The 142,206-nt window shown below is 34.8% G+C and overlaps 15 protein-coding genes and 1 non-coding gene across 22 annotated transcripts in view; 11 read left to right on the top strand and 5 right to left on the bottom strand.

The window, feature by feature from the left end:
- The window catches only part of LOC132623172 (pentatricopeptide repeat-containing protein At1g30610, chloroplastic), an 8,811-nt gene extending 334 nt beyond the window's left edge, over positions 1 to 8,477 (bottom strand). The window contains exons 1-9 of the mRNA XM_060337884.1: positions 7,514 to 8,477; positions 6,383 to 6,574; positions 5,652 to 5,733; positions 5,357 to 5,548; positions 4,404 to 4,517; positions 3,321 to 3,411; positions 3,089 to 3,246; positions 1,329 to 1,760; positions 1 to 526 (exon numbers count right to left, since the gene is read on the bottom strand). The exon at positions 1 to 526 is cut by the window's left edge and continues 334 nt beyond it. Coding sequence (XP_060193867.1) covers positions 158 to 526; positions 1,329 to 1,760; positions 3,089 to 3,246; positions 3,321 to 3,411; positions 4,404 to 4,517; positions 5,357 to 5,548; positions 5,652 to 5,733; positions 6,383 to 6,574; positions 7,514 to 8,304 — 2,421 coding nt within the window. The 5' untranslated portion in view covers positions 8,305 to 8,477 and the 3' untranslated portion in view covers positions 1 to 157. The remainder of the gene's footprint in view (positions 527 to 1,328; positions 1,761 to 3,088; positions 3,247 to 3,320; positions 3,412 to 4,403; positions 4,518 to 5,356; positions 5,549 to 5,651; positions 5,734 to 6,382; positions 6,575 to 7,513) is intronic.
- A 10,184-nt stretch (positions 8,478 to 18,661) lies between these two features.
- Positions 18,662 to 23,987, top strand: LOC132623998 (protein CHUP1, chloroplastic-like). Its single transcript, XM_060338813.1, has 7 exons — positions 18,662 to 20,042; positions 20,624 to 21,508; positions 21,672 to 21,803; positions 22,173 to 22,354; positions 22,483 to 22,594; positions 23,047 to 23,190; positions 23,512 to 23,987. Exons 1-7 carry the CDS (start codon positions 19,290 to 19,292, stop codon positions 23,590 to 23,592), a joined length of 2,289 nt encoding a protein of 762 aa, XP_060194796.1. The 5' UTR covers positions 18,662 to 19,289; the 3' UTR covers positions 23,593 to 23,987.
- Positions 23,988 to 25,016: 1,029 nt separating this feature from the next.
- Positions 25,017 to 32,737, top strand: LOC132621606 (uncharacterized). Of its 4 annotated transcripts, none has more exons than XM_060335939.1 (13): positions 25,017 to 25,216; positions 26,253 to 26,821; positions 27,152 to 27,336; positions 27,600 to 27,680; positions 27,757 to 27,798; positions 27,902 to 27,946; positions 28,398 to 28,484; positions 29,780 to 29,885; positions 30,002 to 30,331; positions 30,487 to 30,615; positions 31,213 to 31,277; positions 31,842 to 31,947; positions 32,220 to 32,737. In XM_060335939.1, exons 2-13 carry the CDS (start codon positions 26,377 to 26,379, stop codon positions 32,315 to 32,317), a joined length of 1,719 nt encoding a protein of 572 aa, XP_060191922.1. In that variant the 5' UTR covers positions 25,017 to 25,216; positions 26,253 to 26,376; the 3' UTR covers positions 32,318 to 32,737. The 4 variants fall into 4 exon arrangements, with proteins under 4 accessions (XP_060191922.1, XP_060191920.1, XP_060191919.1 ...); XM_060335937.1 differs by having other exon boundaries at positions 25,021 to 25,216; positions 29,780 to 29,906; positions 30,490 to 30,615; XM_060335936.1 differs by having other exon boundaries at positions 25,022 to 25,216; positions 29,780 to 29,906.
- Positions 32,738 to 33,190: 453 nt separating this feature from the next.
- On the bottom strand, positions 33,191 to 36,949 carry LOC132621608 (protein POLAR LOCALIZATION DURING ASYMMETRIC DIVISION AND REDISTRIBUTION-like). The gene is made up of 4 exons (XM_060335941.1): positions 36,724 to 36,949; positions 36,078 to 36,612; positions 33,847 to 34,286; positions 33,191 to 33,678 (listed from the first exon to the last, which is right to left on the bottom strand). The coding sequence occupies exons 2-4, from the start codon at positions 36,364 to 36,366 to the stop codon at positions 33,385 to 33,387; spliced, it is 1,023 nt and encodes a 340-aa protein (XP_060191924.1). The 5' UTR covers positions 36,367 to 36,612; positions 36,724 to 36,949; the 3' UTR covers positions 33,191 to 33,384.
- Positions 36,950 to 37,538: 589 nt separating this feature from the next.
- LOC132621609 (mediator of RNA polymerase II transcription subunit 9) lies at positions 37,539 to 42,161 on the bottom strand. 2 transcript variants are annotated; one of them, XM_060335942.1, is made up of 7 exons: positions 41,979 to 42,161; positions 40,661 to 41,045; positions 40,493 to 40,555; positions 40,311 to 40,391; positions 39,715 to 39,773; positions 39,518 to 39,598; positions 37,539 to 37,969 (listed from the first exon to the last, which is right to left on the bottom strand). In XM_060335942.1, the coding sequence occupies exons 2-6, from the start codon at positions 40,994 to 40,996 to the stop codon at positions 39,541 to 39,543; spliced, it is 597 nt and encodes a 198-aa protein (XP_060191925.1). In that variant the 5' UTR covers positions 40,997 to 41,045; positions 41,979 to 42,161; the 3' UTR covers positions 37,539 to 37,969; positions 39,518 to 39,540. The 2 variants fall into 2 exon arrangements, with proteins under 2 accessions (XP_060191925.1, XP_060191927.1); XM_060335944.1 differs by having other exon boundaries at positions 41,890 to 41,983.
- Positions 42,162 to 48,842: 6,681 nt separating this feature from the next.
- Positions 48,843 to 49,687, top strand: LOC132622229 (protein G1-like6). Its single transcript, XM_060336795.1, has one exon. It carries the CDS (start codon positions 48,903 to 48,905, stop codon positions 49,446 to 49,448), a length of 546 nt encoding a protein of 181 aa, XP_060192778.1. The 5' UTR covers positions 48,843 to 48,902; the 3' UTR covers positions 49,449 to 49,687.
- A 7,710-nt stretch (positions 49,688 to 57,397) lies between these two features.
- LOC132623472 (pentatricopeptide repeat-containing protein At4g21300) lies at positions 57,398 to 60,615 on the bottom strand. The gene has a single exon (XM_060338225.1). It carries the CDS (start codon positions 60,206 to 60,208, stop codon positions 57,695 to 57,697), a length of 2,514 nt encoding a protein of 837 aa, XP_060194208.1. The 5' UTR covers positions 60,209 to 60,615; the 3' UTR covers positions 57,398 to 57,694.
- A 3,051-nt stretch (positions 60,616 to 63,666) lies between these two features.
- On the top strand, positions 63,667 to 63,820 carry LOC132625276 (U4 spliceosomal RNA). The gene has a single exon (XR_009576718.1). It is a non-coding gene; the product is annotated as a U4 spliceosomal RNA (small nuclear RNA).
- Positions 63,821 to 93,701: 29,881 nt separating this feature from the next.
- LOC132622879 (delta(24)-sterol reductase-like) lies at positions 93,702 to 97,516 on the top strand. Of its 2 annotated transcripts, none has more exons than XM_060337550.1 (3): positions 93,702 to 93,940; positions 95,490 to 96,769; positions 96,857 to 97,516. In XM_060337550.1, exons 2-3 carry the CDS (start codon positions 95,522 to 95,524, stop codon positions 97,310 to 97,312), a joined length of 1,704 nt encoding a protein of 567 aa, XP_060193533.1. In that variant the 5' UTR covers positions 93,702 to 93,940; positions 95,490 to 95,521; the 3' UTR covers positions 97,313 to 97,516. The 2 variants fall into 2 exon arrangements, with proteins under 2 accessions (XP_060193533.1, XP_060193532.1); XM_060337549.1 differs by having other exon boundaries at positions 93,703 to 93,940; positions 95,505 to 96,769.
- Positions 97,517 to 98,112: 596 nt separating this feature from the next.
- LOC132622520 (uncharacterized) lies at positions 98,113 to 98,679 on the top strand. Its single transcript, XM_060337126.1, has one exon. The coding sequence runs from the start codon at positions 98,218 to 98,220 to the stop codon at positions 98,428 to 98,430; it is 213 nt and encodes a 70-aa protein (XP_060193109.1). The 5' UTR covers positions 98,113 to 98,217; the 3' UTR covers positions 98,431 to 98,679.
- A 1,554-nt stretch (positions 98,680 to 100,233) lies between these two features.
- LOC132624465 (exopolygalacturonase-like) lies at positions 100,234 to 103,416 on the top strand. The gene is made up of 4 exons (XM_060339242.1): positions 100,234 to 100,383; positions 100,874 to 101,167; positions 102,171 to 102,608; positions 103,192 to 103,416. Exons 1-4 carry the CDS (start codon positions 100,234 to 100,236, stop codon positions 103,414 to 103,416), a joined length of 1,107 nt encoding a protein of 368 aa, XP_060195225.1.
- A 2,350-nt stretch (positions 103,417 to 105,766) lies between these two features.
- Positions 105,767 to 111,998, top strand: LOC132621654 (E3 ubiquitin-protein ligase WAV3-like). 2 transcript variants are annotated; one of them, XM_060335995.1, is made up of 2 exons: positions 105,767 to 106,112; positions 109,788 to 111,998. In XM_060335995.1, exons 1-2 carry the CDS (start codon positions 105,948 to 105,950, stop codon positions 111,732 to 111,734), a joined length of 2,112 nt encoding a protein of 703 aa, XP_060191978.1. In that variant the 5' UTR covers positions 105,767 to 105,947; the 3' UTR covers positions 111,735 to 111,998. The 2 variants fall into 2 exon arrangements, with proteins under 2 accessions (XP_060191978.1, XP_060191979.1); XM_060335996.1 differs by lacking the exon at positions 105,767 to 106,112 and adding an exon at positions 108,523 to 109,189.
- A 728-nt stretch (positions 111,999 to 112,726) lies between these two features.
- Positions 112,727 to 114,334, top strand: LOC132621655 (photosystem I reaction center subunit III, chloroplastic-like). Its single transcript, XM_060335997.1, has 2 exons — positions 112,727 to 113,206; positions 113,931 to 114,334. Exons 1-2 carry the CDS (start codon positions 112,833 to 112,835, stop codon positions 114,238 to 114,240), a joined length of 684 nt encoding a protein of 227 aa, XP_060191980.1. The 5' UTR covers positions 112,727 to 112,832; the 3' UTR covers positions 114,241 to 114,334.
- A 5,466-nt stretch (positions 114,335 to 119,800) lies between these two features.
- LOC132622524 (photosystem I reaction center subunit III, chloroplastic-like) lies at positions 119,801 to 121,237 on the top strand. The gene is made up of 2 exons (XM_060337130.1): positions 119,801 to 120,276; positions 120,846 to 121,237. The coding sequence occupies exons 1-2, from the start codon at positions 119,900 to 119,902 to the stop codon at positions 121,153 to 121,155; spliced, it is 687 nt and encodes a 228-aa protein (XP_060193113.1). The 5' UTR covers positions 119,801 to 119,899; the 3' UTR covers positions 121,156 to 121,237.
- A 737-nt stretch (positions 121,238 to 121,974) lies between these two features.
- LOC132624464 (uncharacterized) lies at positions 121,975 to 122,331 on the top strand. The gene has a single exon (XM_060339241.1). It carries the CDS (start codon positions 121,975 to 121,977, stop codon positions 122,329 to 122,331), a length of 357 nt encoding a protein of 118 aa, XP_060195224.1.
- Positions 122,332 to 124,198: 1,867 nt separating this feature from the next.
- On the bottom strand, positions 124,199 to 128,750 carry LOC132624827 (LOB domain-containing protein 4-like). The gene is made up of 2 exons (XM_060339551.1): positions 128,366 to 128,750; positions 124,199 to 124,563 (listed from the first exon to the last, which is right to left on the bottom strand). Exons 1-2 carry the CDS (start codon positions 128,534 to 128,536, stop codon positions 124,249 to 124,251), a joined length of 486 nt encoding a protein of 161 aa, XP_060195534.1. The 5' UTR covers positions 128,537 to 128,750; the 3' UTR covers positions 124,199 to 124,248.
- Positions 128,751 to 142,206: the final 13,456 nt, after the last annotated feature.

Raw genomic sequence — 142,206 nt, 5'->3', positions numbered from 1 at the left:
TGCATAAGTTCTTATTAAGCTAGACAATCAAATATAATTATGCTGACTAAAGAATAGTGGGTTATGAACTTGACCAAACTCTTAACAAATAGAGCACTTGTTCAAGATCAGAACATATAGTTTAAGATGGTCTTTTTTCTTTTGGGGTGGAGCAAAATTAACAAACTAGAGCTTTTTCACTATGAACTCTATCAACTTTTGCTGATCTAGTTCTCAAAAATTCTTTACAAGAAGCCATCAGATTGTTAAGTATTCTGCCGTCATTTCTGGCAACCTGGCTCACCTCCTGTAGCAATCTGAAAAAAGTAGCATCTGATAATCTGTCAGAATTTTCCACAAAAAAATTCATCCAAAACTTGGTAGAAAATGCCTGCGACTCAGCAGAAGGATAATCAGCAACACAAGCCAAGGCTGCAGCAACGTTGCCTCTTTCAAGCTGCATGCGGAACATTTCTTTGACTAGTGGCACTGGCGGAACCCGATCAGCCCGAGCCAAGTCCTTCCATGTTGCTTCTAATAATTCCACCTGAAGAGGTCAGTGTAGAATAGTCATAATTATTATTACCTATCATCAGCCAAAAGAATGAAGTGGGAAATAACAAGAGTCGAACCAAAACAACCTTGGAGTTACTTTAGTATACTGGTCAATAGATTGATATGAACAAACCAAGGATACTATTACATGGTATAAGGAAAGTAATCTTTTTAATGATGGTGGTGTTCAAGCAAGCTTTCGCACACCTCGACTGTTCCACCGGGTACCTACCACCTCCCAGCCCAGCATTGGTATTGGGTAATGCTGACCACCAAAGCTTAGATAGATGGGAAGAAATCAACCTATGCTGGAGGATGGAAACCTCCTAATTTAACAGGAAGTATCTTCTCAAGCCTCCATTAACTTTTAAACTCAAAAACTTCCATGAATTGACATGGAAAGAGAGTGCCAACCACCACTTTCCCTCTCTATTCCTATCTTGTTCCTAGCGGTAGATAAACAATCAGAAATGGTGACCATTGGCTCGTCATTGTACCTGGCATAAAGTATGTATAATACGCGCCTACTGAAAATGATAATTAACAATTTGAACTCCACGTATATGACCCTAGTAATCAAAAGAATCCCCCTTGTGTCTGCTGGTTTCTCATTCGAGAAACAGCATAATCCCAGTTTTCATTGAGCAAATCTTTTCTATAACAAAATGCTGGTTATACTTCAAAGAACAGAAAGTTGTAGAAATTTTTGACAGTCCATACCATGATCGGCTAAATTAAATTTCACATCGAATTTCACACATAGGAGAACTGAATACTGAGTCATCAAAGAGTACCTTTCCAGCCCTGCAGGAGTCTAGTACTATCTGCATGTGACGTTTTGCATTGAAGTGGTGTCCATATTTCAGCATATGTGAGTAGGCAAACTCGAGATCATCCCATTTCTTCCCAGCAGCCCATGCATCCAGCATCAAGTTGAATGTGTAGACATCCGGAAAAACTTTATCCTTGCCGTCCAATTTATTGCTAATAGAGTTACCATTATCCAATAACTTGAAAAACATTTGCTTTGCTTCTTCAAACATCCCACCATCTAGATAAGCTTTTAGCATTATATTGTAAGTAATCAAATTTGGGGAGCAAAACTGGTGCATGTGGTTGAAGATGTATGCTCCACTCTGAATGTCTCCAGAGTCCAGACAGGCTTGAATTAGACCAGTGTAAGTCACCACTAGAGGCTTGGTAGCAACTTTGCATATTTTTTCCATCTGTTCCAGAGTAGAAGACGGAACCAAAAATAGAAAGGAACATTAGTATTCAACTGAAGGTCTTTCTGGAGATAATTAAGATAAGTCATGTAAGTATAAATATGTTTTTAGAGTACATTTAAGCAAGACAAGTCACGTATGTACCAATACATTATCTGAGGATACATCTCCCTCGTTCTGAAATAAAAGCCATAAACTGACTACTGTATCATGGAAGAAAGTAATGGAACTACAAGAACTTTCATTTGGTATTTTGGCCTAAATTCTTTGCTCCGTGATACTCAAATCAAAACCTCTTTTTGATGACTGAATGCATCTCTAAAGTCCCATATTTAATAATGTCGGAAAGGTAATAGATATCGTAATGGATCTACCAGGGAAACAATCCGAGACAAATACTGCTTTAATATTGGATGCTCAAAATTTCATGGTAATGGCCTGGCTAATCACTTCGATGGATGACAAAATCAACGAGAGTTTCATGTGCTACAAAACCGTCAAAGTAGATACAGGAACCAACCAAGACAGAATACTGGAATCTACAGAACTAACAGCAGTTATTTGAATTGCGCAACAAGGTCCTGAATATCAATCAGTTGAAAATCGATGTAACAATTTATTTTAGTTCATTTTAACAATTTATTTTACTTCACTATAGAAATTATGGCACGAAGTTTTATTCCATCAGAATTAATGGTTGTGATCAGGATGAATTTAGAACTTAGAGTTACTAGAAAATGGTAAGCAAGGAGTCCACTTTTCTGGACACTAACTCGATACATTGGATTTGACTTTAATGCTTTAAAAGTCGCAGGATCTCCCAGCACACTGATAAAGTTCTTGATGAACAAATGAGCACTAACCTCTTCAGCAAACTAAGAGTGAAGTAGTAAAACAGAGAATACAAAATTACTTGAGATAATCTTAGAGAAGCAGTGCTTAGCATTTAGAATAATATGAGGATTGAGTACATATTAGGTTTTCTGTGGGTATCTTTGCAGTCCAACAAGATAGCTTATGATTATTTGTTAGCAATTGATATAAACAATAAATTGAAGTGAATTTGCATTAACGTACGTATGAATGCTCTCCTTTATAATCAATTGCATTTAACTTCTAATAGTATATAGTCAGAAACAGAATCAATTACCACACGAACCCCCATTGTGATATTTTAAGTAGAGGAATATCAACTTTACTGAAACGTGATTACGTCCTTTTATTTGATGTCTAATAGCATATATGAATATTCAAGATAGATCATAGGGTCCTGAAACAGAGTGGCATAATAGAACAAGATCAATGAGAGCTAAATACAAGAAACGTACTTGCATCAGCGCTTCTTCACACCTCCCTGCACTACAAAGGCAACGAGCAAGGTCATAATACAAACTGGCAGTACCCACGATTCCCCGTCCTTCCATGTCTTTTACAGCCAGTAAGGCCTCGTCTGTTTTTCCTTCCTTCCAAAGAGTATCCACAAGAACTAAGTGCATCAAAGACAACTTAATTCAGCAAAAATCTTTTGCAGCATGTCAACAAAGCACATTTCTGCGTTACCTTTATAGGTTAAAGCATTGGGAACGCATGACTTTTGCATTTTCTTGAAAAAATCATGAACCAAATTGTATTTGCCACATTCGAACATGACCTGGATGAACACTTCAGTTTAGCTATTGGTATAATCAAACAAATCTCCATAACTAATATGTTCTAGGCAAGCATTAAAACCCGCATAAAAGGCACTTTACCCCACCCCAACCCAAAGTATTTAGAAGGGGGGGGGGGGGGGGGGGGAGAGAATGGTCCTTTCACAACAATATGAGGAATGAGTAAAGGGCCATTCAGCTAGACGGCTATGCTATAAGATTCTCTCCTTTTTTTTCCTCCTCCATTCGGATACTCAATATGCTATAGCTTCTTCCTTCTTTTCTCATTTACAGCTTTAATATTGAAATAAAATTTAAAGCACAAAAGCTGCATATCATGAAAAAATCATCAGAAGTAAGAAGTAGGATACATTATTGACAGTTCTCCTAAATATAATCAATATTAAATTGATCGGCTGTAATCTTTTTCCAGATAGAAGTCAAGTTGTAGTTGGACATGTACATGTGTAGATGTCTTTCAACATATTTATGAAAACTTGCTCTTCTAATTTCCTTGGTGAGTGGATATCCAAGAAGTTTCAAGCTCTTCGGCTCGCTTTTTGCAGTGCAAAGGGACAAAATAGATAAGGAGCTTCTGATGTTATTGATATGTATCTCTTAGAAGCTATCTGCTATACCAAATACATCTTGTCATCTTGCAGATAATCTTTTCATTTTTCCTTGATGAAGATAGGAATCACATCATAAGAAGAAAAATGCAGCAGTGTAATTTCCCATATCAAGGCCAGCATACACCAATTAATGCTAGATCTCAATGGTTATACAAAACATGAGATGCAAATTCATGCGAGTATTTGCCAACAAATGTCAGGAAACCTCAAACGGGAGCTCTGATTGAAGCTAATTTAGGTGGAAGTGACTCTTAGTGAAGAGAGAAAATACAAAAAGAGAAACAATTTATTATCCTTCTAAACTATGTCACCCCACACTAAACATCTGCAGAAAAGGGGAAAGAAAAGAAAAAGATGATTACCTCCATGACTAATCCATATGTTGTTATTGAGGGCTGCTGGTCCCGGAGCTTTAGCTGTTGCAGTACCCAAAAGGCACCCTCCCAGCTTTTACGGCGGACACAGGCATTTAGCACCTACAAGAAAAGAACAAAATCATTCTCATAAAGTTGCCATTTGAACAAAGCTGAAATATACTGGCACCTATAAACAAAGAGCAAAATCATTCTAATGAAGTTAGCATTGGAACCAAATTGAATTATACAGACTTCTAGCAGAAATTAATTGCAGCACATTTATGCATCAAGAATAAAAATTACACAAGAACTTCAATCAAGAATATATCACAGATTATTAGGAAGGACTCCACATCGCTTTGGGTGTAACTTTATGATTTTCTCCTCTCCTTTCAGTTAATAATAGAATTCAGCAACCAAGTCCTTATCATATGTATTTACTTACTTGAAGGGTTTATAGCTCAGAAAGGAACTCTGTCAAAGAGACATATTTTAGCAAAACAAGTTCAGCATCCAGGGAGCAATAGCACTGAGTTAAAATGATTGCTTCAAATTTTGATACTTGGCTTCTATAGGAAAGTAGAGATGCATAATTTACTGAATATAGTGCTAATTGAATGAGGAAAATCGTTGATGCATTAACCATTTAGTTATAGATCGTCAGTACTATTTTCTAGATATAGCAACGTTAAATTACCAATGCCATACTGAATTCTTTTCTCATTTGGCTTCTAATTCTGCTTTGTTTTTCTTGTGTCTATCTCAATTATCTTTTTCTTAAATTCGGAAGACACTAAGCTCTCATTCTTTACTGAGCAGCAGAAGTTCCCAGCTTGATGGTGAAACAAAATGACCCTGCTATCTTATGTCAAATGATAAGGCAGTCAGAGCCACAAGTGCATTTAACCAAGAACAATCCCCAACTTTGGTCCCTTCTGGTGCACCCTTTCAATACTTACAGCGTTATAGACAACAACATCCGGCTCAAGCCGTGGATCAAACTTCTCAATAATATTAGTCTTGAACTTCTTTTTGGGTGGTGATCGCATGGTATCGATGACGTCAAATAGTTCCTTCATATGTCCTGCTTGCCCAAGAGTGACAGCAATACAACGGTAAGCCACAAGGTCTGGATACGATGATATGTGCTCCTAGGAAATGAGTCGAGGTTGGATGTATTAGTTACATATCACACAATTCATCTCAATAGGAAACAAGATACCAAGTGATGGAAAGAAAGTTTATAGATGTTACCTGCATTGCATGAAACAAGTTTAGTGCTTCCACTGGCCTCCTTGCCTTCCCCAATGCATCCAGTGCAGCTGTGTAAATATATCTTGCAAAAGAATTTAATCATAGGATCCATCAGCATCGATTTTCCATTAGGACTTTGACCCTAGACCTACCAGAAAAAGGATAGGAAGGATGTGCCACCAAAAATATAATTCAAAAACTTTGAACAATTTCAGAAGATTCATAAAGGAAAAATCAGTTAGTATTTGACAAAAAAACTAACGGAATTTAACAAGCTGTAACAGGAATCAAAGTTTTCCAAAATGGTGTCAACCGGTGATAAATTTAGAAGGTCAGGTAGGTTCTTTTGAGAGTTTCATGTAAAATGCTTTCCTAAGACACATTTAAAAGAAGTTGCAGATCCATGGAAGGATTCATTGATGCAGATATAAATAAAAAATCAAGCATACCACAACAAAAACAAATGCACTGACAAATTTTTAGATAGGAAGCACCGTTATTTCACTTTTTCACATATTGAAAGTAATTATGATAACATCATGATACACAGCTAACTGTAACGCAGGCATCAACACCACATCTAAACCAATCAACTATACCTGAATCCCAAATAAAAAATATACAAATATATTTCAGGAATCGCTAAGACATTGCACTATCTCAATACACTAAAAGGGCTGTCAAGTTCCCTACGGGAAGAGGAGTAGGAGAAATGATCATAGAAAAGATACCTTAACTTGTGCGACTTGAAGCGTTCACGTGAACGAAGCCACTCAATGACTTGCAGCACCCGTCTCCAATTTCCCAATCTGCCCAATATTTGGATAATCCTCAAGATAGAATGATCTGAGAATTTAATCTGAGCACTTCGCATCATTTGAGAGAACATCCACTCAGGCATGTCAATGTCTGCACCATTTAGACTGTAAGAGTAAAATATTTTATTACGAGTCAGAAAAGAAAATTTTACTAACGAACTACCAACTGTTTAGCAATTTTAGAGGATCCTTAATGGCTGCAACATAAGTCCTTTTTTCGGTGATAAACATTAGTCCTTTCATTTTTCGATTTTGTAGTGTTTGTTATGGCTGGGAAGGAGATCCCGGAATTGACTTATTTTCATAACTTCATAGAAAAGGCGCTGTTTTTTTTGGTAAGGTTTGCAGACGATGGGGCCATAAGTGTCACTCAAGCATAGAGCTGCCCTTTAAGCACCATTCAATGTCAAAAGTAACTAGCTTTCGGAGATTCTTATCCAAGAAGAAAAAAAATACTGGGCATGACAAAGCAAACGGATGCAATAAAGCACTAACAAGCACCGTGCTTCCACAATCTACCAACTAACATTTGACTCTAGAAAACAAACTTTAAATCAAACCTAAACTGGAGAAAATGCTTAACGCTTGTTCTGTAACAATGTACCAATGTCCCCGTGGTTCAAAGACATACATGTTTACTTTTGTCTAAGTTAAGCATAGAGCTACCCTTTAAGCACCACTGAATGTCAAAGGTAACTAGTTTCTGGAGATTCTTATCAAAAAAGAAAAGCAGAAGGACAATTTTTTTATTTTTTTTTTGATCAAGTAAAAGTATTTTCATTCATAAACATGGCCAAAGAACGACCGTATACAAGGGATATACCAAAAGATAAAGAATCTACAAAATATGATTCTCTACAAACTCCACCCAATCCTCTATACAACTAGGAACTTTCTGATTACACCAAAAGAAAATAAGGGAGCGAAGACTACTCCTCAATTGAGAAAAGCAGAAGGACATGTTAAAGAAACAATACTACCAAATGAGGAAATTATCAAATAGGAAAACATACTAATCAAAATGCAGCACTGGAAATAACTCACCACTTTGCAAGCTTTTGGATTCTCTCTTCCATCTCAGCCTTAGTAACTCTTGGCTTATCATAAGCATCTCCATCCATTGACTTAAAAGCTTCTCTTTCCATGCTCACCATCTCATCAACATGCCTTTCCTTACTTATTATGCTCTCTCTTTTCTGATTCTTCACCATTCTAAATTCCAATTTCCCACCACTACCCTTCTCTTTCACAACTCCAACTCCTTCATATTTCTCCTTCTCAGACTTTCCAAATTTTCCCTTTTCTTCACTTTCCTTTCTTCTAACACTATCAAATTTACCCTTTGCTTCACTTTCCTTTCTTCTAACACTATCAAATTTACCCTTTGCTTCACTTTCCTTTCTTCTAACACTATCAAATTTACCCTTTGCTTCACTTTCCTTTCTTCTAACACTATCAAATTTACCCTTTTCTTCACTGTCCTTTCTTCTAACACTCTCAAGTTTATCCTTTTCTTCACTTTTGTTTCTTCTAATAACACTATCCCTTTGTTTCTTTTCTTTCACAGACTCCATAGCTTTCAGATATTCATTAAATGAAGGCTTGAATTCAAGCTCTTCTCTATCAACTATCCCATTATCTAAGCTACAAGCAACTATCCTCTTCTGTTTCTTCACCTTTTTTTTTCCCAAAGAAATTTCCAAAAAGGGTGTCTCAGAAAGTGAAAATCTTGATGAAAAACAAGGGCAACGAAGGTAATTTGAACCAAAAACTCCATTGAAATCAGTACAAGAAGAAGCTCCAAATAGAGCTTCTGTTAAGATAATTGCCACCATGTCAAATCAAACTACGCATCAAAGGCTGCAACTTTTTCTCTTCTTGGTTTGGTCTTTTGGTTGCTGGTGAAAAAAGATTGGATTTTTTCGGCTAATAGTTGTAAATGTTCAGTGCTTTTGGTTATAGCGAAAATGGCCCATTTTGCTGTGTCACTTCCGGTGAGAGAATGACAAAAATGGCCTCTTATCTTTGGTATAGGTTTAAAGTAGTTACTTAAGTATCAATCAAGCGGTTTTGGTCTTTTAAATTTACCAAACGTGAGCATTTTTAGTATTTGTTAGATTTTTACTAAACTCTAATTATTAAATCTAATTGGGAACGTGAAAATAAAAAATATTTATCGGGAATTCATATTTAAAAATACATATTTTATAGTTTATGTTGCTTTTGGTTTATTTCAAAAGTCTAGAGCAATTTTATGAGATGCAATTTTTGTTATACTTTTTTTTTTTTTTTGCCTATTTTTTGTGAACTTTTTATGCTACGGTTTTTAGAAATTGGACAGAAGTTTCTGGTATGTCTGTTAAATATTTTTTTCAAGGTTCTGGTTAAATTTAACTATCGGAGTTCAGTAAATATCATCTGACAAAGACCAAAAATGTTCACATTTGCAAACTTAAAGGACCAAAACTGCTTAATTGATACCTAAAGGTCTATTTTGAACCTACAGACCATTTTTGTCATTCCACTTCTGGTATCGGGTCCAAGTACAGGTAGATTAGAGTGTTAGCTCTTTTAGTTGGAAGAAAATAAATATACTTGATTATTTTAAAACAATTATAATTGTGTTTAATTAGTATAATAACTTTTAATACATTTATAACTATGACTCTTTTCTTGAATGAATGATAGCTAATACTCTTTAAACCAAAAGAATGAGCGGATATTCTTGAATATTGGCAAATGCGATTTATAAATCGTACTTTCAATACAAATCACATCTTTAAACATGGTTTACAATAGATTCAAATGCGATTTACAAGTCTGCTTCCTAAAGTGCATTTCACAAGTTGCATTTATGAAGTTATACGCGTGATTAATAATATATAAATTGATAATACAGAGATTATGAATGTAAGGAACGTAATACATAAAATATTTCTTATTAATGTTTAGTATGGTATATTACAAATTACTATAAATGTATAATTTTAAAAATATTTTTATTTTTTACAAAATTAAAATTTGTTTACTATTATGAGAGTTAGTTGTTTGTCATTTCAGCATTTTTAATCCATGTCTTACGAATACTCATGTTCTTATTCCACATTCTATAAGTTATACATGTATTATGAGAAAAATAAAGGTAGCAATAAAAAATAACATAAATTAGTGTTTGATTCTATTTGGAGTAGAGGTGGCAATTTGAGCCCATATTTAGAAAATTAGCCCATTTTACCCACATATAAGTGAGTTGGGTCACGCATATTTCAGGTAGATAAATATAGGCTTCAAGTCTCTCTTTAACCCATAAAAATATGGAAAATTTACTTGTCATAGCTACTTCTAAAACCTATTTATGAATAATAACTACCTTTGATTTTATTTATTGTTCATAACTAAAATATTTTCTTAAATTACACATCATAACTAGTGTCTAGTATTTCACAAGTTTCTCTTTTAAATTGGTTTTCTCTCACCTCTCAAATTTATTTCGCCCTCACCCTTCTCTTTCTCTCTCTCTCTGTTCCCTCTCCTGCCCCCAGATCTGTCAGATCTATTTCCCTTGCCTGATTCCTTCAAATATGTCAAGTTACTTCATTAGGAAAATTGTTCAAGATTGTGACAGTGGAAGTGTCAGAATGACAAGAACTAGTAACAGAATTCTTCTTGACGGCATAGAGCACATAATCTCTGCAATCCTCGTCGAATTTCTGAAGAATAACACTAGAGAGCTCGTACCCCTTCTCGATTTAGTTATGGAGGCAACTCTTCACTGTTGATGTTGCTATAAATCAGATTCCTTTGAAACTTCTAAGTTTCTCTGATTTACAAATCTCTGAAGAAAAGGAGTGACGTTTTGGTTTGTTCTTTACTTTTTCGACACTGCCACTTCTTCTCCGCGGTGGCAGCAGTGGTTCACCGGTGGTTAAACGCATACTCCACCTCCGATGAGAGTTGTGGAGCTTCATGCTCACCAAGTGTTTGATAAAATGCTTCAGTATATTTCGTTGTATTTCAATGTATTTCTAATTTATGAAACAATTTTCTGATATATTTCATTGTATTCCATTGTATATATGCATACTACAATTTTATATTTCTTAAACAATCAACTATATTTCATTGTATTCCAGTGTATATTTTTTTGTATTTGGAAGTATTTCTAAAAGTTTGGAATGGAGTAATTTGGAGAGAGAAACGTGGGTTATTATGGAACTTCAACAGTTATGCGTGATACATAGTTGATTTAATTTGACTTACCATTTAAAATGAAAGAAGAGAATTTGTTCCATAGATACAACCTATTTTGACTCTGCCAGATTTTGTATTTCAGTGTATTTCAAAAATGCGAACTCAGCCGAACTTTGTATTTCCGTGTATTTCCCTGTATTTCAAAAACGCGAAATACAACAGAAATATAAGAAAAACTAGCTACGATTTGTAAATATAGAAAAAGTAGCTATAAATGTTTAGAAGCTGTTTACGTAAGTTTCCCTAAAAATATGGGCTAATATGGGTAAAATATGGGTATCCATATAATAACACACTAGACCCAATAATAACTCATTTTGAAAATGAGAAATTTCTTTCTTACCTCCCACCCCAACCCTTACCCCACCACCCACCCCGCCATGCCGCCCCACCCCCACACACTTTTTTTTTTATTTCATATACTTTTTTTATTTTTATAAAAAGCTTATAAAAAAGGAAATTTTTTTTTCTTACCTCCCACTCCGATCCCTACCCCCACCCCCATCATTACCCCCCCCCCCAAAAAAAAATTCAATTTCATATATTTTACCTTTATAAAAAATGAAAAAAAAAAAATCTTACCCCCACCCCACCCCTCCACGACCCCCCACGCACTCCTCCCCCTCCCCCCCCACAAAAAAAATCAATTTCAAATATTTTACTTTTATAAAAGTTTTATAAAAAATGAAAAAAAAATTCTTACCCCTACCCCACCCCCTCCACGACTCCCTCCCCCCCCCCCCCCCCCCCCCAATTTCAATTTTCATACATATTACTTCTATAAAAAAAATTATAAATAATGGAAAAAAAATTCTAGTCCCCCACCTACCCCCTCCCCTACCTCCACCCCCGCCCCTCCCGGCCCCAAAAAAATCAATTTCATATATTTTACTTTTATAAAAAAAATTATAAAAAATGAAAAAAAAAATTCTTACCCCCACCCCACCCCCACCCCTCACCCCTGAAATTTATATGAAAAAATTAATTTAACTTGACAAAAGAAAAAAATTATAAACACACACTTGAAATATTATTACACTTGTATAATATGGGTTAACCCATAACCAACCCAGTCATTTATCAGCCAACCCATATTTACCCACATAAAATATGGGCGGTTTGAAACCCAACCCATTTTTGTTCAAATCATTTTCAATCAAACCAAATCCAACAAAACCCGTTCATTTGTCACCCCTAATTTGGAGCTTAAATTTCCTCCATGCCCAACCAAACGAACCTCAATGCATATAATATGTGATGTGTATTCAAACATCAGTTTTTAATTTCGTGTAATAAACTGTAAGGTGAATACCACTAAGTACGATTATAATATCACTCAACGTTAGATATAAATACCTTGGAAAGGGGAAGGATGATGATGAGATTGAAAGGCATAAAATGGCGGGTGGAGAGGAAAATAAGTGATACAATAGATGAAAGAGAGTGAAGAATTGTTTCAGAGAGAGGTCGTCCAAGTAATGGCTGTTACTGTATTGAGGAAATGGTTTCACTTTTTATGATAATTTTTAGGCCAAAGTCATAGATGGATATTGAATTTGTCCTGATTTTTCATTTAGACCCCTTAACTGAAACGTTGACCATCTGGACTCTCGAATATAAGATAAAATGTATCATTTGAACCCCTCGTGTCAGCTGGGCACACGCGTGTAGTCTACTTGCAGTGACATGGAAAAATAGACCAGTGACATGGAATATCTGACCGATAAAAATAAGCCATGTCAACAAAAAAAATTAATTTAAGAAAAATTAATTTTAAAATCTATTTAAATAATTTAAAAAAAACTGAAAAACCCAACCCATCCTCTCCGATAGCCCACTTCACCGCTGCCACTTCCGCCGCTGCCTCCGCCGCCCCACCACCGCCGCCGCCTCCACCCCCCACCACCGTCGCCGCCGCTGCTTCAAAATCTATTTAAGTAATTAAAAAAATGGTGCCGTTTTTTGTTGGAGATTTATTTAAATAGATTTTGAAGCGGCGGCGGAGGTGGTGGGGGCGGGGAGGCAGCAGTGGCGGCGGTGAAGTGGCTATCGGAGAGGATGGATTGGGTTTTTCAATTTTTTTAATTATTTAAATAGATTTTAAAATAGAGTTTTTGTTAAAATTAATTTTTAATGATTAAAAATTTTTAAAAAAGAAAAAATTTGGTAACTCACGCTCTGTTTTAAGCAGTGCAGTTCACGCGTGTGCCCAACTGGCACGAGGGGTTCAAATGACACATTTTATCTTATGTTCGAGGGTCCAGATGGTCAACGTTTCAGTTAAGGGGTCTAAATGAAAAATCAGGACAAGTTCAGGGGTCCATCTATGACTTTGGCCTAATTTTTATAGGGAAAAGGACACAGATGGTCATCCGGGTGAAACTATTGACCCCCGATGACCCCAAAATTTTAAAAGTCATTTTTTAGCCTTTTGAAAATAATTTCACTTTCAAGCCATTTTCAACTAATCCCATCATATGTATATAAATTGTATCATTGGTGTATATATGTATCACTACTGTATATGTATAGAAAATATATCATATGTATAGATTATATTATTATTGTATAGAATATGTATCACAACTGTATATGTATAGAGAAAATGTATCACACGCATAGAAAATATATAGAATATGTATCCGTGAAGTATATATAGAAAATATATCATTGTTGTATAATTTGTGTATAATAAATGTATAATCAATGTATAATTTCTATTTAATAAATGTTTAATTAATGTATACTTAGTAGGCGTTTGGCCATGAAAACCAAATATTTTTCACTTCATTTGGTATTTTGGAGTTGGAGTTGAAGTTGGAGTTGAAGATGAAGTTATGTTTGGTTATAGTTTTTGTAAAGAATATTTGGTTGTTTGAATGTATTGAAAGTGAAAATAAGGTTTTTGGTGTTTTTCAAATTCCAAGTACAACGTTGTATTTGAAATTTTCATGGCAAAACGTTGATTTCCAAATAAAGTGAAAACGTTTTTCGGAAAAAAGTGAAAAAATTTCATGGCCAAACGGGCCCTTACAAAACATATCATTGGCGTATAATTTCTGTTTAATAAATGTATACTTACTAATTATACACATATTATACATGTTTTGGGATATTTTTTGAAGTCACAATATGAATTTTTTCGTCTATCTTTAGTGGCCACTTTTTCATCTTTTGTGGCGACCAAAGTCGCCACAAATAGTCCTGTTCTTTTTGTACCAAATCTTTTAGTGACGACTTTTCGCTCTTTTGTGGCGACTTCACAAAAAGTCCTTTTTTAAAGTAAAACTTGCACAGATAGCTACCTTTTAATAGCTTCTAACTAGTTATAGCTACAAGTTGAAGATTTACAATTCATAGCTGCATTTGGCTGTATCTCGCATTTTTGAAATACAGTGAAATATAGCGAAATACAGAGAAATACAAAACACATTAGAGTAAATTTAGGCTCTATTTTTGGAACATATTTTTTTTAAAAAAAAATCTGAGAGAAAAAATAGGCTATATTTTTTTAACATAATATTCTTTTCCTTTTTAAATAGTAAGTCAAATTAAACCAACCATATTTCACACTAATCACTGAAGAGTAAAATCATGCCCTATTTATGGAACAACTTTTTTAAAAAAAAATTATGGGATTCAATTTAAAACTTCGCATAAATCATGCATAATGGTTGTTCTTCCATAAAAGCTTACGAATCTCTCTTAACTTTTATCACTGAAAAAAATACACTGAAATATAATGAAATATGGTTAATTGTTTAAGAAATATAAAGTTATAGTATGCGTATATACAATGGAATAAAATGAAATATATCAGAAATTGTTTCATAAATTGAAAATATAAAATGCAGAAATACATTGAAATACAGCGAAATACAAAAGTCGTGAAAACAAAGTGTAGCGAAAATAGTTTCTATATTTGGAACATTCACTATATTTACACCAAAAAAAGATAAATACATTGAAATAAGGCGAAATAATATACTGAAAATTAAATATACTATTTGTTAATACACTGAAACATTTTATCAAACGCTTGGTGGGCATGAAGCTCCACAACTCTCATCAATGGTGTTCTCACGGTAAAGAAGCGAGTCGTCTCATATTGCTACAAAAAGGATGTTATCCGGAGATAAAGACTTTCAATTGGACTAGTTAATAAAGCTTCACTCTGTCGTCCTTCACCGTTGTTAGAGCTTTTTTTTTCACTCCGTCATCGATCATGGCTCTTTTTAATAAAGCTTCACTCCGTCGTCGACCATGGCTGCTGCTACTACTGTAGGATTATTTTGATTTGTAAGAGAAAATGAGATCTAGGGTAGGTGATGGAACAGAGAGAAAAAGAGGGGTGAGGGAGAAAATAAATTTGGTAAGTGAGAGAAAATCAATTTAAAAGACTAGGAGATGGAACAGAGAGAGAGAAAGAGGGGTGAGGGAGAAAATAAATTTGGTAGGTGAGAGAAAATTAATTTAAAAGACTAGGAGATGGAACAGAGAGAGAGAGAAAGAGGGGTGAGGGAGAAAATAGATTTGATAGGTGAGAGAAAAATATTTGAAAAAAACAAAATTGTGGGTAAGTGGGAGAGAGGTACCTTATTTTTAGGGAAATACACTGGAGTTACAAAAACAAGTTATAAATGGTAATTTAATAAATAATTAAGCTACCAAATATAATTAAAAAAAAAGTAGCTATTACTAATAAATAAGTCTTAGAGATAGTTACGGGCTGTAAAAATTCCTTTTTTTAATTGAATAGGCTAGGTGGCTAGTGCTTGGTATTAATTTGGGCCGAACGACCAACTCGGGTCATTTGCTTAAAATGGGAGGCAATTTGGACATTGCCCTTATTCGGGGGTGGTCTTTAATTTTTGCCCCTCAAATTGTTGGTCTTTAATTTTTTTTCCTTCACCTAAAATACCCCGAGGTTGTGGATTCGAACTCCGGCTCAGGTAAAAAAAAATTATTTGCAAAGACAGAGTTTCGTTGCAACAGTTTAGGCCTTAAGGCCTAACTGTTGTAGAATTGCAGCAGAGTAAAAAAAAATTACCTCTGCTCCATAAGGCAAATTCTGCCTTCTGCCTTATAAGACAGACTTTTCGCGAAGCCTTGCCTTGCGAATTTTTTTTGATTGAGCGGGGGTTCGAACCCAGGACCTCGAAATATTTTCAGACACCTTTTTAAGCGAAGGGCAAAAGTTAAAGATCAGCAATTTGAGGGACAAAAATTAAAGACCAGCACCTTTGAAGAGCAATCCGTGCAAAAAAAAAAAAAGAGTAAAATGAGGCCATTTTAGGCCCTTATTTTTTCCCGACGGTCACATCATGTACTTTTCTCATTTTTAAATGGGAGATTTTCAAATTTGTTGAGGTAAATATTTGCTAAGTGCTGTACTTGTCTTCTTGATAATTGATTTTCAAAAAAATTCTAAGTTTGTCGTTAATTTTTTTTGGCTTAATACCTAGATAGCCTGTTAAACTTGGCAGGTTTTATAAGATAGACACTCAAACTTAGCTAGTGACCAGATAGATACTTAAACTTAGCAAAAGTGTATCTTTTAAACATCTCATGTTGACATGGCAAGTTGATTGTTTTGCACGCACATAGTAGCGCTTGAGAACCCAAATTGTGATTTTTCCCCCCTCAAAACATGTATGTAATTGATTTTTTACATTTCAAAATAAAAATATTATTCCGTGTGGCTCCCATAGTTTCAATTTACTCCTTTAACTGTTAGTATTATCGGATTCTTCTCCTTGGATCATTAGCGTGAGTTCTCCATTTTTACAAAGATCAACTACTTTTTCAAAATTAGGTTATTACTATATCGCCAAAAAAACATAAAATTCAAGTAGGCTATTAAATTTTATGAAAGAAAACCCAATATACAAATAAATCTCCTAATATTTTCAAGTTTCATACTGTAAAAATCAAAAACCCAATTGAGTCATAATGAAGTAAAAGATTTGGGGACTGAGGTTGGGATTCAATTTTAAGTTAAGATTTTAACTCATCATAACCAAGTTGAGTTATTTCTGGAGTTCAAGTTGGTAGATGGAACACGAGTTAATGAGAGGGCTGAAGTTTTCTTGAGAAAGAAGATGGAAAAAGGGGTTGGTGGAGAAGGTGGTGGTGGCAAAAGGGAGGGGAAGGGGGGAATTACCTGGGTAGTGGGTAGTGGGAGGAGGGTTTATTTCTTTTTTCCTTATTGCATTTTTTCTATATATGCTTTAGGTTTTTCTAATACTTTTTATTTATATTTGTCAATTTTTTCTTTCTTTGAAATGACACGTGTCATTTAATAATTGGTCCACATAACACATTAGAAATACACGGGTGTCTGAAAGACACACTTCTACCAAGTTTAAGGGTCTATCTGGTCACTAGCTAAGTTTGAATGTCTATCTTACAAAATCTGCTAAGTTTAAGGGCCTATCTAGGTATTAAGCCAATTTTTTTAGTACTTATAAATTATAAGTAACAAGTAAAACCATCACAATTTGTAGCTATTTTTTGCTTTGAACACTTACGAATTCAAGTTGATTTTACTAAAATCAATTGAGTTTATGGGGTTCAAATTTATTATTTGTACTTTTATAGTGCCTTTTCAAACATATATACAGAGTATGAGTTAAAGTTATTTGATTCAAATAGCAGGTCCGAAAAAAGGCCGCATCCCAATTTTTTTTTTTTGAAAATGTGTCGTCTCAATTATTACGCAAATCAAAAGCGAGCACATCGAAATAAAAGATGGTGGGAAAGACCCCCATTCCATCAAATCAGACATAGAAACAACCATCCTAGCTAAAGTGTGAGTAGCTTGATTCGCTAATATTCTAACTAAAGAAAAATACACTAATTGAAAAACCTTTCATTAGTGTCTTACGATCATAACCAAGAGAATCAAAATAAGAATTATTTGAAATATTTCATTGGGGAGTTTGATGAACTAACTGATTATTTGTCTTAATCACCACACGACAATTAGCAAAGTCGCTTTTCAATCAACTTCCCGAACGCTCATAATCTCTGCAACTAACATGCTAGGTACTTTATTTAAAAGTCTTGCTTGCCCGCCAATGATATTCCTTCTAGCAACGTGTATCAACATTTCCACTCCCACCAGACCACTGTGAATATCAAAACTAGCATCTGTTTTACATTTAATTTCATTCTCATTTAGTTTTTATCATTTAGTAACCTGATTTATAGTGGATGAAACACCTTGTGATGAACGCCTTTGCATCCAAAATTCTTTGCAAAAGTTTTGTGCCTTCAAAAGAATTGCATTTGACGCTAGCTGTTTATTATTCCAAAGTAAGGTGTTTCGTGCATTACTATAATTCCCAAACCTCAAAAATAACCTCATCAACTTTACCTTTGTCAAAGTTCTGATGTAGGTCCTCAATCCATTCAGCAAGGGTGAATTTTCCCTGTAGCCAGCTGAACTCAGTTTGCCGTCAACATTGTTTAGGAGTAATAGTTTCCTCAGGCGAAGACATTACGGGCAGAGCGATGTAGGAGTTACTTTCTTTTTCACACATCGATCACAAACCATACTTGCTAAAAAAAAATAAGATGAGGGATATAGATGACTAATTTAGCAAAGGTAGAAGGGTTTTTTAAGCAAATTTTAATGGAGAGTTGACTAATTTTGCAAAGTTTTAGAAGCAAATTAATACACTCTCTCTCTCTCTCTCAATAATAATTTGAACTAGATTATGGATATCGTCAAGCTCAGAGTCGACCGTTGCAGACCCTTTTTCTTAATGGAATCTCAACCGTTCATCTAACTCAAGCTGGTGGGACCATCAAAAGTCAACGGCCAAGATCAATATTACCATCAATAGAAATACAAATCTGTGGGGTAAATAAAGAAAAAAACAAATTCAAATTTTGAAAATTCAAACGGCCATTAAAGCTGCGACAATCTTCCCTTTTTTTCTCTCCCAAGCATAGTGTATAGTGAGTGAAATCCTCAAAGTGTGAGCCTTTTCTATCACCATTTTAACTAATGATCTGTCTCTTTAAAAGTCATCAAAGTGGAGCGTCTTCTTTTCACTATCAAAGATAAAGACAAGCTATTTTTACTTTTAGAGGGTTTTTAAAGACTCGTCAAAAATTGAAACTTAGTAAAACCCATTTGATTGTCTGGAGAAACTCTTCTTATATCTGTGTTTCCTAGAGCTGAATGAATATATAGTGGAAAGTTCTAATTTTGAGCTCCACATTTTGTTCTAGTTTTCTTTTCTGAGAGAGACCACCATATAAACAATACTTGGTTTTCCAAAATGCAGTGGAAAAGTTTCAGTTTTGAGCTTCAAAATGAAGAACCCCATTTGATATCTGTGATGATCAATGCTGAAAATATGGTGTAAAAGATTTAATTTTGAGCTTTGCTAAACCCTTTTAGAGTTAGTTCTCTGTTTATGGAAAAAAAAACTTTCATTTTTGAGCTTTAAACTTGGGTTTAGTCATTATATGAGAAAACCCCATTTATATACTCAGTGTTAGATTCTGAGCTCACAACTATTGAGTATAAGGGGTGGAGTCTTTGTAGTTGTTCACAATGGGGGAGGAAAAAACATCAGAGAATAGAGTGAAAGGTTCAAAATTTACTGATCAAAATAAGGCACCAAAGGGTAGTAATAACAGCAATGTAAAAGTAAATAGCAATATGTCAAAGGTGAGATCTTCATGGGGTTCTCAAATTGTGAAAGGTTTCTCAGGGGAGAAAAAAACTAAGTTGCAAACCACAATACATGCCAAGAAAGAACCGGTTCTTGGCAACGAAAACTCGAACCAGAACAACTCTTCTGTGATTTCCCAGTCAAGAGTAAAGAGGTCTTTAATGGGAGACTTGTCATGTTCAGCTACTTCAATTCAAGTTCATCCTCAAACTGTTAACATTCACAGGACTAAATCTTCCGGTTCGCGTGATTTATTCAATGAAATTGATCATTTGAGGAGCTTGTTGCAAGAATCAAAGGGAAGGGAACTGAAATTGCAGGGTGAATTATCCGAATTTAAGAGGAGTTCAAAGGCGGTTGAGCTCGAAAGGGAGCTGGAATTAAAGAAGAGTGAGATTGATAGCTTTGTGAAGAAAGTTGAGTTGCTGGAATGCGAAAAGGCAGTCCTTTCTCATCAACTAGATCAGATATCCAATAGGGAAGATTTCAAAAGCGTGACTAGTTTGGATTTGGAAATGGAAGTTGTCGAGTTGAGGCGCTTGAATAAGGAGCTACAACTTCAGAAAAGAGATATTGCTTGCAGGCTTTCTTCCATGGAGTCCCAGCTAGCCAATGTTGGAAAAGTTCCAGAGGTATTTACTTTTACTACTTTGTCTTGTTGATCTAATATGGATAAGACTATCCAGTTTGCATTTTCTTGGAAACTCGGTTTTGAAATCTTGAATTTGAATAACCTTGATAAATTGGATATCAAAGTTTTCTCTAGTATTCCCTCCATCCCATTTTAAGTGTAGTTTTAGCTTTTTTCACATTCATTTAATAAAACAATAAATACAAGGTATAATTTACTAAGTTAGTCCTATTTAATAAAGGTAGACTGGTTTCCTCTTAAATATTGTGCATACTTCTTTATTGTAGACTAAGTAAGTCCCATTTAATAAAGGTAGACTGATTTTCCTCTTAAATATTGTGCATACTTCTTTACTGTTAGGGGTATAGTTGGAAATAATTGTCAACTTTAATCTTGAATTCCTATAGTGACATTTATTTTAGGATAAATTTTTTGAGCTAAAACGGCAGTTAAAATGGGATGGAGGGAGTAGTTTTTAGGGAAATACTGAAAAATGTGTTTCAACCTATATCTTGTAGTTTTCATGCTTGTATAGGAAAGTCTTAACAATCTCGTATCTCCGTTTTGCCTTTTTCTTATCAGGAAAACACAATTGAGAATATTAAAGCAGAGGCTTCTCTGTTGAGACACAAAAATGAAAACCTTTGCAAACAAGTTGAGGGTCTTCAAATGAGTCGGTTGAATGAGGTTGAGGAACTTGCCTACTTGAAGTGGGTGAACTCGTGTTTGAGAGAAGAGTTGCGCAGTTGCTCGTCCATGACATGTGATAAGATTTCTAGCCCTCATGGCAGTGAGAAAAGTAGGGAATCACTTTGCCTGTCTTATGATCAGAGTGATGAAGACTCAAAATGTAGTAGCGCAAGGAGGTTAAGCCTCGTTAAGAAGCTAAAGAAATGGCCTATTACTGATGAAGATATGCAACTAGTCGAGAGCCCGGATAATAATGTCATTAGTCATAGTTGGGAGGATACACAAAGTTCTACTCGCAGGCACTCGATAAGTGGATCAAAATTTTGTGTTGAGGACTTGATATTCAATAAGAGAAGGCAATCAGATGGCTTTATGTGTTCCAAGGAAGTGGAGAAGGAGGTTGAGCCTCTTGTTTCCCAACATAAATTAACCAATCCTTTGGAGGTCGAGAAACGCGTCTTGCGGATTCCTAATCCCCCTCCAAGGCCTTCATCTGTAGCTTTAATTGAACAAGAAGGAGAAAATTCTGTTCAAGTTTCTGGTCCTCCACCGCCACCTCCCCCTCCTCCACCACCACCTCCTCCAAAACATATGAGAAAAACTACATCAGGCATGGTACAGAGAGCTCCTCAACTAGTAGAGTTTTATCATTCACTGATGAAGAGAGACTCTAGGAAGGATTCATTAAATGGAGTAGTATGTGATTCCTCAAATGTTGCAGACGTACGAAGTAGCATGATTGGTGAAATTGAGAACAGATCATCATATTTGCTGGCTGTAAGTTCTTTCTTTATAGTCTTCTCATTCTATTATTATCAATAAGACACACTAACCATATCTAGGCAATGAGGAAGTATTTAGATTTTCCAAGCAGATGTTTTTCATTTCAGTCTCTTGACTTAATTTTACTCCTAATTGCATATTATTGTCCCACTTCCAGATAAGGGCAGATGTGGAAACTCAAGCAGAATTTGTGAATTCCCTGATAGCAGAGGTCAATAATGCAGTTTATTCAGACATCGAGGACGTAGTTGCTTTTGTGAAATGGCTAGATGATGAACTTTGCTTTCTGGTAAATTCAATATGTTTATTATCTAATGAAGTATCAAATCAACATAGAGAATAATGAAATATTTATCAACTGTAACAGTAAAGATATGGTTGTTGTTATCTCATTTTAAATTTTTTTGGGATTATTCACATATGAATACGAAGAAGAACTTTTCGAAAAGTCATGCTTCTGTTGGAGTTCATTGTAGTTTTGTGACATTAAGTTCCATAATTATTATCAATTGAATCCAGTGTACATAAATGGCAGTTCTCAGAAAAATTTGACCAAATATTGAGGAACAATATCTGCTATATATCATATTAAGTGGAAGGTGCGTGAAGCTTGGAATTTACTGCTAATTTTGATCATTGCGCTTGCACTGTTCTGAAGGTGGATGAAAGGGCAGTCCTAAAGCACTTTGACTGGCCAGAGAGAAAAGCAGACACACTAAGAGAGGCAGCCTTTGGATATAGAGATCTCAAGAAGTTGGAGAATGAGGTTTCAAGTTACAAGGACGATCCTCGATCTCCATGTGATATTGCACTAAAGAAGATTATTTCTTTGTCAGAGAAGTATGACCTCAAACTTTGTTATGTAAAGTAGTTATAATTTGGTACCTCCTTGCACTTCTGCCAGGAAAGTTGATTTTTTTTTTTTTTTTTTTTTACTTGGTTGTTCAATTTTTGTGTTCACATTGCAGGATGGAACGTAGTGTCTATAACCTTCTTCGGACAAGAGACTCATTGATGCGGCACTGCAAAGAGTTCAAAATCCCCACGGACTGGATGCTCGATAATGGGATATTAAGCAAGGTCAGTTCTGACAATTCCAAATAGAAAGTCTTGGGTTGATTTAGATCATCAAACGGTAATAGAGCTTCAGATGCTTTGAGTAGCCAATGAGATATAACTAGCCGGAACTGGAAGTACAAAACTATACAATATGCTATCTTGCTTAGTGTAGAAACAACCATTATTTATTAGGCTATTGAACTGTGTTGTGCATGTTCATGGAATATGATGAGAGATTGATATGAGACAGATGGCGAGTTTTAAGGTTGCACATCATCTTAAACTACATAACTCCATGCCATTTTCAGTATCTCAAATTTTCAATACTGAAATTACTCATCTACTTGCAGTTTCATTCTTGCACACGTGCATGTCCTCCTCTACAGAATACTCAGCAAAAAATTACATTACCTTTTTTCTCTTATTATCTAGTTGTCATTTTGCTGTGGATTAAGTTCAAAGAAATTACGCAGATAAAGTTTGGCTCTGTGAAGTTGGCCAAGGTGTACATGAAGAGGGTAGCTGCCGAGCTTCAGTCCAAGGGACCATTAGATAAAGACACTTCCATGGACTACATGCTACTTCAAGGAGTGAGATTTGCCTTCCGAATTCATCAGGTTTGTCTAATCATACCAAATACTGGCTTCTACATTTTCTCCTTTCTCATCTTTTTTAAATCCTTAAACAAGTTTTCTAATTGTGCAACAAAAAGAAATACTAAAAGAGGATGAAAAGAACAGGTAATGTACATCTTATTTTATGGATAAAGGCAAGTTTGTTATAACTGTACACGACACAAACTCCATGTTGTAGCAATTGTAACCAAAGATATTGATGAATTCACCTGCTAAGAAGAACAAGATTATTACTGATGACGAATAGATTGTTAAGAATACTGTGGAGGGCACCAGTCTTACAAATTGTCTGTATTGGTACAGTTTGCAGGAGGATTTGATGCAGAAACTATGCAAGCGTTCGAAGAGCTACGGGGCCTAGCACTTTCTTTAAACAAGACATAGAAAAGATTTTTGTGATGAAGTACAATTTTGATAGACGGCTTACCATCTCAGTAACCATCAATGCAAGTATTAACATATGTATAAGAGAAAAAACAGAAAGGGTCTTGGTGGAATATAGGAAACACCAATGATATTCCTTATCATTGGTTATTGGTTCTTGTTTTTGTTTTCAATTTTTTGCTTTGGGTGGGGATTGACTCTTGACAAATGAGTTAAAGTTTGGCTTGGATGGAAGCAGGAAGATCTCAAGCTATCAGTATATAGTATGTGTGTAAGGCTCGGTGCAAAAGCAGTTTGAACTTTTATGCAAGTTTTCTATCAATACTATTAGGCTTGGGGAAAAGCAGTTTGAACTTTTATGCAAATTTTTATTAATAAGTTAGATCTTTTCTATCCTTTCAAGTTAATACCAATTTATCTAAAGTTCAACTGTCGACATGTTTATACAATTCACGTCTTAGCTGAAATTTGAACTAGTAATAAAACATAAGTTCTTATTCAGTAAACAATTGATAACCAAACACCTAAATATTGCAATCAGTTTTTTCTCACTTATGTTGGTCTTGCTTTGCTGTTAAAGAGTTAAAAGAAATAATGAGTACTGATAGATTTTAAAACATTGCTGGTTTTGCAATTACACGTTCTTCATCCTTAGTAATATAAACATAACAAGTTTAGGCAGAAAAATTGGACCTTTGCGGCCTTTGAAGAAAACATGGCAAAGGAAATTAGAATAGGCCATCGCCTTTGTTGTTCTCTCTTCAAAAATGTGTTGAGAGATTAAAAAGCGGGCTATTCCTATTGGGGGAAACTTACCTAAATGTACCCTTCAGCCATCTAATTTATCAAATATGGTCGAAGTAACACTGCCTATACACTTCGGTTGTATAGGTATGTATATTATATGCATAGGTATTTAAAGTATATGGATATTTAGTATACTTTATACACTATTTATACATTGTGTACATATTTTGTAAACTACATACTGAATGGTATTTGGCGGTAATTTTCTCATTCCTATTTATATGAAATAGGTTTTAGGGGTTAATGGGTTAATTTTTTTTTTTTTAAAAAGTGGGGTATTTTAAATAGAGAAAATTACACTGTATGTTAATTGGGGCAACAATACTACCAACATTGACCCATTTTTTTAATTCTTATAAAAAATGACCCAAACTTCTCTCTCCCTTCTTATATGTTTATATATGTTGGTATAAGTGTCTGTATATGTTTGTATATTTTGGGCTATTTTTTGTAATGTAAGTCTTGAACTATTTTTTTGTAATGTAAGTGACCAACTTGTATATTTATGAAATTTTCCCGTTTAAATAATCCAGTAAAGGAGGGGTAAATTTGGTCTTTTCCCTAAAATATTTTATGGAGGGAGTTATTATTTGTTTTGTCTTGGCTCAACTATCTTGTATGCTCATAAAAGAGCTACTGCAATGGCGGATTCCACAAGAAGCTACTTTGGAATTATTTTCTGTTTTTTGTACTCTTTACCGTCTCATTCTTTTGTCCAAATCTTTATATTTCCTTTCACTCTATCTATTTTCTCTTTCAAAAGACTTCTTTTCTTTCTCAGTACATCCTCTGTTCTCCAATGGCCGAACTTCACAAGGTGAGAATTTTTATTTTCTGTCAACTTCTTTCTAACTCAAAGTTTCAAGTTTTATTAGACCCTTTTTCATGTGCTTGTAGAATATCATTTTACATGTTCCATTTGATTTTTTTTTGCATGGAGAATTCAGCTTTGACTCTTCATTTTATTGCTTGATCATAGCTGAAGTAACTTGACACATTATTCTATCTGACTTGGATTAACTTCTGTTTTATGGTTCACTCATTGGATGGTCTAGAAATTAATAATTATGACCTGTGATACCAAGTTTGTCACGCCCCAAACAGGCGGATCGGCATCCAGCGCCTTAACCTGACCGAGCGAACCATCCACATATGTAACTTGTGCAAATGCTAATGAACCTGAATCAAATGATACAACATTGGGTAGGAACAAATGAAAGATGCCACTGGCACCACTGGCGTATCTAGCATATGAGGTGGGGTTCGAACCCCTAACTTTTGACGGAAGCATAAATTTATGTGCAAGAAATTATTAAAATTGTAATAAATGGTAGATATGAACCCATAATTTTAAAAATATAATTGGTTCAATACTAAAAATCTTAAGATTGAACCCCTAGAATTTAAATGCTGGATCCGCCTCTGAGTCTGGCATATATACACATGTAAGTTGGCCCTCGGGCCTGTAACATGTGACAGTTAAGACAGTTCTAGTCATCATAGAGGCTTCATAGACATGCATTGATAGTCATTTGATCCATAAGGATCCCAGGATGCTGGCTCTTGTGCTTTAAATGTTGTTCCCATAAACTGTATCATTTGTCCCAATATGTTATAATCAATTCAGGCATAATTAGAATTCCTGACATTATTTCTAATATAAATGAAAATAAAGTTTAGTGCCCTGTTGCTTTCTTTTATTATCATATTCATTTATCCAAACAGTGATTCTGCCGTGTAATTCCAATCGAAATACCTGATCAAGCGTGTATCTGTGGTCTTGCTTGACATAAGGGAAAACACGCTTATAGCTGCATTAGTACTTAAGTTACCTCTTTCTGCTATACTTTCAGGAAAAATATGTACGTGCCAGAGATGACCCTTTTTTCGATGGAATGCGAAGAGGTGAGACTGCAGTCATCAACAAAGGAAGTGGTTTAGATATCCTTAGAAAAGTCACAACGAGGTCGGCCTCTGATGTTGGTAACCGAGGACAGAAAAAGATTAGTGCAAAATTATCTGAAAATGATGTTTATAATGAATGATAAACATTCTCCTTATTCAGCTTCAAAAAGTATTCGTGAACCTCTTGGTCGGTCATTATCCTTGTTGAATTCCTCCCCTGCGGGAAGTCCTTGGTCTGGTTTGAAGGTTGATTTGCATGATGTATATGAGTCAGTGGCTTTGCCTGCCTATGAAAGATCTTATAGTGTGATCAAGAAAAGTAGAACTATCTCCGACATTCCACTACCTCCATCGGCAGCATTGTTCTACTGTGGAAATTCACTGCAGATGGAAGTCCTAATTGGATCATGTCAAGGAATTCACAGGCTGAATATGTTTCTAAAGGCAAGAAGAGATGATATCAGTGCAGGAGTACCATCAAGATTCTTGCATGCAGTGATTGGGCCGGACTGCTGCGGTAACCTCCATGAACCATTCATTGTCCAATCAAAAGTGCCACCTTAGTAAACCAGCTTCTATTGTTTCATTTAATTTTAGTATGTTGCAATTCGGTAAATAGGTTTGAAGCAAATTCAAGGACGCAAAATAGAAATTGCTGAGCTTATATAGTCCGGTGGCATTATTTGAGAAATATTTGCTTGGTAGAATTTATAAACTGCAGGAGAGAAGAAAAAGTTCCTAATCTTGGAGAGCAGACAATAGCTCGAAAGTGTGTCTGTGGCCATTTAACGACTTGCGTCTTACACTGGTTGAGCTTAATTGTAAGTTTGTTTGTATCTGGATGCAGATGTTGGATCTGTTGCTTCAACCATAATGTATGCTTTTTACTTGCATGAAGCATTAAATGATGACCAGTTATGCACCGTGCCTGTCATCAACATGAAGAGGTCGGATGTTCATTCTCATGCTGAGTTCAGATGGCTGCTAGATTCTTGCTTTGTTGATCAATCTTCCTTAATTTTCGGTGATGAGGTATGTTCCATTCTATATGCAAAGTTAGGAACGGAAATGAAATTTTAGTCTAGATTCTCTAGAATTACGTCCACATAGAAAATGAAAACCAGGAATGGAATCTAAACGGTGGTCCTGGGCATGAAGATCCTGTCTTCAATATAAATAGAAAACGTCTCTGTTCTCTAAATATGCTCAACTACTTCGTTCTTATTCAGTTGATAACTTGATATTGTTTGTCACAAGTTTTAATTATGTTCTCTCATTCATTAAACTTTGAACAGATTGACCTGTCCTACTATGATTTATATGGGAGTCTTAAACTAGTTTTAGTCAATTGTGGCAAGCTTCCAGCTAATCAGGAGGTAAGTATTCTGTTTCAAGGTTGCTGATTTGGTATTAATCAGTTAAATGATGATTACTTACTGCTTATTGGAGCAGGCATTAAAGGATGCAGTGGTTGAAATCTTCAATTGCAGAGAGGTTCTTCTTTTATTTTGATTTGTCTTGTTTCTGCATCTCCATTACGCTTTGGTCATGTCAACTAATAAAATCTGTCTGTGCTCTGACCTTTCTGTTTAAGCAGGAAGATACACCTTATTCTTCAGTTGCTGCAGTCACTGTTGGGAAGGTATCTTCCTCATTCCATAAGAAATTTAAGGGAAAGCCAACATACCGATATTGTTTTCCTTGTCTTTTCTTCTAGTATGTTTCAAAAACACTCTTTTATACATCTAAAAGCTCGTGCTCTTAAACTAGTTAGCGAGGATTAGTATTGCTAAGCTGCACTAAATTCGATTTATATGTGTTTATTTACACAAATGCTTATTTAGTGGAAGTTTAACTTATTCCAGTGTAGCTTGCTCTCCAATAAATTTAAGAACAACTAGAGAAATGTTATAGCAGGAATTAGTGGAAATTGGAGAAAGATAGGCCTTGGGTAACCCTCACCTCATGAGCTAGCTTTGGTGGTTTAGTTAGTCCTAAGGTTCATGCGTTTATGCTATCAAATTTGCTGCAGGGAGCCAAATGATGTTCTTATCTGCTCATTTGACGCCTTGTATGAAATTTATTTATTGTAGGAGGCATCATGCTGCACACTTATTGCTGACAAATTTGCACGTACCTCACCAGAGATACTGGCCGGTCAAGGGTTTGGTCGACTTCTGGTACTAGCTCCGATATCTAGATTTTCCATTGTGTATGCAAGTTTATTTGTCTGGATGAAGTTCTCTATTATGTTAAAAAGATCACTTTCTTCATCTCCCCTCAGTACCAGAACCCTGTTGTTTGGACTTGTCGAAAAAGAAAAAGGAAATTGTTAATTTGGTACCAATGCCTGAAGTCTCAGAATCTGTTCTTTACCTATTTATTAGGATATAAATTTGAGAAGAAGGTCACAACCTTAGGACAAAATAATTTGATAGATAATGAAAGGGAATTTTGCAGGGTGAAAATTATGATAAGAATTTTAAACTGCAAACAAAATCCCAGTGGGAAATGTGAAACTTCTACTCCCTTTCAAAATGAATGTTGTGCCCTGGTTCTTGTGACTAGTATCGATAAATTAGGTTATTGTTGTTAGCTGTAATGAAGCTGGACCATTCATTTAAATTCATGTTGGTTTGAGAAAAAGGGTCCTATTCTATATTTAATGGTGAAAAGATTTGGAAGAGTAATAGCAATTCCAATTTGGAAGTGGTCACACTATTCCGAGATGGATCGTAGTAGAATCAATGACTCTAGTATGAGATGAACTTTGTATGCATTTAGTCGAGGAAACAAATTTCAAAAGGAAACCTCTAATATCACTTTTTGGTGAATATCAAGGGAGGTCTCTGGCAACTTTTAAGAGAATTAGTTTATACATTTTGTTCTCTGGTTCTAGTGTACCTGACAAAGATTTGCTGAGGGATTTATCATATTTCATATTTTCATCTTTTCATCCGTTTCTCCTCCCCCCCCCCCCCCCCCAAACACGTCCCACCTGGGACGACCTTATGGCTAGCATTAACATGAAGTGTGAGATTCTACTAAAATTATTTATTTTCGAGGCTGTAAAAGTTTTCAATTTGGTTACTGCATTCAAAACTTTGTTGATGTGCAATCCTTCCCACTTCCGTCGATTCTTTTGATAACAATGAACAATATTGCACCTCTGACTAAAGCTTGTCCTTGTATTCTACTAATTATTCAGCAAAAAGTATTTGTTGGCTCCTTTTCCCACAGTGAAAAATGAATATGTCGACTACATTTGGAAGTCAAATTTGTGAAGCTTGAATGCTTATCCTCTTCTTATTATCCCAACCTACAGTATAGGTCCCATCTGTTTGCTCTGCCCGTGCTTTGGGTTTCTCTGGATGGCATAAGGACATCTATTATCTCAACCAATGCCCTTTTGGTGTCCACTGTTCAAATGTCTTTATGTTGTATAATATCTTCAGCTATCTGATTATGTGTGCAGCTGGCAGGTATACTCGTGGATACTGGAAATTTGACAAATCCACAAACTACAACAAAGGATAAGTACATGACCACCTTGTTGATAAACGGGGCAGGTCGATTTGGATGTAATGGTCTTTATGAAATTTGTAGGTTATGCAGCTTTGATAGTCGTTATTCTTCATTAGGTTTTAATTCCAGAGTGATCAGACTCAACTCCCAATTAAAACTTTGTCATTTTCAGTGAGGTACAAAATGCATGATGCAGCTGACCCGAGAGCAGGAGAAGTTTTTCGGAAAGATATTAAGAAATTGTCAAAATCGGATGCAGCTGACCCCAGGATAGGAGAAGTTTTACAAAAAGATATTAAGAAAATGTCAAAATCAGAAGTTGACCACCGAGCAGGAGAAGTTTTAGAAAAAGATACCAAAAAATTGCCAAAGTCGGATGCAGCTGAGCCTGGGGCAGGAGAAGTTTTACGAAAAGATAATACAAATTTGTCAAAATTGGATGCAGCTGACCCCAGAGCAGGAGAAGTTTTACGGAAAGATATTAAAAGATGGTCAAAATCGGGTATTGTCATCTGCTTCTCTTCGTCCAAATAATAACCATTTCAAATCTCATGATTTATTTAAAGCTTTTATGGGAGCCTTGTCCAAGTATACCACTTTAAACTAGATGATTCATTATAGTGTATTATTTATGTGACTGACCTTCAGAGCTTGCAGCAGGGAAACCTGATGGTACAGGATCAAGAATGGGGACTTCAAATATTGGAATGAGTTCAGTCGGAATACCTATAAGAGAGCTCTTATCACTTCAGTCTACTTCAGCTGAAAACATAAGAAGTTTCCAGCGTAAGTAATTGATACTGCTCCTTTTCCTATTTGGAAGTATAAATATTTCAATCACTGACTAATCCCAAGATAACTGTCATCATATCGTCCAACTGTAGTTCTTTTTCATATGATACACTCAGTCTGACTCATCTTATTGACCACGGAGAGAAAACCCCTAGCAGTTGGCTGGTGGTCTTATTTTTTTTAGAGATATTGCTTAAATTATTTCCTTTTTTTGTTTACTTTCTTTCTTTCAATGCCATTCATTTATCAAGTGCGTGTAGTCTCAAACATGACAATCCTTTTGGTCCTTTTCTACAGTTACTATTGCAGTGGTAGAATAATCTTTTGCTCTCTTTGTTTTTCAACTCACCCCCATCAAGGAAGATCAAAAGAAAATCTATCATGCTGCAAGAGTTCTTTTACTCTTGTGTGCCAGGATGAGGGGGCAGGGTGCCAGGGTGATGGGCTGGTAGAGAATTTTAACTTTTCTTACTTTAGCTCTTCCTGCCAAATATACTTGCACTCATTGAGAATATGCTTTATCAGATATAACTTTGACTGTAAGGCGATAACACATCTTGGCTTGACAATCATTTTCTTTTGGATATGCAGAACTAGAGAAACTTAGCATCTTGTTGATCGTTTCAGGGTATTATGATGCAGTGAAGAGCTTCAAGGTTTACTCTATTTTGAATGCTTACTCTATTTTTGATGGATCAAGTTGCTCCATTTTCTGTCCCGCAGATCATTCTAGTTTTGCTGTATACTGTTAGTGCCTGGTGGCTTATTATTAAATTTGTCTTCTAAAACAATGTTCTTTTATTTCTAATTCTCATTGCGACTTTACTTATATTTAGCGACTTCTTGGGTGAAATTTTCCTTTTATGTCACTCATTAAAAGATTTTTCCAATTTGTTTATGCGAACAGAAATAGCAAATGTAATATGATCAAAATGGAGCTTTTAACTTATTGATGATGCTATAACAGTTTCAGCTTTTGGGAAACAAGATCATGGCTATAATTGTTTCCTTTTTCATGCTTCTGTAAACTAAAATGAAAAGGCCTTGTGTGGAATTCACAGTGAGTCTGCATATTCGAGGGTTAGATGCTAGGATGAAGGATCATGGCGCATTATTGGCTCTTTTTTGTGTGTACTTCTATGAACTGGATATATGTGATATTGCATACAATTTTGCTGATGTTCAAGCAATCTAACCATGTTCCTGGCTTTTAATTTTAGAGGGAGATTCTAGTCTCAGCTGAAACTTCTGAGCTTATGAAAAGCCTGCTCCATTTTATCTACTCCTATGCAAATGTGCTTCCACTCAAAGCTTTGCGTCAATCAGGTCAGTGAGCTACATTTCTTCATATAGAACTTGATCTGTCTCAAGATTATATTTCTGTCTTGAAGCCATATTTCACCATCTTTTTTTTCTGTATCAAGAATGCATACAGAGTTGTTTCTACATGGACGTAGGGATATTTTAAGAGGGAAGGAAAAAAAAAAGTAGCTGGCTCTTTTTTCATATACCATAGATGCAATTTCATGAACTACCATTTTAGTGTAAACATACCCTTTCCCAAATGTTAGGTGTGAACTCTTGACGTAATTTTACAGGTCTAGCTGCTGAGATGAGGGTGTTCGAGATTGAAAAAATTGTATCAAGGAAGACGATTGAGAAACTTCTGGAAGAATTCAACGAGATAACAAGATAAAACAAAGTTTACAGGCCATTCCGCATTTGTTTATGAGGCGGATTCAGGATTTAAAGCTTGTGGGTTCTCGGCTAGCGGTGTCTGTTGTTAGTGGGTTTTCAGCTCAAATTTCTTATATATTTAAAGGGTTTCACATTATAAATACAAGGTTTGGATAAAAGTGGTGGGTTCCGGGGAACCCACACCCAATGGTGTGGATCCGCCCCTGTATACCATCTCATGTTCCAGTAAGAGTCAACAGTATACATGTGTTACTTTTGTAGTTGCAAAGAACCTCTATATCTGCTAGTTACTATAGGATGTGCAGTGCTCTTCCAAACATAGTATGTTTGCAGTAGTCTCGTGCCACATTTATGGCGACAATTTTTTTATTTTTTTAATGCTCGCATCAAACATGTTGAAAAGGGTTCTAATTTCTTCTTTTCAAAGCTACTACTCTAGTGATGTTATTGTTCATGATTCCTCCACATACTATCAGTTAATTAGCAGATGTCAGGGTTGTATCTTGCTCAACTTCACTCTCTCGTTGCCAATAATCCTACAGTTTCACCATATTTGATACCAAGAGACAGTGTAGGGGTTTTCAATGTATTGTCACTATAAGTCGTGACTATATTTTCTTTTGTTGTACATGTATATGATTTTGGATGATTTTGGTTATCAACCAGTGCTTTTTTCTTCTCTTGAGAAAGAATCTCATGCATGCTAGTTTTGACTATTCTTTTGGTTTTTCAAGTTACCGACTATTCTTCATTCTCTCATAGAAAATTATCTTATTCTTCATCAGCAGATAACATGCGAAACAGACCTTTAGTATGTTCCTGAGAATAACTCCCTGGCAACCACCTCAAACAAAATGAATGCATCCATTCCTCTTGCTATTTCAAAACTAAACTTTAGTATATATATGAATATTATGGTCTATTTCCTTCACCCTCTTTTACATGAAACTGTATCCATTGAAAAGCTCTTTTTCTTTCTCTAAATAAACAACTTCCCTTTCTTTTTCCTAATTCCTTTCTATCCAAAAAGACTTTGGACAATTCCCTTCAAGTTTGGTGTAGCTTTTAATCTAACTTACCAAGCGATCGACGACTCGGAGCATGTTGAGAAATGACCTTGGCAGTATCTCTCCACCAACAGATCTCTTTTTCTTTTTCTGCAAGTTTTTGCATGGTGGATTCTAAAGCTGACTCCAGTTCTTTGATCCTTTCTTCTTGCCTTGTCTGTAGAAGCTCATGCAGCCTCCTGTTTAATTCTTCAGCAGGAACTCCACAGTTTTCTATTTTTGTTATAGGGTTGTAGATTTCTGCAAACCCTGTGCTAAGGCTTCCAACCCCTGAGCTATATTCATCCATAATCTGCCACAATTCAAGTTCACTACTTGAGGTCTTGCACAAAGCCAATTAGAAAATTATACGTTTTTTTCGCTTTGCTCATGCTAAACTAAAAGCAATTTATCATTAGTTATGTTAAACTCCAACTTGTAATCTAAACAAATGCAACTGCTAACACATTACAAAACATACCTCTGCATTTCTTTGTGTTGGATATTTCAATAAAACTTCTGAATCTACATCGAAGTGCAAACGTTCTAATTCGACTTCAAGCTCTGCTTCAAGTTGGTTCATTTCCAAATTCCTTTCACTTCTTTCCATTAATTTGCAGTTCAAAAGGTGATCATGGCTGCAAGTGATTTCTGATTCTTCTTCAATGTCAGTTGAGTATGTACATTGTTCAACACAATCTGAATCGTAGTGTGAGATTTTGGCTCTGGATTTTGATGCAGAAGAAAGACTATTTCTGATTCTTGCTTGGTTTTGGAATTCCATCTTGGAATTATGAAGCAGGATTTCCATTTCTCTACGAATCTCAATAATCTTGTTCAGCTCATTTTTGGTAGCATTAAACAGATAAATTAGACCAAATCCAATGCCTAGGTTCATAGAGTCCGCTTTCTTGTCCCCTCCTGCATGATTTGTTGATTAATTTTGTTTCAGTAAATACTGCAAAGCTGAAACCATAAAAGTATGGCATGATATACCTGAATTTGCTTAGGCTTATATCACGAATCAATTTCATCTCACTTAATATAGGCATTCTCAAGTAACTCTGTCCACCAAGGAGAACGGATGGAAAGAAACCACCTAGTGTTTTTGTCTCGAGAATTGAACCTGAGACCTCATGGTGCTCAATAGCTCAACCCATTTCATTAACCACTAGACCACACCCCTGGGTGCACACATGAGTCACTTTCTACTAACAAAATAATGAATTTAAGTAACAAATTTCATGTCCATCTTTTTATTGTTATTGCAAAATGAACAAATTGCTATCCTGTGATTACATTGTCATAGTTGTACTGGATATAATACGAAAAATGTCAAGGAAAAATAGTAAAGTAGCATCAAAAGTTGATTCCATGACCTACAAGGAGGTTGCAATATTTCAAATCAGAGGTAATAAAGTTTCCATCTTAGATGAAAATATGCTCAAATTGAGAGCTTATATTTGAAAATCATCTTTTAGGTTGAATGGTTTCAGATGTCGAATCTTGTTTATTGAGAGGTAAAACTAATTAAAGAAAAGAAAATAAGGGATACAAAACCTGCAGTACTTAAGTTATACACCCTGTTATTATAAATTTTTTTTTCACTATCAGCTCATCAAAAATTATCTATAAGTAAGCTTGTGACATATAAAGAAGATAGGATGACGAAAAATTTCCGGTTATATAACATAAACTCTTATTTTCTAGTTAGTCAACATCTTAGCTAACTAAAATTAATAAATTTGGGCCGGAAGGTAGGAATAAAATTAAAAGGCAGAGGATTTGGCAAAAGAATGTCTTTCTTAGTTTTTTTATTTCAAAGCAAACATGGTCCTACTCATTTATTATTAAACCGGCACTTGGTTCTATCAAAAACAAATCTAAATGCAAGCCTTAAAATCGACGTTAATATGAATCTTTCCATATACCTAATTTTTTGAAATGTATACGTACTTATTTATTTTGGTTAACCGTTTGGTAGTTCTCCTCGTCCTGCCTTCCCTCGATCTTGAGACTTATTTCAAATACATTAAGCATGTTTTATCATAGGAATAACATCTGGAATACGTTCATATTATTTGCACTATGACATAAGTTAATAGTGATCAATTTTTGTTTATCATCTTTTGAACTATACAATAGTTTAATTTTCGGTTTGTGTGGAAATAATGAACTCTGTAAGTCTCTAACTCACTCGCCAATGCCAGATTAACCTCATAAAATAAAAATTCTTACATCAATCCTTTTACATAAATTAAATCCTTTAAATGTGTATAGAATCTCAAAAGAAAAGTAATTCTTATACATTATCCAAGTAGTATACACAACAAAATCATATACACAAACAGAAAGAAAATCTTTACCACCAAAGTCAGTGGCGGAGTGAAGTGTTCAATCACTGGATTCATCGAACCCCATACTTTCGGCACGAAGCATAAATTTAAATGCAAAATTGACTAAAATTGCAATAAATAATATGATTGAACCCATAACTTTAGAAATATAATGAAGGTAAACGCATATAATTTAAATCCTCGACCGCAATCTAGATTCCAATTGTTATGGGAATAGGTAGAATCTTCCATTCTCCAAAGTGGATACCGAACACGCAGTTGGATATCAGAAAACAAAAATCTTTTACCATGTTGCTAAAAAAAAAACAAAAAAAAGAGGTCCTTTAATAGATTCAACATGAAAATGATTGATTACCTGGGTCTTCCAGTGCCATAGATGGTGATGATGACTTGGTATCAAATTCTTTAAGAGAATGCTCCTTCTTTTTCTTCTTGTTCTTGTTGTCATTGTTTCTGCTACCATATTGAAGCTGTTTCTCATCATGATTCACTTTCTCTGCAGCCTTACCACTTCTCTCAAACCAACGCGAGAAAATCCACCTTGGCGATATACAAGTAGTACACGTTTCTGATCTTCTTTTCCTAATTTCTGTACAAGTTCTTGCTGTGATAATGGATATGCTGCAATAATCATCACTTCCCATTACTATTTTCACTCAATATATAATCACTGATTTATAGCCAAATAGACTGACTGAATTCACTCTCTTATAAACTGTTTTATTTATGGGGATCGGAGACACTTATTCCTTCTTCTTTCGGTTTTCGAAATATGATTATAAGTGGGGAGGGAAATTTTTTGAAAATGAAAGGTTCACGAGTTTCTTCATGTCCTCATTTATGAGCATATACTGACTAGAACCGAAGACACTTTAATGACATTAAATTACCTGCATTTCAATTTTTTAAATATTATTATTCTATTAGCTGGGAAAACATACACTATGTATTATATTTAATCAAAAAGAAAAAGAAAATAAACGAAAGTTCGATCGCCTTACTTGCGTTTTAAGCATTAACCGTGTGAAATTGAACGAGACCAGTTTTCCTCTGGAATTGGTTGGGAAGGTAAATGTAAAAATTATTACTCTGTCCAGCCCATGTTAAATGTCAATGCTTATCAATGGCCAATTTGAATTTTAAAAAACTGAACTCACTTTTGAAATAAAAATTACTACTACTAAATTTTTTGAGCTACCTAAATTTTTTAAACTGAACTCCACGCAATTACTGACCTTTAATGTAGTGGAAGGCTGATATAGGAATTAGCATACAATTGCGGCCAGCGTTCAAATTATTGCTCTACGTCGGGACCACAAAGCTTATACTAGTAACTTGTAATTGATTCAGTATTTCAAATACAATTGATTTTATCCCAAAATTCATAATGTTCAAAATTCTCTTATCTTTCTTTTTCAAAATCAAACACGAATTCTCAATCGAAAAATCTAAAAGTGTAATTACCAAAGCTCTTCTCAATTGTTATGTTTTGGGTTAAAGTCAGTTAACAAAGGAACACTCTTATTTTAACCACCGTTACGTATATGTTGAATAGTTTTTTTTTTTTTTTATCTATCGTAGCTGCCTTTGATTATCCTACATCCTACCAATAGCTCCATCCATTTGTACCAGGGAACTCCAATTAAATAAGCACGAAAAGTTCTTAGTTTGAATAGAGGCAGTCAACTGAGTCAAAAAATGAAAAGTTAAATGTTAAAAGGGGTTTTGGAGAACGTGGAGGTTCAATATAATTGAACTAATAAAGGACAGCCGTCTGGAAATAAATGGTAGAACCGTGGAAGATTAAGTAGAAGAGTTTGCATACGAACAAGGTAAAACTTTGATAGGGTTTTTTTTAGTTAAAAACCAACTTTAGAAAATCTTATGAACATTGTTCTGTTGACGTAGGAAATTTACAAGAAACCGAATGGAGTATTGTTTTCCTGTAATTATCCTTTGCCATAATTATTTCTCCACTATCGTTTTCCTTGAAATTGTTGCAAAGTTAATTCTTTACTGCCAAGTAGAATCATTGAACTAATAAAGCCTTGACAAAGACATAAGTCTCCAATGGAGTCTAAGGATTCATCAGTGCAAAAAGATAGCACATAGTTAATCTTCTTCTGCAAATTCCTGATGAGGTTGAAAAATATGAATTCCCACCTAAAGCCCTTCGCTTGACGTGTTGCAACCACAAAGATGCAGATGCTACTATATATAGCAACTTGTAAGTTGCGGGGTGTCTTCCTGTGTCAAGAAAAAGTTTCATCAGGCCAGCCATTGGGGAATTCAGATGTTTAATATAGGACAGAACCATTGATATTAAAATCAGATAGAAAATTTTATAGAAAAATGCAGCAGCCAGGTATAGTCTAACTTATTAAAGATGAGAGGACACGACTTAGCTCCTTGATGCATGAACTAAGGTGTCAACTAAGCGAAGACCAACCTGCGCTTCACCTAGCATCAGATTTTAAGCGCCCTTCAAATGAATCTTTAACATACTTGAGAATAGATTAAGGGTGCAACTTGTATAATCCGATAGCTAGTGATGTCCAATATATATGTAAAGTTCCTAAAGCTGATTTTTTTATTTAACCCGGGACTTTCCTATATTTTAGGCTTGCCTCGAATTGAACTCTTGTAACTAAATCGTCCTATACTCAATTAAGGAATAGAGTTCGAAAAGTTTTTGTTTTCATTGTTTAATCAGCTATTTCCTATTAATTTTTTCATTTGAATTCTATGTAGCATTGAATTCAAGAAAGAAAAAGAACTAAGGTAATAAAATATTATTCTTTTAGCAAATCACAGTTCCCAACAATTTTTGCAAACACGGAATTTTGAAATCTAATATTAAAGGACTAAAACCAATAAAAAGCTCGCCAAACTAAAGGTACCAAGAAATTGATATAGGGTGCAAAATTAGGTCCATCAGTATGTACAAAACACTTCCATTCTTCCCAGTGGTTGAAACTACTCTCCATGCTTCCACAGACGATTTGCTATAGCCATGTTTTTTGATAGTTCTCTATGTATGTGATAGGCAACATCGATCACTTCTGTGTCCCCTCAAAGTCCTCTCTGTAGAAAGACCAACTTCCGATGCTACTTTTAACTACCTCATTTAAATGCTTAAACTATCTTTCCAGTAAAGTATTAGACTGAACAATCAGCCTTCCAGGTGCCTGACCAGAGTCCAGGTAGCACCATTACTTCAATTATTTGCTTCTCTTATATGCACTCTGATTTAGATACAAGCGATCACTTAAGAAGCTAATGCTAATCTGTCTCATAACCTTGGACCAAAAGGTTTTATGTTCTCAATACAGTCAGAGCAGTCATTTATCGAGCTATAGATATCACTACAGCAGTAACGTTTTGAATGATCTCACATAATTAATTGCATCTGCTATGCTCTACTTACAAGAAATTTGCAGTTTTACCATATCCCAGTGACAGTTACACTTGGTTTCTTCCTATGGCAGAGGGAAAATAAACATACACCATTGACTACCAGGCTTCTCCTAGCACTAGAATGTGCCCTGTCCTTTCCTCAAGGCTCAAGTTAGGAAGAAAATGAGAACAGACAACCAAGCAAAACATGTCCAACTCCAGATACTAAGGTAATCGCGCCAGCATGAGAAGTTAATTCTTAGTATGTATTAGAGCAGACTGCAAATTGACTTGATTCAGCACACTGTTTAGTAGTTTCACTCGCATTGAATTAAAACAAAATGACAGGTGATTCATTTCAACTTCTTTTGGGAAACAACTTGCAGCACAAAACCTTACCCTGGTTAGAATGCAAGTAGCAGCTACAGTTCAGAGTTAATAATCTCCTCAACAGAGCCTTTGTACCTCGAAACAAGATCCCTGGAATTAAGCATCAATCATGACTATCAGATAAAGAAGCTAATACAAATTATACAACTTTCACTGAAAACATTCAGAAACAAATACATATAAGTATCTCAACCCAGAATAAACACCTTCGCTGATTTAGCAGTTGTTCGCACTCTGCCTTTTTGCGCTTTTGTCCCTCAACTGTCTGTCCAAAAAACACAGGAATCCAATTATCTTATCCACATTTCAGCATCAAAATATGCAACTAAATTAGAATTTCTGGACTAACTTTGTTCAAGTAAACATCGTTTCAAACATAATGGACCCCACTTTTCAGTAAAATTCTTTACAACTATAAGTTGCACAGACAGGCCCTAATGGAAAAGCACCGTCAAAAGCAATAACACAGCTAAAAAACAATCCAACACTTCCAGAAGAGAATACTTTTTGAAGTTTTGCTCTTCGTTATTGTGCTTTGTTCTTTTTTCCATATGTATGTGTTGGGTCCATTTTTTCTTTTCTATAATGGGGGTGGGGCGAGCCGATGGTCTATCGGAAACAGCCTCTCTACCCCGCAAGGGTAGGGGTAAGGTCTGCGTACATCTCCCCCTCCCTAGACTCCACTTGTGGGACTACAATGGGTATGTTGTTGTTTGTTGCAAGGGGGGTGGGTGGGAGGTGGAAGGGTGGGAATGAGTTCAGAACAAGTTTCAACAGATATCAAAGGATACACGTGAGATACCATAGACCTTGAGCTAATCGACCCTGATATTGATGTCAACAGCTGTTGGCACTTCTCGAACTGGTTTTTCAATTCCGTTACCTGGTGAGCAAAACATACACTCTATTAAACTAGAAGAAATGGCAAACTAACATGTAATGATCAAACTATTATATAATGCATCAATTAAGAAATGAACAAACCAATGCATCTGAATTCTGATCTCGATTTCCATTTTCAATAGTATCAGCTAAATTCTCCACCAACTGTAAGATGGCAATCAAAGTTAGAAAAAAGGTCTCACTAGGAAAAAGAAATGTCTCGTTACTCTACAGAATAGCAAGCTATAGATCATGGCTTTCGCCCAATACTTGTAGAAGGTGGAAGTGAGAGGCAAGTGACTGGTGGTGCTGTTGTTGTTGCTGCTGCTGCTGCTGCTGCTGTTGCTGCTGTTGTTGAATCTGGTGCTGGTGCTGCTGCTGCTGCTGTTGCTGCATTTGTTGTTGTTGCATCTGTTGTTGATAGCGCTGCTGCTGCTGCTGTTGTTGTTGTTGTTGGTGATAGAGCTGTTGTGGTTGATTGAACTGTTGTTGTTGAAATTGCTGTTGCTGAAGAAATAATTGGTCTTGATTAGAGGGTGTGGAAGGATTACTGTGAGTTTGGATGTTGGGGATCATTGACCAACTTCCTCCTCCAAAATGGTCCATAACTAACGGCTGCTGAGCAGGAAAACAATAACCTGGTGCTACTTTGGTTCTGAAAATGGATAAACAGAAATTAAAGTGTCAATCATATGTAATCCTGTACAACATACTAGTAAACCTTGAAATGTTCTAATGGAATGAGTAGCAAAGAGAAAGAATTCCAAAGATTCTGAAATGCATAACCACTTCAACAATATCTTTCTTATCATTCCTAAATGACATTTCATCCACATCTTATTACCAGAATTATTCTTTTCTACTGATAAGAATAAAACCCTCCAGCGAGACCATCAAAATTGAAGCCCATCTATTGTAACTAAAAGTAACTTTTATCTCCAACTAACAGCTACCATAACATCTGTAGGCCTTTGGTGCACAAATTTTTAAATCAAAAGGTATATTCAATAAATTACTGCTGCCACTATGCCTTAATCCCAAGCAAACCAAAAAGGTATATTATGCATAAAAAGTTCATCACAAAACAAACACTGCAAAATTAGATAGTCAAAAGGAGAAATGAGTTAATCCCAAATGCACCTTCTTATTCTTTTTTTTTTTTTAAGGTTCAACAATCAAGAACTATGCTATGAATTGTCTCTATTCTGCTCCATTTGGACCCGTTTCATTCCAATATTCAATAATTGAGGTTTTATAACACTAGAAGTTCTCTATTACTATCATACAAATTTCTAAACAATATAAAAAAGACTCGTAGCAAACAGTGGACATGTTAATCACCAGGCCAAGAATGCATCAAACCCTCATTAAGAAATTGCAAAAAAATCTCCTTATCAATGAAATTAACAGCTTTAGGTCAAAATCTCCAACAAAAAACTCAATCCTTGTATTTTCAAGCTGCCCCAAGAAAATAAAATTTACAAAGTACAAGAAGTTACCATTTACTAAACGCCACAACTAGTAAAGCTAATAACGAAGCCAAGTTACGATGAGGCAAAAGAGAAAGTTATAAAAGGAGAAAGATTACCGGAGATGAAAGGCTGGATCCGATTGAGCAAACAAAATCCTAATAACTGTTTTTTGCCCTTTTCGTGAAGAGTCTTTACTGTTTTTTCTTTTGGAAAACAGTTAAAAATCTCTCTGGACTAATAAAATTAGAATTAAAATAAAAAATATTATAATTGTGCTACCTATATTCTGTTAATGTGTTTTTTTTAACGGGGAATGGGTAAGGGGATTATAACGTCAGGTGGCTAATCAATTAAGCTGCTAGATCTCTACCTCATGTTCTGTTAATGAATCTTCGGTTATTATGTATTCCTTTCAAACTTATTTATTTGAAGATGGCGTCTACTTTAGAAATTCCGTTTCAAATCTCAACAACACATAAAGAATAATTTGTTTTTTTTTTTTCAGTTGTCTTTGTAATGTCTGAAGGATAGAGTTATTAGATATTTATACCAGTGAAATGTAACCGAGTTATTCATAAATAGTTAAGTTGCACACAAATCAACTACTAGTGTTAAAACTTAAAGTCATGAATTAAGTTATGTATCAACGAATGACAATTTTGCACAAGAGATTTGAGGAGGAAAACTGGAAATTTAACTGGTTTGGAGGCGAAAGTAAGTGTCCTAATAATACGTTTTTCCTTTATTTTTAAAGAATTATTTAAATCTAAAAACGGAATTCTTATTTATCTTTTACCTCAATGTTTTTGCTTTAAATTCCCTTTATTTGAATTATGCAATACTTCAAAAAAATCCAACAATCACCTCATAATTCCTAATAAGCAGCATTAACTTCCCCATAATTAGCATTGTTAAAGATGGTACACACCTTCAAAAAAAAACACCCAACGCATTGCAACTCTTCAATTAAAAAGATAATGTACCGATTCAAAAATCGCTTTAAATCCATCAATTTTTGTTATTCTACGTTACTTCATCATTAATTACTTCTATTTTGTCTCACCTTCTTAAATTTTTGTGAATAAATAATAGTATATAATTGTGGGCATTAGACAAATAATATGGCACCCTTAAAACATTTGAAGCAAGCTTATGTTTAACAACCTTGGATTATAGTTGCAAAAGAAACGTTGGAATCTCCACACATATATGTATTTTTTAGTAGTTTTTTTTTTCATTCAATTGATTCGAAAATTACTGCTTAAATTTCCTTTTTTGAATTTTATTTTCGTATGCTTATGGGCAAGGAGTTTTAGAAGATGAAGGAAATGAGAAAAATGGTTAAATACACATTTTGTTGAAGGACGGTGCAGATAAGGAGATCAATGAAATATTTAAGGAGAATATTGAAGGAAAGATATATATTATATCAAAGGTTGTTGTGGTATTACAGCTTATTTAAAGATAGATTTTATTTACACTGTTAAATGTTCATCTCAATTGGATTATTAAGTGTTTATCAAACAAAAGTGTAGCTCATTTTTTTTTTTGTGCTTATTTCTCTTTGTGCTCCTTTTTTTGTGTATTTCTTTCCTTTCGGTTAATCTAAGGCTTAGAGCATATTAGTTCAATTTTTAATGCGTATTATTATTGTAATATGTCATTTTCTTTATTGAAACAAATCAATTACGCCAAACATAGGGATTAATTTCATAAATTTATAAGATTTTAATAACCGCGCGAAGCGCGGGCCAATTTACTAGTATCTTAATAATTTTAAGATTTCAATGAACCAATCTTGTTTAAAGTAAATAAATCATGGAAAAATATATATAAATAATGGACAATAGGGTGAAGCCTGAATGATTCTAATTCAGTCTGTATATTAAGTAGAAACAAACGGATCCATCGATGTTCTCACTGATTCTTTTTTTTACAGTTCTCACTAAATTTGATAATTAAATTTTGTTAAATATTTAAGGAAGATTAACAGTGTTCTGTTTTGACAAATTTAAAGGTTGAACAATTCTGAACCTTTAACTTTGTCAAAAATAAGTACTTTTTTCATCAAATATTTAGCAAATTCTAGTTATTAGATTTAGCGAAAACTTAAAAAAAAAATACTAGGAAATCTAAGTCCCATGAAATTTCAGAAGTTATAACTTCAAATACCGTATCAACCACTAAGAACAAACAAAAAATAGCAGAAAGTGCAAAAACGCCCCTCCAAATATGAGTTCCTGTTTTGTTCCATAGTTGTCACTAGATATAACAATTAGAATTTATTAGATAATTGATGAAAATTAAAAAATGCTACTTCTAACAAATTTAAAAGATCAAAATTGCTTAAAGAACATATTTAAGGAACTTTTAGACCCGCACCCAAATATAAATTACATAATGGATAATTTTGATTGTTTATTCTAGTTGTACCTTTTATATATATATATATATACACACACTCCTAATTTAGTACTACTTTATCCGGTGCACCTGAGCTGAGGATTTTCTGAAAAATAGTCTTTCTACCTCCACAATGTAAGATAAGGTCTGGATGCACTATACTTGTGGGATATATTGTGTATGTTGTTGTTGTGTTTTAATTGTAAAATAAAATAAAAAAATCATCAAAAGATGTGACGCAATGGATGAGATCTCCTCCTTTAACCAGAGATTTCGAGTTCGAGCTATTTATATGGAAAAAAAACATCGGTAGGAAGCTCTTCTCCCAGAAATGGACCCTACATTACTAGAATTCGGTTATAATCGGGTTCCAATGTGAATATCAAATGGGGGAAAAAAAAAACTTAAGATAAAAAAACGAAAAAAACAAACAAACAAAATATCACCACACGAAACATTCCATGCGATGTTTGCACCGAGACACGCACTTGCTGGTCAAAACAAGTTAACCCACTGTCACACGGATAAAAGGAAGGGAAGAAAAGCATGAAATAGAAAGATGAATGCGCCAAAGCTTTGATTTTGAAAAGACAACGATTGAAGTTACATTTGACAAGACTAGTTGAAGTGATATTTGTTTTGTCAACACTCCTTGACCCCTCCTCCATTATCTTCTTTGTCCGTCTTCTTTCTTTCTCCTCCATTACTCTTTCTTCCCTATATGAAAGTCTACTGACTTTTTACCTTTTTCCACTTTTATGTGGGATCCAAAACTTTTTTAATCAAAAAAATAACTTTTGAAATCAAATTAATTCTTTAAAAAAAAAAATCAAACTAGACTTATCTGTGCGTGAAAGAGGGAGGGTACTTTTTTTTTTCTTCTATTTTTAAGCTATCAAAATCATTTTTTTCATATTCTGGGCAAAGATTAGTCATGTTTCAAAATTCCGAAATATCAATATTTTATATGGAACTTAATAATTTTTTTTGCGTAAAATAATGTCGGCTCTTTACATCAAATATACTTAAACGTTTGGATCGTCGTTTTAGGGGTTGTAGAGTGCCCCGAAGTAAGTTTTGTTTGGTTGGAAACTTGTCATCTTTAGATCTAAGTGTCATATTTTATAGGGATTTGATTTAAGTGTTTTGAAATAAAAATATTATATTAAAAAATAATTTATCCAATACGAGAGGTTCAATCAAGGTATAATATATCTCATTCAATGCTCCCACCAAGGTTTGATCCCATGTTGTTAGCATAAAAAAGAAGTAAGTAAAAAAGAGAGGCTAAACCACCAAGCCAAATTGGTGAAAGAAACAAAGTAGACACTTTTTATTTTTTATAATGTTCACTAATGCTATCTAACTCGTTTTCATAAATTGAATTTCGAACCTCGAAATTGACATTCAAAACATCAGTACCACGGGATTAGCATCTCGAAATAGATTTTTTATCATTAGATTTTTACTAAAGAAGAATGAAATTTTTGCACAAATTTGGGGCAAAATTCAAATTGAATGGGATAACGGGCGTTTTTTAAAAACTCAGCTCGGCCAGGCGGTTTGTCCGCATAGATCTCGAAAAAATATCTCAAATAAAAAAAATCGCCTAAATCGGACATCCAAGCGCAAAGTTATGACCATTTAAAGTTTCGACAATTTACAACTAGTTTTCTACCTATGCTCCCATCCTTATTTTTTATTTACGTGAGTGAGAGGCATATGTATACTTGATGTAATGAGCCGATATTATTATATGCTAAAAAAATATTAAGTTCAATATAAAATATTTATATTTTGACGTTTTGAAACGTGACTAATCTTCAGTCAAAGTACAAAAAAAACTTAAAGATAACAAGTTTTCAAACTTACTTAGAGGTACTTTACAACCTCTAAAACGACGATCCAAACATATATGTATACTTCATGTAATGAGCCGACATTATTTTACGCTAAAAAAAATATGAAGTTCTATATAAAATATTTATATTCCGGTGTTTTGAAACGTGACTAATCTTCGGTCAAAGTACTGAAAAAAGCTTAATTTTGAGTTTGATTTCCAAAGAACAAAGATGACAAGTTTCCAAGCAAACAAAACTTACTTCGGGGGCACTCTACAACCCCTAAAATGATGATCCAAACGTTTAGGTATACTTGATGTAATGAGCCGACGTTATTGTATGCAAAAAAATATATTAAGTTCTATATAAAATATTGATATTTCGGGGTTTTGAAATATGACTAATTTTTGCCCAAAGTATGAAAAAAACGTGATTTTGATAGCTTAAAAAAAGGAAAAAAAATAGTACCCTTCCTCTTTCACGCACAGAATCTGTGCGTGAAAGGACCAAACTCAAAAAGTTACAGTTTGGTCCTTTCACGCAGAAGCCTAGTTTGATTTTTTTTTTTAAAGGGTTAGTTTGGTTCCAAAAACTATTTTTTGGGTTAAAAAAGTTCCGAGCTCCTTTTATGTGTCGTTTACATTGAAGTATAAGAAAATTCAGAACTTCTAAGTTTAAAAAACCTTCACATAATGATTTATGTAATATTTTTGCATAACAATCAATATACATCGTATGAAACAACTAATATCACACTATAGTACCCTCATAGGGGCGGATCTCGGTAAAAAATTACACTGTTTGTATAAGGTATTTGTATATATATATATATATATATATATATATATATATATAAATTTTGAACACCTTGAACACAGGAAAAGAGGCTGATTTAGTGATTTAGGCGAGTTAAAATTCAGCTTCTTTTGAACCTCCTCAATAAAAATTCTGAATCCGTTGTCATAATTAGCTAAACCATAGAACAAAGTCTTGTGTATGGCTTTTTGACTCCGAACTGATTTTTATTCTACACTACTTTTGGCCTCCCTACATTAAACATGACCTCTTTTATATTCTTTGAGAACATTTTAAAATTCAAATTAAGTGCCCTCCAACTTATTGAATAAGTTGATCTCAAATTTTTCTTCATTACTTCCTTTTTTATGATACATATACTTCATTCATCTCAATTTATTTGATGGTGTTTAATTGTATATATAATTTAAGAAAATAAAAGTTTTTTAAATCATGATCTAAATAAATCATAGATATATGCATAGTTATGAATCATCTAATTAACGATAAAATAAGAATTTTAAATCTAAATCATTTATAAATAAAAATATAACATCATTTTTTTTCGTAAAAAAGGAAAGAAAGACGTTCACATTGATTCAAACATGGTAAATACTTATCCGCACCGAGTGTTTACATCAAATCAATTTAGTTACTATGTTAAGTGATTTAATGAAGTGCATATATATATATATATGCGATAGTTATGTATGCACAAACAAATGTCATGCATTATTGGATTGGTGTAATTAAACACCCAATGTGGATAAGTTTTTATCTTGAAACATATACAAGTAGTAAGATATAAAGTGCTATTATTTTTATTCACACGAACGTGCAACCGAACAATAAGGTAAAAGGACAAGAGAAGTTGCTCAAATGGTAAGCATTCTTTGCCTTCAACTTGAAGATTATGAGTTAGAGTCACCCAGGGATAGTGAGCAAAAACGGGAGTTCCTAAGGGAGGGGTAAAAAAAAAAAAAGGTTATTGAAAAGAAAGAAACAATGTAACTAAAAATTTACGCACTTTACAAGTGTATATTTCTTCGTGTCATTACACAATAGATTTTCACCCCCAACTTTGCTTTAAAAATCAAACTCCCCCTCTCAACTATGAATAATAGACATTCTCTCCCTTTTATCCTTGACATTTACAATCCTCCATCTATGTAATACCTTTTTATATTATATAAAATTTATTTTTTTAACCTAGGTATTTATAGATTTTTATTTAAATTCATATTATAAAAGTAGAATAATCCTTTTGATGAATTTATCACAAAATCTAATGTTACCTTTTTTGATTGATATTTTAAGTTTCACTTCTCTCTTATTCTCTATTGTCAATATATAAGCAAGTTTTGGCTGTCATTAATGGAATATTTTAAATGATTATTCTAAATTCATTTATAATATAAATAGATAATCTTTTAGGAATTTGTTATACAATATACCTCTATTTTATTATTTATTTTGTATTACCTGCATTGAAATATATTTATAAAGTTATTATTACCTATAATTTTTACTTCTATAAATAACTATTAGAGTTTTGATTATTATTAATAAAAAATAAATTCTTATTCTTCTCATTATAGAACGGCATTAAGTTATATGCTCAAGTAATATTTCTCATTTTTCTTTTTCCATCTCGAAAATAATATTTATTTTTCATAGGAAATTGTTACATAGATTAAAGAGATAAAGAATGAGGATTTAAATGAAGTAAAAGAAAAAAAGATAAGTTGATCATGTAAGGTTAAAATAGGAATCTAAAAAAGTCAATTAGAATAAATTGAGGAGAATGATTATTTAAAATTAAAGAAGAATTTGACTTTTAAAGCAAAGTGGGAACATGATATACGGTAAATCAAATCATCTCCCTAAACAAGTAAAATTATTGATCTCTCTCACATCCTATATATATAGTGAGGCCTCCACCCTCCAATAAGAAGAACAAAAAAGTCCTCCACAAACAAACACAAATTTCCACAGCTAGCCATGTTATTAGACATGTATAGTACAATCACTTCACTCTCAGAAAACCTCTCCCCACCCACGCCACCACCACCACCACCATCTTCATCACCAACAGTAAGCCGATACGAGCTACAAAAACGTCGAGACTGGAACTCATTCGGACATTACTTAAAAAACCACAAACCACCATTAATACTATCAAGGTGCAGTGGAGCCAACATTCTTGAATTCTTAAAGTATTTAGACCAGTTCGGGAAAACTAAGGTTCATAACTGTTCTTGTCCGTTTTTTGGACACCCTCAGCCGCCAGCACCGTGCACGTGTCCGTTGAGACAAGCGTGGGGGAGTCTTGACTCGCTTATTGGTAGGCTACGCGCTGCATTTGACGAGAATGGTGGAAAAACGGAGATGAATCCGTTTGGTGCTAGAGCAGTGAGGTTGTATTTGAGGGAAGTGAGAGACACGCAAGCTAAGGCGAGGGGAATTGGTTATGAGAAGAAGAAAAGAAGGAATGTTAAGAGGCATTTTGAGGAGCATGAAAAAGAAGGAGAAGTGATTATAGCATGATGCATGGGAAGATAAAAGCTTGAGCTTTGATGCTAGTACTATAATTATTTGAATTTTACACTAATTAGTTTGTTGGATTATGTGAATGATAGATAAGTATAAATCAGTTCTGCTTTTGATAACCAATATAATATGGATTTCGTGCTTTTCCCTTTTTGCATAGGAGCAATATCTTTTTATTAGTTATATCATCTTCTGCTCCAATTGAAAGTTTCATTAGTAATTCATATTGTTTTACATCCGCTCTGTTAGTATAAGTATCATTACTTATGGAGAAATTATAAGGCCGAAGGGTAGCTAAAATCGTAGGCGAAGGTGACCAGTGGCGGAGCCACTCATGACCAAGGGTGGTCACCTGCACACCTTTGGCTGGAAAATGGTATTAGTATATGGATTAGATATTATAGTTAACTGAATATAAATTAAATTTTGAACACTTTTAAAATAATTGAGATAGATAGCTTAGAGGGCAAAGATGTTCAATTTTACCTAAAAGTCACGATCTAAAGCTTGCATCAAACGCTGGTCTATCTTCTTTCTTTAAAAGAAAACATACAAACAATGTCTGAAGCTACTTGATTGATTTATATTTGCACTTATTTTCTTCCATATTTCGACTAAACTTATTTGTATTTGAGTTATAATTTGCATTTGGTTTATTCCTATATTGATTTAGAATTACGTTGGACTCATTTGTTGAAGCTCCTTTAGTCTTTTTTCTTTCCTTCCTATTTACTAGAAAAGAAGAAGATTAAAAAAGAAGATAATGAGATCTCATAGCAAGTTAGCAACCACTTACTTTGTTCTCTTTTCTTTTTTAATTACTTCTGTGAACATTTAAATTATCCAACTTTGTTCTCGTTCTTTCTTTTTTTTCAAAGAAAATCAATTAGTCGTTACCTCTCGCTTTGTAACATTCTGGGAATGACCCTTGTTATTCTCCACTTGTGGGATTACGTACACTGGGTATGTTGTTTGTTGTTGCTGTCATTTGATACTGTAATCACCGTAAGAGTTTTCTAGCAATAAAATTTATCAAGAATAACTTGCGAAATCAAATGGACCATAAATTTTTAGACGGATGTGCAATGATGATGTTAAAAAAAATTCGTTGCACTCATTCATTGAGAAAAAAAATTATATACTTGTAAACATTTAAATAATCTTATCAAAATTTCTGACTCCGTCATTGAAGGTAACCCATGGCCATACTGCCATGAGCTTGGTGAAGTATATAAGGAATTTGTTCAGAGTACTTAAAGGTATTTGTGACTTACTAATATATATATATATATATTTAATAAAAATAATATTTGATCAATATTATACCTCGGCGAAAGATGTTCAACTGATCGAACACCCATTTAACATATGTAGCTACTCCCCTTGGAGCTAAGTGGAGGGGAGGGTATTAAATAGAGTCTCTTTTAATAGTTTTATTGAAGAATTATAGTAACGTGCAAATAGGGCAAAGTTGAATTGCCTGATTATGTATAAGCCGTTGAATTTTCTCGATATAAAGAAAAAACATAGTGAAGTGGCAAGGAAATTCATTTTTTTTTTAATTTGCTATATATTTAAATTCCATATATGACATTTAATTTATTGTTTTATTGAATAGCCTTATAAATTTTTGACTCCATGACTGCACTAATGGTTATTTCATATAGTTTCTTTGGCTGAATAGTAATTTTCTCTAATATCAAGTCATTACATATAGTATACCTGTCAATATAAAATTCTTAAATGGGAGTACCAATTAAAGGAAGAGTAGTGCTTGTAAATCAAATGTGGATTTTCTTTAAAATTTACACTAGCTAATATATCTTTACGACCATATATTTTTTCATTTGAAAAATTAACAGATGATATGACCTTGTGAAAGAGAAACTGAAAATTAAGAAACTATATTCCCCATTATATTTCCCTTATTGGGAAAGTGAGGAACAGGCATCCCTTTGATTTTTTGTGAACAAATCAACCAGTCTCGTCGCTCCTAATTGATTTTTTCAATTATTTTGTTCCCTCTTTGCTTTACTTGTTACTTCAATCACAAGATTTCATTGAATAGCTAGTGATGGGACATGTAAACTCTAGAATGGAAACGAAGAACCCTACCACTTTAAGTATACAGTTACATCTCTCCATAAAAACATCCGCATATAACAACACTTTTTTATAATTATCAATTTTTTTGGAATCGATTTTTTATATTATATTTTACTTCTCTATAACAACATTTTATTTATAACAACAACATCCAACTTTATAGCAGTACACTCTTTATAAAATTTACCCCTATATAACAACTATTTTTTTTTTATAATATAATAGTTAACCATCTTTATAAAAATAGAATATTTATGATTACCAATAATAAGTGAAGAGATTTTGACCAAATATTTTGTCCTATAATAGACTATTTGTGACAAAGAATATTTTATATATATATATATATATATATATAGTAAAAGATTTTCTTTCGTTATACAAAATGTGATTAAGCTTAGAATTTAGCAATTAAAAATGAGAAATTAGATTTGATGCATCTTTTTTGCCTATAATAGGGAAATATATTTAAATGTCAATACTGTTATAGGTGTATAACAATAAAAAAAATTCGGACCCAACGATGTTGTTACAGAGGTTTGACTATATCTTCAATATGTATATACCATTTTCCTCTTGTTAATAATTGCTTCTAGAAAAAGTTTTACTAGCTTTTGGATTGCATTAAATCATCTCCTAAAAGCACATTCTTCATTGAAGAAATGTGGTAGAGAAGAAAGGAGGACAATAATGGACTAATATTCTTATTGTGGGTCTTCAATTTGTGGTAAAGATCCCTTTCCTTTTTGTAATGGATTCAGTTTTTCTTGTTTTGGTCTTTCAATTCCATCATTTCATATGTTTTAGTTTGCCACTAGTTTTTTTTTTTCCTTTGTGGTGTCAAATTGTTCAATCAATTAGAATAAGTGCTCTAAATACTCGAGATATTTTTCTTTTTTGTGGAGGTTCAAGACAGAGTATAGGAAAGGAAAAGTACCTACCTAATATACAATTCGGCATCCAGTCTTGCAAGAAGTACATCTATTTCCAATAGACGCATTAAATTAATTGCTTGTTAGTCTATTTTGCTCCCTGCTTTTAAGTATCATACTCATAGTGGGATATAGAGTGAAAATTAAAGGACGAGGATATCATCTCATACACTTATAATGTGTTATGAGTGTTATCCATAATCTTTGCATTTTATCATTACATAATGCTGTTAATCGACCATGAAGTTCTGAATATTCAATTAAAAATTTTCCTGCTCTGTTTTATTTGTCTTTTATAAGGGTGACACAGAAACAACTATAACTAAACTTAGGGGTGTCAAGTGGGCCGGGCCGGGCCATTTAAATGTGGGCCACAAGGGGGCCGGGTTGGGGCCGGGACGGGCCGTAAGTTAAGTGGGCCGGGCTGGGGGCGGGCTTGGAGAGGGAAAGGGTGTCCGGCCCAGCCCACCTCGGATAGGGGCTACACGTTGGGCTAACCGGGCCCGTTAGTGGGCCGGGCTGAGTTTTTGTTAGTGGGCCGGGCCGGGTTTTTGTTAGTGGGCCGAGCCGGATTTTAATTATTTTAAAAAAAAATTCTAATGCTAAAATTTATTAAGTTTAATACTTTAAAATCTAGTTGTTGTCAACTTTATTTTAACCTTCAAGTTCCTTAAATTATACTTTGGTCCTATTTTCAAACTATAAATACCATTCATTCTTCTCCATATTATCTCACAATTCCCTACTCTCCTCTTTCTCTAAATTTCCTACTCATCTAAATGGGAACTAAATGGGAACAATGCACATGAGTTTTGATACTAAACCAAAGTTCTTAATTTAATTATCTCATCTGATCCTAAGTCCTAATGTCATGTGCAGATTGTCACGTCTCCATCATCGGTGGAGACATTTCAATATGCTAAAAAATATTTAATTATTATTATATATAAAATATTTGAAACTAATAAGATTATATTAATATATTATTATATATATAACTAATAGTTTATATTATTATATAGTATACTGTATAACCTATTGAAATATTTTTGAACTTGTGTAAGCCAACAGCAAGATAGTAACTTAAAAGGGGTATTTGATTTATTTCAAGCATCAACAATTTCAGAGGTAAATTATTTTTCATTTAGTAGCAATTAAATATTAACGAATTCGATTCCTCTTCATTTTTATTGTCTCCAATTTTCTCAAGTTCTTACTTGAATAAGTGACACATTACATGAGTTAAAATTAATGGTTAAGTTTTAATTAACTAAAGTAAGATTCTAACTATGGTTTGAATAATTAATAAATATTTCATATATTTGCTTCCAAAATTTTAAGAATCCCACAATTATAGCTACAACTATTTTATTGGGATACAATGTTTTTAAAATACTTATTATTAGTAATAAATGTAATACTTATCTTTTTTAAAAAAAAATTTGAAGTGGGCCGGGCCGGTGCCCCGGTGGGCCATCACCCGGGCTTATGGTGGGCCGGGCTGGTGGGTTGTCCACCTTGTCCGGCCCAGCCCCCTAATAAAACCCACCTAGCCCAGCCCCTTACACCTATTAGTGGGCTTGGGCCGGACCGGTGGTGGGCCGGGTTTACCGGGCCGGGTTCGGGCTGGCCCGACCCACTTGACACCCTTAACTAAACTTGAGGGCGATTACAAACTATGAATGTGTTTGGTATGACCGTAATCATTTTTCATGGAAAATATTTTTCTGAAATGTTTTGTGCTATTTGGTTGATGAACGGAAATCATTTTTTTAGATTAAAAAAATATTAAAATTAATATTAATATCAACAAATTAATGGGTGAGTATTTTCATGAAAATTTGCATTAGAGATTTGTAATAATGTTAAGTGGTTGCTTAAGCAAGTAATACAAAGTTAAAGTTAAGATAGCTGTTAGAGTAAATGACTTCTGCTCATCAGCGAGGAAAGTCATTTCCCTCCTTTTGATGGAATATATTTTCCATAAACAACAAAATCAGTCATACCAAACACCAAAAATGACTTTTTTTTTTTTTTTTTGTAGAAAACATCTTCCACTCAAGTATGCTCTAATTACTACTATTAAGAAGAGTGAGTTGTTACTCACTTTCTCGTCGTCCGTCGTTCCCGTCCTAATATATATATATATATATATATATATATATATATATATATATCCGTTCCAATTTAAAAAATAATTGTGGGCCCCATATATATTAAACAACAACTAATATTAAAAAAATAGTGCAAATTAATAATGTCCAATAAAAAAGTGTCCTCCATATTAAAAAATCAAACAATATTCATGTAATTTCCAAAGTATCTCATTAAGTCAATAATGATGGATTCATTGCCACGTGCGTATTCGTAGCAAACATTAATATAATAAAGTTTTAAATACGGAGCACAAATTACAATGTTATATTAATCGTGTTTTGAACATAGTATCCCATACTCACAAAATCAAGTAATATATATAAAAAAAAAAAGTGAATCCCATATTAAAAAAACAAACAATGTCAAAAAAAAAAAGTGCAAAAAAAAATTATGGGCCCCATAATTCTAATATATATATATATATATATATAAATAGTGCAAATTAATAATGTAAAAAAAAAAGTGCACCCCATATTAAATATATATATATATATATATATATATGCATAAAAATAGTGCAAATTAATAATGTAAAAAAAAAAAAGTGCATCCCGTATTAAAGAATCAAACAATATTTATGTAATTTTCAAAGTATCTCATTAAGTCAATAATTATGGATTCATTGCCACGTGCGTATTCGTAGCAAACACTAATATAATAAAGTTTTAAATACGGAGCACAAACTACAATATTATATTAATCGTGTTTTGAACATAGTATCCCATATTGACAAAATCAAGCAATATAAAAAAAAAGTGAATCCCATATTAAAAAAATAAACAATGTCAAAAAAAAAAAAAAGTGCAGACTTTGTATTCGTAGTAAACACTAATATAATAAAGTTTTAGATACGGAGCACAAATTATAATGTTATATCAATCGTATTTTGAACATAGTATATATATATATATGCATAAAAATAGTGCAAACTAATAATGTCCAAAAGGGTGGGCCCCATACTAAACAACATTAAGCAATATGAAAAATAAAAACAAAAAAAAAGAAGAAACTATATAAAGGGTGGGCCCCATACTAAATAACATCGAGCAATAAAAAAAAAGGAAGAAAAAAAAGTGGAACTCACCATCTCCAAACTCATGGGAAAAAAAAAAGTGGACCCTATATTATCAAAATCAAACAATATATATATAAAAAAAAAAAAGTGAACCCCATATTAAAAAAAATATAACGTTAAAAAAAAAAAGTCTTGGCTTTGTATTCGTAGCAAACACTAATATAATAAAATTTTAGATACGGAGCACAAACTACAATGTTATATTAATCGTGTTTTGAACATATTATATGCATAAAAATAGTACAAACTAATAATGTCCAAAAAAAAAAGTGCACCCCATAAAGGGTGGACCTCATACTAAACAACATCAAGCAATATAAAAAAAAAAAAGTGGAACGCACCATCTCCAAACTCACTGTAAAAAAAAGTGGACCCCATATTAACAAAATCAAGCAATATAAAAAAAAAAAGTGAACCCCATATTAAAAAAAAAATAATGTCAAAAAAAAAAGTGTAGACTTTGTATTCGTAGTAAACACTAATATACTAAAGTTTTAGATACGGAATACAAACTACAATGTTATATTAATTGTGTTTTGAACATAGTATATATATATATATAGTGCAAATTAATAATGTCAAAAAAAAAAGTGCACTCCATATTAAAAAATCAAACAATATTCATGTAATTTCCAAAATATTTCATTAAGTCAATAATGATGAATTCATTGCCACGTGCGTATCAATCCATTAGTGGGAGCAAATGAAATTGTTTTTCTTCAAAAAGTTAAGTAATCAAACCATACAGTTTTTTTTTTTTTTTTTTTTTATATTAGTCTGAGATCTAATCTAGATATTAAAGTGTTGTATTTGCTATTCCGCCATGTCATTTATTTGTTATGTTCACTAAAATAAATATACTTAAAATATTTATATTTTAAAATAAGATAGAATTTAATTACTTTTTTATTTTTATTCTTACTCTAATAAATGTGAAAAGAGATTAATGTCGTAAAAAAAATATATCAAATGGAGATCAAAAATAGTATTTCTTCGTTTAAATAGAAAATCAATTTCTACTTTGTTTCGTTTTAAACATGTAAAATTAATTTAATAATTTGAATTAGAATTATCCAAATCAAAATTTGATAAAAAATAATAAGTACTTTACACCTTTAAATTAATCGAATTAAAATTAAAAGTATCAACTGATGCTTAAATATTGCTATTGTTTTATCTCAAAGAGAGGAAAATAGTTTCCTTTTAAACAAGTCTTCTCTTTTAAAAAATATTAATAAATTTGCCGATTTTGTATTCGTAGCAAACATTAATATAATAAAATTTTAGATACGGAACACAAACTACAATGTTATATTAATCGTGTTTTAAACATAATATATACTCTCTCTCTCTCTATATATATATATATATATATATATTCAAAGACAATTATATACACATAGATGCACTATAATCTAAAGTATTGGGCCCGTGCGCAGCACGGGCATAAGCTGTCTAGTCCATTTTATATCTGTGAGTTAGTGCTCAAATTTCTCCCTACTAGGAGTATTACTGTATTCTTTATGATGATGGTGTCAGGCCAACTTGTGCGCACCTCGAATGTTCTCCTGAATACTTGTTATATCCACCAACATTTCTCCCTACTGTTACTGGAATTCTGGGATAGAATGAGTAAAGGTATAATCCTCAGGTCATACAATTGAGAACATAAGACAGAAAATCAAGAAAACTGATGAACTTCATGGATATCAGTTTTGTTACAAATGCACATTTCTCTGTATACCGTATGAATGAAGCAAATGAAAGAACCAGAAAACAAACGACTAAAATGGTACATGTCAGAAGAAGTAAGAATTCCCCCAGTTTATATCATTATTCCCTTTTCAAATGTAGTCGAATATAAATTAATTAATGGCGCAACACAAATATGAAATGTCTATGCTACCTGAAGTGTGGATACAGTGCCCAAGCTAAGCTCTATTCATTGTGGTTAGTAGTGAATTTAGTCAGAATCAACAGCCTTCTGTGGATATTGACTGTTGTATTTGCAGATTCATTTGAGGAACGTAACCCTCATTTTGCAGCTCCATTAGAAGATTATCTAATAAATGATATATCTGAGCTGACTGCGGGTGACTCGTCTCTGCAGCAACAAAAGTATGAGTGCTATTGTTAACTTCAATCCAGCTGTAACCAGGTACTTTCTGCACTCCTCTTTCCTTCATCATATGACGAATTTTAGAAACCATATCCCATTTACCGGCATTAGCATGTAGATTTGATTGTAACATATAGTAGCCTGAATTTTGCGGGTCCAAGCTCAAAAGATGCTCAGACGCCATTTCAGCAAGCTCAGAATTGCCATGTAAACGACAAGCCCCTAGTAATGTTCCCCATATGCCTGCATCTGGAGCAAATGGCATGCTCTTAATCACACCAAATGCTTCTTCCACAAGACCAGCTCTCCCAAACAAGTCAACCATGCATGCATAATGCTCCGCTCGGGGTGTAATCCCATATTCCTTAGTCATGCAATTGAAATAGTGCTTTCCTTCTTCAACTCGACCAGAATGGCCACAGGCAGATATGATCGCGAGAAAAGTGACATGGTCAGGCTGGAATCCATCTTTTCTCATTCCATGAAACAAATACAGACATTCCTTAAGTCGGCCATGATTTCCATAAGCTGCAATAATACTATTCCATGTTACTTCATTCTTGTGTGCCATCATGTCAAAAACACGCCAAGCTACCTCCAAGTTCCCACATTTAGCGTACATATCTATTAACGCACTCTCCACAAAAAGATCAGAGCTTAATGCACTTTTCATAATGAAGCCATGGATCTCTTTCCCATAATGGAGAGCTGGCAAATTTGCACATGCAGAAAGAGCACTGGATATGGTGACACAATCATATTTGGCCCCATTTGCACCCATCTGTTGGAAAAAGTCAATGGCGGATTCCGGTTCAGCGTTCTGGCAACAGTTTGTGATCATCGAATTCCAACAAACAACATCTCTTTCAGACATCCTTCTGAACACCTGTTGAGCAAGATCCAGTCTTCCACACTTTGCATACATGTCCATCACCGCACTTCCCACATAAAGTATTCCTTGAAAACTGCGCTTAACAATAATACCATGCAGTTCCTTACCTAATTTCAAAGCAGCCAAATTAGCACAAGCTGGTAATGTACTTGCTAGAGTAACAGGATTGGGCCTCATCTTCTTATTAAGTAACCATCGGAAAACATCTAGGGCATCAGAACTCATGCCATTAAGAATAAATCCTGAAATCATAGCAGTGCAGATAACAACATCCACCGCAGCGCTGCAGTTAAACATGTTGCATGCTGCATCAACATTCCCACATTTGAAGTACATATCAATAATGGCATTCTTTAAGAAAACATCCATAGATACATCATGTCTCATAATATAGCCATGCATTGCCTTCCCTTGGTATATATCTTCTGATATAGAAACTAAGGGGAGCAAACTGGCAAAGGTGACAGTGTCTGGTTTGACACCGGTAGCTACCATTTCCTGAAATAATTCCAGTGCCTCATCCATATACCCGTTCTGTACATATCCTCCAATCATTCCATTCCAAGTCACACGATCTGCTTGTGGCACCAAATTAAATATCTTGCGTGCATCAAACAAAGAACAGAATTTCGCGTACATCGCAATCAATGTATTGGCTACTGGAGAATCCATTTCCAACCCACATCTCACAACAAGCCCATGAACCTGACAACCAAATTTAACCATCGATTCAGAGGCACAAACAGAAAGAACACAAGCATATGTTACTGAATTAGGCTTAGTTTCACTTTTCCTCATTTCCCTAAATAACCTAACCACATCATTCACTGACTCTTCATCTTTAGCATAGCCATTAAGCATCACATTCCATAAAACACTATCTCTCTGAGTCATTTTATCGAACAAAAGACGAGCATCATCCAAACAACCATTCTCAGCATAAAACTTAATAAAACCACTGCCCATAAACACATCATCCTCAAAACCTAAACTATGTACCATCCCATGTAACCATTTACCTAAATTAACAGAATTTAAACCAGCACAAGCTTTAACCACATAAGGAAAAGTGTATTTATCAGGGCAAGTACCAAAAACCAACATTTTAAAGAACAACAAAATTGCAAGATCAAAACGACCCATTATTGTATACCCTCTAATCAACCAATTCCAAGGGGAAGCATAACACAATTTAAGCTGAAAAAATAATTTCTTGGCATCAATAAACTTGTTACACAAAACATACATTCCCAAGATTCTTGTACCAAGAATACCCAAGTTGTCAATTCCATTTATAGTTACTTGGGCATGAACCTGTTTCCCTATTCGAAGAACAGAACTAAGATTATCTGTATGATTGCAAGATTGCAAAATTGGAGCTAATTTAGATGCTAAAACCTCTTCTGTATAGTGAAATGAGTGAAAAAATGAGATGGTCCTGTATATTGAACAGATATTCTTGCTTTTAAACAACATTTACGACTCCTTATGAGGTTTAATGCTTTTCTTTGTCCATTTTTCTGTTAATACCCTCTCTAATCTAACTCTTCCCTCTCTTTGATTTGAAAGAGTTCAAAGGAAGAGATGTTAACTCTTTGAAGACTTCCAAATTCATCACTTCTAACCCAACACTTCTATTTTTTATTTTTCAGGTGACAAAAATGGTCCATTATGTTTGAGAGTAGGTTTAAAATGGTCTCTTAAATATGCACTTAACAATTTTGGTCCTTTAAAGTTTGCCATTGGGTGCTGATTAGAGTTATTCGGGTATTAGTTATGAAGGGTTTAGTTGTTCATGGATTAATTATTTCATCTTCTACTTTGCATATAATTAAACATAGATTTTTTTTAAATTTTTTTTGTGTGGTTTCCCATCCGGTGCCCGGTATCCACATTGGGCCCGACTAAATCCGGATTCGTGCCGGGTAGTCCCAGATTGGGGGGCAAAGCACTCCCTAACAATGGTGACTCCGTACCCAAGAGGGCTCGAACTCGAGACCTCTTGGTTAAGGATGGAGTTGTACCAGTCACTACACCACAACCCTTGTTGGTAATTATACATAGATTCGCTAATGACTTATACATGTATTAGTTATGTGGGATTGTAAACTAGTGACCAAACACGACACTTGGTGTGCTGAATTTATTTATAGCAACTAAAATGCTACCAAACATTGTACAAGTAATGCTGATTTTAATACATCAATAATTTATTTCTCAACCAACAGCCAAACGACCCCTTAGTCCTTGTAATATATTTACCAAAATTTATTTATAAGTTGTAAATTAAGCATCGACTTGAAATTGTTAATTTTTTTTTCCAACCAAAATTATTTAACTCGTGGAGTGGTTCACGAGTTACTGTTAAATTTATTTTAAAATTATTTAGACGGGAATTTATTCGCAAAAGATGATTTTTTTTTTTTCAAAAGAAAAGGTCCAGTGGGTGGAGTTATACTCCAAGCGATGCAACTACAAGGTGTTATATATGTCACTGGCATGATCTTTGAGTGGTCCAAGCAATATCAGGCACCTACCAACATTGATTTTCCAAGCAAGATTGGATAGAAATAATCAAGGTGCAACTTTTAATTTTCCAACACTTCCCAACATTCTTCCTTGGTCCCTTAAAATTAAGGCCTTCGAGAGCATGATGGAGGACTATAATTTTCTCCAACTCCAACATCTCCTTGTATAAAGCCACAATAATCTCGTCCTTGGACCACCAGAATACCATGGCAACGACATAACACCTCGTAATCGCACCGTATGGAGTATAACTCCACCCACTGGAGTTCTTTAAAAAAATTCTTCTTCAAACAAAGCCCCATCTAAATATTTTTGTAAAAAAAACTAATTGTTACTCGTTTACCACTTCATGAGTTGTTAAATATACAAATTTAACAGTTGCAACTTGCAAGCCGTAACCTAGTTACGACTTCTAAATATTGTTTTATTAAATTACCAGGCCCCACAAACCAAACGTCATTTGGAATGGGCCATTAGATATTTCATAACTCGTAAATGGGACTGAGATAAACCCCATTTGGTTTGTCTCAAATATCATTATCCGTTTTTTTTTCCTGCTTAAAAAATGTGCCCTTTAGGCTCCGGACTTGTGTGTATATGTGTGTGCACGTTCGGTTTTCCCCTTTGTTTAGGATTTGAGTCTTAGGATTTTCAATTTTGGACACACATTATTATTACTTGTCTGGTTGGGGTACTTAGATGATTTGACACACTTTAATTACAGAAATTATCATGCCTCTTTGCAGAGGCGGATCCATGATTTGAAAGTTCCGAGTGCCACACCGATTGTGTCTTACAACGGATAATTGACAAATTATATTTATCATCGGTTTTGTAAACAAGAAAGAGCCTCATTGGCCGAGTCTCAAGTTAGAAGAGGTCTATGTCCAATTCTACTTAACCACAATTTTTTAGCAATAATGGCTCGCTTAAATATTTGCCGAAAATTATGTCCAAGTTGTGGAGGGGTGTCACACCACTTGTGTCAATAATTATAGAGGATAAGCAACAAATTACGTTCATCATCGGTTTTGTAAATAAGGATGAGCCTTAGCTCGTTGGTTGAGTCTTAAGTTAGAAAAGGTCTGTGTTTAATTCTACTTCACCACAATTTTTTAACAGTAAAGACTCGCTTATATATTTGCCAAAAGTATGTTCAAGTTGTGGTTCAAACCTCCAACCAGTATAATAAGCAAAATTAAGCTAACCAGCACACCAGAAAGCATTATTTATTAAGTTGTTGTGTGACCCAATTAAGTATGCTAAAGTCCTACGTGCAGCATGCTAAAAATAATTTTAAAAAGTGTACCAAAACGAACTCGCGACCTTGGAGTGTAAATCTAACTTTTCACCATTGGCACCTTGCTCTCGCTTGTTACTCTCGGTGACACAATTAATATTTATATTATTTCTTGTACATATATACAGAGTTTAAACTGAGATGTCTGGGTGGCGTAACACTCCCACCTTTCTACATAGATCCGCCTATGACTGTCATAGTTATCAATATCAGGAGAAATGTCCATCATGTGAATAATCATTGACAGGGGTGCGTGGTCACAACGGCAGAACTAGAATTTTCAATAACGGGAGTCATAATTAATGTAAAGAATAGAAAACAGTAAATCCAAAGCGACCACCACATAGTATATTACTCTAAAAAATATATTTTACCTATCAACACAATGTAATTTTCTAGCGTGGACAAGGATGACTCTGCCACTGTACACATGGATGGCAAATAGAATAAGCTTTAGAAGGAAAGGCTTCAAAAGCATGGTGTCCTCACGCCTCGACCCCGTCTCCGTCTCCATCACCAAATCCTCTTCCTCCTAGGTACAAACTCCATGCCTACTGCAAAAACCTTAAAACAAATGACAGAAACTGAGGCATGAAGATCAATATTGAAGAATGTCAAAATTGGCAGTAATAGCCAAAAGTGTAGAGGGGGTTGGTAAAGAGGGACATTAGTATGCTTATAATTAGTTATATCTACGATGGATTTGTTCCTAGTCATGAAAAGTTATTTTAGAATGATCTGGCTTTTACTATGTAACGTGAATATTCATAGTCCCTCATGTAACGTCAACATAAGCATATCCCTGGACAATGGAGCGGCTACAGGATATCCAGCAAAAGATATTTTCTTAATGTTAAACCAAAAGTTGAAGGCAAAGAACAGAAGTGCTGGGAATTAAAAGCCTAGAAAATTATACATATCTGCCATACTTCCCTTTCCAACTAGATCTCCATTTAGCAAGTGATTTCTGATTTAAAAACTACTATTGAATATCAGTGTGTCACAGTTATTGTTGAGAGGTTACCAGCGTCCCATATCGGCATTGTATAAGAAATTGGATGAAGCAGAGAGCTATATAAGCCAAGGCTACTGCCCAAGGCAAAATATCTTTGCGCTTGGGGCAATGACGCAGCTAGTGAGGTTCTAACCGAGGCGCGTCTATTGCTGGTTGAAAACTATTTCCAAACCCCCTCTTCGGCCAAGGTTTTGCCTTGGCTGTCGAGAATTTCTGGAAGGGCTCCCTTACTAAGGGTAAAGCCCTACAATTTTAAGTTCAATAGTTGTAAATTGTATGTTCAAGTTGTGGAATTCTGGGTGTCACACCGCTTGGCGTTAATAATTACAGAAGATAAGCAACAAATTACGTAGAAGAGGTCTATGTTCAATTCTACTTGACCACAAATATTTTAATAACAAAGACAAGCTTAAATATTTGCTGAAATGTGTGTTCAAGTTGTGGTTCGGTTTGAACGTCTGACCAGTACAAGCAAAATTAAGCTTCTAACCAGTTATATAGGCATCTCATGAAAAATCTCTCCTTCCTATTTTATTCAACGCATTTGTTTGCTTAAATATCATGAGAATTTTCAAAAAAATTGATAAGTTTCAAAATCGTGGCTCTACGCACAACTGAGAATAGGACTATTTTTATATTGCGCTTTTAGTTTTTCCTTTCGTTTTCTTAATTGGAAAGTAGGTGCTTATGGGGTTGTATTTTTTTTTTAAAAAAATATGAATTTCTACCTGACTTAGTGACTTGATGATTCACCCATTTGGTTATGATCTTCTTATAGGATCTCTTCCTCCAAAGCTTTACTTACTTTTTTTTAATTGGTCTTTATTATCGAAATGGTTTAGAGTGGATTTACATTATGTTTGAAGGAGCACTTTAGTGACAGTAATGGACAAGTGGTTACTCAAAATTAATTGGCAAATAAATGCTTAGATCGGAGCCAAAAGACATCTCTCGCTATGGTGTTTGAAATGTTTAAACGCCTTCTTTTTCTTACATTATAGACTTTTTGGTTCGAAGCAGGTACTTAAAGAGTATTAATTTGAGATCTTAAAATATGTTGAATGAACAAAATGAAAGAAAAAAAAATTAAATTGGACAAAAAAGATAAATAGAATCCTTGGCCATTGAGATATTCAAAATCTTATATAAATATAACTTAGAAGCAGTTTTTATTGGTAATCACGTATATAATTAAGAAGATGAATTATCAAGTAAGAACCAAGTATTTAAAAAAATTGGCATTTTATTAGTAATTGAATCTTGATTACATTTCTTGATCTCTCTATCAAGTTCATCATGTAGTTGCTCAATGATTGAAGTAGTCGTATTTGATCCAGCTAAATATAATTATTACAGAATAAAATAATATAGCCAAGTAGCTCCATCGTTATTATGTTTTATTTTGATAGGTTACAAAAGCGTGGCTTTACGCACTACTGAGAGTAGGACTATTATATTGCGCTTTTAGTTTCGTTTTATTAGTTGGAAAGTAAGTGCTTGTGGGATTGTATTTTAAAAAAAAATTATAATTTTTTTCGTTTTTGTATAAAGTCGACACTCTTAGATAGAAAATCGACACTAACAAACACGTGCTATGTTCTTATTCTCTTTTTGTTTTCCTTTTTCTTCATATTTCATTCGTTTTCAGTAGATCTATCATTTTTATTCTTATTATCATGTTAATTCTACTATTTTGTATATTTTTAATGTCAAATTCATCTTCTTGGTGAAACAAATGTCTAAATTAAGTGCAGGCGATAGTATTTACACCTTTATTTTACTAATCTATTGATAATTTTATTTCATATTTGTAAGATATTTTTACATTTTATAACTGCGCGAAGCGCGGACCTATTCACTAGAAACCAGTTCAAATTTATTAAAAACCAACATACAAGTCCAGGTCACAATTGTCCAGTTGTAAAAGAATTAGAACAGCTCCTAATCTCATTCGTTAACATGAAACTTGTTATACCGGGTTCGGCAAAAATACTATTACTACTAATCAAGTCCTATTAAACTAGCAAAATATACATTTCAATATAAAAAACCAAACTGCATTTCGTCGAAACCTAATATCATACTCCCGCCGTCCAAATTTATGTGACTCTTTTTTTTAGTCATGTCCCAAGAAAAATGATCACATTTTTATATTTATTAACAATTTAACTTTAACTTTTCATTTTATCCTTGAAATATAGCCCAAAAAAGTATCTATAGCTTATTTATCAATTTCAGTCTTAAATTTTTTATCAATCAAACACCTTCACATAAATTGAATCGAGTGAGTATATAAGAAGCAAACGCGTAGTGTGTAGGGAAATAATCTTTTTATAGGTAGCAAAGTCAATTATTGTTACGTCTAAGCTATTGCCAATTATAATACTAGATTTCAGAACAGGTCCAATTTCATCCAACCCCTTGACAAGGAATCCGCGACTTAAATAGCACAAAAAAAAAAAGTTGAACCAAACTAATACAAAAAAAAAAAAAACATAAGTAGTATTCACTTATGTTTTTTTGGCAATAGCTTAGACGAAATTCGTGCGTGAATACTATTTTTTTTTTTTGTACTAGTTTGGTTCAATTTTTTTTTTTTGGTGCTATTTAAGTCGCGGATTCCTTGACAAGACATGGAAACACACATAGCTGGCGTAAGAAGTTGCCAAAAAGATCTTATTAACCAACAATAAAAGATCCCCAATTTGTCAAAAGCTGAAATCATCATAATTCCCAGCTACACATAAATAATCCACCTCTAATGTAAAATTTAAAAAAAGAAGAGAGAAATATAGTCACAAAATAAAATTAGTATTCTCTCGGTCCCATTTTATACATGGGTGTTTGACTGACACAGAATTTAAGAAGGAAACTTCTGAAACTTGTGGTCTAAAATAAGTCATAGATATTTGTGTAACTATAAATCATTTTAAAGGTAAAATGATACTCCTTCGGTTTAAAAAGAGTGTCCACTTAGTCATTTACACATCTCTTAAGAAATTATTAATTTCTAAGCAAAAATAGTTAATTTGACTAAATTATCCCTAATTAAATAATATTGAAATTTGGTGAATTAAGATGGATACCTTTTTTGAACAGGATGGAGTAAATTTGAAGTTAAATTAAAACTAATTATAGAAATGTGTTTGAGACTGACCGGAAAAGAGTGTCCCAATTACATAATTGGGACGGGGAGTAAGTGTTAAAACAATTCATTTATTTAAAGTAAAAGGACAACCATTAGGTAAAAAGATGAAGAGTTGTACCTTAAATAATAGTGGTTGTACACTAGCATTATTTTAACAGTAAAAAAAGAAGAGTTTTCACAAGGTCAAAACTTAGAGAAATCCTGCACGGAAAGCCAAGAAGGTCAACTTTTTCTGCTTTCAACTCTTTAAATAGTGGTTGTACAATAGCCAGTATGTTATTATGTCTATCATCGGTGTTGTAAACAAGGAAGAGCCCTAGCTCGTTGGCTGTCTTAAATTAGAAGAGGTCTATGTTCAATTCTACTTGACCACAAATATTTTAATAACAAAGACTTGCTTAAATATTTGTTAAATGTATGTTCAAGTTGTGGTTCGAACCTCTGACCAGTACAAGCAAAATTAAGCTTCTAATCAGTATGCCACGAGGCACAGTTTACCAAGTTGTTGTGTGTACCAGTTCAGTATGCTAAAGTCCTAAATGCAGCATGGTAAAATAGTTTAAAAAGTGTACCAGAACGGATCGTTACTCCGAGTGTAAACCTGACCCTTTACCACTGACATCTTGCACTCGCTCGTTACTCCGGGTGGCACTATTAGTATTTATATTATCTCTTATATATAGAGTTTCAACCGAGACGTCCGGTTGACGTGGCATTCCAACCCTTAAACATAGTTGCATAGATGTGCCCCTGCTTCCTTGTTACTTTTTAGCATATCCAGAGGATTTATTTCTGCGTTGTTAAAATATGAGAGTTACTCTAAGATGTAAACCTCTATTCCCATCTATTACCCTATGGAAAAAGGTTAGAAGGGATAGTTCAAGGCACAAGCACAAAAATAGTCGTAGCTAGAGTCCCATTATTATCAATAAAATTTGGCAAGAATATTTTTCCATAAATGAGTCCAACAACACACTTGTTCCGTTGTTCTCAGACGAAGAAAATGGTCAGATCAAAATATTAAATTGTTGCTTTGAGACATATCAACGCAAAAAATTAGCTAATGACAGAAAATTGTCAAAAACCAAGTAATCCATTCTGTCGAATCCGAAGCATTTTGTGGCCTAACCCCTCACATTTAATTGCTAATTTTTCAAATGAGTGTTCAATTGATTCTCTGGACATAATCTTAACTGTCCTGGAAATCAAATAACAACTCCTTCGCTATCACTTGGCAAGATCCGAATAACGTTCAAACAAAAATGTGGTTAATGTTTTATAGAACTTCCAAAGTTTGGGCTTGGCCCATGTTAAAATTCAACCATTTCGCCAAGATAGTACTGTTTCCGGGTCTCCTATCATAAACTAGCCTCCCGTTACTTTGGAGTATGGTCCCTAATGCTGATGGTGGATGCAGAAATTTATCAAAAGGATTCACAAACAATCTTTATTATTATGTCTAGGTAGGAATGAATTCGTGATATTAATTGACTTGATTTTTATTCGAGATATTAATTGAGTTGATTTTTTAGATGGTCATACAATTACTACTTATTATCTCAAAACGTATCTCTTGTTGAAACAAAGTAGATACAAGAAGAAATGTGAATTTTTGAGATAATATAATACTATTAATTGAGTGAAATTCTTAAAATTTAACCAAATGTTATATTAAACTGACAAAAAGTAAATGTATTCTATCGGGGGAGGGGTTGAGATATTAACTCATATGTAGTAGGTGATTGGCCATATGATTTGGAATCATGATATCATATTTTGAGTTAAATCAGCATTTGTTTATAAAATTTGCATAAAATTTCAACTTCAATTTCATATCATAATCCCAAATTCTCCAAAAAAAAAAAAAGTAGGATTTCAGTTTTTTTTTTTTTTTTAATTTAAAACTTGACACATAAATTTATATTTTATATATAAAAACATAAATTTATATTTTATATATAAAAAAAAATCATAAGTTGGTAGATATGTTTTTTAAATATAAAACTTGACTCAAAGTAACAATGTTGGTTCGGCTTCTAAGTTATCTTATCGGAAATGCATGCTCGACGCGAAGAGATTGTCTATACCATGTGGAAGGATTATATTAAGGCGTAGTAACATTAGTACTCATGTTCAATTTTTTCTTTTTATTGAACTAAAATTCGATTAATAGATGTTGTATTTTTTAGAAAGGCCTTTTGGTAGCATGTAATTTTGTTATGAACTATGGTATGCTCATTTCGTAAGATTGTATAAAAATTGAGAAAATTTTGGGTTTTCACAATTTGTGGGGTTTTCAAGTTTATGAGAAAAATAAGCCAAACCCATCGGCGGCCCCTTATGGTCATCCAGATTTTTCATTTAAACACCTCAACTAAACCTTGTTTTATTTAGACACCTGAGGTAGGGTCCGATTGTGCCATTTAGACACTTTTTGCTGAATCAGCCAAATTTACAAAGTGTGTGCAATACATGCGCTGCTGACGTGAAAAATGACGAATGAAATGAGGACATGTGTCTTTTCTTTTTTTAAAAAAAAAAAAGAAGAAAAAACTATTTTAAATAATACCCTCAAAAAGAAAGAAAAAACACTTGGTTTACCCCCTATCGGAAATGACACATTATTAACAAAAGACAGAGAAAAAAAGGACACATTGAAAATTCTGAAATGAATAGTTGTTCCTGGTGTTCTTCACCATCTTCATGTTGTTCTTGTTCCAACCACGATTTAATCCAAATTTTCAAGAGAAATTCCTTCAAATTTGTTATAACTTCAGCTAAAGATTCTCCACAAAGACCCAAAGACAACCCCAACATGAATTTCTTAAAATATTCATCAAATCAATTAACCCATTTTAAACCTTCAAGCTTTCTAAAGACTCCATTAATGGCAACCAAAAAAAAAAATTAAATCTTTTTGAAAATATTATTTTTCTTTTGTTGATTAAATAGGTTCATCCCTAAAAAAATCATCTTTCTTGTCCTTTAAACGCTTAGGGAGAGAAGATGGTGGTGGTCTTCATTTTTTTCGATGAACAAAATATCAATGGTGGAAGGCTTGTTAAATGGAGAAGAAAGAGAAAAAGAATAAAGAGGAAGCTGGAAATAAAAAAGAATTAAAAAAAATATGTTTTTTGTGCTCTTCATGCGCCAATTTGGTGAGGAAATCACGCAAGTTGCCAAGTCAGGGAAAAATGTCTAAATGACATAGTCGAGCCCTACCTCAAGTATCTAAATGAAATAAGGTTTAGTTGAAGTGTTCAAGTGAAAAATCTTGACGATCACAAGGGGTTGTCGATGGGTTTAACTAAGAAAAATACAACTTAAGAAATTCAAATTGTATGTTCAAACAAAATTTTATTTTTCAATCAATCTGATTTCAAATCAATGATTTCATATCATAACTTCAAATTATGTCAAACGGGGCCGCTACCTATGATGTGTCTGAAAAGATTGATTAGTTGCATATGTACTCTGTTGAATTTTATGGTGGTAGAGGCCCAACCAACAAAAGTTGTATGAGGCTTCATTCATTGCCTGACAAGTTAAATTCGAGTCCCACAAATAATTTTGTTTGCCCACCCTTTCTCTCTCTTATATACTCTTCACACTTTATCATTTTCCTTCTTTTTTTACCTCAAGTAAAATAGAAAGAAAAAAAGGTACCATGTGGTACGATTTTTTTTTTCCGTTGAGAAATAAAATTTCATTGTTCAACCAAACATTTAGTAGGCTTTTGTCATGAAAATCAAATATTTTTCACTTTATTTGAAATGAGTTGAAGATAGAAATGTGTTTGGTTATATTTTTTGCAAAGAATATTTGGTTGGCCAAAAACTTTTTCACTTTTTCCGGAATCAGTGTTTAGCCAAAAACATAAAAAAAAATCACTTTTTTCATTTTTTTTACAACTATATTTCACCAAAAACTAACAACAACAACCCAGTGAAATCCCACATCGTGGGGTCTGGGGAGGGTAAAGTGTACGCAGACCTTACTCCTACTAAGGTAGGACGGCTGTTTCCGAAAGACCCTCGGCTCAATAAAAGCATAAAAAGAAGTCAGATAAGGTTAAGAGAATCAAAGCGATATGAAATGAAATAATGCAAGCGACACAGATAACACAAGATAATCAAAGCACAAGAAATAACAGATAATAACAGAAATCTGAGCAGAAGAAATTATATTGCGATAATGCGACTACTAATAAGAACGGAAAACGAGACTATCTACTAGCCTTCTACCCTAATTTGGATCCTCCAAACCCTCCTATCTAAGGTCATGTCCTCGGTAAGCTGTAGTTGCGCCATGTCGTGTCTAATTACCTCTCCCCAATACTTCTTCGGTCTACCCCTACCTCGTCTGAAACCATCCATGGCCAACCTCTCACACCTCCGCACTGGGGCATCTGTGTCTCTCCTCTTCACATGCCCAAACCATCTCAATCTCGCTTCTCACATCTTATCTTCCACCGAGGCCACCCCCACCTTATCCCGAATATGCTCATTTCTAAACCTGTCACTCCTGGTGTGGCCACACATCCATCTTAACATTCTCATCTCGGCAACTTTCATCTTTTGAACGTGAGAGATCTTAACCGGCCAACACTCCGCCCCATACAACATAGTCGGTCTAACCACCACTTTGTAGAACTTGCCCTTAAGTTTTGGTGGCACCTTCTTGTCACATAGAACTCCGGAAGCAAGCCTACATTTCATCCACCCTGCCCCAATACGATGTGTGACATCATCGTCAATCTCCCCGCAGCTTTGCAGAATAGACCCAAGATACTTGAAACTACTTTTCTTCTGGATGGCCTGGGTACCAAGTCTCACTTCCAAGCCAGCCTCCTGAGGTGCTTCACTGAACTTACACTCCAAGTACTCTGTCTTGGTCCTAATCAGCTTAAACCCTTTAGACTCCAGTGTATGTCTCCAACTCTCCAGCTTAGCGTTAACTCCGCTACGAGTCTCGTCGATCAGGACTATTTCGTCGCGAACAACATACACCATGGCACCTCACCTTGAATTTGCCGTGTCAATTCATCCATCACCAAGGCAAATAAAAACGGACTAAGAGCTGATCCTTGATGCAACCCCATCACAACTGGAAAGTGCACTGAGTCTCCTCCTACTGTCCTTACCCTGGTTTTGGCTCCCTCATACATGTCCTTGATCACCCTAATGTACGCCACAGGTACACTTTTAGCCTCCAAGCATTTCCATAGGATCTGTCTTGGAACTTTGTCATAAGCCTTTTCTAGGTCGATGAATATCATGTGTAAGTCCTTCTTCCTCTCCCTATACTGCTCCACCAACCTTCTTATAAGATGGATGGCTTCTGTAGTTGAGCGTCCCGGCATGAATCCGAACTGGTTCTCTGAAATAGACACACCTCTCCTCACCCTCATATCCACCACCCTTTCCCACACTTTCATAGTATGGCTTAGCAGCTTGATACCTCTATAGTTGTTGCAACTCTGGATATCTCCCTTATTCTTGTATAGAGGGATCATTACACTCGCCCTCCATTCTTCGGGCATCAATGCCTTCTTAAAGATGACATCAAACAACCTAGTCAGCCACTCCAAACCTGTCGGGCCCACGCTCTTCCAGAATTCCCCAGGAATCTCGTCAGGTCCGGTCGCTCTTCCCCTGCGCATCCTATGAACAACACCTTTAACCTCGTCAACCTTAATACTCCTGCAATTCCCAAAATCGTGACGCCTTCCTGTATGTTCTAATTCTCCCAACACAATGTCTCTGCCCCCTTCTTCATTCAAGCGTTTGCAGAAGTATGACTGCCATCTCCGTCTAATGAGAGTCTCCTCTACCAATACTTTGTCATGCTCGTCCTTGATGCACTTTACTTGATCCACATCACGTGCCTTTCTCTCCCTCGCCTTGGCTAGCCTGAACAATTTCTGGTCCCCTCCTTTCTCTTCTAGTTCAGCATACATGCGTTCAAAAGCTGCCGTTTTTGCCGTCGAAACCGCCAACTTCGCCTCCTTCCTCGCCATCTTATAAAGTTCTATATTCGTCCACTTCTCCACCTCATTCTTGCTTTCTATCAACTTCGCATACGCCACCTTCTTTGCTTCCACCTTCCCTTGAACTTCTCCATTCCACCACCAGTCCCCTCGATGCTGACCCTGACTACCTGTCGAGACCCCCAACACTTCCCTTGCTACCACCCTAATGCAACTAGCCGTCTTATCCCACATACTGGTCGCATCCCCACTACTATCCCAGAGCCCCATATCCTTCAATTTCTCTCCCATCTCCAGGGCACTAATCGTGGTCAAACTCCTCCATCTGATCCTAGGTCGGTCCTCCACGATCCTCTTCTTTCTCGTCATCTTGATCGCTAAATCCATCACCAAGAGCTTATGTCGGGTTGTAAGGTATTCGCTCGGAATGACCTTACAATCTTTGCACAGAGCTTTATCATCCTTCCTAAGGAGTAAAAAGTCTATCTGAGTCTTAGCCACCGAACTACGGAAGGTTACCAAGTGTTCCTCCTTCTTTAGGAAACTCGAATTGGCTATCACCAACCCAGAAGCTCTTGCAAAATCCAAAAGTGAGACTCCTCCTGCATTCCTGTCCCCGAAGCCAAAGCCTCCATGCACATCATCATAACCTCCCGAAATAGGCCCGATGTGTCCATTGAAATCACCCCCCACAAAAAGCTTCTCAATAGGCGGTATGCCTCCCACTAATTCGTCCAAATCCTCCCAAAAGCGCCTCTTCTCCTCGTCACCTAAACCCGCTTGCGGCGCATATGCACTAATAATGTTCACAGTGAGTCCTTCAACGACCACCTTAATCGACATCATCCTATCAGTGGCTCTCCTAACCTCTACCACCTGATCCCTTAATTCACCATCTACTAAAATGCCCACCCCATTTCTATACTTCGACCTACCAGAGAACCACAGCTTATACCCGTCTACCTCCTTAGCTTTAGGACCTACCCATTTGGTCTCTTAGATACAAGCTATATTAATCTTCCTTTTCTTAAGAATCTTAACTAGCTCTATGGACTTCCCCGTCAACGTCCCAATGTTCCAATATCCTACTCTCAACCTAGACGCTCTTCTAACCCACTTACCCCTCATAACCCTCGCCCCCGTCCCCGAACGAGAACATGACCCTAGTCTACCATCACTAAGCAAAGCCACGAAAATGAGTATGAACTAATAAATTATTCAAAAGTCTAAAGTTAGCAAAATGTAACTACAAGTGTATGGACAAATAATGGATGTGGCAACCGGAGGTACCAACTCCAGTTGAACTGAACCTGATCGCCGTCGGAAAACACTGTTCAACGTCCGAGTACTGTTCACACTATTCACTGTTGAAGTACTATTCACTGCCGGAATTATGCTCACAGAGACCTGAAACGGGAGAAGAGAAAAGGGGGGGGGGGGGGGGTGTTGACACCCAATTTTGTCCCGCCTCTCCTCCGAAATACCTATTTACACTTCGGGTATTTTGAGAAATTGAAAAAATATGCATTTAAGTTTTACTATAATTATTAATCTTTTATTAACACCCACGTTTTATTATTCTACTGCAGTTATTATTATTATTATTATTATTATTATTATTATTATTATTTATTATTATTATTATTATCCTTAAATTATCATTTATTACTGATTGTCAATTATTATTATTCTTGTCATTTCCGTTATCATTATTATTATTATTAATCGGTATCATCAGTGTTATTTTGTTATTAATTATTAATCATCATTATCATCGTTGTTTTATTATTGTCATTTGTTTTTATCAACAATCATTATTTATTATTGTTATTATCATTATTATTTTATTATTATTATTATTATTATCATTATTATTATCATCATTATTATTTTATCATTATTATTGTTATCACTATTATTATTAATTTATTATCATTTTGTCATTATCAATAATTGTTATTTTATTATTATTATTATTGTCATTAATTTATTATCATCCACTGTTCTTTTTATCGATATTTGTTATTTGTTATTATTATCATTATTTTTTATTATTAATTATCATCATTAGTATTATTATTATTATTATTAATTATTATCATTATTATTATTGTTATTTTTGTTATTAATCATCAATATTTGTTATCTATTATTACCATTATTATTACTATTATTATTATTAGTATTATTATTATTATTATTATTATTATTATTATTGTTATTACCACCACAATCATTATTATGGGCATCAGTATTATCGTCATCATTTATCATTATCATTGCTGTTAATTATTAGTATTATTATTATCAGCAGTATTATTACCGCTAGTCATTCGTTACGGTTATTTAGTATTATTGAAACTGGCATTTCTCGGCATTTTATCAACTTCCGCATACACATCACACTTATTTCGCACATTTAAAATGATAGCGTTTATTTATTGTTAAAATATTATTGCACGGTCATTGCAACAGCATATAATTTATTATCCGGGTCTTTTACAATTGCACATTTTCGTACCAGGTGATATTCTGGCACCCTTGGTACATCGTTAATCAAAAGGGGTCTTTTATTCAAATTTAGAAGCCAAATTATTTCTTGCACTCGGTCCGCATTTTTGACTTACCGGACCCCAAATCAAAGTCCGATTAACTCCTAATATTTTTTTATTAGCCCATATGGCTTATCTTAATTTTTAGACTAGTCCATGCTTCAATTCACTACTCCATTCTTTTAATACCCGGTCTAAAAAATTGACCCGGTCCACAAATGGACCTGATCCGACCCATTTTCCATTCAAAATAAGGGAAACCCTTTTAGGGTTTCCCCTTCATTTTCGTTCCCTTCCGCCTCTCTTCCTCTCTCTCCCCTATCGCCACCCCACCCGTTCTCTCTCCTCCCTTTCCCTTTGTCGCCACTACCTCCCTCTGTCACCACCACCGCGTCTGACACCCCACACTTTCCTGTTCCACACTCCTTTCTTTCAGCGTCATCCCCTCTCTCCCATCTCCACGCTCCCTGACATCCCCACTGCACTGTGTCTCCCCCACGCGTCTGACACCCCACACCTTCCTGCTCCCCACGCTGTTCCCTCTCCCGCTTCCTTCAACAACTATAAAGAAAGGGGAGAGATTCGAAAGAGGGGGCTGGTTTTTTCGATGGAGGAATTCCCCTAAGAGATAATATTGATAGACGTTTCGAATCTGCGGAAAGAGGAGTTAGTTCAACCCCTTTTGGATATCCGAAATATAAATCTTTAATCGTTCAAATTCCCTCTTAATATCAATTTCAGTTTCCTGGATATTACCTCAAAAATACTACAACCATTCTGTTTTTGCTCGCTCGAGTATAAATACCGAGAGCTCGGAGTTCGTGTGATCTCGAGCGTAGATCGGAGATTCGAAGCCCATTTCGCTGCACCTGAAGGAGGTGATTTCCTTTCCCTTTAAATTATGCAGTTTGGTGTTTAGATGGTGATTATGTGCTTAGTTTGAGTTAAAATCATGATTAGCCGGATCTATCAATTTTCTGTTAAGCTAGACAAATGATTGGTTTGTCTTGGCATAGTTTAACTGGGTGATATTAGTCTCAAATCCTTGTTGTTACGACTTGAGCATGATTAGTGTGTTTTCCATTTTGATATGTACGATTTATGGTTTATTCCACTTAAATTTCCTGGGTTAGTGGTATGATTGATTAACCTAGGTCACTTTAGTCTGTTATCTGGTGATTGGAGCAGTGTTAGTTTAGTTAGGTTCACTTGGTTTGGATAGATTAGTCTTGTTTCGTGTCAGACTGTTTGTATATGGTAATTTAGTTTAATTTGTTTAAACATGTGAGTTGTGATTCTGCCTTGTTGGTAATCCAGCTTAAGTCTATGTTGAATGATTGCTGGTCCCTTATGTTGCCATGACTATGGTGTGGAGTGAGGTACAAATGTGAGTTTCCAAATGCTGTTAGATGTGTCCAAATGTATGTCTTTGAATCATGACAGTCCTTCTGCTAGCTCTGTAATGTCAATTATATGTGATTTATTGCCTATACGTTAGAATGTGGCTGGAAACATCTCTAAATGCTCCTTAAATCTTGCTTGATCTCTACTCCTTGTTGATAATGGTTTGATCCTGAAGGTGTATAGTTGTGTCTTTCCATATATGAATCTGTCTTCTTGCATTTAGCTTACCTGCTCATGCCTATTTGCCTACTTATACATCACTTCATCTAAAATAAGTCTTCATATGCATTCAATCATTATATAGCGTACTTCGCCGAGACCTCTGTATGACTCTGTTTTGGGGCTGTGTACTTGTGTTATAAATCATGCTAAGTGGTCCAGAATTCTGGGCCTTGGAATGTAGATGGAGGGTTTTGGAGTTTGTTTTCTTCCGATTGCAAAACATAGTGGCTATGAATTTCATTGGATAATCTGAGGAGCTTGCACATGCTGGGTTTTGTTTTGGTTGAAATACAATCGAAATATACCATGCAACATTTATGTAAATCTGTCTGTTCTTTTATTAAAAATCACCTTAAACCAATTGTGGGTAATCCATGTCTGTATCACTTGTTCAAAAGGGGATTTCAAGATCTATTAATCTGCTCTGTATTCTGCCTATATGCTGCTTCCTAACTCTTGGTGGTCATGCACTGCTTTCTGCCTATGTTTGCTTTCAGATTTGTCTCATATTTAGTGGTCAAGAAGCCTAGATGTTCATGTTTAATTTGGTTTAATTTCCAGCTAACAGAATCTGTCTGTTTATGTCCTGATTCCGTGCGGTTATCTTAGTCTTTACTAGTGTTTACGTGTCCATGTGAGTTTATACAAAATAATGAGTAGGTAAATTAATAATGATATATGACGGGTTAAATAATAGAATCAGATGTTTCGCAAGTTTACATGCCTGTTTTCGCTGGGGATGCAAACTGTGTATACATAAGATATACCAAGATATACACCCTAACATACATAACCTACCGATCTGTTTTTCAAGTTTACATGCTTAATCTCCTTCGTTGATTGTGCACTAACTCGTTTTTCTTTCGTTTTTATGCATGACCATCGCATACGAGTCCGAGGGACTCGTCATCTTCCGCATTCAGGTGTTGGGCTAAGGCCCAACGAAACCTTATTCCTCCCTGTGTCCAGCCCACAGCAGTCCAAAATGACTGGGCCGAAGCCCAGTAATGGGCAGATCCGCAGCAATCAATATAAAGAATTTGTTGGGCCAAAGCCCAATGGAAAATGGGTCCAGCAATCCCCGAATGGGCCAGTCCATTTGATACTTACTGCCCCTTTATTTTTTTTATTTTTTTTTATGTTTTTAACTTGTATTATGCAACTAACCCTTTATACTGCTTTTATTTTATTTTAGACGAACCTTAGCAAATTAATGGGGGTTTAGTCTAGTAGTGGGTAATTAAATTGATAAATCAATGCCATAAGCTTCACCCTCTTTCATCTTCATTAGACTAATTAAGTTTCAAAGAGCATGACCCCGCTTTGAGCTAAAGGAAACATGACTTATCTTTACTACTTTAAAATTTCAAACGTCATTAATATGCTAATATAAATCCCAGTATATTTTAAACTCTTCAAGTCGAATTAATCGCACATATCTAGCTAAGTATATTTGATAAGGAATAATAAAAGGGATAAAGTAAACTTATTAGCTATTTCATATTCCATTTATATCTCTAAAATGCAAAGTCAATTCATACCACATCGCTTGGTTTGTTTCAAATATTTATTAAAACATTGCATTAAACCTGCGTTTTCTTCTATTTATTATTTTTTTGCAAATTTTATTTTAAATAGCATTATTATTTAAAGCCTTAGCAACATTTACAAGTTTATCTTAAATGGCGTTTGAAGTTTCCTTTTTATTGTATATTTTTTTTACAAATCTCATTCTAAACAGCATTTTTATTTAAAGCCGCATCAACTTCTATAAGTTTTTTCTTTTTAATAGCATTTAAAATCTTTCTTTCATGTAAGTTATTATATTTTACTTAAATCTTATTTTAAGCAACATTTTTATATTTTATAAACCTTAGCAACATTTTTTAGCTTTTTTTTAGTTTCAAGCATCTTATTCGATCTTGATTAATTAACCTAAGTTTGGTCGGATAACCGTAAGTTAACGGATTCTAAAGGATGCCTAACCCCTTCCCTTTAGGATAATATAGAACCCTTACCTAGAATCACACTGGTTAAGCAGACTATTAACGGAGGTTTAGCTAGCTTCACCTTAGTTAAAAATTAGGTGTCCTAATTCACCGTAAATTTAATTAGGTGGCGACTCCTTAAAACAAAGCAATATAGGAATCTCCAATATGTTGTACTCCGCTCTAACCCGGTTAAAATGGGGTATAACAGGGGGGAGGGGGTGGAAAGAAAAAAAAAAGAACAAGAAAAGAAAAGGAAAAAAGGAGAGAGAGAGGGCTGGCCGGAAAAAGTCTCCGGTGATGACGCAGCTGTGTTCTGGCAGTGGCAGAAGCAGCTAAAAAAAGGAAAAAGGGAGAAGAGAAGAAGAAGAAGAGGAGAAGAAGAAAAGGAGAAAAGGAAAGAGAGAAAAAAGTAGATTTGGCCGGAAAAGTGGCCGGCGTTACCTGGTCACCGGAGTTACCTGAAAAGTGCGGTCTGGTCGCCTGACGGGGTGGCGGGTGGGGTGGAGAGTTGGAGGCAGAGGAGAGAGAAAGCAGAGGAGAGCAATTTCAAAAATTATGGCCAAACACAACTCCAACTCCAAAATTCCAAAAAAAGTAATTTTTTTTTGGTATCTATGGACAAACGGAGCCTAGTATTTTGGAGTCGGAGTTGAAGATGGAGTTGTGTTTGGTTATACTTTTTGCAAAGAATATTTGGTTGTTTGAATGTATTGAAAGTGGAAAAAGTGAAAAAGGTGAAAAACAAGTTTTGATTGTTGAAATTTTTATGGCCAAACACCATAAAGTGAAATAAGTGAAAAAATATTCCGAAAAAAAATGAATATTTCTCATGGACAAGCGGGGCCTAAATGTACTGAAAGTGAAAAAAGTGAAGTGAAAACATATTTTTTGATATTTTTCAAATTTCAAATACAACTTCAAGTTGTATTTGGAATTTCCATAGCCAAACATTAATTTCCAAATAAAGTGAAAACGTTTTCTGGAAAAAAGTAAAAATTCTCATGACCAAACGGGTCCTAGTAAATTGATTGTTAATCTTCTTCCAGTTCTCACCCTACAAAAAAAAAAGTTTTTTTTTTTTTTAAATTTTAAATATATGCAAAACGTATAAGTAAAAGTGGTTTACATCCAAGGAATAGTTAATGCATTTTCGAAATTGATTTTAATAAATTACATTTTTGACATGGGATTTAAAAATTGTATTTTAGAAATGCGATCTATAAATTATATTTGACGAACCCGTTTGGTCATGAGAACTACTCATTTTTTTCGAAATATTTTTCACTTTATTTGAAAATCAATGTTTAGCCTAAAATATCAAATACAATTGTATGTGGAAGTTTGAGAACACTTAAAATCTTGTTTTCCCTTTTTTCGCCTTTTTCACTTTCGATACATTTAAACAACCAAATAATCTTTGCAAAAACTATAACCAAAACACAACTCGATCTTTAACTCCAACTTTGAAAATTTCAAATAAAGTGAAAAATATTTGATTTTTATGGCCAAACGCCTACGTACAAATGTGAGTTAAGGCTTAAGATAAACATCATTTTTCAAACGGTTTGTTACCTCAATTAACTGAAAATGCATGTATGTCGCATTTCGCATGTACATTTTGCATATTTCAGAATTCTAATAAAAATTACTCCTTCCGTCTCAATTTATGTGATATCGTTTGACTTGACACAAATTAAGTTCAAGAAATAAATGAAGATTTTTAAAAATTGCGGTCTAACAAACTTTAAACATTTATGTGAATATAAATTATTTCGATACGGGTAAAAAAAAGAAAATTTTAAAGTTAAGTTATTTCACTTTTTTCACTTTCAGTACATTTAATAACCAAATATTATTTGTAAAAGAATATAACCGAACCTAACTCCATCTTCAACTCCAACTTCAAAATTTTAAATAAAGTAAAAAATATTTGATTTTCATGGCCTAACGCCTACTAAATGTTTGGTTGAACAACAAAATTGTATGGCTCAATGAAAAAAAAAAAAAAAAGGGGGGGGGGGGGGGTAGCACATGGTACCTTTTTCTCTTGCTATTTTACTTGAGGTAAAAAAAAAGAAAAAGTAAAAAGAAGGAAAATGATAAAGTGTGAAGAGTATATAAGAGAAAGAAAGGGTGGGCAAACAAAATTACTTGTGGGACCCGAAATTCCACTTGTCAAGCAATGAATGGAGTCTCACACAACTTCTATTGGTTGGGCCTTTACCATCATAAAATTTTTCGGCGTTTGGCCATAGAAATCAAATATTTTTCACTTTATTTGAAATTTTTGAAGTTGGAGTTCTGTTGGGTTATTGTTTTTGCAAAGAGATATTTGATTGTTTGAATATGCTGAGAGTGAAATTAGAGTTTTAGGTGTTTTTCAAAATTGTAAATACAGCTTGATTTCATAGCTAAACGCTAATTTTTAAATAAAATGAAAAAAAATCGAAAAGAAACAAATAGAGTAATTCTTATGGCCAAGCGAGTCCTAATACGGTCTTTAATTTTGTTGCTACTAGAGGTCCAGCTTTACCGAACCTTTCATGTCTAGATCCCAACTAAAAGTCTAGTCATTCCATGTCCTCTTCTCCTGTTACTGATAATTCAATTTCCTCTTTTGGGTCCACTCATAAATAAATGACCTATACACCAGGAATCTCTTTCTACCTTAAAACTCTTTTTTAGCTTTCTTTTAGCCCTTGGAGCTAAATGACTACTCCATCCGTTTCAAATAAGAGTCGCTTTAGGGTTCAAGATAAAAATAATACTTCCTTTGTTTCAATTTATACGAATTTATTTTCTTTTTAATCTGTATTAAAATAAATAATCTCTTTCCTAATTTGAAAATAAATTTACTTTATGAAATGATTTACAGCCACACAAATATTCAAGACTTATTTTGAATCACAAGTTTCAAAAGTCTTCACTCTTTCTTAAATATCGTGCCCAGTCAATTGAGTTCACATAAATTGAAACGGAGGGAGTATTATTTTCAAATATATCTTAGTTTCTTCTTAATACTGTTTAATTCTCAAGAAGCACCTAACAAATACGAGTTACTTGAAGTTCGGTTCGGTTCGACCGATTTTTTAATTTTCGGTATTTATGTCCAGTCCTACCGCAACTTATTTTGAGATGAAAGGGATATAGAGGTAGTTTAGCCATATTAATGGTCATTCTTAGAGTATAACTTTTAACATGACAGCCTGTGCATGGGCCACGTGACCACACCAAATGTTTGGCAAGCAAAATCTACCACATGCACACCAAGGAGCAATTTAGACATGATTTGAAATCATGAGATTAAATTATATTTGGACATGTAATTTAAATTTTTGAAGTTGTATTTTTTCTTATGAACATAAAAATCTCACAAGTTATGAAAATCATCAAAACTTTTTCAATTCTTATACAATCTTACCAAATGAGCAAGTCATAGTTTATAACAAAATAAATACGATACTAGAAGGCCTTTCTAAAAAATATAACAACAATTGAAATTTTAGTTCAATAAAATGGAAAATTGAACATGAGTTGTAATGTAACTACTTTTTAATATAATCCTCCAATATGGTTGGTAAAAGTAACTTTGTTATAAATATACTACCAACTTGTCGATCTTTTAATTTTTATATAAATGACTGGTAAACATGATTGGTAAATATATCTACCAACTTATGAATCTTTATTTACAAAATATAAACTTATGAGTCAACTTTTACATTTAGAAAATTTCAAATTATGATTTGAAATATCAAATCATGCCTTTTTAAATGATATAGAATTTCATCTCATGAGATGAAACCGCATGTTCAAACGCCTACTAAAATATCTTCTGTTTTGCTTTGCTATTCCCTTGATTTTGAGCTAGAGAGTCCAGACCGAGTTATTTTCACTTCCAGCAAATTTAAGGGATCAACACGTTCCAAAAGGACAGAGAGAGATTCTTAATTTCGATATAAAATAAAATCAATATTATTTCTCGAGAAAATGTTACAGTAAAGATTCTATTTGGACATGATTTAAAATCAAGGTGATTTGAAATTGAAGTTTTATTTAGTAATGTAATTTGAATTTCTTAAATTATATTTTTCTCATAAATCTGAAACTCCACAAATTGTGAAAATTATCAAAATTTTCCCAACTCTTATACAATCTTATCAAATAAGTAAATCATAGTTTATAGCAAAGTTAATACGCTATCAAAATGTCTTTCTAATAAATACAACATCTATTGATCGAACTTTAGTTCATTAAAAAAGAAAATTGAACATGAGTTGCAGTCATGTAACTACTCTTTAATATAATCATCCACATTGTATGAATAATCTCTTCACGTCAAGCATGCATTTTCAATTGAATGATTGAGAAGACGAACCACATTGTTACTTTGAGTCTAGTTTTATATTTAAAAAATATATCTACTAACTTATGGATCTTTTTGTAAAATATAAACTTATGGGTCAATTTTACATTTAAAAAGACTTGAAATCTCAAATTCTACTTTTTGGATAATTTGACATTTGAAATCATGATATGAAGTTGAAGTTGAAATTTTGTGCAAATTTCATAAGCAAATGTTAATTTGAAAATAAAATATAAAATCATAATTTGAATCGTATGGCCAAACGCCTACTAAAGCACCCAAGTGACTTCATATATATAGTTTCTCGTGAATCGTCGTTACAAACAATAAGTTACATTTAAAGTCCACAATTATGAGAATGCTAAGTGAACATTGGATAAGAGCAGACACGCAAACACTGAATTTAAAGTCGTGATATTATATACTGATATATTACAAAAATTTCCCCAAAAGAAACTACTAACTAATATTGAAAAGTAGTAAGAAGTACCGTAAAATCCTATACTTATAATATAGTGCATATTTAGAAAGCATGTATATAGTGCAAAGTGTTACTGGGACGAGCTTTCCCTAAATTTCGATGAAACAATAAGGGGTCGTTTGGTAGAAGGTATAAGTTGGGATATCCCAGCACTAATTTTTATATCATATTTGGTACAAGGTATAAATTTATCCTGGGATAAATTTATACCTTGTACCAAACATGGTACAAAAATTAGTGCTGGGATATCCCAGCTTATACTTTCTTATCCCACTTATACTAGGATTATTTTATACCATCTTTTAGATGATATAAAATAATCCCAATAAATGAGATAAATTAGTCCCGGGATTATAATTCCGGAATAATTTCGACTATGTACCAAACGACCCCCAAAGGAATGTCTTTGACCGAAGAATCACTGATCAATTATTTACTGAAAAACATGTAATTGTAATTACCTGCTAGTGCAAAGAACCTTAATGGTACAAGTTAGATTTTGGTGATTCTGTTAATATTGGTGCGAATATAGGTGGTCTTGTTTCTGCATCGAAAGCAACTTTTTACCTATCAAAGTAAGAATAAAATTTGCGTATACTCTACCCTCTTCGGACTCCATCTAATCATAGTGAATTTGTTGTTATAGTAATGGTATCGGTGGTCTTGTTGGGATTACAGCGCAAATATGTAAGGGACCCAAGGTCACGTGGTTGCCAGCAGGCGATATGTCCCAACTACATAAGATGTAATAATCATAATTTCCCGAAAAGATAAAAAGCTGAATACATTATAAATCTACAATTTTCTCAGTCTTATCATAATCATATATTTTGTTGGTGAATTGTCCAAAGTCTGTTGATCATATTCACGGAGTCCGGAACTAAAATGCTTAAAAAAAAAATCACTTTAAATCAAAATATTCCCAAAAAAATCACTTTAAATCAAAATATCTCAATAAAAAAAATGTTACAAAACTACCTTTAGCGCAGTAAATTACTGCGCTAAAGCAGTTCACGGAGACGGAGCCGTTAACTGCTTTAGCGCAGTATTTTACTGCGTTATAGAAGCTGTTAAAAAAAAAAATCTATAACGCAGTAAAATACTGCATTATAGAAACAGTACAAAAAAAAATGGCCAACTTTATTTTTTGCAACACTTAGTGTGTTTTTTCATACTTTGACCAACGATTAGTCGTATGTCAAGACTCCGAAACGTCAATATTTTATATAGAACTTGATATTTTTTTCTGCGTACAATAATGTAGGTTCAATACATCAAGGATACGTATACGTTCGGATCGTCATTTTAGGGGTTGAAAAGGTGCCCGAAGTAAGTTTTCTTTGAAAAAACTTAGTGTTTGACTATAAGGTTATTTTAGTCAACTTTATATGTCGAGAAAATTAGTCAGCTTTATTTTCAAAAATTAAAACCGCAGAAGTGAAATTGACATTCACAACTGCATTACCCCGGGATTTTTACGTTGAAATCTATTGCGTATCATCATCTTATAAGTAAATAAAACTGAAAATTTCACGCCAGTTTGGGGGAAAATTGAAATTGAATGGTATAAAAGGTATTTTTTTAAAACTCGACTCGGCCAAACCTCCTTGGGGAAGTTTGTCCGCATAGATCTCGAAAAAATACACAAATTAAAAAAAAAAAAGCGTAAAACGGACATCCGAGCGCAAAGTTATGACCATCTAAAGTTTGACCACTTTACAACTAGTTTTTCTTCCTATATTTTTTAGAATTATATTTATATTCAAAATAAAGTTATGTCGTGATTAAAAAATAACACGCTTAAATCAAAACCTTAAAAAATAAAACACTTAAACCTTAAACAAAACTTATTTCGGGCACCTTTTCAACCCCTAAAATGACGATCCGAACGTATACGTATCCTTTATGTATTGAGCCTACATTATAGTACGCAGAAAAACATATTAGGTTCTATATAAAATATTGACGTTTCGGAATCTTGACACACGACTAATCGTTGGTCAAAATATGGAAAAAACACTAAGCGCTGCAAAGAAAAGATTTATTAAAATAAGATGTTGCGATCTTTTTATGGAAAAAAATATTAAGTTCCTTAAGTGTGTTATTTTTTAATGCGTAACTTTCTTTCGAATATGTTGCAAAAAAAAATAAAAAAATTGAGTAAATCGGACGTCCGAGGGCAAAAAACAGCGTATATTCGAAATAAAGTTACGCTTTAAAAATAACACACTTAAATCTAAATCCTAAAAATAAAAAACCTTAAGCTAATGACAACAAGTCTTCAAACAAAAATAGACGTCTATGTATATAGAACACTCAAACCTAAAGTTTATAAATAAAACTTACTTCGGGCACCTTTTCAACCCCTAAAATGACGATCCGAACGTTTACGTATCCTTGATGTAGTGAGCCTACATTATTGTACGCAGAAAAAAATATCAGGTTCTATATAAACTATTGACGTTTCGAAGTCTTGACACACGACTAATCATTGGTCAAAGTATGGAAAAAAAACTAAGTGTTGCAAAAAATAAAGTTGGCCAATTTTTTTTTAACAGCTTCTATAACGCAGTAAAATACTGCGCTAAAGCAGTTAACGGCTCCGTCTCCGTGAACTGCTTTAGCTTTGTAACATTTTTTTTGTTGGAATATTTTGGTTCAAAGTGATTTTTTTTTGAGGCATTTTGATTCGAGACTCCATATTCATGCAAGAAGTGTTGGACACTTGGACTACATGTTTTCATTAATTTCTTAAAATGTAACTCTGCCAATCATATGGATACACCATAAGCATACGCCAAAGATTTCATATTTTTTTTTAGAAGAAAACTCGTAATTTTAGCAGGCAATTTGCAGGATTGCCCTTCGCTAGGGTGATCTTTAATTTTTGTTCCTCTAACTAATGGTGTTTAATTTTTATCCTTTTGCTAAAAAACATTTGATTTCGGATTAGAACTCCCGCTTAATCAAAAAAAATTTAAAAAAATCTCAAGGTAGAGTTTGGATTTGCAAAGCAGAGTTTTGCAAAATTCTGCTTTCAGTCAAAACTCTACCTTGCGAATCCAAGCATCTGCCTTGTGAAAATTCCTTTTTTTTTTTACTGAGCTGGGGTTCGAACCCAGAACCTCGGGATATTATGCGAAGAGCAAAAATTAAAGACCACCAATTTGAAGGTCAAAAATTAAAGACCACCCTGAATGAAGTGCAATCCGCGGAAAAAAAAATTTTTTTAGCAATGTCCCAACAGGGCCGTCTCAACAAGATTTGGGGCCTCAAGTCAAACTTCATAAAGAGGCCCTAATTTAAAAAAATAAAAATAAAGGAAAGATCGTCATATATATTTTTATTTAAAGTCTACTTTTCTAGTTTTTTTTAGATGCGAACTCATTAGTTATTGTTTTATAATCTATTTGTTCTAACAATTCTTTTTCAATTGATAATATAGCTAATTCATTCAGTCTCTCTTGAGACATTGAGACATTGTTGATCTTAAATAGGAATATCAACAGTGACAAATTTTCAATGAAATATAAGATAAAGTTAGAACAATAAAACCTGATTCAAGAATTTGATAAGTTAATATAATGATATCGAAATAGTATTATGCTGCTTCAATATAATGATTGCTTGTTGATAATTTGGAAAAGACACCAACAAGTAAATCTTGATCTTTTGTAACCACTATGCTTTGCAGCAATAGTAATGTTTTGAGAATTTTCAATAGTAATAAGAGTACAAGAATAATGAAAGAAAGAAGGAAATAAGCAAATATGGGCAATAAAAATATTTACCTAAATAAATAAGAATACTACAAATCTAAAATTATCAAGAAAAACTTTTTTATTCCCCTAATTATGCTCCAACAAAGTTACCTATTCGACTATTTCTCCATAAAAGGAAAGAAATTACTATTTTACTTTTTCCCAAAAATATCTCCAAATAATGTAGACCCCACCCCCATAATAAAAGGAGGAAATAACCTACTTCTCCCCCGGTATCTCTTCGAACTTTCAATTCGATGTACACTTTTTTTTCTTTTTTAAATTGTAAATATATGTACAGGATCTTAAAATACAGGATCCCAGGTTCAAAGTGATTGTAAGTATTAGGGGTAAATTTGCCAACCCCTTCAGCCGACCCTATGTCCCAATCATATTTCTTTTGTTTTTTAGTGACCTAGAAGTTGCTGTCTCATTTCCGATACCAAAGGTTCTCTGAAGTTAAAATCTTGAAAATAACGATAGACAAAAACTTTTGTAATGTCTCGTCTTGCTCAGTATTTTCTATTTCTAAAAACAAAATTAGCGTTATAAACAAGAATAATCTTTCGTCGGTGGGTCGTGACATAAAACTAGATTTTTTTCATCAACGCAGCAACAAATATAAACTTCACTGAATTTAGTGGTGTCGATTGTCCTGCACTTATGTTTTCAATTCATCTCTTTAGTGACCCAACAGCTTTTGCGTCACCACAAATATCAACTTCGCTATCTTATTTTTTTTGTGTTTCCAAATCAGAAAAAAAGATCCAATATCTCTAGTTGAATTGATCCACTCATCTAAAGTAACGGAATAGTTCACCTGTGATTTTAAGGAGATTAATTGGAAAAGGAGGTATTAATACGAAAAAGGGAAAAGGGTCAAATTTACCCTGTACTTTGAATTAAGGGGCAAATTTACCCCTAATACTTTAAACTTTTCATCCTTACCCTTGCCTCTACTAGGGGTGGGCATAAACGCCGAAAACCGAAAAATCGGACCGAACCGAATTAGTTCGGTTTTTCGGTTCGGTTTCGTTTTTTTTTAAATAAAAACTTCGGTGTTCGGTTCGGTATTCGGTTCCGGTTCACCAGTTCTTTGGTATTCGGTTAAATCGAAAATTTAGTAAATAATTTTTACTCCCCTCACCTTCAGATCACTTAGCTGGTTAGCCCACTCCACTTTCTATCTTTCTTAGGCCCAACTTAATCTATCTATCCAAGCCCATCCTACCTGACCCAAATTAGTATTACCAGGCTACCAGCTATTCAATCCAACTCGTCTCCAAGACTCCAACAGATCAACCATTCAACCCTAACTTCATTTCGTCTCATCTCCTCTCCTCCTCACGCCTAACCTAACAGTCCGACTCCTCACTCCTCAGTCCTCACACGATCCACACCTAACAGTCCTCACACTGCTCTGTCCAACGGCGGCGGGAGTTCTCAGGCACCTCACACCAAGAAAATTTCATTTTCTCCTTATAATTTCTTTGTTTGATTGTTCTTTCCTTTTCATAAGTTTGAACCTTAATTTCTTTTTTCACCGAACCCTAGCTAGTTTTGGATAAAGAATCACTGAATTTGTAAGTATTGGGTTGGATTTGTTTTAAATTCTTTTCCTTTTCAGTAAAGTTTAAATCTTTATTATGGGTGTTAAATTTTCTTAAATTATCAGTGGGTATCTTTAGAATTGTAAAGAAAAGAAGAAAATAACATTTGTTCTTGTAGTTTTGGAGAAATATGGGCAAGAATTATTTATACTGTAATTGCTAGATTTTCTTTAGGTGCATAACTGCATATTTGCTGCTTCTTGTTCGGTTTTGTTGAGTGTTTGTTGAACTGCTCTCCTGCTATAGAGCTCTATTTTATTTCTTTGAAACTGGTAACTGTTGCTATAGAGCTTCTATCTTATAGTTTCTCTTTTTAATTTTTCATAGATGGCGGATGAAACTAGACTAAGTGCGGCTGGTTCAACTGATAGCGTACCTAATACAGATGATAGCAATGACATTGACAAGTCACTTGACACCCAGACCCAGGTAACAAAGAAAAGAAAAGAAATAAGTTCTAGGTCAGCGGTTTGGGATCATTTTGATAAGGTCGTTCTGAATGATATTAGTAAAGCGAGGTGTAGACATTGTAAAAATCTTTATGCCGCTAATACAACTATAAATGGGACAACAGGATTGAGACAACATATAAATTTGAGGTGCCCAGTATATAAAGCCAAGATTGAAACTTGCACTCAGAAAAAGATGAATTTTGCATCTAAGGGTGAGCCGCTTTGGGAATTTGATCAACAATTAATTAGGAGGGATTTAGTTGAGATGATAATTACGGATGAACTACCATTTAGCTTTGTAGAAAAGGAAGGCTTCAAGAAGTTTATGAATGTAGCCCAACCTTTATTTCAAGTTCCTTCCCGTAGAACGATAACAAGAGATTGTTATGAACTTTATGGCGAGTTGAGACTAGATTTGAAGAAGAATTTTAGAGAAGCAAAATAAAAAATTTGCCTTACTACTGACACATGGACATCATTGCAAAGAATTAATTATATGTGTTTGACTGCTCACTATATTGATAAAGATTGGATGTTGCATAAAAAAATATTGAATTTTTGCCCTATCACTAGTCATAAGGGTGAGCATATGGCAGAGGCTATTAGTAATTGTTTGCTTTATTGGAACTTGGATAAGGTTTTTTCTGTTACTATTGATAATGCTTCTTCCAACGATGTTACAGTTAGAGAATTGTCTAAACAGTTAAATATGTGGGGAACTAATATAATGGATGGTAAGCATCTTCACATGAGATGTATGGCACACATACTTAATCTAATTGTGCATGAAGGTTTGAAGGAAATTGATGCTTCTGTCAAACGTGTTAGGCAAATGGTGAGGTATATTAGATCATCTTCGGCAAAAAGAAGTCACTTTAAGAAATGTTGTGAAGTTCAAAGGGTGGATTGTTCTAAAACATTAGAGCTAGATGTGCCTACTAGGTGGAATTCCACATACTTGATGTTGGATACGACACAAAACTTTGAGAAGGCCTTTGATAGGTTTGATCTTTTTGATGAGAATTTTAATAATTATCTTTCTACTCATGTTCTTGAAGATGGAAGTGTTGCAGGTCCTTTTCAATCTGATGATTGGGTGAATGTAAGGAATGTGATAAAGTTTCTTGAAAGATTTCATGAGCTCACCGTAAAGGTTTTAGGTTCACATTATGTTACTTCTAATGTTCATTTTGAGGATATATGTGAGCTTGATGTACATTTGAAAGTGTGTTTAGCAAGTGAAGATCTTAATTTGAGTAAAATGGCTGAGCGGATGAGAGAAAAGTTTAAAAAGTATTGGGGCGATCCTGAAAAGATGAACAAAATAATTTTTATTGCTTTCGTGTTGGATCCTCGTAATAAGTTTGTGTATGTTAGCTTTGGGCTTGAAGAGCTATTTGGGGAGGAAGTAGGAAAGAAAGTAAGCAAAGGAGTGTATGATTATATGAAATCTTTATTTGTAGAGTATCTCAAAAATTATTCAAGAGAATTTCATCATAAATCATCTCTATCTGCATCTTCTTCATCTCAATGCTCATCTGATGTATCTTCTAGTTCTGACACCTCTTTGAGAGCAAAAACTTTGAGAACTAAGCTTCAGTTGAAGAAACAAAAGGAAGATTCTGGATGTGGGGGTGCTAAATCGGAGTTGGATAAATACATTAGTGAAGAACAAGAGCCTGAAGATGAATGTGTCGAGTTTAAGGTCTTAGATTGGTGGAAAATAAATGCTCCTAGATTTCCCGTGCTTTCGGAGTTGGCTCGTGATGTGTTGGCTATTCCGGTTTCTAGTGTGGCATCGGAATGTGCATTTAGTACCGGTGGACGTATTCTTGATCCATTTAGAAGTTCATTGACTCCTAAATGTGTGCAATCTCTTATTTGTGCCCAAGATTGGCTTAGAGAAGAGACTAAACCCGTTAGTGTGGAAGAAAGTTTGGAGTATCTTGAGCAACTTGAACTTGGTAAGGTTTTATATTTTTTTTTTGTGTTTTTTAGTGCAAAAATCATATACTTATTTATGTTGTATGACATATTTGATTAAATTTCCTTTAGAGATAGCAAATAGTGGAAGAGATCCTTGCATTGTTGATGTTTGATTTAGGGAGTTTGATTGCAATTTTCTACTAGTGGTAAGTTTAATATTTTATTTTGTATTTCTATTCTTTTATCTTGAAAGTTATATTCTAACTTTTGGTTTTGTCTTATTTTTTATTATGTTCAAGTTCAACAATGCCTCCTAATGCTCGCTCACATGTTTGGGAATATTTTGCGATAGTTCAAGACAATGAAGAAGGGCGTAAATTAAGGTGCTTGACATGTGGTATGATACTTAAATATAATTCAAGAGTGAATGGCACAGGTTCCTTGATGAAACATATTGGGAAATGTCTTGAGCGTCAACAAGAGAGGCAAATTCGCCTTCAAATTTGAGCTTGTGTTTTGAATTTGGTGAATTTCGGACCGAATTGTGATTGCTAGTGTTGTGTTAAGACAATGGATTTAAGACTTAGTTTGTGACAACTAATTTTTTGTATTTGGATCTAAATTTTAAGACATTTGTGTTGTTTATTTATGTTGTTTGGCAGTTTGGCTGCTGCTCGTTTTAAGCTTATGTTATATTGTTATTTGTGTTGCTTGTTTTTGCCTTGTGCGTTATTTTGCACTTTTGCTGATGCTGGCTGGCTATTGTTATTGTTTTAAGTTGAAGGCTTTAAGCCTAGTGGTTTAGTTTTGCTGCTGCTGCTGGCTGCTGCTACTGATTTTTGTGCCAACTTGGCTGCTGCAACTGATTTTCGGGTGGGCTGCTGCTACTGTTTTTTGTATTAGTGTTGTGCTGCTTATCACTGTGGGCTACTACTACTGATTTTTGTATCTGCTACTGATTTTTGTGCCAACTTGGCTGCTGCTACTGATTTTCGGGTGTGCTGCTGCTACTGTTTTTTGTATTAGTGCTGTGCTGCTTATCACTGTGGGGCAGTGCGCTGCTGCTACTGATTTTTGTATTAGTGCTAGTTATCACTGGAAAAAATGATTTTTGTATTAGTGCTACTGCTACTGATTTTTGTAGTAGTTATGTACAACAGTCAGCAGTAGAATAGTTGAGTTGCAAATATGGTTAGTTGTACGTAAGATAAATGACATGCCATCTATTAAAGAAAGTCCATTTTACAAGTAGAAAACCGAATTAGAAAAACTGAAACCAAACTGAACCGAACTTCAAAAAATCGAACTGAACCGAATTAATTCGGTGCGGTGTTCGGTGTCCACTTTCAAAAAACCGAAACCGAAAAAACCGAACCGAAGAACCGAACGCCCACCCCTAGCTTCTACAGTTGTAAAAATACTGCCAACCTAATTGGCATGCTGCCTGGCTGCCCAAGTGACTTGCCATGTCAGCCACCTAGGCAGCCAATCAGCATGCCACGTGGAAAATATTTTTTAAAAAAATTTTAAAAATATTTTAAAAAAAAAATAAAAAACTGATTTTTTTAAAGAAATAAAAAATAAAAAAATAAAAAAAGTATTTGTATAATTCTTTTTTTAAAAATATGTTTTGTATATCATCATTTTGTCTTCTCTATACCATGATTTTTCTGTACAAATTTACTATGTTTTCTTCTCTTTTATAGTAGAATGAATTAAAATGTACGGAAAAAAATTAATGTCTAATAACTAAATATTTGATAAATAATTGAATTCCCTATGAAGAGATATTGAATTTTCGGAAGGATAAAATACATATATATACATATTAAGGAGAAATATTTACGAAACGTGACGATAGTTTTCTATTTACAAAACATAACTTTACAAATCCTATAAAAAAATATTTTTTTAAAAAGAATTATACAAATATTTTTTTTTATTTCTTTAAAAAACAGTTTTTTTTTTTTTTAAAAAGATTTTGACATGACAAGCTACCTGGGCAGCCAATCAGCATGCCGTTAGAGTATTAAAATAGGGATAGGAAAAGTTTAAAATATTAAAGGTAAATTTACCCCTTAGTTCAAAGTACAGGGGTAAATTTGGCCCTTTACCCTACGTAAAAATAAGATACTACGTAATTCCGAGTAACTCTTTTGGACAAGTCCAGATGATAACTTATATGTTTATCTTAACATAAAAATTTGATATACGTCACAGGTCTTCTTCTTTAATATCTTAAAATAATTTCTTAGATTCCAATGATTATAAAACATTGAGCGATTCTCTAAAAGTGAAACAAGAATCTAAAAATATAGTGATCTAATTATACTAATTGCTGTTTCCCGTAAATGCCCCTACTGTACTGTTGTAAGCTTTACTCAGTTTCTCTATAAAGCACAATGCCAGCCTTTCCAAAATCATCTTTCATTTTGGACTAAACTGTGCACTCCACTTATCAGGTACTTTTCTTCCCTTCTCTTTCTCTATTGTTAGTTTGTTAAGTTTAAGCAAAAATTTGAAGCTATTTGTTCTTAAAATCATAAAAAGTGTTGAGAATTTGGTAGTCAATTACGTGTTGAAAAACCCTTGTTTTTGTACATTGCATGTCATGTTTGAGAGTTGACTTAATTAAATTGTTGCTGAATCTGTCTCTATGTTTAATGCATGCTGTAGTTCTGGGGTCAATTTTCAGTTTTCCTCATAAAACCAATTTTTGTTAGAGTAGAAACAGGGAGTAGCAAATATGCTCTTTTTGCTTCATGTTATTGGATGCAATGGGTTTCCTGTATATATGGCAGTGAAGGTGATGCTTTGATTATTTTTGTGATGTGTTAAGTTGAGAAAAAGCTAAATCTTGGTTGTTGAAGTGAAGGAGCATAATTTTATTGGTAATGCTGCAATAGTTACATTAGAAGCACATAGTTTGTTTGTTTGTTTTGCATGTTAAATTTTATTCGATTAGCAAATTAAATGCCTTCATTTTTTGGGTCTAAATGAGTTACTCTGTTTTCTTTGACTGTAGTTCCTCCCTAATCCTATTATGGAGAAAAGTCTAATTTCAAGACTCTAGATTTTGTAATGTTTACTCTCTCTGATGCCTTTCTTGAGTTATGAAAGAAACTGATAGATAATCACATGGATGATACACAAATGTGCATCTCTAGACCAATTTGAAATCTTAATTACAATATTGATTCTGGTATGTAACCGGATCAGTAATTGAAATTGGGAACTTTTTTTCTAAAAACCTAATCTTAATTGGGATTTTTTGTCAGTTTTACCTTTATATGAGTTGATTTTACAATTGATAATTAGTAGTAGCAAGAATGTGGACAGTCAATGGCCATTGGGCATCAATTTCAACTTCGTTTCACGATTATACTGAACTTGGCGCTTTTCACCGAATGCTGTTAAATCAAGGTGCTAACCTGATTTTCAATAGCATTATGCCTTTGGAAGAGCTTCTGTGTTATCATATAGATGCTGTTTGCCAAAGAATGAGGCGCCTTAAGTTCTTATATTCTTTATCCTATGTTCTTATTATACTCATGATGTAAGGAAGGGAGGTCATTGTAATGTCATTCCTTTTAGTTATTTAAACTTGAGATGGCAATGGGACCCGTCAATTTGGGATCCAAATTCGAGATTTTCCTTGGGAGGTATCGGGAAGGATTTGGAATGGAATAATATCGATTCATATAACAATGACACTCAAATTTACTTCAAATCTTTTACGGTTAACAGCTCCATTTCTGTTTGTTACAAAATTTCCAAATTCACTGTCTTTTGGATATTGTAAGTCTTAATGAAAAGTAGTGCTCAATGGATCTGCTTCAACGCTTCTGAATATGGAATATTGCTATATGTGATTGATGACAAGATTGTTCTTATTTTCTTTCTAGTTTATTTGTCACTGACCTAAATTTCATTAGACCTGGACTTGAAAGTCGTAATCTGGATATGCAAGAAGTATATTTCTTGTTTGTGGTTCATAACTTGGTTTCATAGTTGTTACAACTGTAGGTCCTCAAGTTTCCAAGATGTCGGATGCTAATGCGCCCCTTTGTCCCAAGAGGAAGATCCAGTTGGTGGACTTTCTTCTCCAATTCAGATGGATCCTTGTTATCTTCTTTGTCCTTCCTTTCTCGTTCCTGTATTACTTCTCCACATATCTAGGGGATGTTAGATCTGAGAGGAAACCCTACGAACAACGCCAAAAGGAACACCATTTAAATGTTAAAGAGGTTGTGAAGCGCCTTGGAGAGAGGGATGCATCAAAGGATGGTCTTGTCTGCACGGCTAGGCCTCCCTGGGTTGTTGTTGGAATGAGAAATGTTGACTATAAGCGTGCTCGTCATTTTGAAGTTGATCTTTCTAAGTTTAGAAATATACTTGAAATTGACAAGGAACGAATGATTGCCAGAGTGGAGCCTCTAGTCAATATGGCTCAAATCTCCAGGGTTACTGTCCCAATGAATCTTTCCCTTGCAGTTCTCGCTGAGCTTGATGATCTGACCGTTGGTGGTCTGATAAACGGCTTCGGGATTGAAGGAAGCTCTCACATCTTTGGATTATTCTCTGACACTGTTGTGTCACTTGAGGTTGTTCTAGCAGATGGACGGGTGGTTAGAGCTACAAAGGACAATGAATATTCTGATCTTTTCTATGCTATCCCATGGTCTCAAGGGACATTGGGGCTTCTTGTTTCAGCTGAGATCAAGCTTATACCAGTCAAGGAATACGTGAGACTTACCTACAAACCTGTAACTGGTAACCTAAAACAGCTTGCACAAGCTTATGCGGATTCTTTTGCACCTAGAGATGGAGACCAGGACACTCCTTCCAAAGTTCCAGAGATGGTAGAAGGCATGATTTATAGTCCCACAGAAGGTGTTATGATGACCGGTACATATGCTTCGAAAAAAGAAGCCATGCAAAAGGGTAATGTAATCAACAATTATGGTTGGTGGTTCAAACCATGGTTTTACCAGCACGCTCAAACTGCACTGGAAAGAGGGGAATTTGTGGAGTACATTCCAACTAGGGACTACTACCATAGGCACACAAGATCCTTGTTTTGGGAAGGGAAACTAATTCTTCCATTTGGTGATCAGTTCTGGTTTAGGTTTCTCCTAGGATGGCTCATGCCACCCAAGATTGCTCTGCTTAAAGCCACTCAAAGTGAGTCTATAAGAAAATATTACCATGACCATCATGTCATTCAGGATCTTCTTGTTCCTCTTTACAAAGTCGGAGATACTCTAGAGTGGGTCCACCGCGAGATGGAGGTAAAACTCCTATATTTGTTATCTTTAGTTGTTTTCGACGGTATTTCTGCATCATGTTCTGATTGTGTTTGAGCTAACTTTGTTTAGGTATATCCCATCTGGCTCTGCCCACACAGAATTTACAAGCTGCCTATGAAACCTATGATCTATCCTGAACCAGGATTTGAGAAATACCACAGGCAGGGTGACACCAAATATGCTCAAATGTATACTGATGTCGGCGTCTACTATGTTCCTGGAGCTGTGCTGAGGGGTAAGCCCTTCGATGGTGCAGAGAAATGCCGCCAACTAGAGCTTTGGTTGATCGAGAACCATGGATTCCAGGCTCAGTATGCGGTCACTGAGCTGACAGAGAAGAACTTCTGGAGGATGTTTGATAACAGCCTCTACGAGCAGTGCAGAAGAAAGTACAAAGCCATTGGGACGTTCATGAGCGTGTACTATAAATCTAAGAAAGGAAGGAAGACGGAGAAGGAGGTACAGGAAGCTGAGCAAGAGATAGCTGAACAAGAGACTCCGGAAGTGGATGAGCCTGCAAATTGAATTAGACCAGTTTCATTAGAATTTCTCTGCCTTTGTCATCCATTTAGTTGTGCTAGTCTGAATTTTCATTTTAAATAACCAGCTACATTGAACTACTAGTAAGTAGCTTAGCTTGCCGTGTCGGTTCGAAATTTTGATAATGTAGTAATGGAAAGTGCAGTTTGAAATTCAGATGATGGTACAAATAATGATGTTATGTAGCCGTTTTGGTTTCATGTTAGTTTGAAATTTCTCTGTACCTTCCTTTTTTTTTTTTTTTAAAGACATCTCTTGTGCCCAGTTTAACAGATCTTACTTCTTGAAATAGTTCCAACAGACAGCCTATGACAACATCTTCGAATTTATGATGTACACGCTAAAACAAAAATAGTACTAATACAATGATAGAACAAAACAAACCACACTGCCCAAGTGTATGCTGATTTGGATCTAACTAAAAGTTGAACTTAATTCAAGTGAAATTTTAGCTAAAAAAGGTGAGGATTGTTCAAGACCTTATAAAGAATATGTGAGCACATATGATAAGACAAGAGCTCAATATCGGTTAATAAAATAAAATGGATCATACTCAAATATCATGATAAACAAATAAATCTTAATAACTAACTTTGGAGGTGAGAATTACTGCCAAAATTATAAAAAGAGACCGAATGTCCCTTATAACCCGCCAATGTGGGACATATATTCCATTTTCTTTTCAGAAAAATGAAGTGGCCAACCAAACAAAAAGTATCCGTTGAAAACTAGAACGTTAAGCCTACCGTTAGAACCCAATTCCCCCACCCTTTATAATATCAAATTCTACACAATTGAGTCTTCCATAGGCAAAATCTACACATCATTCCTCCATTATATACTCCCTCACTACCAAACTCCACAAAAGCAAACAAATAAAGAACAGAGATATGGGTATGGTAGTGGTTATTTCTCTTCCATTTATACTCTTCACAATTCTTATTGGATTTGGATGTTTTTTCTTTGGAAGAGCTAAAGGTAGACAAGATTTAAGAAACAATCCCCAAGTCTTTGGAGTACCTACCCCACCACCTGGTACTTGTGTTACTGCTCCTTTTCCTACAACTCATGATTTCAAGCAAGATAATACTTCCAATGTGTAAAAGTTCAAGACATGGCGCTTTCTTGAATTAGCTGGAAAGACACTACCATTGTGTACATGGACTGCCGTATTTTATATTCTGGGTTTGATTTTATGATTGTGCAGAGAGTGTGAGATGCTTTTTTTTAGTTTTTTTTCTTTTTCTTTACTGGCGTTGTCAATTAATACTTATGTGAAGTTGTACTGTCAATTACCGATTGGAGTATGTTTGATCATTTTGGTAAAGAAGTTGTATGAATCGAGCATGAAATTTGCCTTCGTATCTGCTGTAAATCCTACTCCTTCCGTTTCAATTTATAGGTACCTTTTCGGAGTACGGAGTACTAGGGTTGACGTAAATTTCGACATTAATTTTTCAAGTTTGTAAAAATCAAATTTATATATTTGGAAATTACATAAAAAGTACTGTAAGTCGTGATAATTTATAATCCAAATAATTAAGAAAAAATGTAAGAAAAATACGGTCAAACAGCCACCTCGTAGACTCCCTAAATAGAAGTAGGTTCACATAAATTGAAACAGAGGGAGTATTACTTTTTCCATAATTTTGATTTCCTCATCATTTTACACTAAGCACATTTAGTGATATGGAGCTTGATACTTATACATTCGTAGACCAGAATTTTTTTTAGCAAAAATCATTTAATGAGAGATTAACAAACTTATTAGCTAGGACTATTTTAGCATACATTAGCCACAAATTTCATAACAACTTTTTGGTTTTTGTTTGTAGTGTATCGTCTACTTATTTCATCTTGGAAGAGGACCTTGTGAATTTCAATTTATATATAGTACAGCTTCCACAAATATTCATCCATGAATCACTAAATTTGACGCTCAACATATATAGAGTCATAATTTTGGTACCATCTCGTCAAATAGAAACTAATATCGATTAATGCTCTTCAAACAAAATGGGTAAAAAATAATCAATTATCCTTCAATCTTGGGTAATGTTTTGTGAGCAGTCTTTGCCTACTTAAGAAAACTAATCCAATCAATAATAAGATTCTCGTCAACGAATTAGTCTTTGATAACAAGAACGAAAGAATTTAAAAGAAGAAAAAAAGGTAAAGCAATCTGTATCATATACTTCAATAGTATACCATAAAAAGGTCTATTGGAAATCATATGTTGCATCTCTTGTAAATAATGGAATATATAGTTACTGTATATAGTTATATACTAAGCAATTGTAATAGCAAAAATCAAATACTAAGTGCAAAAATATCGACGTGTTAATAACAAGTAATAATATTGTGGTTTACTAAATGATTTAGAATTTTTATATAATAAAAATTAAAGGACTTACTTAGTACGTGCATTATTTAGCCTAATTCAGTAATTAATTAAGAACCACAGGAGAGCAACCCGATATAGTGAATTTCAGAGGATAAATTATCTTATTAGAGTTTAGGTTGTATGTATTGACAAAGTAAAATTTATTTTATATCTCTATAACTAGGTTACTTTATAAAATAATTACAAGTAAATACATATAATTAGTATTAATTGGTAACTTCTTGAAATAGTAATAACTCAAATATATACTACAACTTAAGTTATCACTTTTTACACTACAGTATAATGTGACAATCTTTACGTTGATTCTTATAACTTAAATACATATTATCAAGTGGAAGACGGGATGCTTTCGTATAATTTGATAGATCTTGATCATGCTAAAAATGGATTTGATTTGTCTCATTTCCATTTTCGCCTATGTTTGACTAAATAAATACCCCAACGTAAACTTTCATTTTCCACAAGGATTGAAAGAGAGTACAAAATCAACTACACAAACATGACTCCTTCCCATTTCTTCTTCCATTTCCTATCTTTCTTTGTCCTTTTCTTGATAATAGTTAAGAGTTCTCAAGTTCATGGTAAAGGTGTTGTGTTCAATGTTCAAGATTTTGGTGCCTTTCCAGATGGGAAGACTGATAGTAGCCAGGTAAAATCAAAATATATATAGCTCGTATGAATGCGATTAGTATAACTTAAAAAATAAGACAGTAACGTGCTACAACATGCTACAATATACTGGTAGTGTGAATAGTAGCGGAGCCACCCTTGTACAAAGGGAGTAATTGACACCGCTTTACTGGATAATTATTATGCAGAAAAGTAACTTTGTAAATGTATATATACTATATGTTGAATCTCTTTGACTTCTTGGTGTATTGATTTCTTTATATTTTGATTTCTCTTAGTAAAAATCCCGGCTAAGTCACTGAGTGTGAATATTCTCAAAAATGGGATCTTACCCAAATTGCCCCCAGGATTTATGGAGTAATTACTTCTTTTAACTGATATATCACATATACAGATTATATACTGAGTATATGCGATTATGCATACATATATACACTAATTAAGTTACGTTTTCTAAGATTATTGTTCGCATTAAACTCAAGTCTTTATGTTTCTTATTGTGCATGTAGGCCTTTTTGAAGGCATGGAACCAAACGTGTCAAAGCAAGGAAGGAGGCACAATCTTTATTCCAACAGGGACTTTCTTGTTGAATACAGTGACATTTAATGGCCCATGCAATGGCCAAACTATTTTTAACATTAATGGAGTTTTGAGAGCTCCCTCTGGTGAAAGCAGAGATGAATTCTGGATATTATTTCAGCATATTAATGGGCTGACTATTAATGGAAAAGGTTCTTTAGATGGCCAAGGCCCTTCTGCATGGTCCCTTACAAGTAAAGCCAACAACAAGAATCCTCCCGTGGTAAAGTATTTCTTACTGCATTACAGTACACCGACCGTCTCAATTTATATGATATTCTTTCCTTTTTAGTTATTTACAAAAAGAATAACATATTTTTATATTTAGTAAAAATTAACTTTAGATTTACCTTTTTATCTTTAATGAAATAATTTTTAGCCACATAAATTTCTATGATTTGTTTTAGATCACAAGTTTCAAAACTTTTCTTTATTTCTTAAACTTCGTGTCAAATCAAACGCATTCGTATAAAACGGGACCGAGGGAGTAATATTTTCTTTCCTTTTAGTGGTTTATTTTTCTTAGGAAAAAAAGACAAAGGAAATCGTAACTAAATATAAAAAGGGAAAAAAAAAATAACTTGCCGAAACAAAGCGACAGTCTTCCGCTTGCCGAACGTATCTTAATTTTGGAATTGTATAGATTTGAATGTAATATTCAATGGAAGCACATAAAATTAACAAACAAATAAATATCCTTTTCAGTAGTTTTGAGGGCAATATGTGCATAATATCTTCGTTTTCTACTTTACGTGACACCATTATTATTTGGACAGTCAAATAATTTTTTTCTTCAGCCACAACCTTTTCATACATCTTTTGAATATTTCTAATTATAAAAAGTTGAAACTAATAGTAGTAGTTTTATGTAGTGTCTAATTATGTCAATTTATTTTAAAGTATTGAGAAATGAATGTAAAAAATTAGAAGGCTTTACACTCCTCCTCCGAATTCTTCTCGTTCTTTTCAAAATAGGAGTATCAAATTATTGTACTTGTCTTGTTTGTCTAGAGTACATGGTACCTAGACAATCATTGCTTAAAAGAAGATAGTATTGCTTAAGCAGTGCGACAACATTTTCATATAATGGCTGTTAGTGAACAATATTATTGACTAACAAGATTTTATGCCCTCTATCTTGTAAACAGTCTATAAAATTCAACGACGTGAGCAATGCCTTAATACAAGACATAATTTCAATCAACAGCAAGTTCTTCCACTTCCAGATTGGTAATAGCCAGGGAGTACATTTTCAGGACGTGACAATAACAGCACCCGGCGATAGCCCAAATACTGACGGGATTCATATAGGCAACTCCAGCGATATCTCTGCTAACAACCTGAAAATTTCGACCGGAGATGATTGCATTTCTATTGGCCCCGGTAGTTCGAATATTAACATTTCCGAGGTCCATTGTGGCCCTGGTCATGGAATTAGCATTGGAAGTTTAGGGAAGTACCAAGATGAAGGTGATGTTAATGGAGTTATAGTGAAGAATTGTACCATTGTGAGGACTACAAATGGAGCAAGGATAAAGAGTTGGGCACCTTCACCTCCTAGCAAAGTTTTCAATGTCACTTTTGAAGATATTAATGTGCAATATGCTGAAAATCCTATCATCATTGATCAGCAATATTGTCCTCACTCATCTTGTAGTAAAGAGGTAAATAACTTTTATTTCATACCAAGGGGTAGTCACTTAGAAATTTTTGATGTTTTCATTACTCTCTAATTTTTTTCCTCTCCTTATTTTAAGTGGCACAGTTTTTTTCTTTTTTGAAGTTTGTCCAGAAAAAAATGATAAACAGTTTTAAATTTATAAATAATTTAACTTTAAACTTCTCATTTACCCTGAATAAGATGATTTATAGCCACAGAAATGTCTATAACTTAGTGAGACCTTGTCTCTAGAGTCCAATGAGCATGAGGTGTAAATATTTCCAGTTCGTTGAATAAAATTTTCCTTTTCGACCAAAAAAAAAATATGGTGGTATTAATTGATTTTTTATGTTATATTATATTATATTATATGTTTCATGTAACAATATTTCTCTATAAGCAAAAAATATCTGGATGAACGACGCCGTTATACAAAGTTTTGATGGTATACTTACTGTATATCTAGTGGTCAAAACTTATGACTCTTTTGAAGTCAGGTTAAGAAAAGTGAATAAACCTTTTTAACGTGTTATAGTTTCTAATGCTCTTTTTTTTAATTCTTCTACTTTAATTATATTTTTCCACAGGGTAACTCACAAGTGGAGATTTCAAATGTTAAATTCATTGACATAAGAGGAATTGCAGCTTCAAAAGTGGCAGTTTCTCTTAATTGCAGCAAAAGTGTGCCATGCCAAGGGATTGAGCTAAGGGGTTTAGACTTAATTTTCAATGGCCAAGAGGCCACAACTGCAACTTGTTACAATGCAAATATGAGCTTTTATGGACAGCAAACTCCTTCTGGCTGTACATGATTTTTAGGCTCTAGAAACAGTAGGAATTTTGCTACTAGTAATATTTAGGGCTTATATTAAAGGATATATATATATATATATTTCAGGGGTTGATAGGTAAGAAATTGAAAGCTAGAAAATAGGCTCAGTATATTTGGGTTTCTATGTTCACCAATCAACCCCTATAATGTCGTCAAAGGAACGAAACCACTAATTTGAGATTTTACCTTTGGGAAGTTTTGGTGTTTCATATTCTAAATTGGCCTTACCTTGTGATTTTCGTTTATCATGTTTTCTTTTGGAGTTTAAATTATACAATATAAATTGTTAGTGCAAATAATTATTTACACTAACAGGTCGTCAGCTTATGAATATGTACGGATAAGCTCCATTAAAATATGAAATTTGTACAGTGACTTGTTAGTGTAAAAAATATTACACTATGTATAATATACTCCTTTACTTCAAAGAACAAACTGGACATCACTCCATATAGTTTTACACATATATATCCTTTGAACTTATGACTATTTTTTACAATACTGATAACAAGCCATTTTATCTTCAATGTTGTCTTTAGTCTTAATTATACTCCCTTTGTTTCACTTTGTTTTGCTTGATTCGGAGTACGAGGGTCAAATTAACTAATGTTTAGTGTGAATTCGGACATTAAATCTTTAATTTTTTTCGAAATAAAATTTACATATTTAAAAACTACGTAAAAATACAAGTCACGATGTTAACAATTCAACATATGTATAAGCTAAGGTTTTGAAAAAATTATACAAAAAGAAACTATTCTTTGACTGTCCAAATAGTAACTAAAACAAACAAATGAAACGGACGACAGACTAATATGTACTGGTCAAAATTAAACCATATGCTCCTACTAATTCCTAAGAGGTTTTCAAAGTCCTTAATCTACTTTCCTAGGTTAGTGTTAATGTTATGAACATTCAAATCAATCAAGTTAACTGAAATTTGCTAACTTCCCAACTCAATACTCTATAACATTTTTCTTATGTTTCCTTAATCATCTTCATAACTCTAGCAAATAGTATTCACTGTTTTATTCTCTTGTGAACAACTCCTCAAATAGCTGGGTTGTGAGAATATTAACTTGGTTAAGAATTTTATCATAACCTTTATCCATTTTCCATTTTGATATCTGATGAATATTCCAATTCCACCTTTGCTGTTATTAATACGATCAACAGCACCATAAGCATTTAGGTTGTATAAAGCATCTAATTGAGGGATCCATCTAAACTAGTTACTCCAAGAAACGAGGACCGTGTGATATGTAAAACCATAAAGGGTCACGATGATCTGCATAATGCTTATAAATTATAATAGTACCTGACCAGGAATATATAACGTTCAAATGGGCGAGTTTGTACTTTTGGTCCATCTGCGAGCATATTTTAAATACTCATGTTTCATATATGCTAGGATAAGTTTGATTAGATTACTTATTTTATTTAAATATATGCTAAATTTGTTGGAATAGCTGGTACTAAAATGACACAATAAATTAAAAGTGAGTGGCCACAATTGTAAATTACACCAAAAGTCAACTATGAGGATCTGAATATCTAAAAGATGAAGATATTACAACAGTAAACGAAATTAAAGCTCTCCCCGAAATTATTCCCCTCTTCCCTCTCTTTACTTTTTTTTGTTACATTTATTACTGAAAATGGTAGTCACTTAATAACATGCTGTTTTAAAGTTTATTCTCCAAACCCACCCACACTATCTAGCTCAAACGAAAAGACCTTCCGTTTTTTGAACCAAAAATCGAAAGAGAGAGAAAAATTAATTACAATCAAATCAGATGCACCACCGTATCATACTTGTCTTTTCAAATAATTAAAAGAGAAAATTCTTTTCATTATGGCTCAATACATATATGTAGTTTCCAGAATATTTCATTTTCTACGCTGTCATGTTCTAATTAAATAACCCAACTTCTAATAATGTGTTTCAATTAGACACTTATAGTTCAATTTTGAAATATTTTTTGTGTATGTTTCATTTGTCTATTATGTAGTTAAGTTAATTACATGAATGCGTTATGTCCTTTACTTATACGCATTCGTCTCAATAAGTCGTAAAACCACAGTTAAAGAAAATGACATATTTTATATGACTAACTTAATTAAATATTAAACAAACGAAAAAATACACAAAATTACAAATTCAAAATGAAAATGTCTTCCAATTTAATCACTTTATTAGAATTTAAGGTGTCTAATTATAATATAACTTAATTCGAGTGTCTAAATGAACGACTAGGTATGTGTTAATTAAGTCATTTAATATTCTCAAATTCTAACTCCTCTCTTTGATATATATATCTCTCTCTATAATCAGACATACTTGTCTTTTCAATCCCACATTTAGAAGAAGAAAATTCTATTTACTATTCTCAAATCCAAAACTCCTCTTTTTTTTTCTATTTCTTTCTGTCTTCTTCTCTAACAATTCACGTTCATTAATCTTTCGCATACAAAAACAAACCCAAACCCTAACATCAATCAATTCCAAAAATGTCAGGAACATGGAGCAAACTCCAGAAAACGCTGTCGTTTAGACAACCACCAAAATCTCCTCCTTCCTCCGATTCCAAATCTCGGCCGCCCTCCGCCGCTTCATCTTCCTCCACTTTCTCCCGTTTCTCTAGAAGCTTCAGTAGCACCACCCGATCCTCTAAGGTCCGTTCTCTTTGATAATTATAAATAAATAATAATATTCTTCTCCTTTTTCTTTATTTTTACCTTATAACAACAACAAACCCCGTATAGTCCCACCAGGCGAGGTCTGAGGAGGATAGAGCATACGCAAACCTTACCACTATATCTTTAGTAATCTTTACATTTTAAAAAATGAAAATTCTCGTCCTTCTTCTCTTTATTTTTGTGTGTTTGTCGGTTATTTTTATCGCCGGTGTATTTGATTATTATCGGAAGTCGGTTATTATCGGTGATGACAGCTGGTTTTTTTTTTAACCATAGCGAAAGGTGAGCAGAAAAATGTGCTTTGCCAAAAATGGAATATTAAAGGAGAATTTTTCTGGACAAAACTACCCTTCGTGATTTTGCGATATTTACGGCTACTTAACGTTATTTGGGGATCTGAGTAAGGGTAAAAGTGGAAATTTAGTTTTTAAAAATTTTATCACGTTTGTTTGGCTTGAACAGAATCAGTGAATAAATAAACAATGGGAAAATCCAGCTTTACAAGGTTTTTAGATGACGAATGCATTGGGTGATTTACTATACTGCCCTTTGCTTTGTTATCAACGCCCTTTTTGTAGAGGTCAAAAAGGTTATTTTGTATCGTCGAAAGAGTTGAAAGCAGAAAAAGTTGACCTTTCTTGGCTTTCCGTGCAGGATTTCTCTAAGTTTTGACTTTATGAAAACTCTTCTTTTTACTGTTAAAATAATGCTAGTGTACAACCACTATTATTTAAGGTACAACTCTTCATCTTTTTACCTAATGATTGTCCTTTTACTTTAAATAAATGAATTGTTTTAACACTTACTCCCCGTCCCAATTATGTAATTGTGACACTCTTTTCCGGTCAGTCTCAAACACATTTCTATAATTAGTTTTAATTTAACTTCAAATTTACTCCATCCGCTTCAAAAAAAAGTGTCCATCTTAATTCACCAAATTCCAATTTTTATTTAATTAAGGATAATTTAGTTAAATTAACTATTTTTGCTTAGAAATTAGTATTTTCTCAAGAGATTTGTAAATGGTTAAGTGGACACTCTTTTTGAACCGAAGGAATATCATTTTACCTTTAAAATGATTTATAGTCGCACAAATATCTATGACTTATTTTGAACCACAAGTTTCAGAAATTTTCCTTCTTAAATTATGTGTCAGTCAAACACACATGTATAAAATGGGACCGAGAGAATACTAATTTTATTTTGTGACTATATTTCTCTTTTTTTTTTTTTTTTTTTTTAAATTTTACATTAAGAGGTGGATTATTTATGGGGTAGCTGGGAATTATGATGAATTCAGCTTTTGACAAATTGGGGATCTTTTATTGTTGGTTAATAAGATCTTTTTGACAACTTCTTACGCCAGCTATGCGTGTTTCCATGTCTTGTTAAGGGGTTGGATGAAATTGGACCTGTTCTGAAATCTAGTATTATAATTGGCAATAGCTTAGACGTAACAATAATTGACTTTGCTACCTATAAAAAGATTATTTCCCTACAAAAAAAATTGACTTTGCTCCCTCGTCCCAATTTATGTAAAGGTGTTTCACTGACCACAAAGTTTAAGAATGAAATCCATAAATAAGTTATAGATACTTGTCTGGGCTCTATTTCACATCAAGGGTAAAATGAAAAGTTAAATTTAAATTGTTACTAAATATAGATATGTGACCATTCTTCTTGGGACATGACTGAAAAAAAGAGTGTCACATAAATTTGGACGGCGGGAGTATGATATTAATTTTCGACGAAATGCAGCAGTATTAGTATTTTTGCTGAACCCGGTAAAACAAGTTTCATGTTAAAGAATGAGATTAGGAGCTGTTCCAATTCCTTTTACACTGGACAATTGTGACCTGGACTAGTATGTTGGTTTTTAATAAATTTTGAACTGGTTTCTAGTTTACTCATTCATTGTTTTTGGACTAGCAAACGTCTTTATTAGGACCTATTCTTAGGAACCAGAATAGTGTTCGTGTACTCCATAAGGACTTGGCGGGGTCGGCATTTTAATGCACCACATGATACAATTTATTGATAGGTCTTTGCTCAAAGAACTCAACCTAACACTGCCCAATATTATTTGCAGATTGTTATCATTACAACCTGCCTTTAAGTAACTTAAGACCAAGACATAGAGTGTGTTTGGTATGCAGGAAAATGTTTTCCATTTTTCCTAGAAAATGTTTTCTTGGAAAACAAGTGGGTTTCTTACCTATATGTTTGATATGTAAGCAATAAAATATTATCCTAAGAGCATTTATATGTAATATACCAAAATACTATAGGGTGAGATGGGTCGGGAGTGGGTGTTCGGGGGTAATGGGGGGTGGGATGATAAGGTGGTGGGAGTTGGAGGTGTTGGGTGGGTGGGAAGGAGACAATAAACTTTAAATGTCACTTATGAACTTGTTTTCCCTGTTTTTATTAGGGAAGTCATTTTCCTCATTTTTAAGAAACTTGTTTTCCTAGAGAAAATGTTTTCCAAGACATTTTGACCAACCAAACATGGGAAAAGTGGAAAACATTTTCCATTTTTCCTTCGTACCAAACACACCCATAGTTATCTGATTTATTTACATCATGAAATGATGATTCCTAGCAAGTCATCAGTTGTTCCTTTACACCAGCAATTCTTCTAAAAAAATTTTTTTTGGCTAAATGCGTAGGATTAATATTTAGTTTTTATCAGTAATTAGTTTGGTAAATTTTCACTAGATGACCTCATGTATATTTACTCAAAAGTCCATAGTGTTTACACAATTGACGTTATTTTGGTCAATTTTCTTAAAGTTTAGCACTCCCATAACCAATAATTCCAAAAGCCTATTCTAACAATCACTTAAGTTGGTCAATGAAGTCCATGTTCTCGTTTTTGTGACTTGAAATGATATATACAGTCGGTAACTGTGTGCAAGTGGCTCATCTATTTCCCATAAAAAGCCCAATGGCTCTGGAAAATCTTTTACTATTATAAATATTTTCTGTGAATGCATGGTTGAAGCAGGTTACTGTTCTAACCAGGAACATCGCACTGGTAGCAAAGGTTGCAAGTAAGCACTTATGTCTTTACATGATTGCTTGTAACTTCTTTAGTTTTTTAAATAAGAAATTCTCTATTTCCCTTTTACTGGATAATGGTTTAGTTCGGCCAGTATGCCAGCACCTTGATTAATTTACTGCATACTTACTGCCTTCTGCTAACACAAGTATTTGGTAACTTTGCACACTAAGACTATGAAAGATGATAAGAAATCATCGAGTGTTTTTTTATCGCAACTAAGATTCGAACTCTAGTCTCTTAGAGCTTTCCCACTTGACCGCAACATCACACCCTTAGATGCAAGTTCACTATTATCTGCTTTAACTTAGCTTTTCTTTGCCGTTGTTTCATGTATACCATTTTATAGATTCAAATTTCCGTGCTTCGGAGAACCTGCTGTTCGAAATGTCCGCAGAATTTTGAAATTTACTGGTTCTTTCAATTGTTTGGTCGAGTGGATATACCTACAGCGTCATCATTTTTGTTAAGTTAAATGAGTAGTGACTAGGGACCTATGATTATGTATTGCTCATTGAGCATGTATATATTTATTGACTGATTACAATATTCTAATTGTAACTTGCCACGTTATTTTATTTTGATTGCAGAGAACATGTGCCATTTGCCTTGGGAGTATGAAACCAGGAAATGGTCAGGCCATATTCACTGCTGAATGCTCCCACTCATTTCACTTCAGCTGCATTGCCAACAGTGTTAAGCATGGAAACTACCTCTGCCCCATCTGCAGATGCAAATGGAAAGAGATTCCTCTCATGTCGTCCTTCAGTACTGATGCAAACATTAATAATGCAGGGCGGACTCGTGTCTCTCCCCTTGAAGATAATTACCTTGACAATATTCCTCGTGTTCCACCACCCGTGTCTCTGCCCCTTCCTGAGCCCCTTCACTTCTCTGATGATGAACCTCTTCCCAGCATCACTGTGGATCAGACCTCCTCCCCTTCCAATGTTCATCCAGGGAGCGTAGTCTTGAAAGCTTTTCCAGAATATTCTGCAGTTGCTGCTTCTAATACTGTGTCAAGATTTGCTGTACTTGTTGGAGTAAGGGCACCCCCACTTGCTGACAATGCTCGGCACAGAGAGCGCGCACCTATTGACCTGGTCACAGTTCTAGATATTAGTGGCAGCATGGCTGGATCAAAATTGACTCTCCTGAAGCAAGCCGTTTGTTTTGTCATAGATAACTTGGGGCCTTCTGACCGTCTAGCTATTGTTACCTTTTCATCCGGAGCTCAAAGAAACTTTCCCTTGCGAAGGATGACAGAGCAAGGGCGTAGAGAGGCTGCACAGGCTGTCAATGCCATTTCAGCGAATGGTGGGACAAATATTGTGGAAGGACTAAAGAAGGGGGTTCGAGTTCTTGAAGAAAGACACGAAAGGAACCCAGTTGCAAGCATTGTTCTCTTGTCAGATGGGAGAGACACTTATAACGGGGATAATGCCAACCAACGGCGGAGTCATCGGGACCGCAGATCCTCAAATGCAACCTCAGGTCCCGACTTTCTGAATCTATTGCCTTCTGCCATTTGTCCTCGCAATAGAGAAGCAGTAGCAGCAGACCAGCTGCCAACTTTCCATGTACATACGTTTGGGTTTGGTGTAGACCATGATTCCTCTGCTATGCATGCTATCTCAGATGCATCAGGTGGTACATTTTCATTCATTGAGACTGTTGGAACTATTCAAGATGCCTTTGCAATGTGTATTGGTGGTCTACTCAGTGTGGTGGCCCAGGAACTAAAGCTTACTGTTAGGTCAGCATCTCATGGAGTGGATATTGGATCCATTCCATCAGGAAGATATGCAAGTGAAATATCTGAACACGGAAAGCAAGGTGTAATAAACATTAGGAACCTCTATGCAGATGAGGAAAAAGAATTCCTCGTCTACTTGTCTGTTCCCTCGGCTGAAATTAATGAAAGTGCAACAAAGACATCTCTGTTGCAAATTACATGCAGTTACAAGAATAACTCATCTGAAGAAATGGTCAGCGTAGAGGGTGAGACAGTTGAGATACGTCGGCCGCCTGTGCTGTCTCCTACAGATGTTGTAATAAGTCGCGAGGTGGATAGGCAGATAAACAGGCTGGCAGTAGCAGAAGCCATTGCAGAGGCACAACAGATGGCAGAAATGGGAAATCTTGAGGGTGCTCAAGCCGTGCTAGCTAACAGAAGAGCCTCTCTTCTGTCTTCTGTATCTGCCCAAGCAGGTGATGCTCTTTGTAGCTGGCTTGACACTGAACTGACTGAAATCAGAGACAGGATGGCAAGCAGGGAACGCTATGAACAAACAGGAAGAGCGTATGTCCTCTCGGGTTTGAGCTCACATTCTTGGCAAAGAGCCACAACTAGAGGAGACACAACAACACAAATAATACTGCAAGGTGGTAGCTCTAGCAATAGTGGAGCTCTCGGCTATGAAACTCCATCTATGGTCAACATGATCTCAAAGTCACAGAACCTAAGTCTTGTTAATAATCGTGTTGAACAAGTTCCGCGCCCCAACAAGACATGCAACTTAACTCCCAAATCTTAGTAAACATTTCTAACCTCATTTGTTCTCAGTGTGATAGGAAATGCCGCAACAACACTCTTCTAGTGATAAAATTCTGTGGCATTTGACTGCTATACTTTCTTTGGTACTTTTGTTCCATTTGTTTTTTTCTCTCTTAGTTCTCCATAGCTGGATCATTTGCAAATGAGATTCTTTTAGTTTGCCATCTCTACAGATTGTAATAGTATGTTAGAGGTAACCGCTTGTCTGCTGACCTTCCTTTCTTTTAACAACGTGCCTTTATTACTTCTGGCTGAAAAATTATTGCTAATTAGTCAAACCTTCAAACAATATAAATGCATATGTCGGACAGTTTTGTTTTAAGTAAGATCTACTTTTCAAAGTTTGCTTTTTTGCTTTTCCATTACTTCTGCATGCCTCATTAAACAATATACTTCTCCCTCTGTTTCATGGTAAGTTATAGATTTTAACAAAGTAAATAATACTTTTGAGACTGTGGCAAAATATCCCTAAATCTTATGGTCTTAAGCATGTCACGTGAAATATTAGAGTTAAAGAGTTATTACTAAACATAAAATTAAAGTTCTTTTTCTTAAAAAGATTAAGAAGGAGCTATCAATGTTCCAATCACTTGTTTTATCTTCAGACCACGCAAGGGGCAAAAAAGATGTTGTCAGGTGTCATATGTTTCTTTTATTCTTCCCAATTCATTGTAATTTGTGACTCGGAATTTTAATTCTTCTCTTTGTAATTTCCAATTCTCAAATTCCCCATTCAAGAGTTTTCACTAAAACAGGTTCCAAATTTTTCCTTGCAAAAGAAATTCCAAATATGTGGAGTCCACACGAAAAGAGGCGTATCTGTATCTGTTATCCCTGGTTCTTACTCTTCCTGTATCTCAGATAACGTTTCAGAGAATCTCTAAATTTAACAAAATCCGACTCAATTATCCAATCAGATCCCTCCACCTAAGCTCCCCTTCAACTCCTTATCCTCTCCCCTCATCACCAATCCTTTCTTACACAAATTCTAAAAACCATACCTTTAGTCTCCACACTCCATATCTCCTTCTTCTTCCTCTCTATTTTTCTACCAGTTTCTTGGAAAATAGAGAACACCATGTCTCTCACTATTCCTTCAAATCTTTCAAAACCCATTGCAACATCTAAGGCTAGCTCTCAGTTTAGCACAAAACCAAGAACTTCAACCATAGTGTGCTCTTCAAACCAAGCCCCTTCGAATCCAACAGAGGAAAGTTCTTCTTCTTTAAAGGCATTCTCAGCAGCACTTGCTTTGTCTTCTATTCTGTTGTCAGCACCTGTGCTTCCTGCTTCTGCTGACATCTCTGGGCTCACACCTTGCAAGGATTCAAAGCAGTTTGCTAAGCGAGAGAAGCAATCAATCAAGAAGCTTGAGAATTCTCTAAAACTCTATGCACCTGATAGTGCTCCTGCACTTGCTATTAAGGCCACTGTTGAGAAAACCAAGCGCAGGTTTGTCTTGGTTTCCTCTTTCTTCAAAAATTTTCAGGAATCTTGAATGGTCCTTTTTTCTTAATATTTGCTAAATTTTCCTTGCGTGGGCAATCGTTTTCTATTAATCCTTTTCTTACACTTATATGGAAGCATTTGATTGTGTAAGAAAATTCCCCTTCTTTTTTTTTTTTTTGGGGGGGGGGGGGGGGGGGGGGGGAAGGGACTTTCTGCACATAAAAGAAGTATTCTTAGAATTGAGGTCTTAAACATGTAAGTACATTTTATACTTATGATGACATAAGAAGCTTAAAATTAAAGAGTATCAACGTATAAAAATGTATTTTCTTTTTTACAAATACACCTCCGGGATGTGCGTTAGCACCCTTGATAGGCACTCTAAAACCTGACAAAAGCTCATGAAAATCCGAGTCAGCTAATCCTCCATTTGACCCGACCAGAAGTATGGATAACGAGACCATCTATAGAACCTTCTCACTTCTGTCCCTATAGGAGCAGAGAAAGAGCTAAAAGCATTTTTTACATACGAAAGCACCAAGTACATTTGCTTACGAAGGAAGAACAACTAATTCTGTAACACATTTTCAACATGTCCTTGCATTAGTCTTCGACATAGACTAGGAAACATAACCCTTGATACATGAGTCCATGTTTGAGAGAGCCGAAACTTTTATATATAAGCTATAAATTGGTACTTATTCCAAGCATAAAATTGGGTTTGCAGGTTTGACAACTATGGAAAACAAGGACTATTGTGTGGATCAGATGGACTGCCACATTTGATAGTGAGTGGAGACCAAAGGCATTGGGGAGAGTTCATCACACCTGGCATCCTCTTTTTGTACATTGCTGGTTGGATCGGGTGGGTTGGAAGGAGCTACTTGATTGCAGTAAGGGATGAAAAGAAACCAACAATGAAGGAAATCATCATTGATGTTCCTTTGGCTAACAGGCTCGTCTGGAGAGGTTTTAGCTGGCCAGTTGCCGCTTACAGAGAGTTCTTGAATGGAGAACTCATTGACCCTAATGTCTAATTTTGATTTCTCGTGTTTAGTTTTCTCTTGTTGGAGATTCGTGGAATTATACTTTCACTTGTTTATATCAATGAAGGAATGTGAATTTCCAGTACCATGTGTGGCTAGATCTTGTGTTTGATGATTGCTAGTGTTCTATGTGTTCTGTTTTTTGTATGATTAGTTGGAATAACGTTTGGGTTTTGTCAAGGAACAATGGAAATTGCCCTCCCAAGTTCTCGCAGTTGGCAAGGTGATGAGACATTTGAAAAGTGCCTCTTTTAATGTTAACACATAATAATTTATTTTGAGTGTGCTCTCTCTTAGATGAGAGTCATTCATTTCAATATGGTATCACAGTAGATTGAGGTTTTAGAGCTCAAATATCACTGCCACACAGAAAACAAGAATATAAGTATATTTTACATGTTCAATCCATGAAAAAGAATCAGCTCGACATATATGGGTGTGCATAATTTAGGACAGACACAGCAGGAGAGCCCTCTGTGACTTAAAGCTCAAAGTTGATAACTGGACCGGTAAAAGTGGGACCGGAACCGGTTAACTGTCTATTTCTTACCGGTCCGGTTTCATTTTTTTTTAAACCGGAACCGGTTAAATTTTTTTTTTTTTTTATAATATAGCCGTTGGGCTGGACGTTATTGGACCGTTGGCAACGGTCCACTTGCAAACCGGTCCATAAACTCAATTCCCCCCCCCCCCCCCCTCCCCCAACCCCCCAAACTTTTTTTTTTACCACTTTAACCCATCCCCCACCCCTATATAAACCCTTCTTCATTTTCATTTTAATCCACACCAATTCACTCCTCTTTCTCTCAAATCTCAATCTCTCAATTATAGTTACTTTGCAATAATTAGTCACTTTAAATTTCTCTCAAATAAATATTATAAAGTCTTATTATAGTTTCAATTATTAATTTTGCAATTATAATATTGTTAGTGGAGTTAGTGATTTTGCAACAATCCGAAGTAGCTTTGGTGGCTTTGCAATTCTAGCCGCCTTCACTTTGTTGGAAATTAATCCGGCAATTTGGTACCTTCGTTCCAACTCTATCTTTATTTTTCGCAATTTATTTTCTTGTAATTTATTTGATTGTGATTTAAATTAATTCTATTTAATAATGGCAAATAGATTTAGACGTGGTGCCAGTAGTAGTAGTGGTATTGTTAGGGGTGGGCTTAATGAGGAAACATTTGTGGAAGAAACACCTAATTTAGGTATTGATGTTGGTGGAAATAATCCACTTTTAGGTCATGAGGCAATGCAACAACATTTTACCGACACTTTTAATGAAATTGATGATGATGGTGATGATGATGGTGATGATGGTGATGATGATGAAACACAACCCCCCGAAAATCCCATAGGAGATACATGTCCTGCACAATCACATACACAAGACAAACCGCCTAGAACTCGTAAGCTAACCGCTAAAATTTGAAAATTTATGACTAAGGATAGGGAAAACCAATCAGTTACATGTACCCTATGTGGACAAGTATTTAATTTTAAGCAAGGAACTAGTAAGAATGGTGGAACGGGTACACTAAATGGTCATATGAGAAAGAAACATATGGAAGTTTGGGGAGAGCAAACGGGTTCAAATGTGGGGGTATTCAAATGACGATAGACCCACGAACCGGTAGAAATTTTAAGTATGACAAGAAAAAAGAACGTGTAGAAATAGCTAAAATGGTAGCTTATGATTGTTTACCATTTTCCTTTCCCTCGGGTTTGGGATTTGTTACTTACATTCAACATTGTTATAATCCGTTGTTTGAGGGTATTTCTAGAAGTACTTATAGATCGGATGTTATAGATTTGTATAAAAAAATATAGATTTTATTTGTGCCATGTATTTAATTCTTTAAATTGTAATGTTTCTCTTACCGCTGATTTGGGTCTTAGTCTTAACAAGTTAGATTTTTTTGCTATTACATGTCTTGGGTTGATGACAACTGAATTATGCAAAAAAAGAATTATAGTTTTTTTATATGATGAAGGAAAAGGTCGTCACGATGAAAATTTTTTAGCGGATTCAATGTCTAATATTATGAGATTTCTTAACATTTATAGAAAAATACTTTGTATTGCTTTAGATAATGCTTCTAATAATACAAAGGCGATTGGTCTTATAAAAAGAGAACTAAACTCTCCGCTAAAAAATATTTTTCATGTAAGATGTAGTTGTCACATTTTAAACTTAATTGTTAAAGATGGTCTTGTGCATTTTGAAGATTTTGTTCAAAAAGTTAGAGATGCGGTTGCGTTTCTTTTTTGTAATGCTAATAGGGGAAGAATTAGAGATTTTAAGAATGCTTGTGTGGAAAATAACCTTAGACCTAGGAAAATTCAAGTAGAAATTAAGACTGGGTGTAACTACACTTACATTATGCTACAACAAGCATATGAGTATAGGATTCCCATACAACAAGTTCACAACAAATATAATATTAATAGTGATGATTGGTTAAATTTTACGCATTGGGAAGATGTTAAAGAATGTGTTGAACTCTTAGAATTTTTTTATAATGCAACTCTTGCTTTTTCTAGACAATTCTATCCCACAGTAATCGGAATTTTAGCCTACTTAGCGGAAATAGCTAGAGTTTTACAAGAGTATAAATATAACCCGGTTATCAACTGACTATTTTTGAAATGATAATCAAATTTAAGAAGTATTTTTTTCTCATCTCAACTTTATTTATATTGGGTTCTCTTTTAAATCCTTGTTTAAAAGTGTCTTATACTAAAACATTAGTTGGTCAAATTTATACATTTTTGAAAATTGAAGAGGGAGTTCAACCATCTTTAGCTGAAGCCGAACTCGCTATTGATGGCGAATTTAGAAATTTTTTTACTCATTATTCTAATTTGAAAGAACGTGCTACACCCGTTGCTCCACGCCCTACTACTTCTCAAAGTAGCAAAAAGGGCTTGTAGGGTTTGTCGCATTTAAAAGTTTTACATTCACAGTCAACTTCTTCTTGTAGTGCAAACTTTGATGAATATAACTTTTATTTGATGCAGTCAAATGTAGATATCAAGGAACTGGATGACTTGGACGTCTTAGCATGGTGGAAGAAGTACAAGGCAAGCCATCCGATATTCTCAAGAATGGCTCGAGATATCCTTACAGTTCAAGTATCAGCCGTGGCTTCAGAGAGCGCATTTAGCCAAGGAAGACAGCAAATTGGAGACCATAGACATTCATTATCCGACTTTAGCTTGCAAGTACTAGTGTGCATTCGTGATTGGATTAGATCGGAGCGACGCAACCAAAACTTAAAAGCGGAGGAAGGCGAAGAGGAAGAAATTGAAGATTTGACAGCAAGTGGACCGGACCAAATGGAAGACTTTGAAGATATTTCCATGGCCGAATACGATATGGGGGAAATTAACGAAATGATTCAGAATTGGTGATTTTATTATTCTACTATTTCTTTACAACTTATGTATTATTTGCAAGTTAAAAAAAACTACAACTTGCAAATAAATGTTATCCAAGAATGAATAAAATATATGGCTTATTGAGATTTCTTCTATTTACTTGTGTTCGTATTTTTACTTTTATTAAGTTACGAATATACCTAAAATATACTAAGAATATACTTATAATATACATCTACTTAAATTAAAAATTAGAAAGTTATATACTTGAAAAATAACTAAAATATATTAAGAATATCTATTATAGTATACATATAATATATATTAAGGATATATAGTATACATAAAATATATTTGGAATATACTTATAATATATAGTATACATATATATATATATATATATATATATATATATATATATATATATATATATATATATATATATATGTTTAAGTTATACTTATATAGTTATATGTATATTATATGTTTAAGTATAGTATATGTATACTTAAACATATACTATATATTATAAGTATATTCTTAATATACTTTAGTTATTTTTCAAGTATATACACGTATATGCTGTATTGCTGACTTGCTGTTAGCCTGTTAGTCAGTAAATATTTAAACTTTATTTATAAACTTATATAACATATGTAAATATACCTACAATATACTAGTAAATATTATAATATATATATATTATACGAAAAACAAAAAAAAGGGGGTTCTGGACTGTTTGAACCGGAAACCGGTTGCCGGTTCCGGTTTTTTAACCGGAAACCGGTTGCCGGTTCCGGTTTTTTAACCGGAAACCGGTCGGTTCCATAACCGGTTACCGGTCCGGTGCGGTTTGACCCGGTTAACGGGCTTAAATGAGACGCCTCACAAAAATGGGACGCCTCTGTAGTCATTTACCCGATGGAGTAAAAACCCAGAAATATCCTGCTTAAGGAGAGTACTTAACACTAGCACTTGGCATTGGCAAGTTCTCAGTAGCCTCAGCGTGGGAGCTAGTAAGACACAAGAAAAAACAATCAAGTATGGATACGAAAATATGGCAAAAACAAGTATCATTCAAGATTGACATTTATTACATGGAGAGCTTTACATGACAGGCTTCTAAAGCAAGTTAGAGGACTCATCCAGCTCGATAAATGGGAATTGGTATCCTTTCGAATTAGGCAATTGAAAGCAACAGAGATAAACTTTAAGACACCTTGAGCTTAGTGATCTGTACATAGTTACTTGTTTACACGTTTTCCCTCATTTCTAATTACTTAACTAAGTAGAGGTTGGTCCACCCAATCACTCATAGTTGATTAGAGGGTAAGGTAATGTGCCCCCTCTACATTTGTTTTGTTCTTTATGAGTTAACATTAAAGTGGTATATTGAATTTTTTTAAAAAAAAAAAGTTACATTCGCAGTTCAAATTTTAATAGACAACTAACTTCCTGTCAATTCTCAAAATGGTGAAGATTTGTTATGGTTTCTTTTAATTCTGCCATCCAGCCAACCCTTAAGACAAACAAGAAAGTTAGTACTACTTTTTTTCTAAATTGAAAAAATCTAAGTCACCGAATTGAATGAACTGAAGGATATCTTTATACAAACAGCCGGCTATATTTACTATTTATTTTTTATAATATACATAAATGATACGCTCATTATACACGTTTATCCACATATTATACAAAAATTATACTCCACTACATATTATACATCCGCATGCTACTTTTATTTTCAGTGAATGGGTACATGACTATTTAGATTAATTCTTCTTCATTTAACGCATGGACTCATTGAATCCGTTGGACTGGTCTACTTTTAAATCCATATGGAAATATGCTTGGGACAGGGAGAACATAATTGGAGATCCAACTGTTTGGTGGGCTATTAATAATGGATGTAGATTTGCCTAAGCCTCAAATGGCATGTCCATTTAGGTCCTCAGCATATGGCTCCAAAAGAAGCATATCTTTATCTGTTACATCCTTGGATCTTGCTCTTCCACAGATAGATAAAAAATTCAGAAAATCTCCAAACTTCACAAAATCCAACTCAATTATCCAATCAAATCCCTCCACCTAAGCTCCCTTTAAACTCCATTTCCCTACCTTATCCTCTCCCTTCATCAACATTCTTCCACAAATTCTAAAACCATACCTACACTCTACTCTCCACACTCCAATCTCCTCCTTCTTCCTCTCTTTTTCTTGAAAATAACACCATCAAAAAAGAGAGGAAAAAAAATAAAAGAAAACACCATGTCTCTTACAATTCCTACAAACCTTTCAAAACCCATTGCAACATCTAAGTTTAGCTCTCAGTTTAGCACAAAACCAAGAACTTCAACTATAGTATGCTCTTCAAACCAAACCCCTTCTTCTAACTCAACAGAGGAAAGTTCTTCATCATTAAAGGCATTCTCAGCAGCACTTGCTTTGTCTTCTATTCTGTTGTCAGCACCTGTGCTTCCTGCTTCTGCTGACATCTCTGGGCTCACTCCTTGCAAGGATTCAAAGCAGTTTGCTAAGAGGGAGAAGCAATCAATCAAGAAACTTGAGAATTCTCTAAAACTCTATGCACCTGATAGTGCTCCTGCCCTTGCTATTAAGGCCACCGTTGAGAAAACTAAACGCAGGTTTGTCTTTGTTAGCATAAGTTATTTTCTCTCCGTCCTAATTTATATGACATTGTTTGAGTTTCAAATTAGGAAATTTACACTAACATTTTAAAACTTATCTTTTATCATATTGACATGAGAAGGATATGAACTTAGCACTTTTTCCGTCTCAATTTATGCGGCACCGTTTGACTTGACAAAAGGTTTAAGAAAAAATGAAACTTCTCATATATGTGGTCTAAAACAAACCTTAAATTTGTGTAATTATAAATCATTTGATGAAAATGAGAATTTTAAAGTTGAAGTTTATAGAAAGGTGAACAAAGTTAAAAAAAAAAAAAAAAAGAGGGGGGGGGAGGGGGTTGTGGGGTGCTACATAAATTGGGACAAAGGGAGTAATACTTTTTGTTTAATTTTGAATTATTGAATTGTGAATTTTAATATATTGAGATGATCTGATCAAATTTATTTCGAAAATTGCTTGAATTAGCTCTTAGTGAAAATGTCACATAAATTGTGATGGAGGGAGCACTAATTAATTGTTTTTCATGCATAAATCATATTGAATGATAAAATGGTTGTTGCAGGTTTGACAACTATGGGAAACAAGGACTGTTGTGTGGATCAGATGGATTGCCACACTTGATAGTGAGTGGAGACCAAAGGCACTGGGGTGAATTCATCACACCAGGAATCCTCTTCTTGTACATTGCTGGTTGGATTGGATGGGTTGGAAGAAGCTACTTGATTGCAGTAAGAGATGAAAAGAAACCAACAATGAAGGAGATTATCATTGATGTTCCTTTGGCTAACAAGCTTGTCTGGAGAGGTTTCAGCTGGCCAGTTGCTGCTTACAGAGAGTTATTGAATGGAGAACTCATCGACCCTAATGTCTAATTTAATTTTTTTTCTCATGCTGGAGACTCGTGGAATTGTAATTTCACTTGTTTATATTATGAAAGAATGTGAATTTCCTATACTACGTGGTGATTGCTAGGTTGTCTTCACAAATGAAGAAGTAAAATCGTACCAAAACTTCCTCTATGTATTGAATAAAAGTATGCAGACTTCAGCGCAAACTTCTTTTACGATGGAAAAAATAAAAGGGATTCTAGTACAGCTAGTAAGTAGTAACTAGCGTAATCCAAGCTCGGAGGAGGATATAATGCAAGTCGATACGGAACATTAATGTTGAATACATACGTCTCACCGCCATACATAAATTATGTATGAGATGATTACATAATTTTACATGGTTTAGAACAAAGAGAAGTTCTAGTTTTGAGTCTCTCATCATCATTCATTATCAAAAAGAATTGTGATATAGTAGGCTCATAATAAAGAAACCTCAGCTGATAGATTATGTAAATATTAGTTAGAATATTTTGTAGTCTACTATTTTAGGTTAGCATATTTTGTATATTTTGTAATCTCCTATTTTAGGTTAGAATATTTTGTATATAAACCAATTCAAGTAATGAAAGGAAACACGGAAAATATTTCTTACATGGTATCAGATTAGGGTTTCTTTCTTCTTCCTCCTTCTGCTACGCCTTAGTCCCTCTTTCTCCTTCCTCAAGCCGTCGCCCCTTTTCCCGCCATGGCCAACACACCTACTACTCCAGCTAAGCCCTCGTTCCACCCGGCCCTCGCGGTCTCCAATATCAAGAATCACATCTCTGTTACTCTTGAGATGGAGAACTCACAATACGGAACATGGGCCGAGCTTTCAAAATTCATGCTCGTTCTCCCAAGGTTCTTCATCACATCATTCCTCCACCCAAAGGTAAGGAGAAGCCGGCTCCCAAAACTGATGAGGAAGTCGAATTATGGATGACCATTGACGCCACCGTGCTTCAATGGATATATTCGACAATTTCGAATGATCTGTTGAACGCCGTCATCGAACCAGACGCTACTGCCATGGACGCTTGGGTTCGCTTACGTGATATATTCCAAGATCATCAAACTTCTCGTGCGGTGACTCTCGAACAAGAATTCACGACGACTCGTATGGAGGATTTTCCCAATGCCTCCGCCTATTGTCAATGTCTCAAGAGCCTTGCAGATTAACTGAAAAACGTCAGGGCTCCCGTGACGAATAACCGCCTTGTCCTTCAACTGGTATCGGGTCTCACTGAAGCGTACAAAGGGGTTGGGACACAAATTCACCATGCAAAGCCGCTCCCCCCATTCACAGAGGCTCGGTCTTCCCTTATTTTGGAAGAACGTGAACTCGCGGCAATGGTGTCTCACGGGTCTGGTTCGGCTATGGTAGCCTCGGTCGACGACGCGCCACTGCCCTCGGACAACACAAGCTGACGCCGAAGGAAACCCAAAAATTCCCGCGGCCAAAATTATGGAACTAGCCGTAAGGGAGGCTCTGGCCGCGGCTCAGGTGGCGAAAAATTCACCGGCAGCCGCGGTGGTTCAGCCCGAAGCAGTGGCGGTCAGCAGCCAGCGGGCTCCCCTTCGCAGCAGTGGACTGCCGGCCAGTTTGGTCACTGGCAGTGGGTCCCGCAGCCTCAATGGGCTGCTCCTCCCCCCTACCTGTACCCGATGGCTTCTTGGGCTCTTCCTCCGCCAGTCCCGCCACGACAGCAGGGTATATTGGGCCCTCCTCCAGCCCAACAGCTCTACACGGCAGCAGTGGCCCCTCATGGGTCGTATGTTCCAACCGATATTGAGTCCGCAATGCACACCATGACTTGAACCCACCCAATCAAAATTGGTACATGGATACCGGGGCCACTTCTCATATGACATCCTCGGACGGTAATCTCTCGTCTTATTTTAATTTGAGCAATCAAAATAATGGTATTGTTGTGGGAAATGGTCATTCGATTCCAATTCGTGGTTGTGGTCATACTAGTTTGCCTCCCCCAAACCCCCCATCTATCCTTGCGGAATGTCTTACATGCTCCTATACTCATTAAGAATTTAATTTCAGTAAGGAAGTTTACTACTGATAATTATGTGGCTGTTGAATTTGATCCATATGGGTTTTCTGTGAAGGATTTTCAGACGGGGATGGCACTAATGCTGTGTGATAGTCGGGGAGATCTTTATCCAGTCACCACCATCAAATATCCAACCACCACTCCATCAACCTTTGCGGCGTTGTCCTCTCCTTTTTGGCATGCTCGTTTGGGTCATTCGGGAAATTCTATCTTAGATTGTCTTAGGCTTAATAAAAGCATTGAATGTAATAAATCTAGTCATTCTAGTATTTGTCGTTCTTGAGTTCTTGGTACACACATTAAGTTGCCGTTTGATTCTTCTATTTCCGAAACTTTGATGCCATTTGATATTATTCATAGTGATTTGTGGACCTCTACCGTGTTAAGTTCATTGGGTCATCGATATTATGTTCTTTTTATGGATGATTTTTCGAAGTTTTTATAGACTTTTCCTTTGGCTAAGAAATCCGACATCTATGCGAAATTCTTAGCTTTAAAAACCTACATTCATACACAATTTGAACGTCATATTAAAAATGTCCAATGTGATAATCAACAAACACGTGACAAGACGTGTTGAAGACATAATTAAGTAACCGGAAGTGTACTATCTTTAATTAACAACTTAAATTTTACGACTAAATGTCCACGCAATTGACATACATAGATTTAGAGATGGTTTCGCAGCAAAATAAGACTGGGAGACAAAATCAACATATATAGGGATATCTTTCTTCCAACAAGTTTGGGACAATAGCACAATGTCCCCTTAGAAAATTTTCCTATTACATAGTATTATAGTAGTTTCATATATACACAGTAACAAAGATGATATAATCTTTTCGGCCAAAAGGTCAACACCACTTGAAGGGTTTTGTATGCACTCATGCTAACACACCCCATGAAGGGTTTTGATTTCTTTCTAACACACTCCCAAACAGCAACCTAATCATCACCTTTGCTCTTATAAGAAAAAGATATAGAGGCAAAAGGACACAGCATTTTTAAACTTGAAAAAGACAAAACTCATCTAATATGGCCACATGGGCTCATTGAAGCCATTGGACTGTTCTGCATCCAAATCCATATCGAAATATCCTTTGGGCTGTGAGCCCATAATGGGAGACCCACTATTTGGTGGGCTATTAGTAATGGATGTTGATTGTCTTAGCCTTAATTGGACCACCTCAGCTTGGGTCATGGCTAGTTGGGTTCGTAGCATATCGATCTGTTGTTGAAGAGATGATATTGCCCCAACACATCCATAAACTGGATCTCTAACTCTAGCATTAGCTTCATACACCATGCTACTCACTGCATCTCCCCTCTTGTGCTCTGGCAGTTCCTGCAATTTCCACAATTTGACTTGAAGTTTAATCAACTTAATCCAAATTTCGCTAGAAATGTAAATCATAAACTACATAGTACACACGTTGAACTAGATATATTATGAGAAAAATAATGATGTAGAAGAAAATAATAAAGGATTCTTTGCTGTGACACTGTTATAGACTAATTGAAAGAGATATCGCGTAATTTTCCATTATGGAGACAAATTGTGGAGAGAGTTTGATGTGTCCCAGCTCATCCAGTAACATGTCCAAAACCTTGTTCACACCAGGTCCATAAATTTATCCAAAAAGGTAAAATTTTCATTGGTTGTCTCTTTTTGAGACAGTTTAACAAACTTTGATTTTTGATCTTGAATTGTCCATAGGACAAGCAAAGTCAAAAGTCAAGATCATCCATTTCCAAGGTCACTTGATGTAATTTCCGGACAAAAGAACACTACTTATCAATTACTTATCATTCGTAGCTATAACGTGCTTTGTTATAAAGTTGGATTATAATGGCAGAAACCCAATGGGCTTACTAATTAGATTGGCAGGCTCATTAATGGGCTTGGCTTTTGAGGACCTAAGAGAATATTGACTTCCAAGAGTATGTCATATTGACATCATTTTTGTGTCATAATATTTTCTGAAAATAACTAATGGAGTGTTACTCGAAAAAAGATGAAGAGAAAAAGGAAAAAGAGAAAGAGAAAGAGAAATCACCTTTTTTTTTAAAGGTCAAACCAGAGAAGTCTTTAATTATGGTAAGAGGTGATATGTGACTATCAACATATATTTGTGGTCAAAAGAACATAAGTGTGTTTGTTTTTCTTGAAGTAAGTTGAATCTTTCGGCCTTTAATTGTTAAAATAGCAGACCATTTAACAACCCAAGAAATTTTATGAGAAATGACGACAGGAAAAACTTCACGTGTCCACCTTGATAGTAACAGAATTCATATTTGATGCATAAGTTAGACATATTTCTTCACAATAAATAAATAAATAAAGGGAAAAGGGTCAAAAATATTCCTCTGCTTTGAAAAAAAGATTAAAAATATCCTCTGAACTTATTTTGGATCAAAAATACTCCTTCCGTTATTAAACTTTTCAACCATACCCCTCTTTAAATAAAAATATCCACCCCCCCCCTCCCCCCCCCCCAAATACCCATTTTTTTGACCCGACCCAATAAAGTATTAACCACTAATCAACCAAACGATACTCATATTGGTTGTTTTAACACATTTCTGTATGTGGGTACTTATCAAGATTCGATTTTTTGATGTCAATATGCTAAATAAGCAAATGGGTCACAACCACTATTGGCCACTCAACATAAACAAATAGAAAATGCTTCGCAGCAGAAACAGTTGGAATCGCAACAATTACCAACACATTTAAAGTAATCGACCATAATCAATCTCCTCAAACTCTCTGAGTCCCTCTCCGCATTCCAACGGTGCTGCACTGAACTATAACTACACATTGGTTCCTCCCGTACCTCAATCGACTCCTCCTCAATGCTACTTTCTACCCCCAAACACAACTAATAACGATTCTTTAAGCTACCTCATCACTGCCGGCAACGACACTCCCTTTACTATGGGAACCCTCACTTCTCTCTCTCTCTCTCTCTCCCTCCCTCTCTCTAATGCCGATGAAGGGATGTTTACGTTTGGGTATTGTTTGGTTGATTAGGGTTAATATTTTATTGGGTCAAGTAAAAAAAAAAAGGGTATTTGGGGAGTTTGGATATTTCTATTAAAAGAGAGGTATGTTTGAAAAGTTTAATAACGGGAGGAGTATTTTTCACCTAAAATAAGTTTGAAAGATATTTTTAATTCTTTTTTCCAAAGTAGAGGAATATTTTTTACCCTTTTCCCACAAATAAATTATAGAGAAAGAAAACAGTTAGACAATGGAATTTATGGCTCCAAATATGATCTCCAAAATGTTCCAGCTACCATTATTTTCTTGATTAGATTAAATAATATCTAGGGTTTTATGTGGGACCATAAACATAGACTACTTATAACTTTTTCCAGATTTGACAAATGAAACGGTTTTTCAACTAACAAACGTATATCTTTGTTCCCCCCCTCCAACGACTCCACAACTTGTGCATAATAAAGCTTATGCCGACTAATTAATATGCCGACTAATTACATGATTACAAATAATATCAAAGTGAAATTTTTATAAACCCTTAACCATATATTTTTTTTCTTTTTTCGTAATAAAGCATGAAAATTAGACCACACCGAAGTGGTGAATAAAGTTCAATTCCAGTCTGAGTCACAAATGTGTTCATCAACAAGATCATACTTATTCTTTATAGAAAGTATCTCTTGCTTCTTCTCTTTCTACTGCCAAAATATGGTCTAGAAAAGTGAAACTTGAGAAATAAAAGGTAGTTTTGTTAAATACTACTCCTTCTCTCCCAAACAGATTGTCCTCCTTTCCTTTTTAGTTTGTTCCAAAAAGATTGTTCCCTTTTTATATTTAGAAAATGATTTACAGTCACACAAATATTTAAGGCTTGTTTTGGATCACACATTTCATAAGTCTTCCTTTATTTCTTAAATTTTGTGCAAAGTCAAAAGTGAACAATTTTTTTTGGGATGGAGGAAGTATATATTTTAAGAAAATATATGCATACACAAGAAAATATGACCAAAATAACCTTATAAGGTTCAAATGTTAACTTGAAAAGAAAGAAATCGGTAGTAGTCTATTGGTTTTCTTATGCGAATGTTTGGCACATTTTATCAGTGGAGGGACAGATATGGTTAGAATTGCCACTACTTTTTATACCCGTGGGCTCAACCATGAAGAGTATTTGGCGCACTTTAAGAAAGAGTATATAATTTAGGATAATTAATTAAGCGAATTAGGGTCGACCAACATAGAAACTATATGTACTTGGAGAAAATGAATTAGCATTATTCAGGATTAAAAAAAAAGTTTGATTTTTTATCATGTATATTTGTCTGTTATGCTTATATTTAGATCCTACTTTTTGGATTTTATTGCATGTGGTCATATGTTAACTACATTATCTTTCTATTAGCATGTTCAGACCAAGTGCATGTAACTTCTGTATGCAATATTTAACTAAGCTAGTCTTTAGATCCATCTCATGTTCAATACTACGTACAACACACCAAAAGAAGTTTTTTGTGGCAATATATTCTCCGTTTAGCAGCAACAGTTATTGCCACAAAAACATTTACTAGTAATTGGTTAATGTCATTAAATCCAAGGTCGCTAAAGCCTTTAACGACATTTATTATTAGGGCTAAAGTTTGGTATTGCCGGTAATAATTGATTTTAGAATATAATTAGAGGAAATTAAGTTATTGCCGCAAACTAATTGCCGCTAAAAGCATATTTTGTTGTAGTGGTATTATGCTAAATCGTGTTTAGCCACTATATATCCTTCGGCACCCAAAAAACAAAGGAAAAGAAAGAAAGAAAAAAAAAAAAAAAAGCAGCTCAATGGACAAATCTAGGAGCCAGTGCTCATGTAGCTTCAAAGGAGTGTAATGTAAGAAGCCTACACTAACGCAAGCATCAAAATCACTGATTCCACGGTTAGAACTATAGGCCACACAGAGAAAATCCCATAGACACAAAATAGGGAAGGTGTTGAATTGAAGACGATATATAGTCATCTTGTGCATGAGGAATGTATATATCTAGGCAGTAGGCATAATTAGTGGAGATCAAGATTTTCCATTTTCTTTTGAAAACGATTGCATATTAAAGTTGGAAAATAAAATAAGACATATAGAAAGTGGAGAAAGTTAACCTGTAACATCTTGCTGACATTACTAGCACCAAAAACCTTATGAACATTGGCAAACTTGTGGGGTTCATCAGCAGGGAAATAAGGTGCAAATACACAGTCATGCCCGCATCTTCTTCTCAATAACTTGCAAGCTGCACATGGTGAGCTGCTATTCTTCCCACATTCCTTCATTTTGCTGCCTTTCTTAATAATAATATTAATTATAGTATGCTGTTTGACACTTCTTGAAGGAGAGAGACATAAAAGTAAATTAAAGAACTTAACTAGCTAGGTTAAGGGTTGGTATGTATATATAGGAAGAAAGAAAATTTGGAGAAAAAGAATAGGAATGGAAAAGGGAAGGCAGGTGGGATATAGAAGATGATGGTTTTTTATGCATGCTAAGCGGAACTATGCAAATTCAAGGGATTATTTTATTAGCGTCTGACTTATATACATCAAAACTCAATATATCTTTTACATGTTGTATCAGATAACTTATTATATTTTATGTTATTATTTTATTTATTATGAATAAATTACGTAATATTTTTTAAATGATTAAATAGTGTAAAGTATATTTATATTGTTGGTACAAACTTATTGGAAAGAGGATGCGTGAGGGTCCCAAAGTTGGAAGTCTACAAATTTTGGTCTAACTGATTAAAAGCATTTTCTCCTGATAAGACAACTTTTGGCGCCATCCCTTTCTTTTATTTTTCAAAAATTCTTTTTACATTTCCTCGTCCCAATTTTAAACTTCAAGCTTAGCACATACCTTTCTCACTATTTAAATGGAAAAGTTGAAAAGAAATTTAAGAGTTCTGTGGGGTTGCCCATGTAGCTGCTTACTTTTCTGCTTAAAACAATATTAAGTGTTACTGTACATTATTGTGAGTCAATTGAATAATTTATGCATTGAATTCAAATCCCAAGTTCTTTTCTTTTTAATATTTGGTGCTATTTTCCAGTTTTACTTTCTATTAAGAAGTGGTCGAGAAATTTAATAAACAAAACGAGGAGGCAATATGATCTGTTATATTATTTTTCTTTTTAAGGTTGCTCAGAAAGGGCAAAAAAGAAGGGGGAGAATCCTTTATTTGAGAACTAGATATAAAGGAAAGAAAAAGTAAGGTTTCAGAAGTTCTCCTTTTCTTGTTTGGTTTGCAAAGAGAAAAACAGTAAAGTAACTAATGTAGAACAAAGTAATTGCTAGGTCTACTTCTTTAGTTAAATGAATAGAAAAATAACTTCCTTTCACACCTATTTTTTTTATTATTGTAACAACATACATTAATTCGTCTAATTTAAATTCATGTCACATAATACCAATTAAGCTAGAGAGAAACATTGCTTATTGTTAGAAATTTCTTTATTCTTAGTGTTCGAACTCGAAATTTTTATTAGTGGTGCAAGGATGTCATCCATCCCACCATGCCTCCGATTAGAGGTCGATCTAGAAGGGCAAAAGGGTTTCATTTGACTCCGTTACTGGATAGGTTAATTTTTATATATGTAGGTCTTTTTTTATATATTACAGGAAATATAAAACGTTGAACCTCTAAATTTTGCCTTTGCCGTTAGCCCGTTACCCATTTTGACCACCTATCTTTCTTTTCAGTCCTTTCTTCGGCTAAGTTACTTTCCTTTCTTTCCCGACAAAGTGTGAGTTCAAAAATGAAATTGATGTTTTTCCTTGGAAGAAATATAACTCGAAGTATCATGCCCATTTAGAGGAAGCTTACAAATTAAAGTCAGATAAATACTGCCAAAGACTATAATAATGTACGACGTACTATAATTTTAGTTGACTGATTCCTTTTGCATGCTTCTTGCAACTACAGTACTTGACATGTTTCCTCAATTTGAATTTTTGGAAATAGTAATGGCATCTTTCTTGTCTTTCTCGAATGTAAATGGATGACTTTTATAATTTGGACTCTTTGGTTATAGATCCAATGCACATGTTTAATAAGTATCAAAAGAATCCGCTCCTTTGATTTATGTTTCACGCATCGTTTGTTCTCCATGTGTTATCTACAAACATTCAACCCCACCCATTAACAAAAACTACAAAAGAGATTAAACAGAGCAAATAAAAAGGAACCAAACATGGAAATAAAAGGATATCCCATAAAATTTCAACTCTTACCAAATAATACTGTGATTTGCAAAAAAAATTTAGGATTACAGTTCCATGCCTTGAGAAGACAAATTATCGAAATTTTAGTTTTAAGATACTCTAGGTTCAAAATTTATAAGAACAAATTTGGTTTTAGAAGTACTATTTTTGTTCAAACTCGGTTGGCTTTCCCTTTCGTTTTTATGTTCACATTGATTACTCTTGGGGAAAAAGTTGTGCATGTTTCGCATTGATATTTTACGCGACTAAGTATCTATTCAAAGTTATACCCGATTTTCGCGTATAGGATAGACCAAGTTACTTTACCTGTTCGAAGCTAACGTTTGCGAAATAATAAAGAACATGAAAGTCGGGACACAATATTTTTACATGTAAACGACCCGGCCCACAAAGATGAAAAATCCACAACCTACATCTCTGCAGGATTTTTCCCAAAACTCCACTACAACTGTGAACCTATGATAATTCAAATTACAAACTCTGTAATCTAGGAACTAACTCTAATTCCTATCTCAATAATCTCCCCTATACTATTGAGCCCACTTCATGTTGCCCTCAACTTGAAGCTAAATTTGACAAACATTTATATCTATGACAATTGCTTCTAGGAAAGCTGGTAAGGTACAGCTCGATAAAACAATCCTAATACAAGATTCTAGAATTGAAGACTGTAACACATAACTGTAACACCTCGTGCATTCGGGCTAAGATTTGACTCATAAGACGGGGGTATAATGAACCCAATTTGAGTAGTGTATAAATGGTGTTTGAAACCCAATCAAGACATGAGAAGAGTCCTTGAGCAAAGGAAAGTCGGAAGCTACCCTACGGAGCGTGTTTTCAAGTGAGTTTGCACCATGTCTCAATTAAAATGAGTATACCGAAAAATCTGTAAGGAATGTGGGAAAATTTCCTTCTTGAAAGTTGTAGATCTTTGAAATATCTTTCCAACGGTATATTATGGAGGTCAAACAGACATCTGTACAAAAAGTTATGCCCATTTTACTAAAACAGTATTCTGCCGATTTACGGTGGAATATACGGACCGTGAAAATTATACAGGCCGTATATTTAGATCGTAAAATTGGTCCAGAAAGCCCAAATCACTGTAATTGATTTACGGTGGGATATACGGTCCGTAAAAATTTTATGGGCCGTAAAATAGGGCGCAAAATGGGTCCGACAGCAATTTAAAAACTTCGTTTTAAGGCTTTTTCACTTCATTCTTCACACCCCCAAGCCCTAGAACGACCTTCTATTCTCTCCCATCATCAAGAACACTAAGGTAAGCCTTTTCTAATCATTCCAAGTCAATTCTAATATATATCCTTGTAATCTAAACAAGAATCATCATTCCTAACCTAGGGTTTTCAAGAAAACTCATCTCAAGGTTCAAGATTCAAGATTTTGGAAATCTTCTTCAAAGTTAAAGTCTTTAATTCAAGTTTGGAGCATTACCATGTATGTAGAGTTGCTATCTACGTGTGGGAACATCATTGTTCTTCCCCACGCCTCTTAATCCATAAAGTATGAATCCTTATGAAAAACTAGGGTTTCTATACCATGCTCATGATAACCCTAGGTCCATGTCCATGATTATATGTCCATGATTATATTATCTATGAATTGTTATAATTCCATCTTTGAGTTCTTAATATTTCTTTATGATTATTAAGAATCTGTCTGTAATCTATGAAAAACCCATATATCTCATTCCATGGGTTCATGCATGCTATTTTATGATATATTATGCTATTTCAAGAAAATACTATACATGTTTTACAAGTTCATGCAAACAAGCTATAATTCATGATATCCATGTACAAGCAAGTTATATTCATGAAAACCATGGGCAGCAAGTGCCACTTATTTTACATGTTCATGTTTTTGGGAGTTGCTTTAATTACCGAGGAGGGCTTCAGATAGCCTGAAACTACGTAGCCACCGTAGGATGAGGATCGCTCCACCCATGTCCCGGATGATCTCTCATAATGATTGGATCCTTTCATATTTTATTGAATCTCATGTTTCCTGGCAAGGACTGAGTGTTCTGCTGGCGGGACGCAAGTACCAGACCATAGATCGGTTATAAGTTTTTTCTCTCCCTACTTATGATATTTTTACCATGTTATATATATATATATATATATATATATATATATATATATATATATATATATATATATATATATATATGTATTCATGTTCATGACCAAGTTTCAATTCCTATCATTATTATTTCATGTCCCATTTTATTTCTTTCAGTTGCTTTACATACCAGTACATTCAATGTGCTGACGTCCCCTTTTATTGCTCGGGGGCCTGCATTTCACGATGCAGGTACGGATTTACAAGACGACGCCTCTTCTTACTAGGATCTGCACGTACCAGCTTATTGGTGAGCCCCATCTCATTCGGAGTTTAGACATTGTCTTTCTTTATTTAGTTTTGCATCTAAAGGTATGCTGGGGGCCTTGTCCCAACAAGTATGTTACGTGTTTCAGACTCATGTTAGAGGTTTCATAGATAAGACAAGTGTCATGTTAGACTTCCAAAGTTGGTTAGCCGGTCTGGCTCATTTATGATATTGTCCGCATTTATGACTTAACCAAGTACTTATGTTTAATATTATAACTTACTATGTTTTATAAAAGTTCATCATGCACTTCACGTTATATTTCCGCTCATGTATGCCCCATGATGATTTAGCAAGCCATGTGGTTCGCTCGGTCACATGCAGTCAGGCACCGAGTGTCGTGTTATGCCCAGGCCATGGTTTAGGGCGTGACAAAGCTTGGTATCAGAGCCTAGGTTCAAGTGTCTTTAGGGAGTCTATGAAACTGTGTCCAGTGAGGTCACTTTTATATGTGTGAGGGCCCCATACATATAAATAGTTGACCACCAAGACATTCAGGATTGTCTCACTTCTTTCATACTCTAGATCGTGCAGTTAGAGCAGTGCTTCAGGAATCCTTCTAACTCGTGCGAATTTCATATTTCAGAAAATGCCTGCAAAAAGGAAGTACACCAGAAAAGCCACAGCCACCAGCCAGGGGGTTACTGCAGAGGCGACTCGCGAAGAGACTGTTCCGACTCAGACAGCAGCCCCCACTGCTCCTACAGCTACACCTCCTAACACTTCGGACATGGATGTTAGAGGATCCATCCAGCTGCTTACTCAGATCGTTGCCAACCAGGCGCAGCGACAAGAATCAGCCCCTAGCTTAGGTGCTAGCGGTGGGTCAAACAGTTCAAGAACTCAGGAGTTCTTGCGGATGAAACCTCCAACTTTCACAGGGACTAAGGCTGAGGATGATCCGCAAAACTATATTGGTGGCCTACAGAAAGTGTTTCATATTATGCATGTCACTGAGACTGAGGCAGCAGAGTTTGGTGCTTTTCAACTGCAGGATGTTACTCATATTTGGTATGAGACATGGGAACAATCTCGAGGGGAGGATGCATCTTCTGCTACTTGGGACGAGTTCGTTGACGCTTTCCTTGGCCACTTCATGCCTATCTAGGTTCGGGAAGCAAAGGCTATGGAATTTGAGAGGTTGAGGCAAGGTAGCTTGACCGTTCAAGAGTGCTATCTCAAATTTATTTCGTTGTCCAGATATGCTCCTCACATGGTTCCCGACATGAGGGCAACGGTTAGAGGATTTGTACTGGGGTTGAAACCCAAATTGTATAGAGATGCCAAGACTGCTGCTTAGAATGATAAGATGACTATCTCTAATATCTTGGCGTTTGCACAAGGTAATGAAGCTGAACTGAAGGAAGAGGAAGCTCTGCAGAAACAAAAGGATAAAGAATTCAACAAGAGGGCTAAATCTTCAGGTAACTTTAGTCAGGGAGGAGGTAGGCAGTTCTTTAAGAATAGGTCAGCAGGACCCGCTCCATCTACAGCTAGTACCCCAGTCCCTAATTTCAGAAATGACAAGAAGCAGAACTTTAGACCATCGAGTTCTTATTCTCAGGCTAGTGTGGGTTAGTCAGCCTATGCTATTCCAGCTTGTAACAAGTGTAGCAAGAGACACTTAGGTGAGTGTCGTATGGGTACAAATGCGTGCTATGGTTGCGGCCAGAAGGACCACATTCAGAAGGACAGTCCATCAGCAAGACAGGGTACTGGAGGTAATGTGACGCAGTCCATAAATTCAACAGCTCCTCGTTACAATCAGGCCCAGCAGGGGCGTGGCACGATAAGGTCCGGCAATACAGGCGGTGGTCAAAACCGTTTGTATGCATTGACAGGTCGTCAGGATACAGAGGCTAGAGCAGATGTTGTCACAGGTACACTCACAGTTTTCACTTTTGAAGTATATGCCCTTATTGACCCAGGATCCACCTTATCTTATGTAACCCCTTTTGTTGCTAAAAAGTTTGGTATTGAACCTGAAAATTTGTATGAACCCTTTGAGGTGTCCACCTTAGTTGGGGAGTCAGTCATAGCTAGGCGTATTGATAAGGGTTGCCCAGTTTTAGTCTATCACCGCAGAACCATAGCTGATTTAGCGGAATTAGAAATAGTAGACTTCGATGTGATCATGGGTATAAACTGGTTAGCTTCATGTTATGCCACAGTATGTTGTAGAACTAAAGTGGTAACATTCGAGTTTCCTAATTAGCCAGTCATAGAATGGGAAGGTAATTCAGTAGTACCCAGGGGTAGATTTGTTTCTTATCTAAAAGCCAGAAAAGTTATTTCCAAAGGTTACATCTACCACCTAGTTCGAGTCAAGGATTCAAATGCACAGACTTCAACTCTCCAGTCCGTCCCAGTTGTAAATGAATTTTCAGAGGTCTTTCCCGAAGATCTTCCAAGAGTCCCTCATGACAGGGAGATTGAATTTGGAATTGATCTACTTCTCGATACTCAGCCGATATTTATTCCACCATACAGAATGGCTCCAGTAGAGTTAAAAGAGTTAAAAGCCCAGCTGAAGGATCTTCTTGACAAGGGGTTTATTAGGCCCAGTGTTTGGCCTTGGGGTGCGCCAGTCTTATTTGTCCGAAAGAAGGATGGTTCCTTACGCATGTGTATAGACTACCGTCAGTTGAACAAGGTCACCATTAAGAACAGGTACCCTCTTCCTAGAATAGATGACTTATTTGACCAACTGCAGGGCGCCAAATGTTATTCCAAGATTGACCTCAGATCAGGCTATCATCAGTTAAAGGTTAAGGAAGTTGATATTCCGAAGACCGCTTTCAGAACCCGTTATGGCCATTTTGAATTTCTTGTTATGTCATTTGGATTGACAAATGCACCAGCTGCTTTCATGGATCTTATGAACAGGGTCTTCAAGCCTTATCTCTACTTATTCGTCATTGTCTTCATTGATGATATTTTGGTGTATTCTCATAATGAGGCTGATCATGCAGAACATCTCAAAATAGTGTTGCAGAATCTTAAATATCGCGAACCTTTTTCAAAGCTCTCAAAGTGTGAGTTTTGGCTTAAATCAGTGGCGTTCTTAGGCCATGCGATCTCAGGTGAAGGTGTTAAAGTTGATTCTCAGAAGATTGATGTCGTAAGGAGTTGGCCCAGACCCACCTCAGTTTCTGATATAAGAAGTTTCTTGGGTCTGGCAGGATATTATCGACGCTTCGTAGAAGGATTTTCTTCTATCTCTGCTCCGTTGACTAAGTTGACTCAGAAGAAGGTTAAGTTCCAATGGTCAGATGCTTGTGAGCGAAGCTTTGAAGAGTTGAAGAAGAGATTGACTTCTGCTCCAGTGTTGACGCTACCAGAAGGAACCGAAAGGTTCGTGATTTATTTTGATGCTTCGGGAGTTGGTCCCCGATGTGTCTTAATGCAGCATGGTAAGGTTGTAGCTTATGCATCTCGTCAGCTCAAGGTTCACGAAAAGAATTATCCGACTCATGACCTAGAGTTGGCAGCTGTAGTTTTTGCACTTAAGATATGGCGTCATTATTTGTATGGAGTGCATGTTGATATTTTCACAGATCATAAAAGCCTGCAGTATATCTTCAAGCAAAGGGAGTTGAATCTTAGGCAGAGGAGATGGCTCGAATTGGTTAAGGATTATGATGTGGATATTCTCTATCATCCGGGGAAAGCGAATGTTTTAGCCGATGCTCTTAGTCGGCGCTCCATAGGGATTTTAGTCCACGTTGATGCAGATAAGAGAATTATGACCTAGGAAGTTCACCGTTTGGCTAGTCTTGGAGTTTGACTTTTAGACTCCGAGGATGGCGGCGTAGTTGTTCAGAATAGAGCCCTTTCCTCCTTAGTGGTTGAAGTCAAAGAGAAACAGTTTAGTGATCCCTACTTGTTGCAGCTGAGAGAGGGGATTCACAACCATAAGACGACGGCTTTTGAACAAGGGGGAGATTATGGTACCTTGAGGTACTGAGGTAGATTATGTGTTCCAGATATAGATGGGCTCAGAGAGCGAATCATGTCAGAAGCTCACAACTCCAGGTATTCCATTCACCCAGGTTCCACTAAGATGTACCATGATCTTACGGAGATTTATTGGTAGAATGATATGAAGAGGAATGTAGCAGATTTTGTAGCTAAGTGTCCGAATTGTCAGCAAGTGAAAGCCGAACACCAGAGGCCTGGTGGCTTAGCTCAGAATATTGATATTCCTATATGGATGGGAAATGATCAATATGGACTGTGTATCAGGTCTACCTCGTTCATCTAGGAGGCATGACTCTATTTGGGTGATCGTTGACCGGCTTACTAAGTCGGCACACTTTTTGCCAGTCAAGACCACAGATTCAGTAGAAGATTATGCCAAGCTGTATGTTAATGAAATTATCAAATTGCATGGGACACCAGTGCCCATTATTTCAGATCGTGGTGCTCAGTTTACAGCGAACTTCTAGAAATCCTTTCAGAAAGGATTGGGCACCAAGGTGAACCTCAGCACAGTTTTTCATCCACAGACAGATGGCCAGGCAGAGTGTACTATTCAGACCCTGGAAGACATGCTAAGAGCATGCATCTTGGATTTCAAAGTTAATTGGGATGATCACTTACCTCTCATTGAGTTTTCTTATAATAACAGTTATCATACTAGCATTGGGATGGCACCTTTTGAAGCTCTGTATGGGCGAAGGTGTAGATCACCAATTGGTTGGTTCGAAGTTGGTGAAGCAGAGTTGTTCAGACCAGATTGTCACACCCCATTTTTACCCGGAGGTTAAAGTAGAGGTACGACATATTGGAGATTCCTGTTTTTTGTTGTTTATTTTAGGAGTCGCCACCTAATTATTTATGGTGAATTAGGACACCTAAAGTTTATTAAAGTAGTTATCTAAAGTTGATTGTGTTTAAGGTCTGCGAAACTTAAGATTCTAGGTAAGGGTTCAGTTAGTCTAAAGGGAAGGTATTAGGCACCCTTTAAGACCCATTAACAATGGTTAACCGACCGGACTTAAAATTAATTAGGCTAAATGTAAATATAGCATTATAGAAAAAGGAAAGTAATTTTGTAAGTATGGCTAAAATTATAGGTAAATATGTAAGAATGCTATTTAAAATAGAACTTGTAAAATAATAATAATAATAATTTGTATAAAAGAGTATTTTTAATGTTGTTTTTGAAATACGACTTATAAATGTTGTTAAGGTTTTAAGACGAAAGTATAATAGCGTTGTTTAAAATAATACTTGTAGAAAATAGCAATTGCATAAAAGAGTTTAGTTAAAAATAAACTAAAAGAAAGCGTGACATGTAATGTTTATATGTGGAGGAAATGACTAAAATTCAAAAGAGTTATTTAGTAAAGTTTTAAAAGTTGTTCTAGATAAATATGTATTTCAATGTGTATTTCTGAGTGTTGAAAAAAAGAACTAAAGTGAAAAGGTTGTTTTGTTGAATTAGTTTGCTTTTTATTTCTTAGAATAAGCTAGCATTAGTGTAAGATTTGTGACGTTTTAAACTTCTAAAATAGTAAGCATAAATTACGTTTCTTTTAGCTAAAATATATAGTCCTGCTATCTTGAAAATCAACTATTCTAAAAGATAAACATTATAGATACTATAAATAACTTTTGACGTAAACTAAAGAGGCTAATTGTTAGTTTCTCTTTGAATTAACTACCCATTACTAACCACATTAATTCCCCATAATTCGTCTAAACTAAGAGATAAAAAAAATAAGATAAGTCAAATCACAATACACAACAAGTAAATAAACAGGGTAGAGAAGAAAACAAAATCGAATAGATTGGCCCATTTCCGGGATTGCTGCTGCGTTACTGTTCACGTCATTGGGCTTAAGCCAGATTTTATTTCCTTTTTGGCGGTGGACTGGCTGCCATTATATGGGCTGATTCGAGAGAAGTTGTGTTGGGCTTTTAGCCCGACGCCAGGTGCAGAAAGAGATGACGAGTCGCTTGGACTCGTATGCGATGATCATGCATAAAAACGGAAGAAAACAATTAGTATACGATCAATAAATAAGATTAAATATGTAAAATATAACTCAAAACAAATTAGTAGAGTATGTATATACCGTGGATATTTGGTATATCTTATGTATATATATTTATACATACGTGACTGCCTAACCATTTAGATGGAAAGAGCTTAGGGACGAAATATGCTATAGAAATTAAAAGAAGTAAATTCTAACAATGTTCTTTTTGACATAGTATGACAGTTATTTAAACTTTGCATAGAGTGTAGGCAAGTTCAAGAAATAAGCAAGCTCATGATTAACAGCAAGCAAGCAGTATTATCTATAAAAAATGGGACATGAATATCATGCTTGGACTTAGACACTTAGCGGGCCACAGTGGAGCTAAAAAAAAACAAGTGACAAACAAGAAGCAAACTCAGAAATTACGGCTATGATAAGTTCAAGACAAGGGCGCCCTATCAAGACTTAAGTCTTGGCGGCAAACAAGCTCCCAGGTAGGTTCACACTAAACGGTCAAGCCTCAGTTTGCAACTACACAGCCAAAATCAGTAGTTGGCTGCCCAAGAGTGCTATAAAAAATGTAACATTTTCAGCACTCAAAAATATAATACCATTCTAACAAATATACAGCAATTCAGGAAGGATAAGTAGCAACCAATAGCAACAACCAGTGTAGCAAGCAACGCAACAAAATAGCACAGGATTTGTCCCCCATTTGGTTTGACATTTATTCAAGATATCCTTTGTGACAGCAGCCGTATGATCAGATAACAGCAACAAATAACAATAATAACTCATGGCAGAGCAGTAACTATGTAGATGGTCCATGAGAGTGGAAATACTCAAACGAGTGTAGTATCAATTTCCTTTGAAAACAATAGGGTGGCAGCAAAACCAAGTAACAGAAGAAGTAAAAACAGTCTTAGTTTCTAGAATAAACAACTTATATATATAATATATCAGGGGTACTCTCATGTATACATCATAATGTATACATGATATTTCCTATTTATGCAATAAACAACTGTCAGTTTTCATAGCCATAACCAATTTCAACCCAAAATAAGACAAATAGAGATAGACCCTTTTAAAATTATGTATAATACACTACATACCCATGGTAACAGGAGACAATATATGGGTTCAAACCATAATGTTTGGGATTAAGGCAATTTACAGATTCAACTAGCTAAGACCAAAGCCAATAATACAGAACAAACTTGCTTCAGACTTTCCTAAGGTTCTATGCAGCATATCAGTGATAAGATTTGAATGATATTGACTATAGGCAGAATCAACTCCTTTTCATATCTCAAATGATACACATATAGGTCAGAGTAATTAAATCCTCTCCGCTAAAGTTGAAAGTATAAAAAAGGAAACAGGGCAGATTTGGAGCTTGTTTCCATTCGACAATAAGACCCAATTCAAGGTCAGATTTGGGGTATGACAGCTTGTTTCCTTACGCATGTGTATAGACTACCGTCAGTTGAACAAGGTCACCATTAAGAACAGGTACCCTCTTCCTAGAATAGATGACTTATTTGACCAACTGCAGGGCGCCAAATGTTATTCCAAGATTGACCTCAGATCAGGCTATCATCAGTTAAAGGTTAAGGAAGTTGATATTCCGAAGACCGCTTTCAGAACCCGTTATGGCCATTTTGAATTTCTTGTTATGTCATTTGGATTGACAAATGCACCAGCTGCTTTCATGGATCTTATGAACAGGGTCTTCAAGCCTTATCTCTACTTATTCGTCATTGTCTTCATTGATGATATTTTGGTGTATTCTCATAATGAGGCTGATCATGCAGAACATCTCAAAATAGTGTTGCAGAATCTTAAATATCGCGAACCTTTTTCAAAGCTCTCAAAGTGTGAGTTTTGGCTTAAATCAGTGGCGTTCTTAGGCCATGCGATCTCAGGTGAAGGTGTTAAAGTTGATTCTCAGAAGATTGATGTCGTAAGGAGTTGGCCCAGACCCACCTCAGTTTCTGATATAAGAAGTTTCTTGGGTCTGGCAGGATATTATCGACGCTTCGTAGAAGGATTTTCTTCTATCTCTGCTCCGTTGACTAAGTTGACTCAGAAGAAGGTTAAGTTCCAATGGTCAGATGCTTGTGAGCGAAGCTTTGAAGAGTTGAAGAAGAGATTGACTTCTGCTCCAGTGTTGACGCTACCAGAAGGAACCGAAAGGTTCGTGATTTATTTTGATGCTTCGGGAGTTGGTCCCCGATGTGTCTTAATGCAGCATGGTAAGGTTGTAGCTTATGCATCTCGTCAGCTCAAGGTTCACGAAAAGAATTATCCGACTCATGACCTAGAGTTGGCAGCTGTAGTTTTTGCACTTAAGATATGGCGTCATTATTTGTATGGAGTGCATGTTGATATTTTCACAGATCATAAAAGCCTGCAGTATATCTTCAAGCAAAGGGAGTTGAATCTTAGGCAGAGGAGATGGCTCGAATTGGTTAAGGATTATGATGTGGATATTCTCTATCATCCGGGGAAAGCGAATGTTTTAGCCGATGCTCTTAGTCGGCGCTCCATAGGGATTTTAGTCCACGTTGATGCAGATAAGAGAATTATGACCTAGGAAGTTCACCGTTTGGCTAGTCTTGGAGTTTGACTTTTAGACTCCGAGGATGGCGGCGTAGTTGTTCAGAATAGAGCCCTTTCCTCCTTAGTGGTTGAAGTCAAAGAGAAACAGTTTAGTGATCCCTACTTGTTGCAGCTGAGAGAGGGGATTCACAACCATAAGACGACGGCTTTTGAACAAGGGGGAGATTATGGTACCTTGAGGTACTGAGGTAGATTATGTGTTCCAGATATAGATGGGCTCAGAGAGCGAATCATGTCAGAAGCTCACAACTCCAGGTATTCCATTCACCCAGGTTCCACTAAGATGTACCATGATCTTACGGAGATTTATTGGTAGAATGATATGAAGAGGAATGTAGCAGATTTTGTAGCTAAGTGTCCGAATTGTCAGCAAGTGAAAGCCGAACACCAGAGGCCTGGTGGCTTAGCTCAGAATATTGATATTCCTATATGGATGGGAAATGATCAATATGGACTGTGTATCAGGTCTACCTCGTTCATCTAGGAGGCATGACTCTATTTGGGTGATCGTTGACCGGCTTACTAAGTCGGCACACTTTTTGCCAGTCAAGACCACAGATTCAGTAGAAGATTATGCCAAGCTGTATGTTAATGAAATTATCAAATTGCATGGGACACCAGTGCCCATTATTTCAGATCGTGGTGCTCAGTTTACAGCGAACTTCTAGAAATCCTTTCAGAAAGGATT

Source organism: Lycium barbarum, chromosome 12, assembly GCF_019175385.1.
Source record: "Lycium barbarum isolate Lr01 chromosome 12, ASM1917538v2, whole genome shotgun sequence".
NCBI classification, from domain to species: domain Eukaryota; kingdom Viridiplantae; phylum Streptophyta; class Magnoliopsida; order Solanales; family Solanaceae; genus Lycium; species Lycium barbarum.
The sequence above is the reverse complement of the archived record's forward strand: the minus strand, read 5'-3'. Positions and strand labels throughout refer to the sequence as shown.

Excerpts from the sequence above, each read along its gene's own strand:
- LOC132623998 (XM_060338813.1), top strand. The coding sequence starts at position 19,290 with ATGGGGGAGGAAAAAACATCAGAGAATAGAGTGAAAGGTTCAAAATTT. Across the intron at positions 20,043-20,623 it reads ATGTTGGAAAAGTTCCAGAG|GAAAACACAATTGAGAATAT; the intron begins GTATTTACTTTT and ends TTTTCTTATCAG. Across the intron at positions 23,191-23,511 it reads TTGCCTTCCGAATTCATCAG|TTTGCAGGAGGATTTGATGC; the intron begins GTTTGTCTAATC and ends GTATTGGTACAG.
- LOC132621606 (XM_060335936.1), top strand. The coding sequence starts at position 26,377 with ATGTTGGTAACCGAGGACAGAAAAAGATTAGTGCAAAATTATCTGAAA. Across the intron at positions 26,822-27,151 it reads GATTGGGCCGGACTGCTGCG|ATGTTGGATCTGTTGCTTCA; the intron begins GTAACCTCCATG and ends ATCTGGATGCAG. Across the intron at positions 29,907-30,001 it reads TAATGGTCTTTATGAAATTT|TGAGGTACAAAATGCATGAT; the intron begins GTAGGTTATGCA and ends TGTCATTTTCAG.
- LOC132621608 (XM_060335941.1), bottom strand. The coding sequence starts at position 36,366 with ATGGGAAGTGATGATTATTGCAGCATATCCATTATCACAGCAAGAACT. Across the intron at positions 34,287-36,077 it reads TATGGCACTGGAAGACCCAG|GAGGGGACAAGAAAGCGGAC; the intron begins GTAATCAATCAT and ends CAAATCATGCAG. Across the intron at positions 33,679-33,846 it reads CAACACAAAGAAATGCAGAG|ATTATGGATGAATATAGCTC; the intron begins GTATGTTTTGTA and ends GAATTGTGGCAG.
- LOC132621609 (XM_060335942.1), bottom strand. The coding sequence starts at position 40,996 with ATGGACCATTTTGGAGGAGGAAGTTGGTCAATGATCCCCAACATCCAA. Across the intron at positions 40,392-40,492 it reads ATCAGAATTCAGATGCATTG|GTAACGGAATTGAAAAACCA; the intron begins GTTTGTTCATTT and ends TTTGCTCACCAG. Across the intron at positions 39,774-40,310 it reads CGATTAGCTCAAGGTCTATG|ACAGTTGAGGGACAAAAGCG; the intron begins GTATCTCACGTG and ends TTTTTTGGACAG.
- LOC132622229 (XM_060336795.1), top strand. The coding sequence starts at position 48,903 with ATGTTATTAGACATGTATAGTACAATCACTTCACTCTCAGAAAACCTC.
- LOC132623472 (XM_060338225.1), bottom strand. The coding sequence starts at position 60,208 with ATGTTGTTTAAAAGCAAGAATATCTGTTCAATATACAGGACCATCTCA.
- LOC132622879 (XM_060337550.1), top strand. The coding sequence starts at position 95,522 with ATGTCGGATGCTAATGCGCCCCTTTGTCCCAAGAGGAAGATCCAGTTG. Across the intron at positions 96,770-96,856 it reads GGGTCCACCGCGAGATGGAG|GTATATCCCATCTGGCTCTG; the intron begins GTAAAACTCCTA and ends AACTTTGTTTAG.
- LOC132622520 (XM_060337126.1), top strand. The coding sequence starts at position 98,218 with ATGGGTATGGTAGTGGTTATTTCTCTTCCATTTATACTCTTCACAATT.
- LOC132624465 (XM_060339242.1), top strand. The coding sequence starts at position 100,234 with ATGACTCCTTCCCATTTCTTCTTCCATTTCCTATCTTTCTTTGTCCTT. Across the intron at positions 100,384-100,873 it reads GGAAGACTGATAGTAGCCAG|GCCTTTTTGAAGGCATGGAA; the intron begins GTAAAATCAAAA and ends TTGTGCATGTAG. Across the intron at positions 101,168-102,170 it reads ACAACAAGAATCCTCCCGTG|ATTGGTAATAGCCAGGGAGT; the intron begins GTAAAGTATTTC and ends TTCCACTTCCAG.
- LOC132621654 (XM_060335995.1), top strand. The coding sequence starts at position 105,948 with ATGTCAGGAACATGGAGCAAACTCCAGAAAACGCTGTCGTTTAGACAA. Across the intron at positions 106,113-109,787 it reads GCACCACCCGATCCTCTAAG|AGAACATGTGCCATTTGCCT; the intron begins GTCCGTTCTCTT and ends TTTTGATTGCAG.
- LOC132621655 (XM_060335997.1), top strand. The coding sequence starts at position 112,833 with ATGTCTCTCACTATTCCTTCAAATCTTTCAAAACCCATTGCAACATCT. Across the intron at positions 113,207-113,930 it reads GTTGAGAAAACCAAGCGCAG|GTTTGACAACTATGGAAAAC; the intron begins GTTTGTCTTGGT and ends TTGGGTTTGCAG.
- LOC132622524 (XM_060337130.1), top strand. The coding sequence starts at position 119,900 with ATGTCTCTTACAATTCCTACAAACCTTTCAAAACCCATTGCAACATCT. Across the intron at positions 120,277-120,845 it reads GTTGAGAAAACTAAACGCAG|GTTTGACAACTATGGGAAAC; the intron begins GTTTGTCTTTGT and ends TGGTTGTTGCAG.
- LOC132624464 (XM_060339241.1), top strand. The coding sequence starts at position 121,975 with ATGGGCCGAGCTTTCAAAATTCATGCTCGTTCTCCCAAGGTTCTTCAT.
- LOC132624827 (XM_060339551.1), bottom strand. The coding sequence starts at position 128,536 with ATGAAGGAATGTGGGAAGAATAGCAGCTCACCATGTGCAGCTTGCAAG. Across the intron at positions 124,564-128,365 it reads ATGTCAGCAAGATGTTACAG|GAACTGCCAGAGCACAAGAG; the intron begins GTTAACTTTCTC and ends TGGAAATTGCAG.